Here is a 144,179-nt window from a genome sequence, read left to right as displayed (position 1 = left end):
GGGAAGAATGGAAGTCTCTGGGCCAAAGAAGCAAAACTGGTAAGTTTGGTTAAGTTCTGGCAGTGCTGGTCAACTTTTAAAAGTGGAATCATTTGCCAACATTTAATATAATTAAAATGTAAATTTTAATTAAATCATGACAGTCTCATCTATTTAAAGTTATCTACCTGGCTCCTGTAGCATTTGAGTTGGAAATCCCTGTTTTATTGAGGGAGGGGGATGGAAATCTAATAATCCCTTCCGGAAGGAAATGGTGGAATCTTGGAAGATTATACTGTTTGCCTTGATACCCTTTACATTACATCTGCATTGATACCAGTATTCTTTTTTTTTAATTTTTTAATTTTTTTATAAACATATAATGTAGATACCAGCATTCTTAAAAGATATAGAAATCATTGTTATTCAATTGTAAACTAAGGGATTTAATTTCAGGAATTAAAAAAACACATGCAAGCTCATAGGGATAAATATATTAGGACAGGTGTGACCATAACTCTGAAGGCTTATTGAATGGGATCACAGAGATAAGACTTGAATAGGGCAAGCTGTCCCACACTGATGTCAAACGTTACATTTCAAAAGCAAAATTCAGTACCATTTTAAAAAGCTGAGTTTCTAAAGCATTAGTTTGTTTTAAAATTCAGCAGGAAGCTGAATTCACTTAAGAAGAAATATATAACATTGAAGAAAAGGAACACATTTTGATTACTAACAAGATTATCCAACACAGATCAGTTGGTAGTTAAATACTGGTAAATTGTAAAGGCCCAACTGTTTTTGCAAGGCTTATTACATATGCCTCCTCTCTCCTGAAGATGTAGCAGGGAACATTTGGTGGCTCTGAGTGGGAGCAGGGAAGAATTGAGAGATCTGGTCATCTAAACCTGCAAGAAGGATTATTCATGGATGCCTTTGGAGTATATACTCATTAAGAGCCATCACTTGTCAAGAAATACCTGTACAAAACGTAACTACTAAAATTATGACTTGTACAGCCAGGCAGTCCTCTTTTCAGCTAGATTTGCTTTTCCTGCTCTCTTGAGCTGCTCTGAATCTGAACAGGCGTATATAAGTGGGTACAGAATCTGTCAACGACATGACACCTGAAAACTCTGTGCAAAAAGGGGAGGATAATAATAAAACTCTGGCTGATACCACTGCGTGGGGTCCAGATGATAAGGACACATGGACCAGGCCAAGCAGAAGCCTCATTGGAAGCATGCTTTGTAGAGCTGCCCTCTCCCCAACAAGATGTTTTGGACTCCAGACAGCAAGAGTGCCCCCAGCACTGGGAACTTAGTTCGTGAACCAGAGCCAGGTTGCATCATGTTCTGAACTCTGTGCATGCTATTCCCTTTGCCTAAGCACTTGCTCCCTCTCCCCTCCTTTCTCTATTTGACTACTACTTTTTCATCCTTGAGATCTCAGCTTGAATATTACTACCTCAGGAAGTCCACCTTGACCTTCCAGACTAAGATAGATGCCCCTTGTTATTGTGCCCACAGCCCCTCCAGGACTTGAAAAGCACTGATCACACTGAATAGTAACCTCTTATTTACTATCCCCTCATAGCTCCAGAGCTCAATGAGACCAGATGCCGGGTCACAGATGCTAACAGAGAGATCCTCACATCTCTATTCCTAATGTGGAGTAAGTTACTCAGAAGATGTTGGTTGGATGGTTGAATAAACTACAGGCTCAACTTGCCTGCTTCTTAGCTCATTCGGGTGCTCTAAGCTAGCCTCTGAGCTATGGAGTAGTTAATGTTTGTGGACAAGGCTTAGAAGAGGTCCAACAACGGCCAACAATGGCCTTGATGCCTAACAGAGCTTCCCAAAAGGCAGAAATTCTCGGGACAAGTGAACCAGAGGTTCCATAGGGAAGCTGGAACTTTTCAAAAACCTTTCTGGAAAGAATGAAGTGGGAAATGAATGTGTGAAGGGGAGGAGGAAACTTGGCACTATCTCTTCAAGGCAAAGTAGAAGTGGTAACACCTTGGCCTCAAATTGAGAATCAGAGACCAGAGGTCAGATAATCTAAAAGGATAAAGGAGGATTTCATAGAGGATTTAACTCCACAATGGACCCATGAAGCTACCAGAGCCCCTTGTAAGTGCAGACAGTAAGCATGAAGTCTGAGAAGATGTGCACAGTTAGTAGGCGTTAATAAAGGCCTGTCAGTTGGGTTCCGATCTCTCCCTGAGTGTGGGCAGCTCGTTCCACCTAACAGTGCCATGACTGATTTTGGGTAAGGCAGGGAGAGAGTCTTATCCAAGGGAGAGAGTCAGGAGACATCAGGGCTATAGGCAGATATCCTGGAATGATATAAGACCCAAGGGTGGGAAAGACACCACAGAACTGACACCAAAAGCTAGCATCACTTTTCCAGTGTGGAAACTGGCTAGAATGTAGCCAGTTGTCAAAAAGCACAGGCTTGGGACACCTGGGTGGCTCAGTTGGTTAAGCAGCTGCCTTCAGCTCAGGTCATGATCCCAGCGCCCTGGGATCGAGTCCCACATGGGGCTCCTTGCTCGTCAGGGAGCCTGCTTCTCCCTCTGCCTCTGCCTGCCATTCTGTCTGCCTGTGCTCGCTCTCTCTCCCTCTCTCTCTCTGACAAATAAATAAATAAAATCTTAAAAAAAAAAAAAAAAAAGCACAGGCTTTCTGCCCCTCCTGTTTTTAAGGAGCACTGGTTCCAGGAAACAGCACTACTAAAAAAAAAAAACAAAAAACAAAAAAAAAAACAAACAAAAAAAAACCTTCAAAGACTTGCCATGGTCCTCATTACAGAGTCAAATTCCTTCATATGACCTGCAAAGTCTGTCTTACCAGACCCATCTTTTACCAAAAGTAACCAGGCAATTGCAGTGAGGAAATGAGTGGTCCCAATCCAGAGTGGACTGGGTCCTCTCTGATCAGAAGAACATGAAAAAAAAAATTCCAGCCTGATTTTTCAAACAAATCTGGAAGTTACATCTGAAAAAACAGGAATGAAATCTCTCCAGGGCAAGGTGACAAGAGCCCCCCTTCCTTTATCTCCAGCATCTTCTCAGTCTCTTCCTGCTTCTTTGGAGTCTAGGAGCCCTGGGACCCCATCTCTCCTCAGACTGAGCTGGAAAGACTAAGCTGTTTCTGGTGCTGAGCAATTCTGAGACCCATCTTCCCTTCAACCAACCCAAGGGAGCTCTAGTAATAAACCATGGGTAGGACTGACTCGAGGAATAGGCCCACCGTCCCCTACATAGGTGATACCCTGAGGTTTGTCACGTAGAGAAGTTACCTCCTCGGCCCTCACTGGCAGCCGGCTTCACTTGGATCGGACGATTCATCTGAAAGACATTGGACCAACACACCCAGTCAGCATGACTGCCTGGTCCTGGCACCGGGCTTCTCCTCCCCTCGATGCATCAGGATCCAAGCCCTGGCCCCTTTGAACTCTGTACTCCACCACTCTCATGGTGGTCTATAGATTTTCTCCAAGATTCTTCCTTAAACTGGGAAATTCAGAAGGTAGGAAACCTGGATGGTGGGGTGATAGGAAGCTTGGTGGCAAGCCAGGATGAACCGTGGCGGCTAAAGAGATTCGGCTCTGGGCTGGGACGACTACGCGAGGCCTGTCCCTCTGGCTCCTAGACCTCCTTACAGGCTTTGGGTGAGGAGTTGGGTGGGAGGGTGGAATTGCTACTGAAGATTTGTGTTTTGTACTAAAATAGAATATAATTCTATATGTCATTTAGATTAAACAATCTGGGAATCAGACTTAGTGCTGCTTACCCCAACTCTGCCTTTTCATGGTTGTATGACTTCGAGTAAGCCACCCTCTCTCAGAGTCAGCGTGTTAAATGGGGGAAAACCTTCCCCAGCTTCTGTGTCGCCACAGTTTCTACACTCACCCCCTCAGTTCCGTCCCTGGGCCCCCCTTCCCTTGAGGATGCTGGCATTCTCCAGCGTACCATCCTTGGCCCTGTTCATCCCGTTGTTCCCATTCTTCCTGGATAGTCTCGCCCACACCCGCAGCTTCAGCTACCATCCCCGCAGGGCTGACTCAGAGCTCTGCATCCCCAGCCCACACCTCCCTCCTGAGCTTCAGACCCATGTACCCAGCTACTTGCTGGACAGTCCCGCTGGCATCTTCCACTCAACACACCCACACCAGAGCTTATCGTTTTGCCCCGACCTGATCCTTCCAGTCATCCAAGCTAGAAACCTGGGAAGCAACTTGACTCTTCCCTTTATCCCCTCCCCCACCAACCAGATTCACCTTCTAATTCAGGGGTTCCCTGATAAGGGTGGATAAGAATCACCTGGGAACCATACAAGACTCTCAAGTTGGGGGATTGTACAATTTTCAAAAGCTCCTAGGTGATTTCAACATACACTCCCACACATTCCCATCCCCCAACCACCCTGAGAGAATTCATGATTGAATCCCCATCTCACCTTCCTCTCATGGGTGTTGTGGGGATCACATGAGATAATGGGGACGCAAAAGGTCTTTGTAAACTGCCAAAAGCTGGGAGCGTAGGATGTGAGGAATTATTGTTGGGGGCAGACAGCTGAGTGCCGGGAGGAAAGAACAGCGGCCTTCCTGTTCATGGAGGAAGGGGTACTGATGCCCATCTGGCCTGAGAAGGTGATGATCTGACCCCCTCCCTTCAGGAAATGCACTGTTTCTGCACCAATCAGGGCCATTCCATCCTCTACCAATGTGCTCGTTGCCGAGACAACAGGCAGCTTCCTGTTACCATAGCCACAAGTGCTACCCAGTAACCATGGTAACGCCCTGGCAGTCACAGTTGAGCAATTTCCTTTGGATCAAATCTGGGGGTGGGGGACTGGGGAGGGCTTATTTAAAAAAAAAAAAAAAGGAAAGGAAAGGAAAACAGGCCAGGCCTGAACCAGCGCAATCCCCCTCCCACCCAGGGCTCAGGTTCTTATACGCTCTGACACACCCACCCGCTGGCAGTGGAGCCCCTGCAGTGTACCAGGTTGTGGGTGGGGGCCGAGACACCGACAGGACTCAGGCTGCAGTCTAGAGGGGATGACAGATCAATCCAAGCAGATCAGGGCGAGCTGGACAGGTCTGGATTGGCTGGGACCAGGGACCAGGAGGAACGGGAACCGTCCCTGGGCATGGCCACCTGTGATTGTGGAGGAGAGACCAAGAGACAGAGCCATGGAGAGCAGAGAAACAAGGAGAGATGAAGAGACATAAGAAGACAGAAATTATGAGAGAAAGAGACACACCCAGAAAGGGGCAAGGAAAGAGAGAAATACTGGTGGATATGGGAAGGAAACGAAGGGATAAGGGGTCAGGAAGGAACACAGGAAAGGCAGGGAGGAGTATGGCAGGGAAGAAGGAAAAAGGGCTAGAAGCCTGGGGTGGGGCGCAGTGAGGGTGAGCAAGACCATCATTATTTTATTAGTTCTTAAATAGATCCTGAGAATTTCTCTCTGGAACCTAGAGTGACAAGCACATGTGACAGCAGTGGTTTCCATGGCAGCTGCCTCCCTGGCTGGGTTTCTGGAGAGATGGATCTCATCAGTGCTCTGGGGGACACCCCGTTCCCCCTCCACCCTCCCCAACTCTTGAATGGACAGTGGGCATTAGGTGATATAATACCTGTTCATAGACCTGGCAGAGTCCAAGCCTCAGAGTCTGGCACCTAAGCTTATCACCGTTTGGGCATGCTGCCAGCATTTCCTGAACTCTGTGAAGAGCCCCACCTGGGCCCTTCATGGAAGACAACAATGACCCTTGAGACCCTGTCCTCGATGACTTATGGAGGGGAAGATAATGCCATCATTTCATAAGAGCCCACTATGTACCAGGCCCTTTCTGGGACACCATAATACATTGTCTCTAAATTCTTTCCAACTGCTCTGCAAGGTAATACCATTGTCCCCATAGAATAGATGGGAAGTCTGAGGCTGAGGGAGGATAAATCACTTGTGCAAGTCACAGGATGGGTAAGTGGTTGAGCTGGGATTTGTCTCTAAGTCTGTCTGATGCTGAAGTCCATGTTTTTGCATTGTGCTGCTCAACTCCATTCTTAAGACATGAACACAAGGAATGAGGCATAGAGTGACCAGGGCCTTAGGAGCAGTGCAAGGTAGAATGCTGTAGGAGAGGCTGACTCCAACTGGAGAGGTCGATACAGGGAAAACTTCACAGGGGAGGCAAAGTTTGACCTGGACTTTGCAAACTGGGGTCAATGAGCCATGTGGAGATAATGGGAGAGATAAAGCTGGAGGCTTAGCACTCCAGATGGCTGGGGGATAGAAAGGAAGCTGCAAGTCTGAAGGAGCAAGGATTCAGGTAGCCAGGGTAGAGCAAATTGCTTCTGAGTCATATGGATGTGGATTTAAATTGTGGCTCCATCAGTGGCAACTTCTCTAAGGTCTCTGAGCCTCAGTATGCACATTAGTAAAAGGGAGAATTATGATCCTACCATGCAGTGTTGTATTTGCTTGTTTGTTTTTAATGGAAGGGTATGAAACTAAAAGGTAGCCAGTGACCATGGTGGGAGGGATTGTGAAAACCACAATAAGGAATTTTGGCTTTGTTGTATTTCCAAGGCAGTAGGGATCCAGGGAAGGATATTAAATGGGGAAAGATCCCATCAGCTGTCACTGTGCAGAAAAAAAGATCGGAAAGGGAAAAATTAGAGGTGGGAAGATCAATGATACAGGTAAGGGGTGAGGGTGACCTGGACTGGGGCAGAAGGAAATGGACAGATTCAAGAGATGTTTAGAATGAATTAACTGGACTAAAGTTCTACTGGAACTGAGGGAGAGAAGGGAGTATTGGCTGACCTTTAGGTTTGTGGCTTAGGTGTTGAGGAATTTGGCAGTTTGGGAGTTTGGAGATGCAGGGGAAGTCCCAGAGGAGGAGCCCAAGAGGATGAGGACAGAGTTGGGGAGAGTGGTTCTTCTTTGGTCCCCACTGGGAAGTGGTTAGGGAGCACATCTGGGATTTAGGTACACTCTGTATGACTGGAGAAAAAAGAGAGCTGTCTGCATGAACTGCCTAAGCAACCCTACCCTGCCTCGTTCTTGCCACAGCCAGCAGAGGGATGTGGAAGTAGGGTGAGGCAATCCCAGTTCCCATTTGAATAAGGGGAATTGCATCCTAGGCCAAGAATTTGTCCTGGGACCTCAGGTGAGCTCCTGCCCTTGGCTGAGTACCTATTCACTTGAAAGTTTCCCAGATAGAGTCCAGGCCCACGTCTGCTTCAGGGCCCAGACCTGGTGGGGAAATCAAGGGAGAGGATGTCAGAAAGCACAGAGAAGAACCTATTCCAGGCAATGGAGTGGGAAAGTTTGGAGGCAGTGCAGTCATACATGAGACCCTGGTACTTTGGCCCCCATGAGTAGAAGGGAAGGCAAGGCCCTACCCCTTTTTCCTGCTTGATTTGCCTAAAATTCCTGCTTTGGGGTCAGACTTGAGTCCATCAAGACACTTCTGTGTCTTACACTGAGCACCTGTGCCCTCAACCACCACATGGGAAGAGTATTTATCAGAATTACTGGTATGTGCAAGAGAGGTGTCATGGATTCAGGGAAGAGAGAGGCAGAGAAAAAACAAACTTCACCATTTTCAGCTCTTTGTTCTACCTACCCCCTCTTCTAATCCAATCCACTGCCAAGTCCCACTAGTTCTAGAATCTATATGGATATCCTAAATAGCTCTCAAGGCTATCCTCTCTTCCCCATTCCTGCCCTATCCCCAGCGCTAGGCCAGCATACTCATTCAGCTGTATTCAAGCAACAGTGTCCTAATGGATCATCTGCTTCCAGTGTTCTTTCCTCTCTAACCCAACTATCATACTATAGCTGAAGTGAGCTTTTAAAACCAGTCCCTCACTCTTCCTTGATTAAAATCCACCTATGGGGGTGCCTGGGTGGTTCAGTGGGTTATAGCCTCTGCCTTCAGCTCAGGTCATGATCGGGATCAAGCCCCACATCGGGCCCTCTGCTCAGCGGGGAGCCTGCTTCCTCCTCTCTCTCTCTCTCTGCCTGCTTCTCCCTCAACTTGAGAGCTCTGTCTGTCAAATAGATAAATAAAATCTTAAAAAAAAAAATCAAATCCACCTATGGTTCCCTATTGCAAACCTCCCGATAAAGCCCAAGATCCTAAGACTGGCAGTCCAAACTTGTGAGTTTTGCCTCCCTTGCTGCCCCAGAGACACAATACTCTTCATTCACATAGAACCTTGGCTGTCTTCACTGGATATCTTCCCTGCCAGTCCTCACACTGTATCCAGAATTCCCAAAGTCGTCTTATCTTTCAGCTTTCTAGACCCTCAGATGTGATGAAATATGATCATATTTGGGATCAGGTAGCATTCCCTCTGTGAAGCATCTCCTCTCTCTCCACTCCTGATGCTTCTTTTATGTGCCCAGGTGTAAACTGCCCTGAGATGCAGTGAGTTATTTCTGGGCTGGAAAAAGCTTCTTGAGGGCAAAGTTCCGATTTGCTCACTAGGCAGCTGCTAGCACATACAGTGCCTTGTGTGAGTTACAAAAAAGGCACTCCCCCAACTCTGTGGATGAATTTGAAAAAAAATGTGCCTCTTCCTTTGGGCTGACACAGCCTTGTGATAATGTGCATGGCTTGGTCAGGAGAGCATGGGTGAATTTTAGCTCCCACTTGCCCTTTCCGCACAAGCTGTTTTGTGCAGGGCACAACCTGCAAAAGCAAATGCACTCAGTTGTCTGTCTCCTTCACAGCGTTCGAAGGGATGAATACCCAACGGAAAGGAAGTCATGAGCAGGGAGAGAGACAAGGGCGGGGGGCACCTTCTAGGCTAGGGTTGGGCCCACCTTCTTTAGGTGGATTCTGCAGCCTAAAATGAGGCTGCAAGACATAGCTTCAGCTTTACGAAGAAGAAGCTACAGAAGATGGGACAGAGCACTGAGGTTTAAAGGAAGTCCTGAGTGGGGAGTCAAGTTTTGATAGGTAACAGAAATTAGCAGGGGCATGCGAAGGGGAGCAAAAGGGAGATCCCAGTCCAGTAGATACTGTGAAAATTTCCCCAGAGGTTCAGGCTTTCTCTTTGGGGAGCCCCAACCTTTACGGCTCCCAGGGTGACAGTCCTGCCTGTCTCTAGTAGGAGCCCAGATTAAAGTCTTCCCCTGCTTCTCCAGCAGATGGCAGCTGTGCCCAGGACCCAGTGCCTACAGAGAGCTGGACACCCTCCTCCCTTCATGCTGGTGGGCCTGAGGCCAGGTGACTAAAGCTGCTGCTGCCCCTGGCAGGCCCAGAAGAAAGATTGATGGCATGGACATTGCTTGGGCTGGCCAACAGAGCCATCGATTTTCATTTAGGAGAATAATTAAATATTAATTTTCACTTTGTTAAGCTGGAGAGGATGAATAAAGCCAATCCTGGCAGTGCAAAGGCAGGCCATGTTGGAAGCCTGCGGATGAAATGGTGGGAGAGGGCAGATGAACCCAGTCATCATCCCCTTCAGAACTTTAGACCTGTCTGCCACCAGCTTGGCCCAGGTAATAGTGTAGTAGTTAAGTGAATGAGTTCTGGAGCCAGACTACCTGCATCTTCCCAGGTCTTCCTACTAGTAGCTTCATAACCTTGGGTAAGTCACTTGTTTCCTTTAACTGAGTTTCCTTGTTAGAGGATTAAATGACTTTGAACGTGCAAAATGCTAGGAACACTGTCTGGAATCAACAAATGTTAGTTATTATTTTTTCTCTTTTCTCCTTCAGAAATTATTCTGTTAGTCCAGAGCCTCACAGCTCTTATATCAGGTGCCCTCAGCCTCATTCAGTCCTCTCTTTGTGGAGCCGTGTGGCTGGTTGAAGAGGATTTTTTGCTTTTGCTTTTGTTTTTTAATTCCAAAGTTCATCTTAATTTTTTCAGTGCTCCCATTTGCTTTCAAGATAAAGTCCAAGTCCCTCTTCCTGGCATCCAAAGTTTCCTCTTCCACCACTGCCCTCTGGTGGATCTTCTCTCTGGCCTGGCCCATGCTCACACAGGCCCTCCTCCACACTCCCAACCCCATTTCACACCCATCTTGTTCCTTCTGTCTCTGCACCTTTACTATGCTGTTTCCCACATGGAATGTTACAGTTTGTCTCAGTGACTTTCAATTTTAGCAGCAGAAGTCATTTGCTCCCATGGCTGGATGAGTAATAACTTCTACTACTACCCCTACAAACACTGCTGTTACTATTACTACTACCATCAACACTACCTAACCCATATTGAGTGCTTGTTGTCTACAGAGAACTATGCTAAGTACTTTATGTGAGTTAGTTCACTTAATTATTATGACTATTCTATGAATTTGTTTTTACATATGAGGATGCTTAGGCTTCAAAGTAAAGACGTAAACGTGCCCAAGGTCATACACCGAGTTAGTGAGTGGTAGGGCCTGGATCCATACCCAGGTCTGTCTGACTCCAGAGCCTACACACAGAGACTTGGTGAGGATAATATGTTGGTGTTACTTAATGCTGAGTCTTCAAGAGTGAGGCTCGGGGTGCCTGGGTGGCTCAGTGGATTAAGCTGCTGCCTTTGGCTCAGGTCATGATCTCAGGGTCCTGGGATCGAGCTCCACATCGGGCTCTCTGCTCAGCAGGGAGACTGCTTCCTCCTCTCTCTCTCTGCCTGCCTCTCTGCCTACTTGTGATCTCTCTCTCTGTCAAATAAATAAATAAAATCTTAAAAAAAAAAGAGTGAGGCTCAAGTTGCTTCAGTTACTGGGATTAGTCTTATGAACTGACGGTCCACTAACAGCTTGATCAGCTCTAGGCAAACCTTGTACCATTGCTAGACAGCTTTGATTCAGAAAAGTGATTTCTTTATACTGAGCTGAAATTAGTGTCTGTTCTTTATACCCACTGATCCTGATCCTGCCCTTTAGAACCACCCACAGCAAACCAAATCCTCTTAATAATCTGAAGGTGGTTGCCCCAACCTCAACAGTAATATTTATTGAGATCTTACTCTGTGCCAGGTACTTGCTAAGCCTCAGTTAATCCTCATGATAGCCCAGTGAGTTAAGTGTTAGTATAACCCAGTCCTTACAGACGCAGAAATCGAAGCTCATGAGTCTAAATAATGTATCTGGAGACACAGAACTTAAATGACAAATCTGGGATTCAAATCTAGGTCTGCGAGACTCAAAAAGTAGTATTCTTAATCATTATGTTGTGATGCCTCCCTGTTAAAGCCCCCATTAAAGCCTATCTTCTCCAGCTAAATATCTCCAATTTCTTCAAATCATCATTCATGACATAGTTTATGTCCCCATCCCATCCTGGTCTCTTTCTGATAGGCTAATGGTCCTCTTAAGTCTGAAGCTTAGAACTGGAAATAGTCCCAGCCTTGGCCTGCCCAGGGCATTGGAATGGTGTTTTTGTTGTAGATCCATCACTCCTTTGACAAGAGAAAATGAGGTTCTGTTGTATGATTTGTTTTTGGTGAACCCACACTAGTTCTTAACAATCACCATTCTCTTCCTGCCACATGGTCTGTAGGTCCCACTTTGCTTTTTGTCCAGTGATTAGCCATTAGCTAATGCCATATGAGGTGCCATTGATATATAATGGCTTAACTGCGCACATATAACCGGGTCCTCTTAGCTTTAACCAAGTGTTTGGGGGAAAAGAAGGAAAGCAATCTTGGTGAGTCAAGGCACTCAAAAAAACATTACAGGAAGAGGACAAAGGGAAGTGCTATAAAGGACCCTAGAACTGGGAAAAAGTAGGATACCAGCCCAGCAGAGTCTCTACCCCATGTATCTGCATATATTCTCACACCAGGGACAAATGACACATTAAGCCATGACTTTAGCCAAGACTGGCAAATTCTAGCATAGCGCACAACACTTGTGCCACTCTGAAAAGGTAAGGTGGAATATTTGGCCCAAGTGTTAAGCTCATTTCTTTGAGCCAGAAGACTAAATATACCAAAGAACCTATAGCTGTTTGGGGCACGGGTAAGCTAACGTCTAGAAAGGTGACTCTGCTTCTAGTTCCTGGTCCCAGCCCAGCCCCTACATGCTACTTTGGCATGCACATAGGGCATGTCCCCAGCCTGAGGTGATCCCCACCCCCCAACCCTGGTGGACTTACCCCTGGCAGGGTCTTCTGCTCGTGCAGTGCACTCTGGGCCTTGAGAGCAGAGTCCCGGGCGCAGTAGGTGAGGAAGGCACAGCCTGGAGAGGAAGAGGCTGGCTCAGGGGGTTTCCTGAAACCCCCAAATACTCTTCGTGGAAAGATCCCATTAAGTGACAAACTTAAGGCCACTCTCCTTTCACAAGGCACTGCTCTGAGAAGCCTTCTCTGCCTCCCGCCTTCTCTGAATGGAGGGCCTTCATGTATCTGAGTCCCAGACTCTGGCTCCCTCTCATTTGCTCCTGGCTTCTTGCCTAGGGAACATGTGTACCCACATCCAGCCACATGCTCATACAATCCCACATCTCCCCTCCCCACTCCAGCCATAACTCCGGTTGGGGTTAAACCTCCCTAAGCGGCTTTTCCTTCAGCTTTAACCCCAGCCTCTCCCTTCCTTTTCGTATTTATACTCACAGAGTCTCCCAGAATCAGCCTCAATTCCTTCCCAACTAAGTTTCAGATGGGAGGAGGCAAAAGGTGGAGGAGGGTTGGGAGTCAAACCCAAGATATCCCAACTTCTTCTTAATGCCTCCCTCCTCCAAGTTTGAAGCTGAGGAATGGGTTAATTTGAGGCTTGCAAGATGGGGCTGATTTAAGGACTTTCTGCAGAGAGGAACTTTCAGGGACCTCCAATCCTATAGAAGAAGCTTGATCTGTCAGCTCTCCCAGTACTTCAAGATAGGGCCTGTTAAAGGGTTATTGTGCCCCAAATCTTACTTCTCTGAAAGAACCAGTAGTTATGGGACAGAGACTGGGTTGAGTCTAAGGATCAGTCCTACTCCCCTTTAGGTTCAGCCTCAGAAACTGTAGCCTGCTAGGAAGCACTGAGGCAGGGATCTTTTCCTTTCCAGTAGTCACTGAGCATTCACGCATTCAAAAAATATTTGTTGAGTACGACTTGTTATGGTGGGGCATTATAACAGGCTTGGGGATGAAGTGGTAACAAGGCAGACACATTCCCTATTCTCATGGGGATCATGTAAAGAATCATGAGAGGAATGTAATTTGAGTCCAAATGGTTGAGGAATGCTTCAAAGAACACACTGAATCCTCAATAACAAACAGGGCTTAACAAGGTGACAAGAAGGGTGGTGATTATTTCAGGCTGAGGATATAGCACGTATGAAGACTGAGGCAAGAATCTGGTGTCTTGGGGAAATGGATGGAAGACTAGTATGGTTGGAGATTGGTGAAAGGAGGCAGAGTGGATGGTGAGGTGTGTAGGGATCAGGTCATCTATAACCTTGTAGGCCTCAGTCTGGATTTTGAACTTTTCTCTAAGAGCAATGAAGAGCCACTGAAGGATTTGAAGTGGGGATCTGACATGATAAGATCTATGTTTTCAAAAAGAGCCTTCTGAGTTTAGGAAGGAGAAAGACTGAAGGAAGAGAAGGTGGATGTGAGAAGCCATTAGGAGCTTCATGAAGTTTTCCACTTAGACCTCAGCAGACTAGGAAGGCAAATGGGAACATTTTCTCTGTGTCTTCTATGTGGCTGCGCCCTTAAGGTGGGTGACTATCAGCTATTCGTTTAATTAAAGAGACCTTAGAGAACACCTGAGACAAACTCTTACTGTATCGATAGGGAAACTGAACCCAGAGAGTGTGTCAGTGGCAGAATAGGGTTTCGAATCTCCTCTTAGGCTGACGTTGTTTTCAAAGCACTGTGGCTGCCTCCCTCAGTACCCAGTCATCAGAAGGAAAATGAGTCACTCTGGCTTTTGGATGTCGCTGTTGCTGGGGAGAAAGAAGGGAAGATGTTGACTTGGAGACCCTCCCCAATCATCCTGCAAGGCAACCCTGCCTTGGAGAACTTCGGGTTGGTTTGGGGATATATACTAAACACCTGATTTTGCTTACATCTCTGCTCCATCTTCCGCCACTCAGCCATATCAGCTGACGTCAGAACTGGGCAGGGCCGGGGCCTGTCTGAAAGGCTCAGGGGCCCAACTGCTGCCCAAAGGAGCCCCATGTGGACTACCTGGGATAGGGGGTGGAAAAAAGAGGGATGAAAAGACAGAGAAGCATGACTTGAGGGAGAGACACACGAAAATAAGAAACAGGAAGAATTAGAGCTAAATGGAGAGGGAGAAAAAGGATGAGGGAACAATTCAGAGACTCTGATGGTATTTGAATGAGAAGAGTGATAATTAAAGGTATCTTATACACTTCCCTTATTGTACAGATGGCCCAGAAAGATTAGCTTGTGCTTACATACTGAAATAAATGTCTAGAAAATAAGAAGATGAATTGCTATGGATGGGTGGACAGCCAGGCAGTTGACAGCATTAGAAGGAATCTGGGTGGCATAGTCTTATTCTTTCATGCCCCTTTTAATGTAACCCCACCCCAAAGTGTCAAAGACACATTGTTACCTCGCTGGTCCCAGATCTTCTGTGGGCATTTTTGTGAAGACCCTGTGTAAGTGTGCCTAGGGACGTTCCAAAACCTCCCAGTTGAAAAGAGGTGGCAGCCTCATTCCAGCTCTCAGCCCTTAGGAAAGTATCTTTAGCTGGTATCCAGGGCCCACCACTTTTCTCCTAGGAAAATCATGGAGGATAGTTGGTGACCCTTCCCCCTCAAATCCTGAAACTGAAGTGTGGTGAACGTGGAGAGAGGTAGAAGTGTTTCTCCTCAAATAATTTCCTTCCCCTGCCCCTGTATGACATGTGACTCCAGCTCTCTTACTCCAGCCCAGCCTGGACAGACTTTTCTGCATGTAAACAAGCCTCCTCCCTCTCTCTACAGGAAGAAAGGGGTGTGGCTGGACAGGACTCTGGTGCCTGTCTCTCTAGCAAGGGCAGGGGGGGGAAAAATCCCTTCTGCCTCTTCAACCTGACCCACCCTGAAGCTCTGGTCCACAGGCTTTGCTCCAGGACCAGCCTGTGAAAGAGGGAGAGCAGGAGGCTATAAAGAGGATTGGGGAGGGGTAAAGATGAGGCACCTAGTGGGGAGATTAGAGGATAAAAGAGGGGTGGGTTCAGCTGACAGGAAACATGAGACAAGGGGGCACAAGGTGGTAGATTTTCCCAGCTGAGGTCAGGGTTCTGGAATCAAGTCGGAAGAGGCAGAGTATTGGCATTCTGGCAGGGGGGTGGAGAGATTGGGTTATTGTGCAACATAAGGGTGGAATTTGGAGCTGAGAGCCTCCTTGAGGGGAATTGGATTTTGTGAGTTAACCAGGCCTGGATTCTGAAGAAGGAAGGACCTTGGGTTTGGGGAGGGGCCGGGGAGCAATCTGCCTCAAAGGAAGGCTCTGTGGGGGTTGGCTGAGCTTAGAGGCCAGAATGAGGGGTACAAGTCCAGATATATGTGCAGGCGGTTAGGCCTGAGTGGGGTGGTACCAGATTGGGGGAGGAGGCCAGAAATGATTGGGTCCAGGGTTTGAGAGATTGAGGATATCAAAGGTCAAATAACTTTCCGAATTCCAGGATTTGGAATGTCTGATGAGAGGGGTGGAGAAAGGTCCAACTGAAAGGTCGGGACTGTTGGGATGTGAGAGGTGAAAGGTAGGGAGTTAGAGGTTAGAGTGGAGAACATGTCAGGGGATCAGAATGATGATCAGTGGGAGGATATCAGAAAGAAAATTCCAGGTTGGGGGTTCTGTGATCTGGAGAGGAGACTGGGCTGAAGTGGGACTGGTATTGGATTGGTGTTGGACTGACTCTAGGTAGATCTAAGGTTAGGGCTGCGGTTGAGGCTGGGGTTTGGGTCGGGCCCACTCTAATCGGATTGGGGCAGGGCTGGGCTGGGCTGGGCTGGGCTGGGCTGACCCCGCGCACCTTTGTGGAGGCCGGTGAGCCGGTCCTTCAGCACCGTCAGCTCGTAGATGCGGCCGAATTCCTCGAACAGCGGCTTGAGGTCCTGCTCGTCCAAGCCCCGCGGGATCTGCCCCACGAAGAGCTTGATGGCGTCGTGGTCCTTCATGGGCACGGCAGGACCGGGGTTTAGCCCGCTCATGCCGACGCCGCTGTCCGCGGTGCTGAAACCTAGGCGCGGGCCGGGGCCGGCGGGCGGCGCAGACCCTCCGGGCGCCGCGGCCATATCCCCGCCCGGTCCGCCCTCCCGCCGGTCCCACTAGTCCCGCCTGTCCCGCCGTCCCCTCCCTGGACCGGTGATGAGGGCCAGGGGGGAGGGGGCGGGGTCCGGGCGGCGGGGGCGGGGGGCTGCACAGGGGGCGGGGTCCGGGTGGAGGGGCGTAGAGGGGGTGGGGCGGGCTGGAAAGGGGCGGGGCAGGGGGCGGGGCAGGACGGGGCAGAGGCGGCGGGACGCTGGGGTCTGGGTTGAGGTCCCCGCGCGGCGCTATCCGGGCTCCCGCCCGAGCTCTCCCGGAGCCGAGCCCCGAGCCCCAGCCCCCGTGCTTAGTGACGTCAGGCAGCCTGCTGCCGAGTCTACGCAAATGATTTGCATAATGAGGAAGCAGCGACCAATCAGAGCTGGAGTTGACCAGGCTCGGCTGGGGGCGGGAGGGGCGGCTGGGCTCACGCGCTCCTGTTCGCCATGGCAACTGGACCCTTGGACGCCCTGTGTGTGTCGAGAGTGTGCGGGCGTGGCTGTGGATCGCGCGTGTGCGCCTTGGACCGCGTGAGGGGAAGTAGCTTCGTCATGCGTGGTGATGTCTGCGGGAGTTGGAGTTAGCCCCCTCCTCACACAGAGGCACACACGTAGCCACACACACTTCCAATCACTGGAGCGTTTCCTGCGGGGGTGGATGGGGATTCCTCTTTTTCATTCCCACTACCAAAGCCAGTTCCTCGGAGCCGATCCCACCCCGCCCCATCACACATCTCTCTTCGGTGCCTTCACTTCCTTAGCCACGCGCCTCAAGCACGTTCGTCTCCCCTGCATCCCCCAAAATAAAAGTTAAAACAAATTCTTAATGAGAGAAAAAAAGAATAAAACAAAACAAAACTCCAAAACATTCCTTGGACACGGATTCCTCCTCAGGAGAGTGAGGGAACTTATATTAGCCATATTTGCTCAGTTGCCTCGTTCATTCCAATTCCGTAAGCTCAGAAATGTTATCATCCTTTTCTAGAGAAGGGAGCTGTGGCTCTGAGAGTTAAGGAGGACAGGACCGCCTCTAACAACCGCTGAGCACAGGGTAAGAGAAGAAAGAAAATACACAGGGACGCCTGGGTGGCTCAGTGGGTTAAAGCCTCTGCCTTTGGCTCGGGTCATGATCCCAGGGGCCTGGGTTCGAACCCCGCGTCGGGCTCTCTGCTCAGCGGGGAGCCTGCTTCCTCCTCTCTCTCTCTCTGTCTGCCTCTCTGCCTACTTGTGATCTGTCAAATAAATAAATGAAATCTTAAGAAAAAAAGAAAGGGAAATACACATACAGTGTATTTAAATATTTAAAAGATACAAATCAAGTTACAATTTGTTGAATATGTTCGCCTCTTATTTTCACAAAAACACGTCTGTTTAAAAAAATTATGTGTAGAGCTGTTTTTTATATGGCCGAAAGTTAGCAAAATATCAAAACTGGGAATCCTATTACTCTTGTTTATGTCTGAATGTTCTGATAGGCTAATGATGTTTGAACAGAAGAATCCAATAGGGATAAATAATTTATAAATTCTATAATTATTTCATAAAACTTTTTTCTTGCTTTCTTTCAATAAAATTGCTAACCTCTGCTGATTGACCACTCCAAGAAACTGTTAAAGAGCAGCAGTAGCAATCGGAATTAACAAAATATTCTTAGAGAAACATTCAGTTTCAGAAATAAATTGTGATTTTTAATTTTTTAACTTTTAATAAAAGCTACCCTTTTAATTACCTAATTATGAAGTGTGTTGCCAAAACATTTCACTTTTATTCAGTTTGATGTATTTTTTAACTTCCTTGCAACTTGCTCTTTGACCCATGGATTATTTATAATTGTATTGTTTAGTTTCCAAGTGTTTGGAGACTTTCCCGTTATCTTTCTGTAAATGATTTCTAGTTTGAGTTCATTTTGGTCAGAAATAATCTGTATGATTTCAATTCTTTTACATTTGTTGAGGTTTTGTGACCCTCAGAACTTGATCAAACTCAGTAAATGATTTGTTGGTGCTTGAAAAGGATGTATTTCGGGCTCTCTGCTCGGCGGGGAGCCTGCTTCCCTTCCTCTCTCTCTGCCTACTTATGATCTCTCTCTGTCAAATAAATAAATAAATAATCTTAAAAAAAAAGAAAAGGATGTATATTCTGTAGGTGGGTGGAGTGTTCTATAAATGACCATTAGAACCTGTTCCTTTATGATGCTGAGTTCTTCTATATCCTTGCTCACTTTATGAGCAGTTGTTTTATCAACTATTACTTGTGAATTTAACTATTTCTCCTTTCAGTTCTATTAGTTTTTTCCTCACATATTTTGTAGTTCTGTTGATTGGTTCAAAGAAATTTCGAATTGCTATGTCTTCTTGGTGAATTGGCCCTTCGATCATTATGTAATGTCATTCTCTCTTCTAGATCTTGCTCTGAGATCTACTTTATTTCTTGCTCTGAGATCTACTTTATCTGATATTAGTATAACCACTCCTGATTTATTCTGGTTAATGTTTGCATATCTTTTCCATACTTTTATTTTCAATCTACCTATATTATTATATTTGAAGAGAATTTCCTGTAGACAGCATATAATTGGGTCATTTTAAAAATCCAAGCTGCTGATCTTCATCTTTTAATTGCTGTATTTAGACCATTTACGTTTAATGTAATTATCCATATGTTAGGGCTTAAATCTGCCACTTAGTTTTTTGTTTGTTTGTTTTCTTCTTTTTTTTTTTAAATCTTATTTGAGATAGTGAGAGGGGGAGAGAGAGAGAGAGTGCGCGAGCACAAATTGGGGCGGGGCAGGGCAGAGGAAGAGTGAAAAGCAGTATCTCCACTGAACAGAAAGCCTGACATGAGACTCAATCCCAGGACCCTGGGATCATGACCTGAGCCAAAAGCAGACACTTAAACCGACTGAGCCACCCAGGGACCCTAAGTTGTTTTTTTTCCCCCCTTTTTTGTCTTTTGCCTTCCTAAGGGTTACTTGTTCCTTATTCTAGGTATATCATACATAAATATCACAGTTTACTGGTGTTAAAATTTTATGAGTTTGAGTGAAGTACAGAAAACTTACTACTTTAACTCCTTTTATATTCCCTCATTTATAAGTGTCTTAAATATGTTCTCTCCATTTTTAAAAAGATTTCATTTATTTATTTGACAGAGAAAGACACAGCAAGAGAGGGAACACAAGCAAGGGGAGTGTGAGAAGGAGAACCAGGCTCCCCCTCCCCAGGAGGGAGCCCGATTTGGGGCTTGATCCCAGAACCCTGGGATCATGACCTGAGCCAAAGGCAGGCAGTTAATGACTGAGCCACTCAGGTGCCCCTGTTCTCTCCATATTTTGAGAACTACATAAGACAATGTTATTCAAGAACCATTTGGAAGTCCAGAAAGGAGCAGTAAAGCTTCTTGTATACACCGATACTTCTGTTCTTTCCATTGTTCTTTCCTCCTTCCAGATAAGCCAAGATTCCTTCTTCTTCTTTTTTTTTTTTAAGATTTTATTTATTTATGTGACAGAGAAAGAGAGAGACAGAGAGGGAATACAAGCAGGGGGAGTGGGAGAGGGAGAAGCAGGCTTCCCGCTGAGCAAGGAGCCCAATGAGGAGCTCAATCCCAGGACCCTGGGATCATGACCTGAGCCAAAGGCAGACGCTTAACATCTGAACCACCCAGGTGCCCCTCCAAGATTCCTTCTTTCTTCATTTCATTTACATATCAAAAATTTCTTTAGCCATTCTTTTAAGATAGTTGTACTGCTGACAAATTCTCTATGCTTTCCTATGTTTGAAAAGGTTTTGATTTCTTCTTTCCTGAAGGAAATTTTTGCAGATATAAAGTTCTAGTTTGACAGTTCTTTTCTTTCAGCACTTAAAAATGTTGTGTCACTTTTAAAAGTGACATCCATAGTTTCTGATAAGAAATCTTTTATCATTCGAATTGTTTCCCACCACCACCACCACCATTGGTAAGGTGTCATTTTTTTCTTGCTTTGACAATTGTTATCTTTGTCTTTAGTTATCAGAAGTTTGACTGATGTGTCTTTTTTTAAAAAGTATTTTACTTATTTATTTGACAGAGAGAGAGAGACAGCAAGAGAGGGAAGACAAGCAGGGGGAGTGGGAGATGGAGTAGGAGTCCTGCCAAGCAGGGAGCCCAATATGGGGCTTGATCCCGGGACTCTGGGATCATGACCTGAACCAAAGGCAGATGCTTAATGGCTGAGCCACCCAGGCACCCCTCTTTTTTTTTTTTTTTAAGAGAGAGAGAAGATAGGAGCAGAGAGAGAAAGAGAATCTCAAGCAGGCTTCATGTCAAGTGCTGAACCCAATACAGGGCTTGATCTCACAATCCTGGGATCATGACCTGAACTGAAACCAAGAGTGGGACACCTAACTGACTGAGCCAACCAGGCATCCCTATCGTAATGTGAATTTATTTGGCTTTATCCTGTTTGGGCTTTGCTCTGCTTCTTTATTTTATTTATTTATTTTTGTAAAGATTTTATTTGTCAGAGAGAGAGAGAGCACAAGCAGGCAGAGGCAGAGAGAAAAGCAGGCTCCCTGCTGAGAAAGAGCCCAATGCGAGACTCAGTCCCAGGACCCTGGGATCACAACCCCAGTAGAAGGCAGGGCTTAACCAACTGAGCCACCCAGGTGTTCCTGCTCTGCTTCTTTAGTCTATAGATTTTTTTGTCTTTTGCTAAATTTTTATCATTATTAGCCATTATTTCTTTAAGTATTTTTTAAAAGAGTTTATTTACTTATTTGACAGACAGAGATCACAAGTAGGCAGAGAGGCAGGCAGAGAGAGGGAAGCAGACTCCCCGCCGAGCAGAGAGCCCGATGTGGGCTCAATCCCAGGACCCTGGGATCATGACCTGAGCCGAAGGCAGAGGCTTAACCCACTAAGCCACCCAGGCGCCCCAAGTATTTTTCTAATAGATTTTATTTATTTGTTTGACAAAGTGAAACATAGCAAGAGAGGGAACACAAGCAGGGGGAGTGAGAGAGGGAGAAGCAGGCTTCCTGCTGAGCAGGGAGCCCAATGTGGGGCTCCATCCCAGGACCCTGAGATCATGACCTGAGCAGAAGGCAGATACTTAACTGATCCCCCCAGGTGTCCTCTTTAAGTATTTTTACAAACCTCTTCCTCTTTCCCCTTTTTCTCAAGGATTGTGATGACAGGAATGTTACATCATTTGTTATAATCCCATAAGTCCTTGAGGCTCTGTTAAATTTTTTAAGTCTGTTTTCTCTCTGTTGTTCAGATTGGGTAACTTCTATTCTGTCTTCAAGTTCACTGATTCTTTCCTCTGTTATCTGTATTCTGATGTTGAGCCCATCTGATGAGTTATTCGTTTTGGTTGTGGTATTTTTTCAGTTCTCAATTCTCCTTGTGGTTCGTATTAATATCTTCTATTTCTTTGCTGAGACTCTCTATTTTTTTTTTCTTAAATTTGTTTCAAGTGTGTTTGTAATTGCTTCTTGAAGCATTTTATGATGGTTGTTTTAAATCTCTGGCAGTTAATTCCAGTATCTATTTCATCTCAGTGTTGATTCCTATTATGAAACTCTGTGTTTTTTTTTTTTTAATGAAACTCTGAATATTTACAATTTCTTTTTTAGCAGGTTTCCTTTGACCCTACACTAATCATGAAACACAGCCTTGTTACTGACAGATGGGGGTGTAAGTTCAGGTTTCCTCCTAGGTCTCTGCTGAAACCACCCTGAATAGGAGGGAAGGTGGTCTTATTACTTCTGGTTGGAAGTAGGAACTTCCAACTAGGCCCCTTAGACACCATTCCAGCAAGGAGGGAGTTGAGTCCCACATGATCTTCATTGAACCCAGAGAAGAGGAGCTTGTTATGTTGGGTGGGGATGAAAGTCTTACTTGCTCATTTGACCTCCTCTGACACCACCTTGGTGGTGGGAGGAGAAGGGGTACATTCTTATAACCATAGGCTAGACTACATGAATCAGAATTGCTGTGGTGTTACATAGGCATAGTGTTTCACAACTTCCCTGTAGATTTCAGTGTCCTTGAAAATAAGTTTCAAAATTACTGCTTTAGAATTTCCTTTAGTGAAGAGTCTGTTGCTGATAAACTTTGCTATGCTTATCTGGAAATTTTGTATTTTGGCCCCCACTTCTTGAATGATAGTTTAGTGCATGTATGATTATTTTCTCTCAACATTTTGAAGATATGATTTCACCATCCTTTGGTTTCCATTTTTGCTCATGAGAAGTCAACTAACAATCAACTTGTCATTTCTCTGCAGGTAATTGGGTTTTCTTTATGGCTGCTCTTAAGATCTTTTCTCTTTTTTTCTATAATCTTCACTTTCAAAATGTGTTTAAGTGTATAATTCTTTTTCTTTAAATTGCTTGAGATTTCTTGTGTTTCCTAAATCAGCATATTTATATTTTTCTTCAATTTTAGAGAATCCTCAGTCATTGTTTTTTTAATTAGTGTCTTTTCCCCATGTAGTATGATGTGCTGTCCAGGCCGTCTTCCCTCCCCTTTGGTGAAGAATCTGGTGTTATAGTTGCTGAGAGTGCTGTGGGCAGGCAGCCTTCAGCTGTCAGCACCTTCAGAGATTGCCTCAAGGTCATGTTTGGTTGTGGTATTTTTTGTTGGTCCAATCACATCCAGTGATTGATCAACAGAGGATTATAAAAGCCTACATATCTCAGCCCAAATGAGAACAATTCTGAAGGCCAACAGAGCTCCTATGGGGTCATCTGTAGTTGTCATTGGCCCTGAATCACAGCTCATCTTCTCCCTCTATCTATTCCTGCTTCCTCTCACTCTCTCTTTCCAATGGCACTCCTTAATAAACACCCTGAATGCTAAACTTGGTCTAAGAGGCAGCTTCTCAGGGAAACAAACCTGCAGTATCCCATTCTTTCTAGTCACTCCCTCATACAATCTGATTAGATATGTCAGACGGTCTCACTCTCTTTCTCCCTAACTCTTTATCTTTTTAAAAATTTCCCACAACCTTGACATTCTTTGATGCATTTTGGGTAATTTCCTAAGACCTATTACTTTGGATCAGCTCACTAATTTTCTTTTCAGCTATTTTTATTATGAATTCTGATTTTAAGATATTTCTTTACAAAATTTTGTAGCACACTGACTTGGAAAAATCTAATAAAATGTGTTTTAGGGGAAAAAAAGCGTAAAACTGATTTTTAAAAGGCTTGGTGTTTTGGTTTGGTCCATCTCTTTCATTCAGAGATCTGGTACCACACAAATATGTTCATACTTCTTCATGAGTAAATTTTAGTAATTAATAATTCCTTTAAAAACTCGTGTTGCCGTGTTAATTGTATTTGCACAATATTTAACCCAATTTTTTCTCAGTTTTTCATTTCTTCTATTCCTGCAGCTATATCTTGTTCTACATTCTTAAAGTTTCTCTCTCTCGCTCTTTTTTTTTTTTTTTAAACTAGGCTCCGTACCCAGCATGGAGCCTAACATGGGGCTTGAACTCATGACCCTGAGATCAAGACCTGAACTGAGATCAGGAGTGGACTACTTAACTGACTGAACCATCCAGGTGCCTCTCTCTCTCTTTTCTCTCTCTTTTAAAAAGTATTTTATTTATTTCTTTGTCAGAGAGAGAGAGAGAGAGAGAGAGAGAGCACAAGCAAGCAGAATGGCAGGCAGAGGCAGAGAGAGAAGCAGGCTCCCTGCTGGACAAGGAGCCCGATGCAGAACTCGATCCCAGCACCCTGGGATCATGACCCAAGCCAAAGGCAGAGGCTTAACCGACTAAGCTACCCAGGTGTCCCCCTCTTTTTTCTCTTGATCGTGATTGGCTAATTCTTGCATTTTCCAAACAATAATCTTTTTGTATTATTGACCAACTCGTAATTTTTTATTTCACTAATTTCTGTGTTCATCTTTTTTGAAATTTTTACTCCTTACTGCTTGCTACAAGGTAGGGATTGATTCTCTAAAGCAACTAGTTGCAACTACCCTGATTTTACTGGTATACCCAGTATTATGCTGATTTTACCCTAAATAGGCACACTTCAGAAATATTGTAGGTTCAGTTCTAGACCGCTGCAATGAAGTGAATCTCACAATAAAGTTAGCCAAACAATTTTTTTTTGTTTCCCAGTTCATGGGAAAGTTATATTTAAGACTATACTATAATCTCTTGGGTGCCTGGGTGGCTCAGTTGGTTAAGTGGCTGCCTTCCATTCAGGTCATGATCCCACAGTCCTGCTTCTCCCTCTCCCTCTGCCTTCCACTCCTCTGCTTGTGTTCTCTCTCACATTCTCTCTCTGTCAAATAAATAAATCTCTTTTAGAAAGATTATACTGTAATCTCTTAAGTGTGCAATAGTATCATGTCTTTTTTTATTTTTTAAAAATATTTTATTTATTTATTTGATAGAGAAATCACAATCAGGCAGAGCAGTAGGCAGAGAGAGGGGGAAGCAGGCTCCCTGCTGAGCAGAGATCCCGATGAGGGGCTCGATCCCAGGACCCTGGGATCGTGACCTGAGCTGAAAGCAGAGGCTTAACGCACTGAGCCACCCAAGCACCCCAGTATTATGTCTTTAAAAATGCATAATTAAAAATACTTCACTGCTAAAGAATGCTAACCACTATCTGAGCTTTCAGCAAGTCATAATCACTGATCACAGATCACCATAACAAATAGAATAATAGGGGAAAAGTTTTAAGTATTATGAGAGTTACCAAAACGTGACACAGACGTGAAGTGAGCAAATGCTGTTGGGAAAATAGTGCCAATAGACCTCCTCAATTCAGGGTTTCCACCAACCTTCAATTTGTAAAAAATGCAGTATCTGTGAAGTGCATGAAATGAAACATGGTAAAATGAGGTATGCCTGTATATATACTCTGTAAGATACCCTGAAACCATTCCCACTTATTGCAATAATTTTTTTTCTGGATTGAGACTTCATCTTTAATCCTAACCCATTTCTTTTCTGTTTTAGAGAAATTATTCATAATTTTAATCCAATACTTTGAACTTAGTAGACATATCTTTGCCCAGCATTTTGTTTCTGTTACAGAACGAGAAAGGAGGGAAACACTAAGATTTTTTTTTTTAAGATTTTATTTATTTATCTGACACAGAGAGAGAGCACAAGCAGAGGGAGGGGTAGAGGGAGGGGGAGAAGCAGGCTCTCTGCTGAGCAGGGAGCCCAATGCAGGGCTCAATCCCAGGACCCTGGGATCATGACCTGAACTGAAGGCAGACACTTAACCTGCTGAGCCACTCAGGTGCCCCAAAACATTAAGATTGACTAGACTGTAGTAAGAGCTCACTGTTCATAAATCAATGTGACTGACCTGTGAACACTGAAAAGTAATAGTGAGAATCAGGAAACAGATATGACAAGGAGCAAGGGCCCAAGTTGAGCCAGGAGCTTTGTGCCTTGGTTCCCCATCTATTTCTGCTGTGGTAATAACCATGGGCCAAAAGTACTTACTATTATGTAGTTACAGGCAATATAACCATTGAGTAGGGTTTTATGATGAAGAGGACAGCTTGTCTCCAAGGAGGGGGCCTCAGAATCAGGTGGGAGACTCTGTAACCCAATTGGCAATGTCTCCAAACAAACCCCAGAGAATGCAGTAGGGTTTCTGTAGGACCTGGTTCGTTTAATAATCAGGGATGCTGGCCTGTATGAGTTTGAAAGATTTCAAGGTTGATCAGTGTAAAAGATGTGACCACAGGGCGGCAGTAGCACACAATGAGTTTTATGTGTGTGGTGCTTTGACAGGTCTGCAAGGGGGGTATGGAGGGTTGGTGTTTCTCAGAGCTGGAGACCTTCCAAGGATACCTGCACCAGGGGCTACCACACAGAAGGGGAGGAGAGCAAGAGAACCAATGAGGGGAGGAAGACCAAGGAGAGGGTTTACATGTCTACATGACGCTCAACAGTGGCTTAGGGTCTTTATAGCCCTGGGGTTTATCTTATTTATGGCTTTTAATGTCAGCTTCAGTTTCACTGGCATTATGAAAATTAACGAATTTAGAATGGAGTCAGGAGACCAGCAGGGGGAGCTCTCATGCTCCTAGTAGATTGCAGATCCAGCTGGAAGAAACATACCTTTCAAGTCAATACTACTTTAACTACTACTTTATTACCCAAGAAGGAGGTAAAAAGGCTTTTCTCCTCTCTGGGGAACAATCCAGCAAATAAAAGACTGTCCACAACCCAGCCAATGAAATTCCACTTTACTTCAGACTCCCACTTTACTCCACTAAGCTTTTATTTTACTCCCAGTTTTATTCTACAGCCCTCTCGGAACTGCCCCTTTCTTCTATGAAACAGCATTCCTCTCCTCTGTTTTCTGTACTTGCCTGTGGGCTTGCTGTAGCTTGCTTGTCTTGAATCACAATTCCGTCATTCCCGCATAAACTGGTAAAGTAACTGGCAATTTTGTTTTTAAGGTTAACATTATATAAAGCAGGCAGATTGTAAATAGCTAAAAATATGCTGATTTGAACGATCTTTAAAGGAATTCAATGAAGGGCGTCTGGGTGGTTCAGTTGGTTAAGCATCTGCCTTCGCTCAGGTCATGATCCCAGGTTCCTAGGATCGCATCCCACATCTGGCTCCCTGTTCAGCTGGGAGCCTGCTTCTTCCTCTATCCCTCCCCCCTGCTCATGATCTCTCTCTCTTTCTTTCTCTCTCTCTCTCAAATAAATTAAAAAAAATTTTTTTTTAAAGCTAAAAACAAATAAAATCATCCAATGTGTAAAAATGTTGCCAGTGGGCTTTGGGCTAGTAGGTCTTAGCCTGTGTGAAGGAGTGAACAACACAGGGCTGGTATACAGAGACCATCTTTGGTTAAGGGCCCAGCACTGGCACTGCAGATGTGTGTTACCATTTCTTCTGTGTTGGCCAATCTGAGTTTGTTCTTTCAGATACATGTGTGTCTCTTCAACCTATAGTTTGAAGCCTTTTTATATGAGAAAAATATTATTAAAGTATAGTTTTAGTACATATTCTGTTCCATTGCTTTGTTTTCCCTTTTTAGTAAATCCTATCATACATATGTTAGATCTTCTTTGACTATCTTCTTTTTCTATCACTTTCTCTAAAATCCATTTTTATTTCTTTCTTCTTTTAAAAAAAGTCTTTCATTTAAACTTATATGACCGAAAATTTTATGCATTGTCATTTTCTCTTGGGTTCCTTCTCATTTAGTTTTCATTTCAGAAATAACTTTTAGTTTTTTCTTTTTCTTGAATTCTATAAACTGACTTCTAAAAAATCTTATTTTTTTTCCTATTATCACATTTCTGAAATTTTCAAATTCTTATACTGACTTTTAATAGCTTTTTTCATTTTCTTAATGGTTTTCTTCTTCTTTTCTTTCTGGGTAAATCCTTCTGCCATGCTTTCATTGTCGATGGGAACATTGTTGTATTCTTTTCTTTTTATGATGACTATGTATGGATTTCAGCTGAGATCAGTTTCAGCTGCTCATGTTTGAGTGCAATGAGTTTTCCTGATTACAAGGAACAATGGGAAGAATAGGTTTTTTAGCTTCAAGGCTATAGAGTTTTCTTTATTTTTCCTTAATGAAATAATGAAAGGATGGCCTCCGACTTCTGAGATCATCAGGGCCTTCTCTGTCTTTTACCCTTATAGTTCCTGCCCAGCTCTATTTGGATTCTACTCCCATCAGTTTCTCCTCAGTTTGGCTTTGTCCTGGAAGGAAGAAGTTTTGATTTGTTAGTATCAAGACATTGTAAGCACTCAGACCACTTCAACCTCTCCAGAAATTACTGCAGATTCTTTGGATTTGGCTGCAAATTGAGTCCGCATGACATCCTCCCAGTTTTGGAGTGATTCTCAGATTGTACTTAACTAGTTACTCACTATTCTAAAGAATATTACACCCCTCATTGCCTTCCCTTGTTTTTTCCTACATAGATACTGAATACATGTTGGTTGTGATAGGCATAGATTCACCCCTAAATACTAGTATTTTGGGGGATTATTGGGTGATAGCTTGTTTTAAAATAGCTTTATTGAGGTTTGATTGAATACAATAAAATGCACATATTTAGAATATATAACTTTTAAAAGATTTTATTTAAGTAATCTCTAAATCCCATGTGGAGTTCAAATTTACAATCCCAAGATCAATGTTGGTCTACCAACTGAGTCAGCCAGGCACCCCTAGAATACACTATTTGATAAATGTTGACAGATGAACTGTGAAATCACCATGAGCAAGATAGCGAACAGATCTATCACATTCAAAGGTTTAGTTGTGCTCCTGTTTCTCCCTTCTGCTCCTTCCTGCCTATCTGATCCTCAAGCAATCACTGATACATTTTTTTTGCCAGTACATATTAGTTTGTGCTTTCTATAGTTTTATATAAATGGAATCATACAGTGTATACTCTTTTTTTCTGACTCTTTACTTAGCAAATTATTTTTAGAATCATCCATGTTGTTGTGTGCAGTGATAGTTCACTCCTTTTTATTGCTGAGTACTCTTACATACCATTATTTGTTTATCCATTCACCTTTTGATAGACATTTGAGTTATTTCCAGTTTTGGGCTATTTAAAGCTAAGCTGCTATGAACACTCATGTACAAGTCTCCTTATAGGTATATATTTATTTTTTCTCTTAGGTCAATACCAAGGAGTAGATTGGCTGGATCATATCACAGGTATATGGTTAGCTGTTGTTTTTTTTTTAAGATTTTATTTATTTATTTGACAAAGAGAGATCACAAGTAGGCAGAGAGGCAGGCAGAGAGAGAGGGGGAAGCAGGCTCCCCGCTGAGCAGAGATCCTGATGCGGGGCTCGATCCCAGGACTCTGGGATCATGACCTGAGCTGAAGGCCGAGGCTTTAACCCACTGAGCCACCCAGGCGCCCCTATGGTTAGCTTTTTAAGAAAATGCCAAACTGTTTTCTAAGGTGGTTCTTACATTTCACATTCTTAGTGTATGAGAATTCAAGTTCTTTCACATTCTTGACAACAGTTTTTATAGTCAGTCTTTTAAATGTTAGCCATTCTAATAGGCATGTAATGATATTTCATTATAGTTTTAATTTCCATTTCCCTAATGATTAATGATGTTGAGAATATTTTCATGCACTATTTATAATCTAATGTGATCCCAGTAAGAAAAATTGGATTGTTTTCTTCTTGTTATATTTTTGGAATTCTTTAGATATTCTTTAATTAGTTTCAATCCTTTGTCAAATTTATGCTTTGCCAAGATTTTTCTGCCAGGCTGTTGCTTATATTTTCACTCTCTTAACAGTAACTTTTGAAGAGCAGTTTTCAACTTTAATTTTTATGATGAACAATTTATCAATTTGTAATTTAATGGATAATGCTTTTGGTAGCATATCTAAGAAATCTTTGGCAAAGACAGCAACACAAAGATTTTTCATGTTTTCTCCTAGAAGTTTCATACCATTCAGTTTTGCATTTAGTTCTATGCATCATTTTTAGTTAATTTTTGTGTGTGGTGTGAGATATGGATTGAGCTAATTAAAAGATACACATTTTTTTTTGCATATGGACATACATTTGTTCTTGCACCATTTGTTGAGAAAGGCTATCCTTTCTCCACTGAATTCCCTTTGTCAAAAATCAGTTATATGAATATGTGTGACTATTTGGCTCCATTGATCTATTTCTCTATCTTTATGCCAATACCACACTGCCTTGACTCCTGTAGCTTTACGGTGATTTTTGAAATCAGTGTGAGACCACCAACCTTGCCCTTTTTCAGAGTTGTTTTGGTTATCCTAGGACCTTTGCATTTCCATATAAATTTTAGAATCAGCTTGCCAATTTCTGCAAACAAAAGACTGCTGAGATTTTGCCTGGAATTGCATTGAATCTACACATCAATCTGCGGAAGAATCAACATCTTAACAAAACTGAGACTTTTGCTCATTGAAGAAAGTATGTCCTTCCATTTGTTTAGGCTTTTCTCTCAAAAAAATATTTTGTAATTCTCAGTACATGAGGTCTTTTATATATTTTGTTGAATTTCAAATTTTTAATTGCAAATGGTATCTTTTTCAAAAATTTATTTTCAGGGCGCCTGGGTGGCTCAGTGGGTTAAAGCCTCTGCCTTGGGCTCAGGTCATGATCTCAGGGTCCTGGGATCGAGTCCCGCATCGGGCTCTCTGCTCAGCAGGGAGACCGCTTCCTCCTCTCTCTCTCTGCCTGCCTCTCTGCCTACTTGTGATCTCTCTTTGTCAAATAAATAAATAAAATCTTTAAAAATAAATAAATAAATAAATAAATTATTTTCTAGTAGTTTGTTGCTTGTTCATAAAAATGTAAGTGATTTCTGTATATTGATCTATATCCTGTAATGTTGCTAAACTCAGATATTAGTTCTAGTGGCTTTTTTATAGATTCAGTTGGATATTTGCCAAGAATAACCACATCATCTGCAAATAAAGACAGTTTTGCTGCTTTCCTGTTTAATCTGTATGCCTTCCTTTTTCTTGCCTGATTGCGCTAACTAGAACTTCCAATACAATCTTATTTACTTACTTAAAATGATTTTATTTATTTATTTGACAGAGAAAGAGACAGTGAGAGAGGGAGTACAGGCAGGGGGCGTTGGAAAGGGAGAAGCAGGCTCTCCTCTGAGCTGGGAGCCCGATGCAGAGCTTGATCCCAGGACACTGGGATCATGACCTGAGTTGAAGGCAGATGCTAAAGGATTAGGCCACCCAGGCAACCCTACAATCTTTTTAAAAAGGTGTTTACATTTTGGTTGTATTTCAAAATAAACCATAAGGGAATAATCACAGAAATATAGGACCCAACAAAGTTTAGCTGTATCTAATCTAATTTCCTCTTTATATCTATCTATATATATATATAGATATAGATATATAGATATATAAATATATAGATATAGATAGATAGATAGATAGATAGATAGATATAGATATAGATAAGATATTGATGGAATCCAGGTCTCTGGTAGAGGAGTTTTTTCTCCTACATAGTGGCATTACTCATAGTGATGATACTATGATATATAAACTCTACCTTAGGCACTTTTGTTTTTAGTATATGCTATATTATTATTACATAATGTCTATAGCACACATCTGCAGTAAGCATTACCAAAATTGAGTTCTTAAAATTCAGAAAACTGGAACATTTGATTCTCCTCCACTATAATCTTGAATACAAAAGCCAAGAATGGAAGTCCATGCTTTGTTCCCAATATTAGGGAAAAATAATTTACTCTTTCATCATTAAGTATGATGTCAACTGTAGATTTTTTAAAGATTTTTTTTTTTTTTATTTGACAGACAGATCACAAGTAGGCAGAGAGGCAGGCAGAGAGAGACAGGAGGAGGAGGCAGGCTCCCTGCTGAGCAGAGAGCCCGATGCAGGACTTGATCCCAGGACCCCGAGATCATGACCTGAGCCAAAGGCAGAGGCTTTAACCACTGAGCCACCCAGGCGCCCCTCAACTGTAGATTTTTTAAAAAGATTTTTTAAATGATTTGCCTTCTCATTTATTTTTTAACCTATTCAAATATGGAAAGCATCCACTTTTTAAAAAGATTTTGATTATTTATTTGACAGACAGAGATCACAAGTAGGCAGACAGGCAGGCAGAGAGAGAGGAGGAAGCAGGCTCCTGGTGGAGCAGAGAGCCCGATGTGGGGCTCGATTCCAGGACCCTGGGGTCATGAACTGAGCCAAAGGCAGAGACTTTAACCCACTGAGCCACCCAGGAGCCCCTAAAAAGATATTCTTTATCAGGTTGTGGAAATTCCTTCCTAGTAGTATATTGTTGAGGGATTTTATTATAAGTATGTATATTTTGTCCAATGCTTTTTCTGTGACTATTGAGATAAGAATATGGGTCTTTTATTCTATAAATATGCTGTATTATATTAACTAATGTTGGATGTTCCTTTTTTTTGGCGGGGGGTGTATGGGTGTCTGGTTGTTCCAGGACCATTGTTGAATAGAATATGCTTTCTCCATTAAGTTGCCTTTACTCCTTCACTAAAGATCAATTGATCATATTGTGTTAGTCTTCCTGGGTTCTTTATTTCATTCCATTGATCTATTTGTCTATTCTTTCACCAAATGCCAAACTGTCTTAGTTATGGTGACTAGAGTAAGTCTTGAAATTAAACATTGTCAGACCTCCCAACTTTGTTCTTCTCTTTCAATATTGTGTTGGCTGTTCTGGGTCTTTCCATATAAACTTTGAATCTGTTTGTAAATGTCCATCAAATAACTTGCTGGGATTTTGACTGGGATTATATTTAATCTCTAGTTCACATTGGGAAGAACCGATAACAATATTGAATTTTCCTATTCAAGAACATGGAATACCTGTTAAATCTTCTTTGATTTCTTCATCATAGTTTTGTAATTTTCCTCATATCGTTCTTGCACATATTTAATTTTTTAGTGCTAATTTAAATTGTGTCATGTTTTAATGTCAAATTCCAATTATTCATTTTCAATATATAGGATAGCCATTGACATTTGTATATTAGCCTTGCATCCTAAAACCTTACTATAATTGCTTATTAGTTCTAGGAGTTTGCTGATTGTTTCAAATTTCCTTCATAGACAATCATGTCATCTGCAGTTTTATTCCTTCCTTCGCAATCTTTGTTTCTGTTTCCTTTTTTTTTGTTGTTACTGCATTAGCAAGGACTTCTAGTACAGTGTTGAACAGGAGTGGTGAAAGGGGACATCCTTGCCTTCTTCCTCTTACGGGGAAAGCATCTAGCTTTTCATAATTAAGTATGATGGTAGCTGTAGGTTTTTTTGTAGACGTCCTTTATCAAGTTGAGGAATTTAATTTAATTGAGGAAGTTCCCCTCAATTCCTGTTTTACTGAGAGTTTTTATCATGAATGGGTTTTGAATTTTGTCAAACGCTTTTTCTGTATGTGTTGATGTGATCATGTGATTTTTCTTCTTTAGCATGTTGATACAATGGATTGCATTAATTAATTCTCAAATGTTGAAGAACTAGCTTTGCATCCTGGAGTAAATCTCATTTGGTTATGGTGTAGAATTCTTTGTGTATATTGTTGGATTTGATTTGCTAATATTTTGTTGAGTATTTTGCATCTATGTTTAGGAGAGATATTGGTTTGTAGCTTTCCTCTCTTATAATGTATTTATCTGGTTTTGGTGTTAGGATAATGCTGCCCTCTACTTTCAAAAGAGATTGTAGAGAATTGGTGTCAATTTGTTCCTCAAATATATGGTAAAATTCACTGATGAACCCATCTGGACCTGGTGCTTTCTATTTTGGAACAATATTAATTATCGATTCAATTTCTTTAGTATATATAGGCCTGTTGAGATTTTCTAGTTCTCCTCATGAGAATTCTGGTAGATTGTTTCTTTCAGGTAACCAGCTCATTTCATCTAGGTTATCAAATAGTTATCTATAATGTTCCTTTATTATCCTCTTAATGTCTATGGGGTCAGTAGTGATGGCTCCTCTTTCATTTTTGTTAAGAGTAATGTATGTCTTCCCCCACCCCTTTGGTTAGATCGGCTGGAGGTTTACTGATTTTATTGATCTTTTCAAAGAAGCAACTTTTGGTTTATTCATTTTCTCTACTTTTGTTTTTTCTATTCATTGATTTCTGTCCTAATTCTTATTTCTTTTCTTCGCTTAATTCAGATTTTTTTCTAGTTTCCTAAGGTGTAAGTTTGATCTAAGATCTTCTTTCCTTATATTCAGTGTTATAAGTTCCTAAGTACTGCTTTTCTTGCATCTCACAAATTTTGATAAGCTGTGTTCTCATATTCATTATATATATATATATAAATTATAATTTATATATAATTTTAAAAATTTTAAAACACACACATATATAAAATTAAAAAATTTTAAAACACACACACACACACACACACACACATATATATATGTATTTTTAAAATTTTTAAAGTAGGCTCCATGCCCAGTGTGGAACCCAGTGCAGGGCTTGAACTCACAACCCTGAGATCAAGAGTCAGTTGCTTAACTGACTGAGCCACCCAGGCACCCCTCATTTAGTTCAAAATATTTTTAAAATTTCTCTTGACCTGTATGTTAACTTAGAACTCTGTTGTTCAATTTTCAAATATTTTGGGATTTTGAGCTGTATTTATTATTGGGTTCTAGTTTAATTCCATTGTGGTCTGTGAGCATACATTGTATGATTTCAACTTTTAAATTTGTTAAGGCATGTTTTAAGTCCCAGAATGTGATCTATCTTGGTGATTGTTCCATGTAAATTCAAGGGGAATGTATAGATCCCGTTGAATGATGATGTTAAATTATGTTAAATGATGTTATGTCACTACTAATTTTCTATGTGCTGAATTTGTCAGTTACTGAGTCTTCAGCTGAGAAAGTTGAAGATTCCAACTGTCAGTTTCTCCTTGCAATTTCATAAATTCTTTCTTCATATACTTTTATGCTATATTGTTAGGCCACACACATTAAGGATTGTCTTCTTGGGAAATTGACTCCTTTATCATCATCTAATGCCCCCTTTCTTCCCTGATAATCTTCCTTGCTCTCAAGCTGGCTCTGTCTGAAATTAGTATCACTTTCCCAGCTTTTCTTTCAATTAATGTTAGCCTGGTATATCTTTTTCCATTCCTTTACTTGTAATCCATCTGTGTCTTTATATTTAAAGTGAGTTTTTAAATAAACAACATATAGTTCCATCTTATTTTTTTAATCATCCCTGGCAAAATTTTAAAAAAGATTTTGAGAGAGATGTGAGTGAGAGAGAGAACAAGTTGGGGGAGGGGTAGAGGGAGATGGAGCAGGGAGCCTGACGTGGGACTCCATCCCAGGATCCTGGGATCACAACCTGAGCTGAAGACAGATACTTAATTGAGCCACACAGTTGCCCTTAACTGGTGTATTTAGGCCATTCATATTTAAAGTTATTATTGATAAAGCTAGACTAACATATTTGTTACTGTTTTTCATTTGTTGCCCTTCTTCATTGTTTCTATTTTTGGTATTCCGCTATTTTCCTGCTTTTTATGGTTTTAATTGGGCATTTTATGATTCTATTTTATCTCCTTTATTAGCCCATCAGTTACACTTTCTTAACCTTTTTATCAGTTGCCCTAGATTTTGTGAAATACATTTACAACTAATCCAAATCCACTTTTAAATGACATTATACTTCTTCACAAGTAGTACAAGAGCCTTATAACAGAGTATTTCCAATTCTTCCCTCCCATTATTGATAACATTACTGTCATTTATTTCATTTATAAGATATAATAACCAAATACATTGTTATTCTTTTGAACAAACTGTTACCTGTTAGAACAATGTAGAATAAAAACTAAAATTTGGATTTTAATTTGAACCACATGGCATCTATCGATATTTAAATCCTTATAATTTGAGTCTTCTCACGCATGAACATATTACCTACCTACATCTAGGTCTTCTTGTGTCTTTCAGAAATTTAATAATTTTCTCTATAAAGTTATATTTTTTATTAGATGTACCCCTAGGATTATATAATTGTTGACTCCTGTTACATGAAGTATGCAATTACATGAGGCAATGTTTGCCTTTTTTTGCTTAAACCAGTTTCCTTGCAACTAAAGGAGTCCTAACTAACACAGATAGAATGTCAGGAAATGATGGAGAGCTCAAGAGACGCCCCATTTTGAAGGGGAAAACTAGCATACCTTAAGTGAATTGGACAATGGGGGCGATTCTGAAAAATTAAAAGCAGAAAACTAACATATTTATGCCTGTTTGTGCAGAGAAAGAAAGGAACCATTCATAAGGAAAAGGTCTGAAGAGCAAGGCGAGAGGAAATGGACTCGAGCCCGGATATTGCTGAGTACTCAGCTTTATCTGTGTGCCTGAGTGTAGTGTCCAAGAGCAGGAAGAGTGCGGCGTGGGGCAGTGGCCAATGGCCAGCTACAGTGTAAGGTAGAATTAATCAGGTGAGCTGTGATCCAGATTTGATCCATATGGCCTGGTACAAATCCTGACAGCCTAACTGTAACCATTTAATCTTTCTGTTTCCTTATCTGATGATAATAAAAAAATAAAATAAAAAGTGAGGAGAATATTGATACCTAACTCACTGGTTAGGACGAGGGTTAAATAAGTTAATGAAGTCCTTTTAACAGGGCTTGACACAGAAAGCACATAAAAATGAAGCAGCTCTGTTCGCCTAGACAGATCTTCACAAGTATCTTCATTCAGATTTCCGAATTCCGTGACTCTAAACATCCACATAGTTTTCTCAAAATTCTTTTGTTCAACATCTTCTCCTTTATCATAGATTATCCAGATACCTCCAACATGCTTTCTCTTATAATTCAGCAGCACCCCAGCACAGCAGAGATGCTTCTCTTCCCAGCCTGTGTCTGCCTCTCAGGTGGTACACATACACACACACACACACACACACACACACACACACACACACACACACCCCATCTCCTCTTTTGGGGGTACCCTTTAAAACATTATAATTTGCTATAAAGTGAGCTATAAAAAAATTATTAACAATGAAGAAAAATCACAGCTAAGTATCAGATACTCCAAAGGAAATGAGATTTAAAATAAATTCTAGAAAATGGTTATTTTGGGAAGGGACTGGGGCTGGGAAAGGGGACATATACAACATCTCCTCTCTTTTAAAAAAAAATCTGAAACAAATGTAACTACTGAGATGTGGTAAATTCGGGTGGTGGGTATACTGTGTTTATTATTTTATTCTCTACACTTTTCCATTTGTTTGAAACATTTGAAATAATGAAAAAAATATAAGTAGTTACTGTGGTAGAGAAGACATAACATGGATGTGGTTAGAGTACAGTAATTACTGTGAAAAGCTAGACTCACAGACTTTTTCACTTTAAAATTTTTTTGAAAAATGCAGGAAAACATACATACACACACAGGGACTGCTGCAAAAAGGATTTCTAAAAACAACTGTGAGGACTGTGAAGATTTATATTCAGAGTGAATAGTAATGAAAAAATTCAACAAGTAAATATTTCACTGAAGTTGGTTAATATGTATTTATGTTGTACATTTATTTATTAACACTTAGAATAAAAGGATACTAATTTTCAAATTTTCAGAGTTTATTTATTTATAAGAAAAAATACAGAATGATTTTAATAGACAAAGTACCCAATTCCTACTTATTTTCTTAGTGGGAAAAACCATATGAAACACAACTGTCATTGCCTGTATTGATTAATCTTACAAGTGATGTTGACAAAAACTATAAAAACCTAAACTTTAGAGTACAGCAATGTTGCCACTATGTGTGTATATGTACATTAGTATAAATTAAATCAGTATATGTCCACAGACCCCTTTTCCACCCTTTCCCAGGTTCGGCTTTCCCAACCCCCTTGCTATTTATTCCCCATCATTACTACTGCAGAGTGCCTCTGCTTTCCCACCCCTGTGCTAAGGCACTGATGTGCACCTAGATTCCAAGGGCAGGAGGAGGTGGTATCTGGCACTTGATCTCAATTCCTACCAAAGAGAGGGGACACTGCATGTCCTCCCAGCCTCCATTCACTCCTTTACTTTTATCCCCATTGGGCCTGCTTTGCTTCCTTACTAAGATTTACAGGAGAGCAGCATGGACACTGCACTAAGATGAAGAATCAGGAATCAGTCTGGGCACTTCCTCGCCCCCTGGTGGTGCATAGGGAACATAAGCAGGCTGGAGCCGTCTGGCCCTGCACAGGGTGGGGCAATAAATCCACAGCCCGAGGGAGAGGTGGAGATGGAGATAGAGAAGCTGTGATTCTGTGCACTAGAACAGACTGGGCAGTTGGCTGCACGCACTGCCTGTGACCTCTCAGCAATTCCAGGTCTGATGAGGATCTTTACGTCAATGTGCTCATAATCAGTGGGCCCACAGGGGCAATGGTGGAGGTTGGGGAACAGGACATCCCACAAGTGAAGTCCTGACTGGGCCACATGGATTTATTTTAATTGTAAAAATAATAACATTATAGAAAATGTTTATAATAGGAATAAGAAATCATAGAAACATACTGCTGCAACAGTGTTTTCACGGCCTCTTCCCACCTGACTGAGACAAACTAAGTGTCTGATCAGTTTATTTAAATTATCTCAAAGAGTAGCAATGTTAGTTATGATCAGGAAGGAGGCCAGGGCATTTGAAGTGAGCAGCATTTCAGGGTCCCAGGTAAGGGGGCTCCTTTGGTAGTGCAGATGGTAGAGGCTTAGCTTGCATCTCTCTAGGCCAGATCCGTAGGCTTGGCTAAGCTGGGCTCTATGGAGACCCTATCCCTAAAAGGAGTCTGCAGATAGAAGATGCTCACCCTGTCCCTGTAAAAACGGCACAAGAAGGCAAGGCCAGTGTACCTCCAACCAGGTCCCCCAGGGAGTGTGATAAAGGGACTGAAAGATGCCATTTAAGGACCAGATTCTACTCAGATGCCTTCACAGCCTCTCTTCCCCAAGTTTCTGTACCCACCAGACTGGAAACCTTCTGAAAGAAACGTCTGAGACTTCTCCACTGCCCTTTCAGCCCAGGACCAGATAAAATATAATGGTCAAAGAACTTCTAAAACAGCTGCTGTCTACTATTGTCCCAGCCTCTGGACTGCATCATTGCTGCTGAACACGAAACCACCAAGGGGCAGTCTGGCCCAACAGGGAGCCATTTCTTCCTAGGCAAAACTGGTTACATGTGTAAAGACTCTCTTCCAGAAACACATGACCACCTCCTGGCCCTCAGGGGTTTTCCTCTTATGGCTTCGGCTGTGCCATCAATTCTTTGAGAAGATGCTACTGGGCTGCAAATGGATGGGAGGAGGTGGGTGGAAGCTGCTGACATACTGGGAAGTGGACCAGGGCCTCTAGGGACCAAATCCTTCAAATGCAACACCTACCACAGGGTCAAGACCACAATATATGTTCAATATTATTAAAATGATGGTTGCACGAAACTGAACTAAGGAGAAACCCAAAGCAGAAAAGCTCTAGGGGAAGGAAGTGTTTGAGTATGCACCGGGGATGGCTGCTCTGTAACTAGGGTGAGTCTGGAGCCCTTGCCACTCCCCGGAACTTCCTGGGGCTACTACAGTGCCTTCTTCCATACACAGAAGCCTCAGAGGTCTACGTGACCTCCACACTTGGAAGGAAGTGAGCAGACTGAGCATGAGGGTATGTGTTTAGACCACATGTTGGGGGTGGGGGAGGCATCACACAGCTCAGAGGCCGTGCAGGGTTTCATTCCTAGCTGTCAACTGACAAGATTCCCCCAGGGGCAGACACTGGCTGCCCAGCCGGTGAGCAGCCTGGCTGGGCTGCTGCACCCTATCGCTCTCGGGAGCAGAAGGACAGTGCAGGCAGCTCCCTACCCCAGGGCCAGTCACATTTCTCTTACACAGGTAATCCATGTTCATTATGGAAAATGCCACATCACTCTTTATTAGATGCTAGTGCCAACACTGGCCCCCCTTCTCTCCATGCACAGGGGCACGTGGGCAAGGGGCTCCGTCCCCCGGCCGGGATGCAGTGGAAGCCTGGCCCCACTCCCACTCTCCCAGGGCCAGCACCCTCCTCAGTGCCTCGGGCTGCTTGCTCAGGTCTGTTCAAACTCCTGTTCACAGTAGCCTACATTGAGGGGCTGGGCTTGGACACCTCGCCTGCAAGAGGACATGAAGAAACACGGCGCAATGAGCCACTCAGACGGGGTCAGTCCAAGGCCCCACGACATCTCTACCACAACCAACAGTCTCCCCTTCCCCTATTTCAGTGCACCCCGAACTGCCACTGTACACCAGAATTACTCAGGGATCTCATTTCCAGAGATTCTTACTTGGCCTGGGCTCACATGTTGGCAAGAATCTGCATTCCGAACAGGTGCTCCAGGTGATTCTGACACAGGGACATCCAGGAATTTGCGGGGGGACACTTATTTCTAACTTCCCTGTCTCTGTACTTGAGTCCCAAATAATGCAGTTCCTTTAGAAAAGAGCTGATGCCTAAGGGGTGCCTAGTGCTCTTGGCCCCCTGAGCCCCACTTTAATGGTTCAAATGCTCTAAATGCAATGGTGGTGGAGGACCACTGTGCTGTCCTGTTCATGCACAGGCTGTGGACATGAAATCCTGTTTAGCCTCCCAAGTTCTGGGATGTGACCAATCTCTATAGCAGACCCCCGGGCATGGCCTATTATTCAAATGAGCAATGTACTTAGAGATGGTAAAGAACTAGCTCAAAGTTGCCCAGTGAAGCACACACAGTTGAGGCCTAGACCTTGCCACGGCTGGCTCTCAGCCCTGCACCAGGCTGAGTCCTTCAGGTCCTCAAGACTTAGTCAATGAATACATCAGGGAGATGACCATCTTAGGCAGGTCCATCCCAAACAGCAGCACAGCTGTCATCAGAGCCCATAAAGGCATGGCCATGGCTAAGACAAGAGACTCTGAAGTTGGCTTGGATCAAATTCTGGTTCTGAGTGACTTGGGGCTTTACATTAACTTCTCTGTGCCTCAGCTGCCTATCTCTAAAGGGAGGATAAAACTGCCTACCTTCCAGAGTTATGGTTAAGATTCAATAAAATAATGCCTATAAAGGGCTCATCACAGTACCTGCCACAAAGTAAACCTCTGTAAGCACTAGCTATTGTTTTTCCTGTAGGTCCCCCATCTGCCCACCCACTGTGGGAAGGCCCCAACACGGCCTGCTTGCTTACCTTAGTAGCTCACAGCGGAATCGCGTCAAACGTTTAAAGGCAAAGTCCAGGCTAGTCACCAACTCGTTGCTCCACAGCCTCTCAGCAACAGCCCCTGCTCTGGGCCTAGAGGGAAGGGTCACGCCGCAGGTTGGCTTTCTTCAAGGGAGCCGGACACTCACAGGCTGCTGCCTCTTATTCAGGCACCCTGGACTCAGGGCCAAGGTTATTCAGAGTGACAACCTGGCTGGGGGGCTCCTAGCGACTTCTAGGGCCCAGCTCCATCTTCATTAAGATGGGCCTCATGATCCCACTCTCCTCCTCTCCCAAAGATATGGAACCAGAGTAAGTTGTGAAGACATCATGAACTGTTACTGACAGCAGCAGCAGGTGTTCTCAAAATTACAGCTCCTTCTCTCTTATGCTGGGGAGGAAGGTACTTGTCTGCAGGTGACTGGACAAGAGTGAGTCTCTAAGGGAGAACCCGTGCCCACAAGCCCAACCACCCATGTCCTCAGGAAACCCTTACCAGAGTCTGGGGGCCAGATTTGTGCTGTCCACATACTCTCCCCACATACAGGCCTCTCCGCCAATCACTAGAGCCTTCTGCTGAGGGCTACCTAAGGGAAAACAAGGAATAACAGGCTGCTGGTGGGGTGGGGGGTAACCCTAGGGTTTCCCCTCAAACACCTTCCTAAAGTAGCCCTCTCTTCAGATAGGTCATAGCTCATCTAACCTGAAAGGTCTAGCCCAGACCCTCCTGTCTCCCACTCTGTGCACCGGCCCAGCCTCCTTTGCTCATCCAGGAGAGCTCTCTGCTTTCACCTTTAAATTCCAAGGGGTCCACCATGTAGATCTCACTCCAGTCCGGGCCATAAGTTATATGATTCAGGTACCAGGGGGCAGAGAGCAGGGCGCGGAAGCCAGCTCTGGTGATGAGCTCCATCTCCTTCATATAATGTACTGGTGTCTCTTCTCGCCATACCTGAATGACTGTATCTGGCCGAACCTGTCACAAAATTAATGGCACATGGCTGAGAAGATTTCTGGCCCATATGCTATGCAAACAACCCAGGCCAGGGGTTATGTGCCCATTGTGCTCTCAAGCAGCTAAGTATTTCTCTGTGACTCCTAACCCCTAGGTTTCTAACCCAGTGCAGGGGCCAAGGACTCTGTAGGCCCTAGGAGTCCTCTCTGCTGGCTCTACCCCCAGTCCTCCTGCAGCCTTCCTGTCTGGACTGAGACAGTAATACTGGCTGTGAGCTAAGGGAGACAAGCAGTAGCACAGGAGACTCAGCAAGCGGTTCCCTGTCCAAGAATCTCCAGATGTTTCTGAAGATGAGACAAAGTTCTTACAGAGCCCCTGCATTTGGCAAGAGGCTGGGACCTAACTGATCAACGATGAAGGAGAAAGTAGCCCTGCTCCCAAACCTGGAGGACCCCGAGTCTATGACTCAGAGAAGAAGACCAACCCAGCATGCCAGTCTCAGGAATCCTGAGTAGCAGGCAGCAGAAATAACTCTTGAACAGCTTGTGGTGATGGAAGAGAGATAGATGTTCTGACACTCACACCCAGGGCTTAGACCTCTGTGACCTTTCTGGAGGGGAAAGGAGAGATGGCCCCCCAGTGCTCTGAATATTAAAGCCTAATCCAAACCCAGGGAGGACCAGGCTGTGTAGAGGCAGAGAAGGGCTCAGAGATCAGAGGGAAGCACTGCAGGTGGCTCCTTCTCTCTCTGCCCCTGGCTCACCTTTACATTATTATCAAACACCTCCTGCCACACCACATAGCCCTTGCCATAGGCAGAGACGATGTTCAGCAGCCTGGAGAGTAAAGAAAGGGTCTGCTCAGCTCAAATAGGTTCTAGGCTGTTGGTGCCAATGCTCTAGGGGTGGAGGCTGCCTAGGGGCTCATTCCTGATCAAGCAGTGTCTTTCCCAGTTGGGAACTGACTACTCCAAAGCTGAAAAGATAGGACAAAGTACCCCTTCAAGGGCCCAGTAAAGCAGGGCCTGGGCCTGGTATGGAAAGGGAAGACTGCATAGGAGGTAACCCCAAGAAACCCTGCCCACCCTCTTTCCTTCCTCACGTCTGGATGTAGAAGGACTCCAGCTGCTTGAAGTCATTACCAAAGCCTTGCTTCTTCATAAAGGCCTGAATATCCGGGTTGGACTTCCTGAATCCCAAGAGAAAATGAAGATTAATTCTTTCGACATCCTCAAAGCCCAAAGCTTAGGGATTAGTTACCTGGCCTCCCATGATTTCTTTTTTCACTTGAAAAACCAATCAACTTCAGATCTCAGAGGACCCAAATATGGCAGGTGTGGCTGAACAAAGCCGTGTGAATGGGGCCACTGACACAGGCTGAGAAAGCAGGAGTCTGGACCCCAAGAGCTTTCAGTTTAAACTCTCAACAAGAACACATATGAACCTGTCTGGTCTACTGCATTTGGCTCCAAAGCTCTGGCACACTGGATTCTGGCTTCCCTGTTTAACCCCCAACTCAGGCATATTCAGCTCTTCCCCTCTCATGTATTCTTTATTTCAGCTGGATATAGGTATTGCTGTTACCTGCTGTGGCTACCTCCCCAAGAACGTTTACATTTTGCGCACATTTCTTCCTGAAATGTTTCCCCCTCTCCACTTCTCAGAAAAGCCTGTTTCCCCAGATCCAGCTCTAGTGTCCACTTCTCAGAGGAGCCCACTAACCTCTTCTGAGCAAAGCAGATATGTGGGTTTGGACCCTCATTGACTGGACACTTTCATATATTAGTCTCAAATTCATCTGTGTCTGGACTTTTCAACCAGACTCTTTCACAAAGGCAGGGATTATTTTTCTCTCTCCCGGACTTTCCCAAGACAATTTTGTTCCCAGACCTGGTTCTTCCATAAGTCTATCAAGGATATGACAGGAGAAAGAACAGTTTCACATTCGCAGCCTTGCCAAAATCCAGGAGGGCCTCTATGTAGGTGGAAAGAGGAAAGGCCTAGGACCTGGGCCATCTGGACTAAGACAGATTGTTCTCAGAGGTTAGCCCCTGAGGGGCACATAAGATAGGTAGCCTCTTGGGAGCTAACCTCTATTCTGAGTGAGCAGTTCATCAGGCAGGGATGGGAAGATCAAAGGGATCATTACCAGCAGGTGAAATCAACCTCATCTCCTCCAAGGTGAAGATAAAAATCCGGGAAGACAGAGCTGACCTCCAAGAAAAATGTGCTCATGAATTCATAGGTACTGTTGAGAATGGGATTCACTGGTCCAAAGGTGCCAGAGGGATGAGAACCAGAGTAGCAAGGAGTCAGTAATCCAGGGACACCTAAGCCGACAGAGAATCAATCCCACACAAGTGTCACAAATACAGAGACCCCCACACAGTCATATACTTAAAGACATTAAGTTGCACAAAGTAAGATAATCATGTTCATAAACATTACACGTACATAGATAGGGACCATCAGGTACTCACAAATGCTGGTGATCATGAGCTTTTAGACACAGTCAAAGAAAGAAAAATATATCCACAATCATGTACAGAGATTGGGTTACCACCAGACAGCTATCAACACACACACACCCTTGCCTTGCCACCTGCTTCCAGCAGGGGGTCATCTTTGTTCCCAAAGGCTGCTCTCCTCACACTGCCTTTAGGCAGTAGAGAGAGACTGCCTGATCCAGCCAAATGGCAAGATCTTTCTTCCACTCTAGGGCACAAGGTGCAAGAACATTACTAAGACAAGACCATCTAAGAAGAATGTGCCTGTAGTTTAATAGTAAGCAGTGGCCTCCTTTGTCCAAAGTAAGTTCTGCCTATCTAAATTCCCAGCGGAAGGAGTTGATGGAAAACATTCTTCCAGGGACCAAGGCCGGGTCATACCTCATCCACGAGTCAAAGCCCTGAAGCCCCAATAAGGGAGATCAGTAGACTCTTTCTATCTAACTTTATTCTTACCTGGTCCCCAGGACAGAGTGTGGCCAGGGGTGTCAAACTCTGCCAACACACGGATACCCCGAAGGCGTGCATATTCAATCACCTCCTTCACATCCTGTGCTGTGTAGATATGGGTGGCAGGATTGTAGGACCCCTGAAAGGCACAAGACACCCTTAACAATGTCATTTCCTGAAGACTAGCAGAGGAGAAGATACTCAGAATGCCTCCACGACTCCCTGCGTATCAGGAAATCTACCCTCAGCTCTTGGTATCAGGGACTATCTCCAAATATCTTTATCATAGCTTCCAGTAAGCCAGCACATCTATTCCTTTCATAATGCCAGTGAGACAACAAGGTAGGCAGGTAGCAGAATATAAACAAAGACAAAATGAGACCAGGAGAGATTATCTGTCAGACTAAATTAATGGCAAAGTTTGGACTCAAACTTAGGTCTCCTGTTCCAAATCCCGTGCCCTTCCCCCAAGTCAGTGTGTCCCTCCAACTGGCTGTGAGGATGAGAGCCAGTGTCCTTGCCAGCAGGGCCACAGCCAGGCTCAGACATCGACCCACAAATTTGTTCTTAGAGAAATTGAGACATACCTTTCTGGTGAGCTCTGGAAAAGTGAAGCTGTCATATGGGAAAGAAGAGTCATCGACCAGATGCCAGTGGAACACGTTCAATTTATTGTATGCCATGACGTCCTGTAGATCACAGCACACACTGTGAACCCATCACAGCTTCTCCAGTTTCAGCCTCAAACTTGGGATGGCAGGCAGACTGGCAGGCTGCTCCACATACCCCAACAGCCTCAATCTGCACCAGCTTCCTGATAAATGTTTACAGGGTCTATCAAATCTTCCCTTCAGAGAACGCCTAGCTATAGAGGGAAGACCTAGCGCATTTCTTCTTCTCCCAGAGCACATCCAAAGACATCGGAGAGAGGCATTACCTCCTCTTTTTGAGATGAGTTTTAGCCACACTGAGAGGACAGCTGCAACTATGTGGTACTGTGGTTTTCCAAAAGCACCACCATGCCCTGAAGACTAGTATGTCTTCCTGGCATTTGTTCTGGGTTGTCTAACTAACATTTATCCAAACTGTGAAGTCGATTGGTGAATTCAGTAGCCCCATAACCCAGAAATCTCAGAAGCCAAGACTGATGGATGTGTCCCCTCCTTTGGTTCCACCAGAGGAACAAAGAAAAAGGTAGATACATGAGTTGGACCAGCAACTGTAGGGTAAGACTGCCCATCAAACTTAAGATAGTTAGGAACACCCTGAGCTATGGCTTTTGAACATCTCTTTCCTATGACCTTGTCCATAACTAAACTAAAATAAGCTTGGCTTGATCAAAGAAGCCAATTCCCCAAACTAGTTTCTGCATTCCTGGAAATAACCTGGACATCGGTCCAGGGTAGCCGCTGGTAGATTTAAATCACTCCTTTTTTAACTCTTTTTTGTCTTAGAGTGGGTCTTTTCCATTTTCCCTAGGAGCTCTTAAAGTTACATACATTCCCTCTGGAACTCTTTAGGTATATGGCAACTGGTCTGCCCCTTGCCCCATCACCCCAGAACACTAAGGGCAAAGATGGCCTTAAGGCCTGGGTACCAGTGTGTCCAGGATGCTAGTCAGTGGCAGGTAATGGCGAGACGTATCCAACAACAAGCCCCGGTGAGGGAAGCGAGGAAAGTCTTCAATCTCGGTTTTGTTGATAAAGAACTGTATGGACCAAACATTGAACATATCAGGATTTGAAGGGAACTCACCATGGGGATAAAGGGGAAAAAGGAAAAGTCTCCTGATCCTTCAAAAGTCAATCTATGACTGTTCTGCATAGCAACTATCTCCCAAATGCCCCATATATCAACCTCAGCGACCACAAGCAGGCACCTATCAGAGGGTAATGGTCCCATGCTAGCCAGATATAGCCGTCCCACATACCACTCAGCCTACACATTCTGGATTTTCACTGTTAATCTGTTTATTTTCTTTAAAGCAGTGTGGTCTCAAGGTCATTACTAAATAATGACTCAGGAGAACTAAATTACAGTGATTGCAAACAGACCGAATCTACCAAACTGGTTTCCACTCATGTCTCCTTCTAATTCTTGTTTGGGCCATCTTGAGCCACCAGGACTCTAAGACAAAGTAAGTTATTTCCAGGACTCTCAACATTTGGAGCAAATCCCCAGAGATATAAAAAGGAACCCTTTCGGGGGGCTCCCACTCACCGTGCCCTCAGGAGATCGCCAAACAAGCTGGCTAAAAGTCTCCATACCTATGGGGAAGTAAAGAGGCAAAGTAAAGACTTAAGGATATGGAAAAAGGATGCACCCATCTGGAAGGTTCCCAATGTGACATAGGAGGATGCTTGGGCATATGGTAAAAGTGGATATAGTACGAGCTTGATGAGTCTCAACACAGATGCAAAGGGGATACTAGGAAACCAGTATCTGTTTTTACTCTGCATTTGATTTTGGGAGGTGGCAGTGTAAGGGGCTTTAGTGCCTCTCCTAGGAACACACTAACCCTCAAAATCCACATCCTTCTTATCTATATTTCCTAAGCCTTGAACTGACAAGAGTCTTAAGAGAGACCAAGATGTCTGCTTATGAGTACAGATGCAGGGACAAGCCAGCTTACATCGGTTCAGGTTTTCCAAATTAATACAGATCAGGAGCTAAAGGAGCTGAGAAAAAGGGGTCCTCAATCTTCTGCCCCTTCTATTATCCCAGACTGAACTGTGAAAAAGTAATCAAGCTTAAGTTTCTAAGGAGCCTGGGTCCACAACTGGACCTAGAAGACAAAGAACCATCCACCTTTCCTCTTGAGAAGGGAACTAGCTATAGGGAGCTGAGACAGGATAGGAAGCAACTGCCCCAGAAGGACTGCCCCAGTCCACTGGACACAAACTCCTAGATTCTGGCAAAGGCAGGCATGCTGAGTGCAGAGTGTTATATGTTCTCGACAGCTGGAGCCCCTCTTCTGACAACCCAGCAGAAGGATTTCCAGAGTCCCAAAATTTCAGCATGAAAGAATCTGAGGTCTTAGGGGTCACTTGGCACCTACTTCAAGGCAAACTGCTCTTATATTGTTTTGGCTTCTTTCAACTCTGATTCTGACACCCAGTATTCTGGAGTTCCGGATTTCCCCCTGCCCCAACCTGCCTAATCACAGCACCTGTACAAAAGGTATAAGACAGTAGAGAGGGGAGTCAGCTCCCAGTTTCTCCAAAACACAGGAGAGAAGAAGAGAAGGGGTAAGGGAACAAAGACGAACCAAAACAAGGTTTGAAATTCTGTGAGAATTTCCCTCCTCATTCGCCAGCAGGGGCTTTGCAAAAGCAGTAGAGGTATTTGGCTATGTCTATATCTAAGGACCAAATACCTTTTCAGTAAACCAAGAGGAAGGGCAGAGGCCCATCATGTGTTAGCTAGTAAAGTCCCAATTTTCTCCTGAAATACTATGGTTCTACATATCTTATATGATTTACTTCTTTTTTTTGACATTCATCTATTTCTTGGGATCAAGTTTTCCTTTTTGAAAACACTTTCCAATTACATGTGTTTAGTGAGAGCTGCACAGGCAGTGTTTGTGGCAGAGCCCCAAGCAGCCTGTTCCCTGCTGGCACACTGAGCATCAGCCCGCAGGGTCTCTCATGGCTTCCCCAGAGCACCTGCCCAGGACAGCTGCTGCCACTATTGCATAGCTGACACCTGTCAGCTTCTAGAGAGCTGTAAGGAGAACACTCCCTTCAGGTAGATGGCGAAACACTCCAAACGGTCTCCATAAAGAAAGCCGTATGTGCTGGGCCCTCAGTCTTGTCTTCCCAACCCACTGAGGCCAACCTTCCCACTTCAGCCCCCATGTTACCTCGGAGAGCTCCCCAGACAGTCTCAGAGAGGAGGAAACAATGATCATCATTTATGGTCAGGGTGTCTGAAATGACAGAAATGACTCCATTGGTTAAGGACTTCTACTCTCAGATTACAGATCCCATGTCCTGTGTAAATCCTTGTATTAAAAAACAAGAGTAAGGTCACATTTTTTTTTCCTTTCAAAGAGGAAATATCCCCATAGCAGAGCAGCTGCAGGCCAGCTAGGCCTTGGGCCACAGTGGGAGGGTGGTCTCCCAGAGGCTCTATAGGCCCTAGAAGATAATACACAAGGAGGGTCAGGCTAGAGAAGAAAAGTACCACCTGCCTCGTGGTTAGTCTATCCCTCCTGAAACATGAGTTCCTGCCAGCCCTTAGCTGAAAGTATGAGGCGTCAGACAGGGATGCTTGGAGGGTGTATCCAGGTTACGGTGTTCCCAAAGCCTCGTAATCACCCTCCTTTCCCTTTGTCTCCAGGCTTCATTCAGGTACCTCATTCAAGAATGTGAGGAGGAGGCCAAGACTTGAATGTTCACTTTGGAGACGGAGAAGTTCCTAGATACTGCTGGAGGACAGGAGGCATCATAGGGCTAATGACCTGACTTTATTCCAGTCATTATGTCCAAAAACATTATGACCCAAAACTCCTTCTCTCCCCAGAGTGGGGTTTCTTAAAGAAAATCACCAGAGTGTACAAACTCCTAAAATGGCAACAAAATTATATGCATTGAGGAGGCAAGTGTTCTGTGGGACTCCGTGAAAAGCCACCGTGACATTCCACACCACCTTCAGACACTGGTTAGAATGCATATGAAAAATTCATCTTCTTTGGCTCTCAGCCCTTGATGATCCGGAGTCTCCACAGTCCTGGAGGTCAGGAACTTAGGCCAGGCCAAGTAGAGTTAGAGCTCCAGACAAGTGCTTGCTCTCTACAACAGGGGACAGGGTGGTACTTACAGTTCTCCACCGACTCCAAAGAAGGAAGCTGGTTACATCCAGGAACGACCACAAGGATAACCAATGAATTCTTCTCCGGTGCATGCTGTTTTTCTGGAAGGACAGGGTAAACTCAGTGTGGCTGACCGGCCACCAGAAGCAATAGGCAAAACCAAGATCCTACAGGAAGGTCCCTAGCCCTAGTCCCTTCTGCTTGCACGAGCATGGAAAGAGGCAAGGGTGGGGGAGGGCATTTACCCTTGGCACAGGCACTGCCTCATCACCTGTTCAACTCTTTCATTTTGGTTGTGCTTCCCTCTCTCCCCAGGAACCTGCCCTGACCCGTGTATCAATGACCTGGCAACAGCTCTTTGTAACCAGGGCTCTGTATTTCTAGTGTGGTACAGTCAGCATGATTCCATTACCTCGACAACTGCTTCTAAACTAGAGGCAGCTTGACAGCATTTCTACTCAAAGCGTAGACAGCATTTCTACTACTAGCTGCTGACTTACAAGCTGCAATACCGGGTGAAAGGAAAGATACTGACAGGAAGCTTATACAACGTCAGAATGTCAATTATGTCAGAATAAACATGCTGTTTAGTCTTAAGATGTCTTCATAACTCATTTTTTGATGAAGGGAGTAGTTTTACATTCCCGTGTGTGTACCTCTCCTCTCACTGCAGACTGTCGCCTAAAGCAGCACTGTTCTTGAAGGCTCCCAGTGAAAGGTTTCCAATGTTGTCAAAGCCCAGGAGCTGATACAAGCAGATGAAGCAGATGACCAGAGGAGCTCCTATGGAGAGGAGGCCTGGGATCACCGAGCTGGTGCCCCAGCAAAGGTACATGGTCACCATCCTATCCTGCTTCCTTCCCTCTTCCCAAACAGGTTCTCTGAGGCAGACGTCTGCCCAACAGTGGAAAGCCACCCAGTATGAGCAAACATCTAGCATAGTTCTTCAGATGCACCCCACCATGCCCCCTCAAAACCCAAAGAGCCAAAACCAAAGCCAAAATACTAATGCACCATCCCTTCCCATCCTCCTAATGGTTCCTCTTTGTGTGGTTCTGATTATACCACCCCAAGCCTGACCTCAATGAACTCCTTCTTTCTATCCTTTTCTGGAACTACATGCACCCACACTGGCACCACAACCATGACTTCCTGTGGAACCACAGAGTCAGGGATAGGATGGCCTGGGGAAAGGCAGGGAGAGAAAATTCAGAATCAAACTGGATCCCCAATGTTACCCATCTCTAGGGCAGAAGTAGTGCAAAAGCCTTGAGCCTTTACCAGAAAACCTGCTTGAACTTCACAAGCACTACTGCAGGGCTGCATCTGCTCTCCGGCTCACCAAGAAGAAAGCCAATAAGGGGCCCTTTTCTATCATCAAGAACAAAACGTATTCTTTCCCCTCCCTGTAAATACTCTGCATCTCACACTAATACCTTCCTAAAGCCTGCAGGGAGAAGAGAATCTGAGTCTACTCTGGGCCAGGCCAACTCACAACTCCATCCTATACCCTGAAAACCCATCTCCAACAACAGAGAAAACCAGACTGTCAGGGCAGGGACTTCTCTCAAAGCAGAATCTGTAGGGCTCTCCCAAACTCCCCAAGCAGACAGGCCACCTCTACAAATCCCCAAGACCAAGGAAGACTTAACTGAGAGGCAGAAGCAAAGAAAACTATAAAAGAATATTCCTCCTTAAACTATGCCCTCATCTCTTGCCCCCACTCCAATCCCACATATCACAGAGCCCCAATATCAAGTGTGGAGAGCTAATCTGTGTATCTAGCCAGGCAGCTATCCAAAAGACAGCAAAGTCCTGAGCTTCAGCGTTAATTCCTTGGACCTCAGCCTGCAAAACTGAGAAGAAATCACAACTATCCCTGTGCAACAGCCACAGTCACTGTCCCAATAACATTTAGAGGCTGCTAAACGCCAGCCTGGTGACTGCCTGCAACTACTGCCTGGAACATAAAAACCTCTAACTTCTGTTGTTGCTGCTAGTGTATTTTTATTTTCCAAAACACACCTGCACTCCATCCTCTAAATCCAGAGTCTTTTCCGTGGGGAGGGCTGTAGACTCCTTACAAGATCTGATGAAAATAAAAACAGAAGGACTCTTTCCCCTAGAACGACGGCCCTAAGTGAAGGCTCATCTCTCCATCCCCCGCCTCTGATCTTATGGTGAAGAATCCCTGTTGGAAGCGTTCTCAATGACTCATTTTGGGTTGGGGCTGATAAAGGAGGTAGAGAGTCATGGCTGCTATTTAAACGAGCCATGAGGGGGCCGGTCTGGGGGAGGCGGCAATGTGGGAACTAGCAAAACAGGAGGGACACTGGGTCATTTAAAAGGATGTAAATAGTGTATCGTCATCGTGGTTTTCCACGTCCAAGTTGCTACCTGAAGCAAGCAGGAAAGAGGCTGGGGACAGGCCACCTTCCTCCACACGCAACCACATGCTCTGCACTGGGAAGGACTGATGTGTGGGAGGCCTGGGCACACTCACAAGGAGCCCGGCTGGCACAACAGGAAATTCTGAAACCTCAAGTGCTCAGAAAGAACCATGGCAAACAGAGCACTGACTTGGGCAATCAGGAAAGGGTGGTTTGGGTTCTGCTGCTGCTAAGCTGAGTGAGTCTCGGGGCCCTTATTTTCTCCCCAGCAAACAATGGCAAGCCAGGACCACATTCTGGCTACTCCTCCACAGAGTTTCTACTCCGTGACTCCACACACAGATAGTATGCTCCAAGGTCTCAGTCCATGACCATGACTTCCTGTCTCTACTGCTCCCTCATCCCGTGCTTTCATATACCCCTGCTCTTCTCCTCTGGTTCACTGAAAAGTCTGCACCTTCTAAATTTAAGAAGGGGGAAAAATTCAAACAGTACAGAAGTGTTTACAACAAAAAAATTAGTTACCTTTGGCACCCCTCTCCTTTCTGCATCATTTAGCCTCCAAGACAGTCCAGCTCTGGACATGGAACACCTGAGACCCTTTTTCTACCACAGTCCTGCTGTTGTACTTTCTCCAGATGCCAGTGCTGTGACCTTTCCATTACTCTGCTGGCCTATGTGTGCTGATCCATCCCCTCAAACACAGTCTAGCCAGTACTCCCAGCAACCTGTTCTTTTCTTCTGCTGCTGTACCCAGTGGATCAAGTAACATCTGCCTTCTGTGCACAGATTCTGGCTACTGCATCCTACTGGAGGGAAGAGAGAAAATCATGTGACAGCAGGACTGGGCTGCTGTAATATCATGGTCTCTCATCCTGGCCGGGCCCTTGGTGCTACCTGAACATCTCCATCTCCATCTCCACCACTGCTTTCTTTTCTTCTCTGCAACAGTTACTTCAAGTTTGAGCCACTTTCTTCAAGTCTGTAACCCAATCACCACCGCCCTTCCTCTCAGCAGACAATCAGAAGAGCACTCCCATCCATCTCTACCTCCCCTCTCCTCCCATACAGAAACATCTGCAACACATGTCTGGTCTTTATCTGTACCTCCTATCCTGGTGGAAAGGGTTTCCTTTCACCTGTCTTCTGGATCTCGCCTAAGGAGAGATCCAGAATTTCCCCCAAATCTTCAAATTATTTCTTTCTCCTGATTCTTTCCCACCAGCATTCAAATATTTGCAAGTCTTCCTGGTTTCAACTCCATGTCATCTCCAACAGACTTTTCCTTGCCTTCTGGTCCCAAAGAAACTCCAGAGGAAATGCAGCCTAAGCAGTTAGGTGCTGAACTTCAAAGCCAGACAAAACTGGGTTCAAATCTTAGTTCCAACACTTTCTAGTTGTGGAGCCCTGGACAAATGATTTTCCTTCTGTGCTGCAGTTTCCTTCTGAAAAATGGGGATCGTGATTAGCACCTACCTTACTGGGCTGTTGGGAAGATTGAGTCAGTGCATGTAAAGGGCTTAGTCAGTGCCTGGCACACAAGCGCTCATGGAGTTGGCCAACCTTAGTCCTCTCTTGGTAGCCACTTCTGACATCCTATCTACTCCTTAGTCCACTACAACATGGCTTCCTTTTCCTCCACTCATCTGCAGATGCCTTCACCAAGGTCCTGAGGTTCTATAATTAAATTCAAGGGACCCTTTTCAATTCATTCTTCATTCATTCATTCAACAGTTATTTACTGAGTGCTTACTATGTGCCAGGCTGATCTAAGTGCTGGGGACACAGCAGTGATCAAAACAGACAAAAATCCCTGCTGTCCCAGAGGTAATATTCTGGTGGCCACTCACTTCTTAGGGGACCTCTTGGCAGCATCAGACATCCCTGATGTTGATGAAACTAAACTCCCTTAGCTTAGGGGACATGGCTCTCCCTTGGTTTTCCTTCAAGCTCCTTGAATATGCTTCCTCATTCTCCCCTTCCTTCACCAGCCCCTACATGCTAGTGTTCTCCGAAGACTCCAGGCTTCTCTTTTTCTCTTCCTTTATACTCTCCTTGGACAGTGTCATCTACCCCACAGTTGATTGATGATTCTCAAATCTACCTTTCCATGCCACTCTTCCTCTGGGATTCTAGGCTCATAGGACAACACTCAGATAGCTTAAAAGCCCTTCAAATCTTAAATACTAAGTTCAACTAACTCTTCATTCCTCTTCCTGGCTGATCTTCTCTCTGTTTGACCTGTACCATCTATTGATTTATCCAGACCAGAAACCTCTTTCTTCTCTCATCGGAGTAGATTAAAAATTCATGTACCCATAATATTTACCAATGGTCCACTATGTGTCAAGCCCCGTGTTAAGCACTGAGATTACAACACTAAAAAAGAAAGACCCAAATAAGTCCAATTATAACAAAATCCTTGTTATCTCAAAATCTTTACCACCTTCCCACCTCCAATGAGTCAATGCCTTAAATCATCCTCTTGTAATTTCTCACCTGAATGACTAAAAAATCTCCCAGTTCTCTCTGCCTCCATATACATCCCATTTCAATCTACCATTCTCTGTGATCTTTTAATATGAGATCTTTTCTCTGCTCCTAAGCAGGAATTCTCATGGTAACACAATGAACTCTTTACAGAATCCTGAAAATGCCACATTTTCTCCATACTTTCCTTTGCACATATTGCTTCCTCCAAGGGAAACAAACTTTGCGTTGCCTCCAAATCTCACCTAATTATGAAACAGCTCTGATTCTTCCTTTTATAAGACTTTTCTATCATTCCCCCACCCTTTCCTAAGAGACCTTCCTACGAGATCATGAAACAACGTATACATACATTTTTTGTTAACACTTATCTTAATATATGCTGTTTATTTGTCTATCTCCTCACCGAGGCTGTAAGTTCCTCAACAGCAGGGGCCAATCTCAGGGCCTTTGTATTTCCAGTGCCTGACACACGGTAGTCATTCAATAAATGTTTGCTGAAAAAATGAATGATGCTAGAATTAAAAAATGCACATTTAATGCTATGTATGCATAATGATTGTGCTACATAATTAGGCATAAATGGCAAGTAGTTAATGGAGAGATAACTTTTATACGCCCAAACCTAGTATTTGTTAAGTCCTGGGACTAGGGTGGGGAATGGTAAGAAGACACCCAGGCATACAGAAAATGCCTTTTTAGACACTGCTCTGAAGAACCTTGGCTCCACTAATCCAAAGATTCGGGTGTTTCTACTCCCTGGAAGGGAGCGCTCATTCCTGCATTAGGGTACCCAGAAACTATGTCTTTACCTCAGTGCACAATAGCTTCTCCTTGCACCCAAACTGCTCCTCCCTGAACCAAAATATTTCCATCATATCAATGTCTTTAATTCACAGGATTTTAGTGGCATGGAGAAAACCCTCATTTTGGTTATAAAGTGGCATTTGGTTTGGCTTCTGGAGTAGACACAAGAAAAGTGAACCCAACCTAGGCACCTCCCTGCTCTTTCAGGTGTACTGTGCCCCTTTGTGTCCTGGTACTCTCCTAGGCCTTGTCGATTCTCCATGCTCACATTGTTCCCCTCCCCCGCCCACCTTTATCTCTGTCACATCCAGGCTCTCTCTCCCCATATTCAGTCTAATGAAAGCCCTAGACATCATTCATTTACCACTCATTCTTCATTCTAGCCAGGATATACTGAACATTTACTGTACATCTGGAACTGTGCTAGGTGCTGGCGCAGGCAGTTCAAAACAAAAATAAGCCCAGTCCCTGCCCTTGAGGAGCTCACAGTCCAGTAGGAGAGACAAATACAAACAATAATTACAAAGCAGTGTGATTAGGGCTAGGTGGATACTATAGCTACCCGGAGAAAGGAAGGGATGCTTCACCTTGGAGAGGGTCTCTGAGCAGAACCTTGCCCCCCGAGATGGGTGTTTGCCTGGCTACCAATAGGGAAAGATACTCCAAGCCTGGGAAGCAGTCAGTGCAAAAGTACACTGTTGTGGCTAGGGGAAAAAGCAAGGCCACTCCTGTCAAAATTTCTTATCCCCGTTAAGCAGGAGTCTGAGAACCCAGCTGCCCCCGAGCCCGGAGGCCCTCCACAGTGCTGCTGAATTCAGTATGGACCGTAGTGCCTCCTCCCACAAGTTCCAAGACTTTTCACCCTCTAGAAACTACTAATATCCACTCAGAAATACAATCTATCCAGCCCATGAATGAATCCTGAATGTTCTCCCTTCCATCTTCTTTGTAAATGCTAAAGTTAAAAGTTTTCTCATTTCCCCCTACTTTTGAGACTTAATCTGTTTTCTTCCTTTGTTCCCACCAAGAGAGAGCACCTCCCTGTGATTCTGGATCCCAAAAAGATAAGTTAACATTTTGCACAGTCTTTCAATTTTTTTTTCTAAATACACAGATTCATTTTTTAAAGCAAAATGAGATTTAAAGCAAAAATGAGATCCTAATATGTAATAGTTTGCAACTTTTTCCCCACTTACCAAATGATTTCTAGATCTTTTAATGTCTGTATATAGATCTACATCTTTATTTATAAATCCTAAATAGAATTCCATTTTTGAAATATACTTTAAAAAGTGGAAAGTCCTAATTTCTCTCCTCTTTGTGGACATTGTAGAAAGCTTCTAAGTTTTTGATATTATAAGCAACGCTCTAGTCAACATTTTATATATATATATGTGTGTGTGTGTGTGTGTGTGTGTGTGTGTATGCATTGGTTGAGAGATTTCTGTAGGAAAAATCCTAGAGGTAGAAATGCTAGGACAAAGATAGGAAAATTTTTGGTTTTGACACTGCTAAATTACTCTTCCACATTGTTATATTTGAACAAAAGTACAAAACTGATTTATATCTGAACCAACATACATGAGCCCATTCCTCCACATCCTTCCAAAACTAGACTGTCTCAATTCTTTTTCATCTGTGCTAGCTTGATAAAGAAATATACCATTTTTTTGATCTGTATTTTAAATGTAGTAACTGAATTTGAAAATCACTTCACATTTACTAGCCATATATGTGTGTGTATACACACACAGACACACACACACACACACATATTTTGTTTTTGAAAGATAGAGGGAGCCAGCAGGGTAAGGAGGAGCACAGAGAAAGAGAATCTTAAGCAGGCTTAACGCCCAGCATAGAGCCCAACTCAGGGCTCAATCTCATGACCATGAGATCATGATCTGAGCCAAAATCAAGAATCGGGCGCTTAACCGACTGAGCCACCCAGGCACCCCTTTACTGGCCATACTCTTTGCACCTTTTAAAAGATTTTTTACTGATTTACAGAGCTCTTTTTAGATTTTGACTGTTTTTTGTTTTTTTTCTTTAACTTGACACAGAGAGAGAGCACAAGTAGGCAGAGTGGCAGGCAGAGAGGGAGAAGCAGGCTCTCCATGGAAGCAGGGAGCCTGATGCGGGGCTCGATTCCAGGACCCTGGGATCAGGACCTGAGTCAAAGGCAGATGCTTAACCAAATGAGCCACCCAGGTGCCCCCAACCTGTCTTTTAAGACCGCAAATAATTCCCCCATTTTGTCCTTATTTTTTTAACCTTATGGTTCTCTTGCTTTGACTTTTAAGTAGTCAGATTTGTTCATCTTTTCCTTTATGGATTCTTCTATCTGCTTGCTTAGAAAGGCCTCCTCTGCCTTTGGGACCATATAAACAGTTTCTTATTTATACTTCTAATAGTTTTATTGCATGGCCTTTATCTTTAGATCTTTAACCACCTAGAATTTACTCTTGTGTTTGATATGAGACATAGATTTAATTCTATTTTCTCCCAACATATTTATTGGGAGTCATCCCTACATATTTATTGACTAAGCAACTTTGCACTTTTAATTAGAAATGTTTCCTTTACCATATATTAAATTCTCCCATGTATATGAACCTTGCTCATTTTCATGGCAATCTTACAGTCAGGAGGATCTACCATGTCACACTGCTATCATCTTTTGTCATGCTGCCCAGTATACTGACGCCTCTGCTCATTTCTGTTCTGGACCCACACTCCCATTCCTATAAATGTTGTTTCTCCTCCTCCACTAAGCCACCTGGACTACACATCACCCACCCCCACAAGCCTCTGGAATCCTGTTATTGAACTACCAACATCCTCAGTCTCTTCTACTTCCTCCTTAACTGAGAACTGGCTCTCGCCAGGAACATTATTTTCCCTATGACTTGCTCTGAGAGACAGCTCCTTTTCAGCTGCTTCCAGGACATCTAGCCTCTACCATCAAGTGAAAACAAACAAACAAACAAACAAACACCTCTTTTCTGTGGCTAATGACATTCAATTGTATAATCTCGAGCCTCTTCTTATCACCAACACTGCAATATCCTGGTCATGTCTTTATTACCCAAGACTTTGGATCCTGGTCCCCAGTCTTCCTCTCCATTCCAAGGTTGGCTTTGATCCTAGGTGATTTCAACACCCAAGAGGAAGAATGAACCCACATTCTAGCTTAGCAGTTATCCAACAACACCTTAACACCCTCCCATGGTCACCTTTTGGACCTTCTCGTCCCCTGGAGGTGTTCCAGCTCATTCTCGCAAGCTTCCGTACTATATAGCTAACCTGCTGAACCACCCTAGATCTGTGTGCTTCAACCACAGTGACACTGAGTTTCTTTAATACATGACATGAAGGCTTCTTTCCTGAAGGCTTTTCCCACATGCAGTTCTTTCCATATGGATTACTGTCTGCATCTCCACCAACTCCTATTTTCAAATATGACTGGACAGCTCTTCATGGAAGCCTTCTCAGAACGTGCCCTCTGCTCCACACCAACACTTATCAGTAACAATCACTGGACTGATACTTTACTGTATGTCTGTATTCCCACCTCCAAAGGACAAGGACAGTTCAATTAATATTCTTGGACAGGTGCTACTGATAAATTATAGTTGCCTAATAGATACTACTTGTACTAAGGATGGACGGAAAGAAGGAAATTGGCCAGAAACACTACTGGAATCTGATAATGATGGGCCAGGATCAAAACATTCTTGAGTGCTAATGATCAAGCAGTTAGATGCTACAAGTTACTATCTGTGGCAATTAACACTCAAGTGTGATCAGGGCTTACTCCTACCAAAGGCCAGGAGTTGTCCAAAACACTAATGGGTATAATGCTTGGTGAAAATATTTAAGAGTAGTAGATTGCCCTAAGGTTGCATGTTGAAAAGAGCTAAATCTTTGTAGACAAACAGATCTGACTAGAATTTCTACTCCACAACTACTAGCTGTGAAATCCTGCACATGTTATGTAGCCTTTGTGAGTCTCAGTTCTGAAGGATGGGGATAACACCAACCTCACAGAGCTATTATAAAGATTAAAGAGCACAGGGACGCCTGGGTGGCTCAGTGGGTTAAGCCTCTGCCTTCGATTCAGGTCATGATCTCAGGGTCCTGGGATGGAGCCCCACAGCTGGGCTCTCTGCTCGGCAGGGAGCCTGCTTCCCCCACCTCTGCCTGCCTCTCTTCCTGCTTGTAAGCTGTCTGTCAAATAAATGAATAAAATCTTTAAAATAAAGATTAAAGGGCATAGTATACAGCAAGTGCCAGACACTCAATAAATGCTAGTTTCCTTCCACATTCTACTTTCTTTCTCTTAAGAAGTCAGTTTTGCCACTTGGCTGGAGGAGCCCAGAGTTGGGGTACCTTGTGGGATAACCATACCATTGGAACAGCTTCTCTGAAGGCTTTTCATGAGCTTCTCATAGGAGCCTGAAGGCTCCACTACTATGTGATGATACTCTGTATGGCAAACAGGCTGAGACTCCAACATATAAAAGGGACATGAGCTTAGAACTCTAAATTTGCCTCAGACTAGGGCTGTGGACCTAGTCTAAAGACCAAAGCCACTAATGTGGGATCTTAGTACTAGTTACTACCAGGACAAGATCAAATAAGACAAAAGTTAAACTTTTACACTAAGATACAGTGTACCTGGGAAGCCATCTTCCTTGCTCCCAAAGCTTTGCAAAAAAAGGGGAGGCTACTTACTGACACCCAAGATGATAAGCAACCAAACTTACTGCATCTGAGCATACACTTCCACAGGAAAGAGCTCTACACCTTACCCAAGCCCAATCACCTTCAAGAAGCGGACATTAACAGCACACCACTACTGGCTAGAGATCAGGGCTGAGTGCAACACTAAGGAAGCTTAAGCAATAACAAAAGCTTAAAACAAGCAAAGGAAATGAAAGAGAGAAGGTGACACAGTAATGAGTCTTATTCATTATAGTCAGGAATTGAGAAGAAAAGCAAATCCATTTCTCTATTACGATGCATTATAGATCCATAAACCTTGAGGAAGATCACAGAAAACCCTTCACACTTAAAACTTTATCACCTCTACAGATCCAACCTCCTCTCTTCAACTGTCCTCCTTGTCAATGGCTCCACAAAGGTGGGCGAGAACTCCTAATCCAACTGGCCCTCTTGCTGATGCACATTGTTTCTCTCCTTATCAATTATTTCCAGGGACAGCAGAGGAAATTTAGGAAGATGCAGAAATACTAAAGTAACCTCTTTAATTTCTGAAAGTAGTATTGGCTGGGCAGTAACTGTAATCCACAGGAAAAGGATTTCGGTTTATGCCTTAAAGAGGCTAAGAAACTGACAATGTGCCCCAGCAAAAAACCGTGTAGCTGTAAGAAAAAATAGCTCACACGTGCTACTAAAAAACAAAAACAAAGTACCAACTGGCAAAAAACCTGCAATGCCTTGCTTCACTCTTCTGTTTGGAGATGAGGAAGTGAGGTAGAAGGAGACAGGAGGAAGGGCAGCTCTGGGGCTCAGACTTAATTTTTATTGCTTTAATTTAAAATCACCTACTTCTTCCTTTGACTGTACCTTCCTTCAAAGATTGTAAAGACAGTCATCCCTATCTCCCTGTTATCTTCAGAAATGCTTGAAATGGAGACAGATTAAAAAAAAAAAAAAAAGCAGCAGCTACTTGGAAATTAGCCTGAGGGCACATAGTTAAACAAGTGATTAATAAACATTCTCTGGCTGACTCCTAAATAAATCTTGTTCCAGACCCAGAGTCCTCTACTGTTTAGGTTTTCAAGCAGAATATCCAAGGCAAGGGGAGTGACAACAGCTCAAGAAAGTAAGACTGGAGTTTTTCATAAACCAGGCACAGGATACCTACATACATCCTGACCAAGCTGAGCTGCTTGGGCTCAGTACTATCCCGGGCTACTGAGAAAGTATTATGATTTAACGATAAAGAGAAAATAAGGTTGTGGGGAAAGAGGCTGGTTGAGGATTAGAGGCTAGTTCGGGCCTTGGGATTCAAAATGGAGCCCAATTATTCTGGCCCTCACTAAAAAACTATCATGCAACCCATCTCCTTCCAAATTCATATATTTCTCCTCCTTATGTATCCCTCCAGTCCTCACATACCCCTTTCACAAAAAAAGTAATTCTACTACAAAACATTCTTCCTCAGTGGTTTTCTTCCTTTTTGTTTTCAAGCAATAAATTCAGTGGCAATAAAGTCTTCACAGGAATAACTTGTCCTTCTCACGGAAAAGGTTAAAGGGACAGAGCCACTATGCAATTAGAGTGCAGCACCGATCAGGATTGCTCCGTCTCCCCTGCCAGCTGCCCAACCTTGTCTGTTTCCCTCCTACACTCCCTAGATTCACTCCCAAGGCATCTCCAATTTTGTATTGAGATAAGAGTAGTTTGAGCTGGGACCACAGCACAGAGTGATCCTCCTTTCTCTGGAATTCATATAACATTCCAAATTTGAAGCCTGAAAGGCAATCATTTTTAAATGAAACCTGCAAATCATCTTTTTGATGCTCTTAGAAATAGACAAAAATCATGAGACTTTCTACTTTTATACAAAGTAGACCTTTTAAGTTAATATATCCAACAAATAATTAAGTATCTCTTATGTTCCAGGCATTGTAATAGAAGGAATGGCCAAAGGAGGTATTTTAGGAGATTTAGATTGTAATCAACTGTGCCACTTATCAGTCATTTGCTTCATGTCTGAGAATGAGCAAATCAAATATTGATGATGGCTACAGAAGGAGCCAGATACTCATATAATAATCTTCCTTCCATTCTAAAATAAAAGGAGTTATTCTACTCAGGGACAGTGGCAACCTAAGCAACTCATAGGGACATGTGTGTGACTATCACAACTGGACGTGAACTTTAATAAAAACCATTATGGGGGCGCTTGGGTGGCGCAGTGGGCTAAAGCCTCTGCCTTCGGCTCAGGTCATGATCTCAGGGTCCGAGGATCGAGCCCCGCATCTGGCTCTCTACTCGGCGGGGAGCCTGCTTCCCCCTCTCTCTCTGCCTGCTTCTCTGCCTACTTGTGATCTCCCTCTGTCAAATAAACAAAAATAAAAATAAAAATAAAATAAAAACCATTATGGCTTTTAAAAACCACCGTGGCTTCAATCAACTAGTTTCAGAAAGGCAAAGAATTCAATCAAATGCAAAATCAGATTTAGCCATTTTACCTGAAAAACTAGGGCTTTATCAACTCCATCAGGCACCCAGAAAAGTATCTGGGGCAACATTAGAGAGGTGCTATCCCAAGTGATCAGATCTTTGATTCATAAACAAGATGTGGCTCAATAATCAAAACAGAGAATTACGTTCACTCAGGTATCCAGAGCTTAAACTAATTCCATTTAACAGGTTTAACAACATGCAACACACACCCTCGAGCTGGTAGAAACACCTCTCAATGACAAAGACAGGTAGCAAATACTAAACACCTCCATAGACCATTCAGCAATTGTGGACTACAGCTAATCCTTGAAGGTGAATTCAGAATCAAATCAAACCTCAGTAACAGGTTTGTTTTTCAGGGAATTATGGATTCCACTGAATCTCAGGTTCGGATCAAAACCAGAAGTTGTGCTATATTAAGAAGAACATTGGCCCAGAACCTACAAAGAAGTTATGTGGAAGGAGGCGATGGAAAGCTGTTTAAAGCTAAGATTTAAATTGCATATGTTGTTTTCTTTACTAAAATCAGTCCCATAGAGAAATACAGTCTGGTATGGGGTGTGCTAACATTGCTTTTCCCTCCAGGGATTCATCCTTGTTTTTGCAGGAAGAGGATTACAGTTCAAGTCATCTGGAAGCCTTCCAGGAGATGAATGTTCCAAAGGGAAGGCTACATAGGAAGAACGATAGAGAAGGAACTTACTTCTGTGTCTTTGGTAATGTTGATCCAAACCAGTTTTCATTATCTCTCTTAATGGGTTAGGAACCTTCAAATATAGGAAACTGATTCGCAGTAAGGTAACAAATTGAAATCAACAGCTTATTTAGTTTTTTATCTGTCTCTAAATCTTTCATTAGGGAATTTACTAGGACACCATTGTCATATATCATCCCCATATCTATTTTCTTCATTATACTCTAGACCTGTAGCAATGGAGGTAATGACTTAATTTAGATTTGTAGGAATTATCCTAATGTATACCATAGTAACAAACATTCTAATTATCTTTTAAGCATCTCATAACACATTGTGTCCTTTTGCTTCATACTTCTTCAACTAGACTTCAAGCTTGAGCCTACTTTTTTTTTTAAGATTTATTTATTTAAAAGATTTTATTTATTTATTTGACAGAGAGAGAGAGATCACAAGCAGGCAGAGAGGCAGGCAGAGAGAGACGAGGAAGCAGGCTCCCCATCAAGCAGAGAGCCCGATTCGGGGCTCAATCCCAGGACCTAAGATCATGACCCGAGCCAAAGGCAGAGGCCCCAACCCACTGAGCCACCTAGGCACCCCTATTTATTCATTTTAGAGAGAGAAAGAGAGATAGAGCATAAGCGGGAGGGGCACGGAGAGGGAAAGAGAATCTCACACAGATTTGCCGCTGAAGGTGGAGACCAATGTGGGGCTCAATCTTAGGATCCTGAGATCATTACCTGAGCCAAAACCAAGAGTCGGACACTTAACCGACTGCACCACCTAGGTGCCCTGTGTCTACTTTTGAGCGTGCTTTTTTTTGTAACCTCCAGAGTACCCAGCACTGGAATAGGCACATACCAATTAGATGACAGATCTTTTTTTCCTTTTTGCACAAGCCAGGACCTAACTTTTCTGTACCAAAATAAACACATTCTGAGTGCCAATGTTGTCTAAGGCATTATTTGTCATAAAGGATTCATAGAAATATGTGATCTGTGACACACAATAGCAGGCCTTTTATCCTCCCTGGCCTAATCTATCTTGCCAGTTAAGAACTACCCTGATGCTGAGACTCTGTTTCTTTCCCTAAATTATCTATCATGCTCTAAGTACCATCTGTTTAATGAAATGCCTTTTTTTCTTTTAAGATTTTATTTATTTGACAGACAGAGATCACAAGTAGGTGGGGGGGGGGGGAGCAGCAGGCTCCCCGCTGAGCGGAGAGCCCGATTCCGGGCTGAATCCCACCTGAGCCGAAGACAGAGGCTTTAACCCACTTAGCCACTCAGGTGCCCCTGAAATGCCTTTAATTCTATAAATCAAATGAGAACATTTGTGAAAGTAACTTAATCACACTTGAAACACAGTACAAGATGATATTACCATATGACTCACTCATAAATATGGCTTCCCCCCCAACAACCTATACATCATATCGAGGGAACCAGATTCCAAAATAGTGTGGGAAAAACCTCTCAGTTTTAAGCCCAGAAAGTAGAACTTTATTCCTTTGTGTTGCTCAATCTTTCCTACCAATTTGCTGTGAAATAATCCTCAAACACAATTTTCAGCAACTGCCTTAAAGAAAACTGCTCACCCCTGCTGTTTTAGATGAAACCAATATTCAAAGCACTCCTGATTTTACTTCAATCCCACACTTCTACCCAACCTCATTCCTTCCCACTCCCCAGGCCCCATCCTCATCACATACCCCCTCAAAGCACTTTGAGCTCAACCTTGGTGGCTCTGCTCAAGGCTTTCTTCCTCCCTGGAATACTCTTTCAGTCTTGGCCAGTTTTAAGTGGCTGCTCAAAATTCACTTCCCTATGGAAGTCTTCTCCGATTTCTCTCACATTTACTGGACATGCCATGTGTCAGGCACTTTCATATAATTTTGCACAGGTCAAGTCATCGCTAATGTCTTATCTTGCCAATCTCTGGCCTCATTCTAGGACCCTGAGACACTTGAACACGGTCAGAGGGATCACCTTCGATGTCTCCCGGCACAGTATTTTCAGCAATTTTTGATATCCTTATTGAACTGCCGTCCTGTAGTAGGCATTCTCGGTGAAACAGAGCCCGGGGGGGTGGGGGTGGGCAGGACTGCGGAGAAATCCTGGCTCCAGAAGTCAGCTCAGTGAAGCAAAGAATGGAGCTGGGGGCTAGACGGGGGTAATCAGAGATGGCAGCTGGAGAAAAGGCGCAGGAGGAAGTGGAGACGAGAGGGTTGAGACTAGATGACAGGGTAGGGCAGAAGCCAAAAGAAGGGCGTCTCAGGAGGTTTGGGGAGGGGCCCCCGGGCAGGCTCTCTTGGAGCCGGGAACGAGGTGGGGCAGGTCCGACTCACTTGTGGGTTCAGGAGGTTGCCAAGATTGGGAGCTGAAGAGGATGTCGCGGTAGCGTTGGAAGGCCTCGTCGAGGACCGAGCAGCCAGGTTGCGCGGCCGAGCTGACGTGGTACTGGAACTGGAAGTTGTGCGGGAAGATGGCGTAGTGGGACTCGGAGGTCTGGATGTACTGGGGCCAGGGCCACAGGGCCGTGGCCCGGCCGGCGAGCACTGCCACCAGCAGCAGCGAAAACCAGAGCCCCGAGCCCGCCATGGCCCGCCGGTCTCCCCGCTCCCGGCCGGCGGGGCCACGTGAGCCCCCAGTCAGCTGAGCGGCGCCCGCGTGACTACCGGCGTGCCACGTGACCGGCCGGCTCCTCGGCCACGACCCCGGACGACCCGCTCCGTGCTCCTCCGGCCCCCCGGGTCGAGAGGTGCACCCGGCCGTGCGAGCGCGAAGAGGCATTGTCCCAGCCTGAATGGCGAACGAGCTGGGAGGTAGAGGACGTCCCGGGCTCAGAGAACTTGAGGAGCGGGAAAATGGGAGGACGCAAACCGCTGGTGGTTTTAATGGGAAGCGCCGTGGGGCGGAGGGGGCTGGAATCGGGTAGTCTGACTGGTTCTGCTAGAGAGGGATCACAAGACCCCAAGAATCTGATGTATTTATGACTGGAAAAAATCTGTACTTTCAGAGCAAGCTGGAGGCATCCGAGGTCCAGCCTCGGGTGTGGGCTTTTTCCTCAGTAGTTGATAATCTCTTAGTAAAGGGCGCCCAAGCCACCTCCCCCAAAACAAAACTCCTCGAACTGGGGTACATACTTACTGCAAGCATGAAGACATTGCTTAGACTTTGGATGCAAGACCGGGAATACCCGGAAATAAGACAGGCCTCTTCAGCACTTCAATCCTGTGGGCTAGTGAAAATCATCCCAAAGGCTTGCATTTTACAAACCTCACGTCGAATAGTTGGTTGGATAAACCAGTTAGGAAACCCTTGTTTATTGGGGGTGGAAAGTAATGGGAGCTTGATCTACAGCAGTGGGGAAGGAAGAGGACTTGTAGAGCCAGAAAATAGTGGGTATCCAGAAGGACAGGTGTTAATACAGGAACAGTAGGTCAAAGTATGATTTCAGGACTGAGCATGTGCAGGGCACCTCTTTATGTGATTTATGTGATTTATGTGACTCCAAGGAGAGGAGTCATTTACCTAAGTTACAAAATAAAGGAGCTGGACTCCGAATAAAGGGATTGTAAAAATTAATGAAAATACAGAGATTTTTGTTGAGAGAATATTTCAAAGATATTACTCCAGTTATCCTCTCTCTGACCAGTATATCAATCAGAAAGTAATGAACAACTATTAAAAGTTAAAAAAAAAAAAAAGAAAGAAAGAAAGAAAGAAAAACAAAAACAAAAAACCCACTAGGGGCGCCTGGGTGGCTTAGTCGTTTAAGCATCTGCCTTTAGCTCAGGTCATGATCCCCGTGTCCTGGGATCCAGCCCCGCCACGGCTCCATGCTCAGCGGGGAGCCTGATTCTCCCTCTCCTCCCCACTCATTCTCTCTATTGATATCTCTATCGCTATTTCTCTCTCTCTCTCTCAAATAAAATACGATCTTAAAAAAACATAATCCATATATTTAAAAACTAGCATAGAGATGGTAGCAAAAGTCAGTTATTTAACAATATGAATTCGTCAAATTAGTGTAGATTCAATTCAACATGGCCATGAATTTTAATTCGATGAATACCAAGAATAATGACACATAATATATGATATTTGGTTGTTTTCTCAATTTTTCCTTTTATTAAAGAGCTTGATAAATGGGGGTGCCTGGGTGGCTCAGTGGGTTAAAGCCTCTGCCTTCAGCTCAGGTCATGATCCCAGGGTCCTGGGATCAAGCCCCACATCGGGCTCTCTGCTAAGCAGGGAGACTGCTTCACTTCCTCTCCCTCTGCCTGTCTCTCTGCCTACTTGTGATCTCTGTCTTTGAAATAAATAAATAAAATCTTTAAAAAAAAGAGCTTGATAAATGAATAAAACATGACTTAATTTCTTATCTGTGTCTTCTTATAAAATTGGTTTACATATCAGGAAAAGAATTCACTGTCAGACAACGAGTCCAGATTTTTGGTTCATCTAGTCATCACTGTAGAAGCAGAGAGGAGGGAATGACTGATTTTGCCTGAGGAAGTCTTTCACAAAGGAGGTGAGTTTTGAGCTGGCTCCTAAAGCATGAATGAGCCAAGCAGGGAAGGGAGCATGGGCAAAGCACAGAGGAGTGAACAAATATGGCATATAGGTTTTGAAAGTTGCCATTAAGCCACTCCCTTTTACGAAAGACCTACATCAGACCTGTTTTCACTAACCCAAAGAAATCTGCAGGATTTTTGTTTTTACCGAAAAAAAAAAAGGCAAAAAGTGAAAATAGCGTTGTTCAGTATTTGTCTTGCACCCAGTCATTATAGAGGCAGTGCATGTCCCAAGCAGCAGGAGTGCCCTCACCGCCATAGTTTTAAACTGTGTCTGGGAACATCTGTGTGTTATCTCAGTTTATTTTGGGCATCCATTAGAAAGATGTGTCCTAAGGTATCAGAAAAGCCCAAGAGATTGTTTCTTAGGTCTGGGAATGCTCAAAAATTCTCCGTATAAATGAGTGGTCATTGCTTTGCCTTTGCTTTATACTACTTTGATTTATGAAAGGTGTCCTAGGAATGCTCTACTTTTAGATAGCGAGGAATCTGTATTGAGCATAGCGTTTATGGGGATAGCCAAAGGAGATGTGCCATGATTATCTCACTTTTACCATACTCTTCTCCCTGGAATGACTTTCCTACCTCCCACTCCCACTCCACCTACTTGAAGGTCTTAACTTTTGTTTTACCACCCTATAAATTTCTGACTTCTCAGACTTGGGTAACGTCCTATAACCCTTTGATTTTTACCTCCAGGAGAGAACTTATGTCATAGTATTCTAATTGCTTGCCCACTTGTCTGTCTTCGCCAGTAGAGTAAAAGCTCCTTAAGCACAGTTTCTGTGTTCACTGTTGTATTCCTAGCCCCAGGCACAGTATCTGGCATATAGCAGTTGCTCAATTAAGACCTGTCAAATGAGTACCTGTAGGACTCTGAATATGTGTTCTGCAATTTAGCATCTACTTTTCCTTCAGGAGTTAGCCTAGACTCGACCAACAATTATGCTGTGAATGGGGTACAAGTGTGCTGAGACAGTGATCCCCTCAGTCCTTAGGTTGGCCAGGCAGAGCTTGGGACAGCTACATATCCTAGCTGGTCACCTCCAGCCAAGAGCAATCTCCTTCCTGTATGTGCTATGAGGAACTTTGAGAAGCACTTAGACATTACCTCTTTTTGGGTACTTCTTTTTTTTTTTTTTTTAAGATTTTATTTATTTATTTGACAGAGAGAGGGAGAGAGATCACAAGTAGGCAGAGAGGCAGGCAGAGAGAGAGGGGGAAGCAGGCTCCCTGCTGAGCAGAGAGCCCGATGCGAGGCTCGATCCCAGGACCCTGAGATCATGACTGGAGCCGGAGGCAGAGGCTTAACCCACTAAGCCACCCAGGCACCCCTTTTTTGGGTACTTCTTTATGGCACCCTTACTTTAGCTTCTTGTATCCACCACAGACTACATGCTGAGTGAATGGTGCCGTTTTCACAATTGTATCTTTACTGCCTGAGCCAGGACTCTGCACATAGTTAAGTGTTCAACCAGAATTTATTGAAAGAATGCATGAATGAGGGAGCATTTGTGTTTAAATTTTAAAGACAGTGAGAATTTCAGTGTGCAGACAAAAAGCGGTCTACGAGGAAGGGCTAGAAATTTGAAGGAGAACTTCATCTAATGTGTTTGGTTTAGGATCCAGCAGGTCCTAGAACAGTGTCTGGCATACAGACGTTTAATGAATGATTTTGAATGAATAGAATGACTTGGCACTGAACCTAGGCAGAGATCTCTGAGGAATCTAGAGTGATACCGGGGTGGTGAGAGTTCTGTTGGTCTAGAATCAATAGTGTATGAAGAGGAATACTGATAAAGATGTTAGTTTCCCTTTACTGTAGGTTTTCGCCTACTTTAAGCTTATATCTCTCAACCCTATCCAGGGTGAGGGCAACAGCCTCTGTTGTTGGGAGTTTTAGACCAAAAAAGTGTTAGTTTCTATAGTTAAGACCACTGTGTGATGTTTAAGGCCCTTTCAGTGAGGACTCCTTTGGCTTAAACTACATCCTGCTCCAGGCAACCTGATGGCTGCTCTGAATTAGGATTATCTTGGCTCCAGTCTCATCTCTTAAGCCTTTTGCCTAGAGCCTTAGTGGTTATAAATGCTTATGTTAGCCAAACCCACAGATGTAATCTGCAGCCCCCTTCAGGGAGGTGGGGCACTGATGCAACTTTAAACTGATTATGTAAGTCCCTTACGGAAAGTAATTTACCCCCTTTGCACGCTGGAATTCCCCAATCAGTCCTAAAAGATTTATCACTCATTTCCTTGCCTTCTTACCATCCTCCTCCTGCTTGGGTCCTCCATGTCTTATTTTCCTTCCTTGACTAATAGCTAGGCTATAGTCTCCAAGAAACCTAGAGCACAGATCCCTTCAACACTTCTGTTTTTGGCCATCTATTAACATTTGACTTCAGAAAGCATTTCTGGCATACGACACTGATTCAGGTTTCCCAAATGTCCAATTTCACTGATGTGATGGGTAGACCTCTTTGTCCTAAGAGCACAGTTAAAATGTCTTCTGTTGGGAGTGCCTTTTGGATCTTTCTCTTAGATTTCTTTTTTTCTATATCTCAGTATTGATTATCTTCTTAGAATTTTTCTGCCATGTAGGTGACACAGAAAATGCCCTGGGGCTTCCTGCCACCTGAGAAAGAACTGGGGAGATGAGTCAGGAGGTGTCCAGAAAAAAGGGAGGAGCACGATGCAGATCTAAGCTAGCAGGAGTCCCTGTGGTACCAGGGTAGTAATGCCTAGCTTGCCTGTGTAGAGTATTCATTCAAGATCTGGGTCAAGGCCCCAGCTATAGTGTTCCTGAAGTATCCTCAGCATGTCTCTTCCATAGGGACCTGGCAGGTTACTACCACAAATAGGCAGTTCGTCAAAATTCAGTGGTTTGAATATTCTGCTCTGTGCCTCATGGAATCATCAGTAAAGATCAAGCATTCATGAAATTCCATAGAGATAGGTTCAACTTCTAACAAAGATTTAGGGAGAAACACTATGCTACTGAACTCAATCAATATATGCTATTTGTTTTTTTTTTTTAAGATTTTATTTATTTATTTGACAGACAGAGATCACAAGTAGGTAGAGAGGCAGGCAGAGAGAGAGGAAGGGAAGCAGGCTCCCTGCTGAGCAGAGAGCCCGATGCGGGACTCGATCCCAGGACCCTGGGATCATGACCTGAGCTGAAGGCAGTGGCTTAACCCACTGAGCCACCCAGGCGCCCCAATATATGTTATTTGAAAGAAATATGTACGGGTGCCTGGTTGGCTCAGTCGGTTAAGCATCTGCCTTTGGCTTGGGTCATGATCTTGGGGTCCTAGAATTGAGCCCTGTTCCAGGCTCCCTGCTCAGGTGGAAGTCTGCTTCTCCATCTCCCTCTGCCTCTGCTTCCCACTGATGCTCTCTCTCTCAAATAAATAAGATCTTTTAAGAAATGAAAAATTTGTGTATATGCTGTTTGTAATGCGTATTTGAAAACTATTTTATCCTCCCTTGTAAACTTTTGCTTGAATTAAAACAACAACGAACCAATCTCTTTGCCCTACCCCCACCCAAAAGGGGTATAGAAGTCTAGGAGGAAATTCTGAGAGGCATACAAGTTTAGACCTAGATTTGACCTTGGAAATTATCTCGTTTACTTCTTATTTGAGCTAGGAGAACTGAGAACCAGAGAGGTGAAGGCTGTTCCTCAAGAGCAAGAATAGGATATTGTTCATATTGAAACTTCCAGCACCTAGTGACATGTACATGGCAGACACTCAGTAAAAGTTTGTCAAATGACTAAATCCATTCCTTGCTACACATAATACAGTGCTTTGCATGCAGTAGGCACACCAATAAATTTTTATACTGCAATTACTCAGCTAGGAGCAAATGTAGCCAGAGAGTGGTGAGACTGGAACCAGACCACAGATGTGTGGCCTTCCTGACTGGGATTCTCTCTACCCCACTGGACTGTGCCTCTGGAAATATGTGCAGTCATCTAGTCTCCTTAAGTTTGAATGCAGTTGAATCATGGAGTCCACTAACCCTACATCCTGTTCTTATCCCCCTGCCTTATTCTAGAAAGGAATGATCACTGGATTTGAATGTGCATGGCAACTGTCAATTAACTTTAGAGCTAGAAAGAAGCAACGATGCAAGTAATACAGAAGTCACTGTGTTTGGCCAGTGCTTCTCTCCCTTGACAGCAGCTGACTCCCTAAAGTTTGCTTAGGAAAATAATAAAATCCATTAATCTTCCTTGAGTCCACATTAGCCAGATTGTGGGAGGAGGCCGTGGAAGGATAAAGAATTGTTCAGAGTCAACAAGTGAGCACACAGGTAATTATGAGGTCATCAGAGCTCTATCCATGGAGATAAAGGTCAAATAAATAGTGATCCTTCTAATTACTATGAGTGATGATATGTAATATAAGAATGCCTCAGAAATCAAAATGATTCTTCACATTCTATGTGCAAAAGTTTAGACATTTGATGTTCTTGTTAGAGATCTTTTAGTTGCAAGGAAGAGAACCCAGCTAGCTCAACAGTGGGGAATTTATCATCTTCACAAGCATCTAGATGTAAGAAGTTAGTTATAGCTAAGGTCAAATGGCCTGTAATATCTATTAGGAATCAAGGTCACCCCCTTTGGTCTCTCAGGACCCATTCTGCCTGTCATCCCCACCCCTGCATCTATTTCATTCTCCTTCTCTTCCTAATTTATTCCCTTAGTATTCCGGTTTTAAGTTCTCCAGAGAGAGAATATGATTGGTCCAGCTAGGAAGAGATGTCATTCTTGACCAAAACAGCTGTGGCTATAGGTAAGACATGACAGAGTCATCTAATCTGTAGATGATCAAAGCTCTGTCTTTGAGCTGATGCTAGTGAAGGAATAGATTCACTTAGAATTGAGTATGTGGGGAAATAATGACTGTCATTTCTTTATTATAAAAGTAATGTATACTGATTTTTAAGAATACAAGAAGCACAATGTTGTGGGTAGAAAGTATGATCCTCAGTTCACAAATTCAGCTATACAGGAATTACAGTTTTGTTTTCCAGGATAATTTATTGTCTAACTTCATGACAGCTGGGTCATGAGGGTCTACAAGAAAATATCCCCATAGTTCTTCCTGCTGTTCATACCCTTCCCAGGTCTTACTTCGTACTCTTGAGCTCTTACCCATGCCAAGGGACCACATAAAAGCCAGAAAGAGAAAGACTGCTGGCACTTCAGTACATAGTTCTGTGTATGTATATATATGACATAGTATGTATGGTCATTTCTGTAGATGACCATTTTCTATATCACACATCCATAATCTTAAACAGCAGAAAATTAGAGCATGATATCACTACCATTATGCTCTAATTTTTCAGTTAACAATGTATTATGCCAGGTGGAATAAGTCAGATAGAGAAAGACAAATGCTATAGGATTTCACTCATATATGGAACTTAAGAAACAACAAATGAGCAAAAAGAAAAGAGAGAGGCAAACCAAGAAACAGACTCTTAACTATAGAGAACAAACCTATGGTTACCAGGGGAGTTATGAGGGATGGGTTAAATGGGTGAGAGAGATTAAGGAGTGCACTTGTGATGAGCACGAGGTGTTGTATGGAAGTGTTGAATCAATATATTGTACACCTGAAACTAATATTATACTGTATGCTAACTAACTGGAATTTAAAACTTTAAAGAAACATTATGTAAAAGCTAATACTCTGGAGTTTTCCCCAGTTTTATAGAGATATAATTGACATACAGCACTCTATAAATTTAGGTTGTACAGTACAATGACTTAATTTACATATATCATGTAAAGAACACCACAATTAGTTTAGTTAACATCTATCATCTCATATGTATGTAATTTTTTCCTTGTGATTAGAACTCTTAGGATCTACTTCCTTAATGACTTTCATATATATCATATGGCAGTGTTAACTATAATCATCATGTTGTACGTTGCATCCCTAGGATTTTGTGCCTTTTGACCACCTTCATCCAATTTCCCCTCACCTCACTCCCTATAATATTCTATTTTTAAAAAATAAATAATAATAGTAATGGTAGCTACCATATACTGTGTACTTATCATGTGCCAGACACCGTTTTAAGGGTTCTACATGTTTGTTGAAGCCTCACAACAACTTTATGATTGATATAGATGCTCTTATTATTCCCATTTTATAGATAAAAAAATCAGAGTTGAGGGTTTAAATAACTTTCCCAAGCGGACAGAGGGGAATAGTGTGAAAGTTCCATTATTAATGCACTCATTAGTGCACATGTAGGTTTCTTCCAAATTTTCTTACATATAAGCAATACTACGGTGACCATTATAGAGAATATTGGTTGCCATGCCAGCGTCTATTTTTATACTTTATACTATTTTATACTTTCCCACCATTAACACCTTGTTTTTCACTTCAGAGTTTCATTTTTCAGTTTCGTGCCTTGGATGAGATTGATCACAGCCCTAGGCCCTTCCTGGATTAAGCCAAATAGTCAGGGCTACTTTCCCCACCCACTCTCTATAAATACTTGGAAACATGGGATAAAAATTTACATTCTTATCAATGATGGTAATTATTGGTAAGAATCACCAATTTACATTCTTACCAATGATGTATGAAAATGCTCATTTCGTCACTCTTTCAACATTAGGATTATCCTTTCATTGCTACTGTTAATGCCTTGAAATTTATTTTAAATATATGTAATAAAATTAATAAGTAAGATCTAGGAAGACAGAAACAGCATACATGACTTCCATGTCATTATAGAAAAAGAGAAGGACCAAAGAAAATTGGATCATTCTGGCAAAATAAAAGGGAGATTGGAGGAAACAACAATATGTATTTAACAGAAAATAGAAAGAATGAGAGGATAGGACTTAGCCCAGTCTGTCTGAATTATCACACTATATTTAAATAGGTTAAATTCCACTAATCAAAGACAAAGACTCTCAGATTGAACAAAGAACAGTCTAAATGTTGTTGGTAAGAAATATTTAAAATAATAGTGGCTGACCATTTAAAATAATAGTGGCTGACCAATAGTAACTGACTGAGCCACCTGGGTGGCTCAGTCAGTTAAGCATCTGCCTTTGGCTCAGGTCATGATCCCAGGATCCTGGTATCAAGTCCCACTTTAGGCTCCCTGCTCAGCAGGGAGTCTGCTTCTCTCTCCGCCCCCCCCCCACTCATGCTTGCTCACTTTCTGTCTCTCTCTCTCACACACACACATAAAAATAAATAAAATCTTTAAAAAATATTAAAATGATACCAAATTAATCTATGACAAAGTAGGCAAAGATATATAATGGGGGAAAAGACAGTCTCTGCAATAAATGGTGCTGGGAAACCTGGACAGTCACATGCAAAAGAACGAAACTGGGCCACTCTCTAACAACCTACACAAAAAATAAGCTCAAAATGGATTAAAGACTTAAATGTGATACCTGAAACCATAAAACTCCTAGAAGAGAACATAAGCAGTAATTTCTTCGATCTTGGCCATTGCAACATTTGCCTAGATGTGTCTCCTAAGGCAAGGGGAACAAAAGCAAAAAGAAACTATTGGGACTACATCAAAATAAAAAGCTACACAGTGAAGGAAACCATCCACAAAACAAAAAAGCAACCTACTGAATGGGAGAAGATATTTGCAAATGATATATCTGATAAAGGATTAATACCAAAACACATAAAGAACTTATACAATTCAACGCCAAAAACAAACAATGCAATTTAAAAATTGGCAGAGGACTTGAATAGATGCAGATTTCCAACAAACACATGAAAAGATGTTCAGCATCACTCATCATCATGGAAATGCAAATCAAAATCACAATGAGATACCATCTTATACCTGTCAGAATGGCTAGAATAAAAAAGAAAAGAAATATCAAGTGTTGGCAAGGATGTGAAGAAAAAGGAATTTTCATGCACCATTAGTGGGAATATAAATTGGTATAGCCACTGTGGAAAACAGTATGGAGGTTCTTCAAAAATTTAAAAATAGAAATACCGTATGATCCAATAATTCCACTACTGGATATTTACCCAAAGAAAATGAGAACACTTTTTGAAAATATTTATGTACCCTTATATTTATTGCAGCATAATTTACAATAGCCAGGTCTAAGTGTATATTGATAGATAAATGATTAAAGAAGATGCACATACACACACATACATACATATATACACACACATATATGTACATGTATATCCCATATATATATATATATATCCCATATATATGTATGTATATAGAATAGGATATTATGCAGCCATAAAAAGGATGAGATATTGCCACTCAAATAACATGGGTGGACCTAGAGGGTATTATGCTAAATGAAATAATACAGGGGAAAGCAAATACTGTATGATTTCACCCACATGTGGAATCTAAAAGACAAACAAATGAATAAACAAAAAGCAGAATCAGATCTCTAAATACAGAGAACAAACTGAAGGTTGCTGGAGGGAAGGGAGTGGACAGTGGGCGAAATTGGTGAAAGGGAGTAGACGATACAGGCTTCCAGTTATGGAGTAAGTCGTGGGAATAAAAGGTACAGCATAGGGAATATAGTCAATGATATTGTAATAGTGTTATATGATGACAGATAGTAGCTACAACTGTGGTGAGCCTAACATAACATAGAGAAGTTGAATCTCTATGTTGTACACCTGAAACTAATATAACATTGTGGGTCAACCATACTCAAAAAATTAAAAAATAAAATAAAACAATATCAAAACAATGACAGTAAAAAAAAAAAAAGGTATATCACAGATAATGTAAACAAAAAGAACAAGTTAAGATCTGACAGAAGCCAAGGCAAAAAAATTAAACAGAACAAAGGTGAATATTTTTAATAATACAGGGTTCAAGTCACAAAGAAATCATGAACCATCACACACCTAACAACAAAAAACCAAATATAAATATAAAGCAAAAACTGGAAAAATTTTAAGGGAAAAAACTATAATTAAGATATATTAACATTTATCAGGGAATATTTTATCAAGTGCAGAAAAAGTAAATAATGGGAACATCTTGAACAATATTAATAATGTGACTGTAATAGATTTAGAATCATTTTCTACACAAGTAAATTCAAAGCTTTGTATCTTACATATTGTTTTTAAATGTTTATAGGACATTGAGAAAAACTGGCCAAAAAAACCCAAATATTGCTAAATTCCAAAAAATGGAATTCTTTTTTCATTTTTTGAGGTATAATTGATGTATAACATTATATTAGCTTTAGGTGTACAACTTAATGATTTGATATTTGTATGTATTGGAAAATGATCATCACAACGGTCCAGTTAACATCTATCAGCATACATAGTTACATTTTTTTTTCTTGTGATGAGAAGCAAAAAGTAGAATTCTTATAGGACATGTTCTTTGATTATAATATACTAAAACTGGAAAAAAAATCTAAACATGTGGATACGTTTTTAAAATTTTTTTTAAGATTTTATTTACTTATTTGACAGACCAAGATCACAAGTAGGCGGAGAGGCAGGCAGAGCAAGGGGGAAGCAGACTCCTTACTAAGCAGAGAGCCTGACGTGGGGCTCAATCCCAGGACCCTGAGATCATGACCTGAGATGAAGGCAGTGGCTTAACCCACTGAGCCATCCAGGTGACCCATGTGGATATATTTTTAAAATTCTAAAGAAGGGGTGCCTGGTTGACTCAGTTGGTTAGGTGTCCGACTCTTGATTTTGGCTCAGATCATGATCTCGGAGTCCTGAGATCAAACCCTGCATTAAGCCCTGTGCTCATCAGGAAGTCTGCTTGAGATTCTATTCTCTCTCTTCCTCTGCCCCACCATTGTCCCCTTCTGTGCTCTCTCTTTCTGAAATAAACCTTTTAAAAAATAGAAAAATAAAAGGACAACTGAACATACTAGAAAACTTGTGCTTTGATTATAATATTCAAGTTACTAGAATAAGTTCCCCTATGTCCCAAGTTCAGATAGGAAAAAAAAATCAATATTGTATAAAAAATGGCTAATATATTAATTCAACAATGCTATATTTTCGTTATTACTGGTGACTACTAACAGTACATGTTGATATTACTGGTGCAGCCAGTCTGAAAAACAGTACGGAGTTTCCTCAAAAAGTTGAAAATAGAGCTACCTTATGACCCACCAACTGCACTACTAGGTATTTACCCAGAAGATACAAAAATACTGATTCGAAGGGGCACCTGATATTTATAGCAGCATTATCAACAATATCCAAATTCGGAAAGAACCCAAATGTCCATCAACTGATTAATGGATAAAGAAGATATGGAGTATATATACAATGGAATATTACTCAGCCATCAAAAGAATGAAATCTTGCCATTTGCAACAATGTGATTGGAGTTAGAGAGTATTATGCTGAGCAAAATCAGTCAGAGAAAGACAAATACCATATGATTTCACTCATATGTGGAATTTTTAAAAAAGATTTATTTATTTATTTGGGAGGGTCCAATCAATTCAATAAGGTAAGTTTTGTAAAGGAAGAGACAGAATTACTACTCTTTGATGATGATGTAATGTTTACTTAGAAAACCCTAGATAATTAGCCAAAGGAGCTATTGGAATTAAAATAACTCAGTCAAGTGGCCTGATAAAAGATAAATACATAAACAAAATAGCTGATTTATATGTTAGCAATAATAATTAGAAGATGAAATGGGAAAAATGTGATTCCAAAAGCAAGCTGGTTAATGTATGTAAAGCACCTAGCACAGTTCCTAGTAGATAAGAGGTTATATTAACAAGCTATAAAAATAATATTGATCTCATAGATTCCTAAAGGTGTAATTACTGAGACAAAAGATAAATTTTTAAGATTCTTGACTTAATACATGCAAATTATTATTTTAACTTTGAAATTATTAAAATATGGTATACATATAGTCTGGTAATCAATGCCCAGATCAAGAAATAGAACATTTCCAGCACCCCCGAAATCCCCTTGTGTGTTTTTCCTAGTCCCTAGTCATCTTCCTCCCAAGGTTATTTCTGACTTCTGAAAACAAAGATTAGTTTTGCCTGTTTTGTACTTCATATAAATGGAATCATACCTATGTAGTCTTCTGTATCTGGCTTCTTTTGCTCAGCATTGTATTTATGAGATTCACCCATATTGCTCGTGTGCTTGTAGATAATTCATATTTCTATATATTTTTTCATTGTACCATGGTTTTCCATTCTTCTGAATGTACCATGGTTCATGAATGTACCATGGTTTTCCATTCTTCTGTTGATGGGCAACTGGGTAGTTAGGACAGGTGCTGCTATGGGCATGATAACACATGTCTTTTGGTGGACACGTGGATAATTTTCTGTGGCCTACCTACCTAGAATGAGAAGGGCATGTGTTTATTCAGCTCCAGCAGATACTGCCAAGCAGTTTTTCAGTGATTGTACCAATTTATATTCCCAAAAGAAGTGTATGAGGGTTCTAGTTGCTCTGCATACTTGCCAACAGTTTTTCATTTAAGCCATTTTGGTGGATGTGTAGTGATATTGCATTATGGTTTCTTTCTTTCTTTCTTTCTTTCTTTCTTTTCTTTTCTTTCTTTCTTTTTTTCTTTCTTTCTTTTTTCTTTCTTTCTTTTTTCCAAGTGGTTAACCCTTTTATTACCCAATAGAGGTAACTGACAGTGATCACATGGTACATCAGGTTTCCCCTTAGAGAGGCTCTGTGAAGTTCAGATTCTCCTGGACACACTCTTAAAAATGGACAAGACACATTAATATCTCCTGATATTAATCATGTTGAAAGAAGAGTGATGCTCTCTACATAACTTACTCCTATACAATATCTGTTTCAGTTTTATATGCAGATTCTTTTTTTTTTTTAAAGATTTTATTTATTTATTTGAGAGAGAGACAGTGAGAGAGAGCATGAGCGAGGAGAAGGTCAGAGGGAGAAGCAGACTCCCCATGGAGCTGGGAGCCCGATGCGGGACTCGATCCCGGGACTCCGGGATCATGACCTGAGCCGAAAGCAGTCGTCTAACCAACTGAGCCACCCAGGCGTCCCTATATGCAGATTCTTAATCTGGAATAGCAGTTGTCAAATTGTCAGGATCCAGCACAAAAAGTAATTGCACAGCCCCCCTACAATTTATAAATTATAGACACAGATTAGTTGTCATTTAAAGAAGCACATTTAAATACAAAATAGGAAAAAAATAAATACAAAATAGGAGTTTTGAAAGGATAAAATAAAATTTTGTATAAATTAAAGTTTATTCTTTTCTCTACATATACATGATCAGAGGCTACTTTTACTTAATTTTAGGTGTTACATGATTAAGAAACCCAAATATCATACCATGCGTTGAGCACCATTCTAATGCTTTTCAAACATTAATTCATACAATTCTCATAACTGCCCTGGGAGGAAGGTACCATCATTCCCATTTCACATATACGGAAATTGATGTATAGAAGGCTAGATAATGGGCTCAACATCAAAGAGCTAGTAAGTAGGACTGCCAAAACTTTAACTGAGGAACAATTATAACTGCTATTCTATTCCTATTAAGAATCATCTATCTCAAAAGTCATTCATTATTAAATCAATCCCAAATTCCCAGGTGCCCTGGTGCATTATGGTTTTAATTTGCATTTTCATCATGACTAATAAAGTTGAGCACCTTTTTATGTTTATTGGCTGTTGTCATGTCTGGCAAAACGTCAGTTAAGGACTCCACTCATTTCTTGATTAGGTTGTCTCTCTCTTTGATTTGCAAGAGTTCTTTATATATTCTTGCTATGAGTTTTTTGTTAGATACACATATTGAAAAGATCTTACTCCACTCTATGGATTGCATTTTTACGTTCTCAGTGGTATCTTCTTGTGAATAGAAGTCCTCATTATTTTATTTTATTTTATTAAGATTCTATTCATTTATTTGAGAGAGAGAGGAAGCACAAGCAGGGGGAACAGCAGAGGGAGAGGGAGAAGCAGGATCCCAATGTGGGGCTCAATCCCAGGACCCCAGGACCACAAATGGAGACGAAAGCAGACACCCAAACTGACTGAGTCACCCAGGCATCCCTAGAAGTCCTGTTTGTTTATTTATTTTTAAAGATTTTATTTATTTGAGAGAGAGAGAGAACACAAGCAGGGGGAACAGCAGACAGAGGGAGAGAGGAGCACACTCCCCACTGAGCAGGGAGCCTGAAGTGGGGCTTGATCCCAGGACCCTAGAATCATGACCTGAGCCAAAGTCAGCCACTTAATGACTGAACCACACAGGTGCTCCATAGAAGTCCTGTTTAAAAACAATTCTTGGCCCACTGCAAGGTCACAAACATAATACTCTGTTTTCTTCTAACCAAACTGCTTTTTTTCTCCAATGCCATGACATTATTTTAAGTTCTTTTTCTTCATGACTGAATATACAAATAATGGAAGTAATGGAAGCATTCTTTTGTAAAGATGGTTGGAATATATAAAAATTTGTTGGATTTTCTTTAAGTAGTCCTCCAGAGCAACTTGAAGAAAAGCAGGAAATGCTTTCACAAGAACACTTTGGCGGAAGGGCCTAGCATGCTTTAAGTGCCAGCATGCTGGGCTAGCAATGACACGAATATTTCATCCCTCACATTTATATCTTGGTTCTTCCATAGAAAATCCTCTTGTGAAACACCATGTATTGTATTTGTCAAACATGCAAATATCTAAGGGAAGGAACACCCCTCTCCTTCTACCACGATAGGGCGTTGCTCTCAAGCATGTGACAATGCCCTGTGCTTTTCCCATGTGACTTGTGGCATGAGCTGTATGAAGTTCCTTTTCACCCAGTAGTTCTAGTGTTAAATGAAGAGGAGAGGTCTGTGTGTTTTCAGCATAGTTTTTCAGTTCCTGGTGTTATGATAGGCTTTGTCATCCAAATTTTGTCTCCTTTACCAATGATTGTCATAAGCCATATTTTAGTCAGAGTATATCTTCTGATGGCAGCTTCCCAGCTGCTTTTTTTCCTCAGTCCCCCATGGTGGGGGCCTGACTTTTCATTCCCTCTGGGGCTCTGTGAGGTCAGTCTGGGGCCCAGGAGCGGGGCTTGCCTCCTCTGGTGCCTCCCCTAGTTCACGGGCCACCGGCTGCTGTGGTGGAATGTTACAGGATATACCATCCACATGTTTTGTTTTTTTTTTCAAAACTGCATTCACATCAGTCTAATTGTTTTCTCAGAGACTGAGTCCTTAACCAGCCTGAGCCAGTTCCACATTGAAGGGCCTCAATGCAAGAGCAGAGCTCCAGGATTCTGCAGGGAGGAGCTGGGAGCATAAAGATCCCCTATCATCTGGTTTCTGCAGCTGCACGTTGTGTCAGGTTGGCGGTAGAGGTTTCTCCTGGACCCCATAGGCTGTAGGTCAGTGGCTGCTGCACAGGCTGGGGACCCCAAATTGCTTTTTAAAGTGGGGAAATGGCAGGATACACAGCCCCCAGTTATGCATGAATGCTTGTTTTGTCATATGCATGTAGGCCCTAGTAAGTTCCCAACTGGCCAGAGTATCCCACCTTTCAGTAGGGCCTAGAGTCCAGTGGTGCCTGACCTGTTCTTTCAATAGCTGGAGAATTGCATCATATACCAATCAGACACTGGTCACAAAATGACCTGTTATCCCCCATTACATTAATATCCTCTCTTCGGTAATGTTCTGGTTTAGGGTGACATGTTTTATCCATCAACATTAGTATTTCATCTGTCTCAGGGTGGCCTGTTCCAAGGTCATGCTCCAGCAAACTTGGAAAGACAATTTAAAAAAGAATAATGAGGCTGGCTGTCAGTTGGGGCAGCATGTGACTCTTGACCGCAAGAGGTAGAGAATACTAAAAAAATTAAAAATAATAGTATTTACTGAGCACATATCAAGGCGCTGTGGTAAGAGCTTTATGCATATTATCTCATTTAATCTACACAAAATTCTATGAGGCAGGAATGATTATTAACCCGGTTTTAGAGAAGAAGAAACTGATGTTCAGTGAGCTTAAGGAAATTGCCCCAAGGGACCTAGCCAGTGAGTGTTGGAACTAAGTAAGTGCTAGAATGGGGACTGAAATGCAGGCCTGCATATTCGATGCCTATGTCTAGCTCCCTAGGCATGCGCGTGCATCTCATATTCATGCCGTGCAAGCCAGTTTGCTGCAGATGGAAAGTCTTTCCTATAATCAAGCCAGTAGTGCTAGCATATTACGTTAATTGAAACATCACAATGTAATTGGACTTTTTATGATCTAGCTCTGGCCTCTATCTGCAACCCTCAACTCTCCCCTTGGAGTTTGTACGTAGTAGAACCACTGCTTCTAGTGCCCCGAGAACCTCACGCTGTCCATGACTTCCTGCCTTGAGACATACTATTCTCCTCGCCTCAAATGTCCCGTCACCTCAATTACCTGAAAAATTCCTTTGAAATCTAGCTAATACCTCTTCCAGTAAACCCTCCCTAATTTTCCTATGACAATGTTAACCATGCTGTCCTGTGTACCAACCTCTGTCTTTTATATAAAAATATATTGTGGGGTGCTCAGTCGGTCAAGCATCTGCCTTCAGCTCAGGTCATGATCCCAGGGTCCTGGGATCGAGTCCCACATCAGGCTCTCCCTGCAGGGGGAGCCTGCTTCTCCTTCTATCCTTCTCCCCTGCTTGTGATCTCCCTCTCTCCTTCTCTCAAATAAAAAAAAAAAAAAATATATATATATATGGCTCATTCATTCCTTTAACATTAAATACTATTCTTTTCAGGCATTGGGTTAAGTACCGGGAATCAGAGAGTCAAATGACACTTTTGGAGAAAGAGGACTTCATGCTAAAGCATGGACATAAGCAAGCTAAGTGCCAGTTGTACCCCACAGCTGACATAAAGTATAGGTTTCGAGAGGTTGGGGCGGGCGAGAAGGCATGCTAGGAGAAAAGTGTGATAGGGCATTCTGATTCAGCCCAAATTTAGGACTCAGAATTTATCTGTTCATGGAAAACAAGAGCTGGCAATGCAGCTGGGCATTTATTTGAATAAATGTCCGGGATGGGGAACAGGATGGCGTCTGTTCAGCATCTTGGACTAATTTTGAGCCTTTGTGGGAGGAGGAGTTAGGACCAACGCTGAGAGAGTTGTTTGAAAAGACGACTTTGAGCTCCTCTGGAAGCAGAGAAAGGCCATTCTCCTTGCTTTCACGCAGAGCCCAACCCTGCAGCCGGATTGTGAATGGTAGCTTTCAGCACACTGGCGGGTAGCCCCCTGCGCTGGGGAGACTGGCATTTTCACAGAGGGCCCTGTCAGCACTGGCAGTGGCAGGCAGGGGTGTAACGCCCTTCAATGGCTTCATGAGTAGAGGGCGTTGAAGAACGGGAACTGGAGCAAGAAAGGAAGAAAAGGCTGGATGCTGCATGCCCAACCATGGCTGACCCACTGGCTCCTGAACCTACGGAGACACACCTGCGGCCTTCCACTTAGCAGAGGGGCAAGAGTGTGAACGCCATCGAGGCTACCGGTAATCTTGAATTCTAACCACACGCTATTGAGTCCTAAAGACATCTGAGTTAACATCTTTACTTGCTATTAGGAAGCTGTGCCTCATTCATCTTTCTGGTTCGGGTCCTAACACAAATCCTGACACACAGTAACTGCCAACAGAATATTTATGGATTTATTTAATGAAGGAGCTAAAAGGGGTCAGAAAAGGGAGGGTGGGGACTATCATATACACAGGCACCTGAATAACATAGGATGATTTGTTCCTGATCCAGTCAGACCCAGAATATGAAACAGACATGGAATCTGCCAGCATTTGTGGGAGGTGCGGAGACAAATTCCGTGGCAGTTAGAAAGCAAGCTGGCTGCCAAGATGGAGAAGAGGCAAAATTTAGTCTTGACCTTCCATAATCCTAAGGCTCCCAAAATTCAGGGGAACCGGAAATACCAAAGGGTGAGGAGGTACCTAATTGTAGGTCAGATGGGAGGAAGAGGACTTACTTAAAGGCGGGCCTAGACGGAGTGTCCTAAAGATAGAGAAAAGATCACCCTGGGTAGGGAGAGACATCCACAGATCAAACCCACATGGGGATCCTTAAGGGAGAGATGAGTTGGAGACCCTGGGGATCAAGGGTGATCTTTTTGGTAGGCAATATTTCCCTCATCTTTGTAGCCTACCCTCCCCGTCAGCAAACATCTGAATGTCACGATGCCACCCCAGAGACGGCAGCAGCATGTGGATCAGACACACATCTACATCCGAATGTTCTGTGGCAGCCTGTGTGGTTTTGGTCTCCTAATGTTGATCTGCTCAACCCCACTGAGCTGGGTGCAATTCCTGGTGATCAAGAATGGCCTTGAGCTCTACGCAGGACTCTGGATCTCATGCAGCCATGAACTGTGCTGGAGCAGCACACCCAAACCACCCTGTGAGTGCCACCGAACCAGGCCCCACAGTTCCCAGAGGTTTCAGCCACGTTGGCTCTTTGTCTCTCTTCCTTCAAGATCTCTTTACCCTCATCTCTTTGAGTCCAAGACCGGTCTCAGGCAAATTGTGAATGTAGTCATGCTTTTCCTAGGTGTTCTCAGTGTACCCTTTCTCCCTCTGACTCCTGGTTGCTTCCTCTCCCAGCTTAGTAGCTGATACTCTCTTTACTCTCTGGGAAGAACTCTCTGGGCCTTTATAAGCTGTCACTGCGAAGCAATGTGGTGAGTATTCTAATGTGGCTGTAGAAATACAAGTAGTTGATCAGAATTGGGAAACAAAGTGAAGTGTCTCAGCCTCCATCAGATTTAACTTTTTAAAATTTTTTTCTTTAAGATTTTATTTATGTATTTGAGAGAGAGAGTGTGACAGAGAGAGAGCACAAGTAGGGGGCGAAGGAGAATCAGACTCACCACTGAGCATGGAGCCCCATGCGGGGCTCGATCCTAGAACCCTGAGATCAATGACCTGAGGCAAAGGCAGATTCTTCACTGACTGAGCCACCCAGGCGCCCCAGATTTAACTTCTAAGGTCAATTTGTTCTTCTGCTAACAGTAGAAGGGAATACAAATGCATGTCAGATATGCGGTATAACAAATGCCAGCTATTTAGAATAAGTTATTAACGTCAAATTTTATGTGAATTTAGGTACATCTAAAAATGCAATACAAAACATTTAAAAGTAAGTTTATAGGGCCAGAAGATACTATATGCATGAGGTTTTTTATTTTATTTTATTTATTTATTTGACAGAGAGAGACGGAACACAGGCAGGGAGAGTGAGAGAGGGAGAAGCAGACTTCCCACTGAGCAGAGAGCCCGATGTGGGGCTCGATCCCAGGACTCTGGGATCATGACCTGAGCTGAAGGCAGATGCCTAACAACTGAGCTACCTAGGCACCCCTATAAGTTTTTTAATCAGAACCAAAACTTAGAGGAAAGACATAACTACACTAAACAGTTTCCCCATCATCCTCAAAAAATACATTTACACAGAGAAACAGGTATTGTGAAAGAAAACATGTCTCCTTGTCAGACAAGCAGGGGCCCCAGATGCTGGAGGTGGGGTTGGGGGTTGCACCTAGGCTCCACCCTGAGCTAGAGCATCTACGCTATGTGGAGCTAAGGAGCAAGATCTTGAGATGAAACTAAAATCGAAGGCAGGCATATAATTCAATTGCATTCTTCAGCTTCAAAGAAAAACTAGGGAAAATATTTGCAACAAATATGAAAGATAAAAGGATAAATGGCATTGATATTTTAAAAAACATATTATTAATAAAAAGGTGAATACCCCCAATAAATAAATTCTTAATAAACAGTTCACAGAACAGAAACTAAAAATGTCTAATAAACATAGGAAAAATCATTTAACCTTAATCGATCATTAAAGAAAGGCAAATCAAATGAACAACGAGATAGGATTTTTCAAACATGACATTAGCAGAGATTTTTAAATGATGCACAATGTTAGACACTCTCATACACTGGGGACCATAAGTGGGTATAACCAAAGCAATATGATTATGTGTATCCAGAGATTTACACTCGCGAATTCCATTTCTAGAGAAATTCTAGGAATTCATGAGTGTAAGATACAGGCATAAAAGGAGTAGAAGATATAGGCATAAAAATTGAGCTGCAATCATATGTATGTAATTGTGCCCAGGCTAAAATTCAGGACTTGAGATTATTATTTTAATGTCTAATGAGTCAGAATCTTGGAATTTGGGGGAACGTGGGTGGCTCAGCCAGTTAAGCAACTGCCCTTTGGCTCAGGTCATGATGCCAGGGTCCTGGGGTTGAGCCCCACATCAGGCTCCTTGCCCAGCAGGGATCCTGCTGCTCCCCTACCTGCCACTCCCCCTGCATGTGTTTGTTCTCTCTCTCTCTCTCTCTCCCTGTCAAATAAATAAAATCTTTTTAAAAAATCTTGGAATTTGCCACAATAGCAAATAGTTTATTTCTTGCAGCCTGGAATTCACCTGAGGCCAACTGTTAATGATTTAGAGAAGGTCAACTGAGTCCTTTAAGTACACAATTATAAGTCAAGTATCTACCCTATTTCCAATGTTCACTAGTCCCAATTCTAAGTAAGTAGTCTGCAATACAGAGCTCATAATGAATTCCCCAAATGTAATGAGTATGTCCAGGTCTCATCAACCTGTGACAATATATTATCATTGCCCCAAACATTATTATCCAAATTCGAGAACTTTGAATTTTTATCTACTGACAGCGAGAATTTAGCCCCCTTTTCTATGGTAAATCTGTCATTTCTAAGAGTTTCATGGGGACTCTCTCAGGTGTTCTCAAGAATATGTGTGCTCATGGTCTTGTGTCCTGGACTCCCATGAGGCCACTGTGGCTCTGGCTCTGACTTGACCTGGTTCTAGATGACTGATGGCTTCTCTGCTGTAGTTGTTGCTAATAGAATGAGGAAGAGGTGGGGAGTAATAGACACCATTCTTCACTTTTATTCCTAAGTCTCAAGTGTAGAACAGACCCTTCTCTTAATTCTCCTATAGCACAGGTGAGATCAGACCATAGAGTAAAGGAATGTTTTGGCGCAGAGGATAACTTGAACCATCTGGAGGACTGTAGGGAAGCAGGGTAGGTCTTTTAGTCAAAGCACTGGGGCCTCCAGAGCCAGGCCCTGGGAACCACTGCACGTGAGACACAGCCAAGCTGGGTGGGGATGCTTGATTCTGGCACTCCAGTGGGGTCACCAGGAAACCTGAATCCTCAGCCAGTTTCACAGCCTCCTCTCCAGGGTGCTGGTCCCCATCCACGAATTTTTCCATTCCCAAACCACCTTCTTTTCCTTGAGTCTGGGGAGGTTTTGTCTTGCCTTTGTGTGGTTGGAATGAAGGTGTGATGTCAACAGCGTGGAGGTTATATTTGGCTAAATAAGTCAGTCAATCCCTCAGCAGCACCTTTTTTATCCATATCCACACCCCACCTCCACTCACTCAGTCTAGCTCCTTCATGTTAAAAGGAGCCTGATCCTTTCGGAGCACTACCTCCCTAACCTGGCTTTGATTTTTGCTGAAGGACTTAGGATGCAGTGAGAGGAATCCCACCCCCAAATCTCTTTGGTACAGCGGAGTACCAGGTGCTTGGCCTTTCCTATGGCTGGCTTCTCTCCTATGCTTCTTCCTTCTCACGTCATCTTGGCTTCCTCCACTGATTCCTTCCAGAGTGTCAACACCTGTAAAGGAAAAGAGCATCTAGTGTTAACTAAGCTTATTTGTTAGAGTAAGAGCAAGGTGATGTATAGCCCTGCCCCTCTCACCTTCCAGAACCTCCAGGACAAAGTTTTACTTTCATAACAGTAGGAGATCCTGCCCACCAGTTACAAACCGCCAAATGGTGAGTGTTCTCAGTTCGCTGAGAATCGTTACTGCTTTCTGGTAGAGTCGTATTCCTTGCAGTAGCTTTTATGTCCTACCTGATGGTGCTCTGAAGTACAGAATCACTGACTGCGATGACCCTGAGGACCCTACTGAGGATCTTAGCAAGCTTTTCAAACATTCAGATCTCTCTCTTCCCCTCCAAACTGAAATTGACATCCCCTCTCTTCCCAAGGCGTTAGCTTCTTTGCCTTCAGTAAACTGGGATGTTTGCCTTGCTTTTTCCGCAACCCAAGTCCACATCCAAGAATATGACTAAGGAAATCTTCAGAAATGTTTGGATAAAGATGACGTAGGTGGGTGTTTCTTATATCTAGGACACTTCTCTTTCACTGGACCAAAGCTTCTTACCGAAAAGTAGGGCCTTTTATAACTTAGGTCCTAAGATCTTGGAAACTTTGACAAGTAAGCTGCTGGCTTTTGGTCTTAGAGGAGATGGAGGCTCAAACTCAGCTTTAGGATGTTTCTTTTATTTTGCTCAGTGAATAAGAAAAAAAAAACTATGAAGTTAAACAAATGCACCCATTTTATATAATGGAGCCAAGTGTTTAGTTTGGTCAGATAATTAGTTTTGTATGATTATAACTAGTTGACTTGCTTCCTTGGGAAGTGAGACTATTCTATGATGTAAATCTTCAGTTGTTCCTTTGGGGGTGTGAGTGATCATGTTTATGTAGTTTCAGGAGATGAGGATCTAAGAGAAGATTGTAAGAACATGAAGGCAAGTTTTCCCCTCATTGGTGGAAGAAAGACTAGACTGTAACATGTCTTAGACAGGACTTGGACTGGGTATCTTAGTACACTTTTATGTTGTATTTCACTTGAACTAGCATAAGCTAAAGAGTGAACCTATTTATGAAGATTCAGAAGAATCTCATAGATTCCTAAGGGCAGGGAGTTTGTTGTCCCTTAGGAGATTCCAGAAGAGACTGGGATCTCAGACGAAGAAAAATCAAGCCTACCACTCAGTCTCTTTAGAGATGCTTTGACGCTCATCTTTGTTTATACTTTGCTTTATCACTACAGCTCAGTTTTTCCTGTTTACTAGTATGCAAATGCCCAAAAAGTTATATCTCTGTATCATTGGCAATGTATCTATCTTCTTGGTTCAAGAAAACAAAGTACTATATATGAGGAAAGTAGCATCAATCAGTCTCAAATCCAAATTTCCAAGCATAAGAATCAAATTAGTCCAACATAGGTCAGAGTTCCTTCCTTTTTCCAATTAGCTATGGTCGGGGGACTACAGGCAAAGGGCCAGGGCTATAGGCAAGGGCTGCTAGGTCCTGTGGGGGACTGTGGGCTAAATACCAGGAATGCTGCCTATCACACTGGGCTTCATGCAGCTAAAAGCAGGCTGATGGTTCTGACTGGCTACATATCTTGCTAATTCTGTGTGACCCAGGTTTCAGGAAATGCGTTGCTCTTGGGTTATCATTTTTTTAAAGATTTTATTTATTTATCTGCCAGAGATAGAGAACACAAGTAGGCAGAGCAGCAGGCAGAAGGTGAGGGAGAAGGAGGCTCTCCGCTAAGCAGGGACCCTGATGCGGGGCTCAATGCCAGGACCCTGAGATCATGACCCGAGCTGAAGGCAGATGCTTAAACGACTGACCCACCCAGGCACCCCGAGTTATCTTGTTTTAATGTGGCTAACTTGTTTTGGCCACAGAACAACTCACCTCTGTGGGTAGGCATGTGGTTTCCCTTCATTGACTTTACTATTATCAATGATGTTAGTAAGGGGTGAGTTCTAGAGAAGAAAATGAGACTTAAGAGGCAGATCTTAATCTGGGATAAGCTTTAATATATTTTCTTCTCTCTTGGTTAGTTGGAAGCTGAACTAGGATTCTCAGGCATAGAAGTGCTTAGAGAATTTTCAGTGGTAGAGACGAGCTGGCCCCTGCTACCCTGAGACAGGAAAGAAGCTAGACAAGGAGGCACCCTCTAAAGGATACTGAAGAGATTGCAGGATCTGTAGCATCTCAGAAGAGCTTTATTTACTTGCAATTGTGTGTTATCCTTTATTTCTTTTTTAAAAGGCTTTTAATTTAAATTACAGATAGTTAACATACAGTGTTATATTAGTTTCAGGTGTCCAATATGGTGATTCAACACTTCCCTACAGCACCCAGCGCTGTCACAACACGTGTCCTCCTTAGTCCCCATCACCTATTTCACCATCCCCCACCCCCAACCACCTCCCCTCTGGTAACCTATCAGTTTGTGTTCTAGAGTTAAGAGTCTGTTTCTTGGTTTGCCCCTCTCTCTCTCTTTTTTCTCTTTACTCATTTGTTTTGTTTCTTCCATTCTATATATGAGTGAAATCTTATGGTATTTGTCTTTTCTCTGACTTATTTCACTTAGCATTATACTTTCTAGATTCATTCATGTCATTGCAGATGGCAAGATTCCATTGTTTTTTTTTATGGCTGACTGATAGTCCACAATAGATGGATGTAGAAACACAGATATAGATATGTACACACAATATAGATAGATGTGTGTATATATCTATATATCTAGATCACATCTTCTTTATCCATCAATCAATGGTCATGGGCTGTTTCCATAATTTGGCTATTGGTAGATAATGCTATAAATACTGGGGTGCATGTATCTTAAAAAATTGCTGTGGAAGTCAAGGGAAGGATCTGTTTCATATTAGGGAGGTTGTAGCAAAAAGTAATTTTTGGCATGCCCCTTCTTCTCTCTTACCAACATCCAGTCTGCAGAGAGCAGAGATCTTGAGCCAGGAGGTGAGGGAAGAAGTGTTATGGTGCTTGGGTAAGGGCTTTGGAGCTAAAGACCTTTTAAGCAGACCTCTCCCTGAGCAACCTCGAGGAAGGGTCTTGAGGAACTCTCAGGAAAAAAAAAAAAGCAAATAGAAGATATTTTTAGGATGTTAAATTCCTGCAATCCAGTAAATTCAAGCTTGAAATCATTACAGTATGGGAGTTTAAGTAAATAGGACTTCACTTTGTAGTCATAGGCTAACAAGGCACATGCAAGTCAGATATATTTAAAAGAGAAAAAACAAATAGAAACAAACTACAAGGGGCACCTGGGTGGCTCAGTGGGTTGAAGCCTCTGCCTTCGGCTCAGGTCGTGATCCCGGGGTTCTGGGATCGAGCCCCGCATCGGGCTCTCTGCTCTGCGGGGAGCCTGCTTCCTCCTCTCTCTCTGCCTGCCTCTCTGCTGTCTGTCAAATAAATAAATAAATAAAAATCTTTAAAAATAAAAAAGAAACAATCTACAAGTCCAATAATGGTTAAATCATTAAGTGAAACATGTTAATATGATAAATTAAATAAAATTAAAAATGATGTTTACAACAGGTGATTGGGGGGGGCATCTTACCATAGAATCTTAAGGAAAAAAATCACTTGATTTTTAGTATCATATCCACTATGTACAGAGGATAGAAAAATACTGGAAAGAAATAATATAAAATGCTAATAGTAGCAGCCCTTGGTAGTGGGATTGTAGCTGTTTTTCTTCCTGCTGCTTGGTACTTGTCTAGCCTTTCCAATGCCTATATTAAACATGTATTACTTTTAGAATTAAAATTAGGAATAAAATGTTTTAATCTGTGTCGTGATGTTAGAGTCACACCTTTTAGAAACTAGTTTACAGGGGCGCCTGGATGGTTTAGTGGGTTAAGCCTCCACCTTCAGCTCAGGTCATGATCTCGGGGTCCTAGGATTGAGCCCCGCATCAGGCTCTCTGCTCAGTGGGGAGCCTGCTTCCCCCTCTCTCTCTGCCTGCCTCTCTGCCTACTTGTGATTACACTCTCTGTTAAACAAGTAAATAAAATCTTTTTTTAAAAGCTAGTTTATATATAAGTAAATGGGTTAATGCAACCAGAACTATTTGTATATCATCTTCAGTTTTACAATAAAGGCTTTACCTTCACAGTAAATAATTACAATTATCAATGAAAAACTGGGAAGTAAAATCATTACTTATGCCCTGGTTGCCACATGGCGAACTCTGCTTCATCCTCCTTAGTCCTCACGCCCTTCTCTAAGCCTCTGTCTGGTTTTCTTAAGAGAGGTCCCCTGCTGGACTAACCAAGCCTTCCCTTTCTCCTCCTTCTTGGCAGATTACCTTCAAATTTCCAGGGCTTTCTTCCTCATCTCTCTCTTCTCCATAGTCGTTGCCCTTGCCTGGCTCATCAGCTCTTGCCTGCCCAGAAGAGGAGGCTTAACCACCAACTTGGATCTGAAGGTCTCCATGCTCAGCTTCATTGCAGGTACAAACCTAGATTGGCAAGGTAATACCAGAGTGAAACTGTCAAACAAACCAAGTTTCCTGGTGGGGCTTTCCCCCTCTCTTTCTTGTCCCTTTCCTCTTCTTTAGTATCACATCCAGTTGCCAGTTACCTGCCCTGTTTTACTGTATAAAACACACCTCAAGGTGACTTAGCCCAGGGGAGAGGTAGAAGCCCCTTTCTCTTTCCCATCTTGGTCAATCCCTAAATTTAAATTCTGCCATACATATGGCATCTGGAAGCAGAAGGAGAGTTGGGGGTGATGGTCAAGGCAGACTAGACACTGATGCATTGTGACATCTTTTCTTCTGGTCCTAGCCATCTCCCTGCTCCTCTGCCTCGTCCTATTTCTGGCACAGGTTCACTGGCATGCTAAGGATGCCTTGGAGCCTGATTTCCTATGGGCCTATCATATTAATTGGTGGAGTGACTTCTTATACACGTTTTCTGGTGAGTCATTCCCCTGCCTAATGCAAGAAGGATAGAAGAGGAAGTCCCTTCTTGAAAGGGAGGTAGAGTCTGGGTGAAATAGAAGCACTGACTGTTCCTATTTAGAACATTCATACATGGAGAAGCAGCATGATATGAGGAAAGCATGGATTTTGGAGTCTGGAAACCTAGATTTAGCAATCTGTTCTACCATTAACTGAGGCATGCACAGGTTGAGCAACTTGCCTGAGACTTTACAGAAAGTTGTGGAACTATCAGCTATCATTGAATCCAGGAGGTTCAAGCTTTGTCTTTACCATGTAAGAAATACTGTATTGCAATGAGAGCACAGGAGGATAAAGAAACTGCTGAGGGAGAGGAGGGTTGGTTCTTAGAACTGAGGAAAGCATGAGTAAGAATTTTAAAAGTCAATAGACTGTCTCTGTTTTGAAACTCACCTCAAATTCTTCTCCTTTAGGGATCATCTCCTTCCTCAACTACATAACTTTCAGATTTCCTTCCCTTGATCGAAATGTCAGTGCAGTTCCCAAAGAGCAGTCAAGGCTGGGGGTTGGCCCAGTGACTACAGTAGTACCTGATGAAGATGAAAGTGTAAGGTCTGATAAGGAATCTACAATTGAGGAAGAGAAAACAACCCCAGAATCAGAACTGTCATGGTGATAGCAAAACCCAACTACTACTTGCCTTAAAAACGGAGGAGAGGCTGAACTGGAAATGATGGTGCAGATTCTAGGAAACTCTCCTAATATCATGTCCATGTTACTGAAGGCGAAAGCATTAAACCTGCTGAAATGTGTTTTGTGTGCACTGGATCTAAAATATGTATTATAGTCATAAATAAAATAATAAAAGTTTACTTAAGAAAAAATTTCTAAGAGAATACATCAGTAGTTAGGGTCATGAAGGAAAGAAACTAGCAATGGATACAGTGTGTAGATCAGAGATCTCTTTGGGCATCAGGGATCTTACAGACCAGAATGATTCATGGAGAAAGATGCCACCTAATTATACTTGAAATTTTCTTTTTGTGTGTGACCTTGAGCACACTCAGGGTGCAAGACATTTAGTTAATATTGTTGAATCTGAATTGCAAACAATGGAATGAATACCAGTGGAGATAATACCTACCATCCAAAGAAGCTGAAGGGTGCTTGGGTAGGGGGTGGGTTCTGGGGAATCCGTGAGATCCATTTCCTATGAGGATTGGTAATTTGAAACCCTTACAGTCTTATTACATGAACCCACTGCTTCTCCCTAGGTGGGGAAATATCTTACCCAGGCCCCCACAAGCTCTCTGAAATTCTACACAGAATTTATGTATGCACTCTTCTGTGAAGAAAGCCACAGACTCCATTAGATTCTTCGTAGGCCTGTGACTCTTTCGATTCCTTGGGCATCAATTTTGTTTTAATGAACCAGATGATGCTGAAGGACTCTCTTCAGCCTAAGTATATATGTGAACCAAGTTGAAAGATTTTTTTCCATGTTTTATATACCCAGTAAAACTAAGTGAGGGGGGCTGCCGATGATTTCAGGCCACCGCGTAAGTCTTTGGATGGTTAAAGATCCTTTTCAACCCCAAACCAGATTCCATGCAGAAAGTCTCTGACATTCACTTTTTTAAAATTCTTTTCTTTTCAGCGTAACAGTATTCATTGTTTTTGCACCACACCCAGTGCTCCATGCAATCCGTGCCCTCTCCAATACCCACCACCTGGTTCCCCCAACTTCCCACCTCCCGCCCCTTCAAAATCCTCAGATTGTTTTTCAGAGTCCATAGTCTCTCATGGTTCACCTCCCCTTCCAATTTCCCTCAACTCCCTTCTCCTCTCCAGCTCCCCTTGTCCTCCATGCTATTTGTTATGCTCCACAAATAAGTGAAACCATATGATAATTGACTCTCTCTGCTTGACTTATTTCACTCAGCATAATCTCTTCCAGTCCCGTCCATGTTGCTACAAAAGTTGGGTATTCATCCTTTCTGATGGAGGGATAATACTCCATAGTGTATATGGACCACATCTTCCTTATCCATTCTCTGACATTCATTTTGTCCTTTATTCCTTTAGAAACTACTATTATGACTCTACTGGTTCAGGTTCCATACTTCTCCTCCCCAAATCTGGCAATGGAATGGACTAAAACGACCAGTTTCACCCCTTGCCGCTCTTAAAGATAAGCTTTTGGGTCCTTTCGGTTTAATTTAGAGATTTATTGGTAACCTTTGTAGAAAACAAACATAACAGACATGGAGCAATTATGTAGTTCCTTTTTTGTTTGTTTGTTTTTTAAAGAGAATTTTACTTGAGTGGTTCTTACAATTGATGTAGTTTTTATAATCCTGGTCCCTGATCAGGAATACACAAACATTTCCACATGGTAACTGAAAGCCCATTAAATTAAATTTTTTTTAAAGATTTTATTTAGAGGGGTGCCTGGGTGGCTCAGTGGGTTAAAGCCTCTGCCTTCGGCTCAGGTCATGATCCCAGGGTCCTGGGATCAAGCCCCACATCAGGCTCTCTGCTTGGTGGGGAGCCTGCTTCTTCCTCTCTTCTCTGCCTGCCTCTCTGCCTACTTGTGATCTCCATCTGTCAAATAAATAAATAAAATCTTTTTAAAAAATATTTTATTTAGATATTTATTTGAGAGAGAGAGAGAGAGAGAGAGAGCATGGTGGGGAGGGGCAGGCTCCCCACTGAGTGGGGAGCCCAATGCGGTACTCAATCCTAGGACCCTGGGATCATGACCTGAGCCAAAGGCAGACACTTAACCGACCGAGCCACCCAGGAACCCTAGATTAATATTTTAGCTTTTATTCCTAAGGATAAGAGTTTAGCAGCACATGCATGTGTGCACCCCCCTTAGAGACACACATGCAAACACATATATACTGGCACTGCACTTTGACCCTGTCTTAGAAAACTCTTTCTCCATGTTGGCTCCTCTTCCTAGCAGGTGACCTTAGTTATAGCAAAATGACCTGTGCCTCCTTACTTCAAGGGGCCTCATTTCAGAGGCTCCTCAGGCAATTCCAGAGCCTTTGCAAGAACATATATCTATCGAAGTCCAGCTCCCCTTCCTCCCACACCCCTCATTCACTAAGTATACCCCACACATTGACTGATGAAGAGTTTATTAAGGTCACAAGCTTTATTTATAATTCAGTTTGAATACTTTACTTGTAGGACTAAACTGACAAAAGAGCTAAGTGTTCATGACTCTTTAGGAGATGGAAGTCTTAAGTGGGATGAGAAGAAGGAAGTAGGTCTGAGATGCTAGATTATAAGAAAATAAGCATAGGGGCACCTGGGTGGCTCAGTTGGTTAAGCGACTGCTTTCAGCTCTGGTCATGATCCTGGGGTCCTGGGAGTAAGCCCTGTGTTAGTCTCCTGCTCCTCGGGGAAACTCCTTCTCTCTCTCCCTCTGCCTGCTGCTCCCCTTGCTTGTGCTCTCTCTCTCTCCCTCTTTCAAATAAATAAATAAATATTCTTTAGAAAGAAAGGAAGGAAGGAAGGAAGGAAGGAAGGAAGGAAGGAAGGAAGGAAGAAACCTCTCTTTAAAAAATAAAAAGAAGAGGAAGAAGAAGGAGGAGGAGGAGGAGGAGGAGGAGCAGGAGGAGGAGGAGAAAGTAGCCATAAAGGCTGTGACTTTTAGCAGAGAATGGGTAGTAATTATAACTAAGCTTTCTACTTTGCAAGATCATTATCTTATAAGAAAGAGACAACCTTTCATTGCTCCTTTAGAAGCTGAATGCTCTATTTTCTTCTTTCTCTCTTTGCTTGTAGAGAATTCCTTTAAAAGCTTAGGTGAGTTTCCAATAAGATAGCTCAGTAAATCACCCTTCTGATATCTTCCCTCTACTAGAAACACATTGCATGATAGATAAAGTGGAGGGGAGAGGGAGAGGGCGTGGGAGAGGGAGGCAGGAGGTGGGAGGAGAAAGGAGGGAGAGAGATACAAGATTGAGAAGTATAGCCAGGTTAAAACAAGACAAGCATTTTCACAAACCAGAAAAATAACCCAAACACAAGGCTGTGATTTGACTTAAGCCATGGATTTAATGGGCTCTAAGTCCTAAAGCTAGCAGAAGTGAAAAGGAAGATAGCTCCTGTAGAGTGAAAGGAGTTAAAGTACATCTCAAGACATGGACTAGAGGTAAGTTTACCATTCTAGCTCAAACTTGGGACTTATGGAAAGCCACCAAGCCCTGACTGGGGCTGTAGCTTACTTGGAACCACATTCTTGAAGAGGTAAAAGGACACAAATACAACCTTGCTTAACCAAGAAACCCATTGTTTCATAACCAGATGTGTGATATTCCCTGACAATATAGAAGAACAGGAAATCTGAAATACCATATTGTGAGAACTGATTCTGGACTGGGGCACTTGGCTAAAGTAAGGAAACCCCAAAACCATTAAATTGAATGAGCATAAAGGGAGAGAAAAAAAAGAAAGAAAAAAGGCAACAAAAAAATTTGTGTGCTTGCAAATAGGAATTCCAAACATGTAAAGAAATGTTAAGAAAAAAATTCAAAGTCAACAATCAAAATATTAATTCACTTCAGATTAATTTGCAGTATAGTATATGATAGAGGCTTTAAGTGTTCTTAGGATATGTAAAGAAATATATGACAGAATCATAGATTACAAAAAAACAAAGACTCCAAACTATGAAACAAAAATATATGGAAATAAAACAAGAACAGTTTCAGGGTGCCTGGGTGGCTCAGTGGGTTAAGCCTCTACCTTCAGCTCAGGTCATGATCCTGAGGTCCTGGGATTGAGCCCTGCATTGGGCTCTCTGCTCATCGAGGAGTCTGCTTCCCCCCCCACCCTTCTGCCTGCCTCTCTGCCTACTTGTGATCTCTGTGAAATAAATAAATAAAATCTTTAAAAAAAAGAACAGTTTCAAATGAGAAAGAACCCAGTAGAAATCATAGAAATGAAAAATATAGTAGTTGTTAAAATAAAAAAATCTAATAAATAAAACCCTTGACAGTACACTCAACAAAGAAACTTTTTATTTTCCGATATATCTAGAATATTTCATCAAATAATATGTCTGAAAGTTTCAACAATATTTTTAAGATAAGTTTCTTTTTCTTTTTCTTTTTTTTTAAAAAGATTTTATTTATTCGACAGAGAGAGAGCAAGTAGGCAGGGCAACAGGCGGAGGGAAAGGGAGAAACAGGGTCCCTGCTGGGAGCTCTATCCCAGGACCCTGGGATCACGACCTGAGCCTGAGCTAAAAGCAGGTCCTTACTTGACTGAGCCACTCAGGTGCCCCAAGTTTCAACAATTTTAAAAGGCTATTAATCAGTCTGTGTTACCTGACCACAATGACATTAAGTTAGAATTCAATAAAAATAATAATTTAAAAAAATATTCTCTGTGTTTTATCTAAAAATGCTCCCTAAAAAAATCTTGTGTAGGGCACCTGGATGGCTCAGTGGGTTAAAGCCTCTGCCTTCGGCTCAGGTCACGATCTCAGGGTTCTGGGATCAAGCCTCAAATCGGGCTCCCTGCTCAGCAGGGAGCCTGCTTCCCACTCTCTCTCTGCCTGCCTCTCTGCCTACTTGTGATCTCTGTCAAATAAATAAAATCTTTAAAAAAAAAAAACAAACATAAGTAAAGAGGAAATCACAATGGAAATGACAAAATATCTGGGAGAACAATAAAAGAATTGCTACCATAAAAGCCCACAGGTGCATTTATTTAAAACAAAATAAGCATTAAAAATAGTTTAAGGGGCGCCTGGGTGGCTCAGTGGGTTGAGCCTCTGCCTTCAGCTCAGGTCGTGGTCTCGGGGTCCTGGGATCGAGCCCCATGTTGGTCTCTCTGCTCGGCAGGGAGCCTGCTTTCCCCTCTTTCTTTGTCTGTCTGTCTGCCTACTTGTGATCTCTCTCTCTGTGTCAAATAAATAAATAAAATCTTTTTAAAAATCGTTTAAAATATATGATTATACAGTCAACTCATGAACTTGAATAACTAGACAAACCAAAAGGAGAAGAAAGAAAAAATTTAAAGTAAACAGTAAAATATGAAAAGGTTTTTAGGCTCTAACAACCTAATACCTAATTCTTTGGAAAACAATAAAATGAAAGAAAAACTACCAGCCAATTTAATTAAGAGAAAAAAGAAAAAGCATAAATAAATAATTTCAGGAATGGTAATATATTTTGTATATATATATATAAAACATTAAATTTTTTTTAAGATTTTATTTATTTATCTGACAGACAGAGATCACAAGTAGGCAGAGAGGCAGGCAGAGAGAGAGAGGAGGAATCAGGCTCCCCACTGAGCAGGGAGCCCGATTCAAGGCTCGATCCCAGGACCCTGGGATCATGACCCAAGTCGAAGGCAGAGGCTTTAGCCCACTTTAACCCACCCAGGCGTCCCTAACATTAAATATATATTACTCAAACATATCTTATTGTTTAAAACTTCTGTTTCTTCTGTGTTGGTTGTTATTTCTCCTTTCTCACTTCCTGATTTTATTTATTTGGGTCCCTTTTCTTTCTGATAAGTCTGACTAGAGGTTTATCAATATTACTAATTTTTTCAAAGAACTAGCTCCTGGTTTTATTGATCTGTTCTATTTTTCTTTTAGTTTCTATATAATTTATTTCTTCTCTAATCTTTATTATTATGTCCTTCCTTCTGCTGGCTTTAGTCTTCATTTGTTGTTCTTTTTCTAGCTCCTTTAGTTGTGAGGTTAGTTTGTGTATTTGAGGTTTTTTCTTGCTTCTTGAGATAGGCCAGTATTGCTACATACTTCCGTCCCAGGACTGCTTTGGCTGCATCCCAAAGGTTTTGAGCTGTTGTGATTTCATTTTCATTTGTTTCCATGTGTTTTGTTTGTCTGTTTGTTTGTTTGGTTTTTGTTTTTTACTTTCTTCTTTGATTTCCTGGTTGATCCATTCAGTTTAGTAGCATGCTGTTTAACCTCCATGTATCTGTGGTCTTTCCAGATCTTTTCTTGTGGTTGACTTCTAGTTTCACAGCGTTGTGGTCAGAAAAGGTGTATGGTATGATCTCAATCTTTCTGTATTTGTTGAGGCCTGTTTTGTGACATAATAGGTGATCTGTTCTGGAGAATATTCCATGTGCCCTTGAAAAGAATGTGTATTCTGCTGTTTTAGGATGAAATGCTCTGAATATATCTGTGAAGTCCATCTAGTCCAGTGTATCATTCAAAGCCCTTGTTTTCTTGTTGATTTTAGATGATCTGCCCATTGATCCAAGTGGGGTTTTAAGGGGATTTATTCCTGGATTGCAAGGTGGTTCAGTATTCACAAACCAATCAACAGGATACACCACATAAATAAAAGAATGGATAAGAACCTTATGATCATTTCAATAGATGCAGAAAAAGCATTCAACAAAGTACAACATCCATTCATGATGAAAAGCCCTCAACAAAGTAGATTTAGAGGAAACAAATAACATATATAACATAATATAACATAATAAAGGCCATATATGAGAAACCCACAGTTAATATCATCCTAAATAGGGAAAAACTGAGAGTTTTCCCCTAAGATCAGTAACAAAACAAGGACATCCACTTCCACCACTGTTACTTAATACAGTACTGTAAGTCCTAGCCTCAGCAGTCAGATGATGAAAAGAAATAAAATGTATCCAAATCAGCAAAGAAGTAAAACTTTCACTATTTGCAGATGATGTGATACTATATACAGAAAACCCAAAAGACGCAACCAAAAAATTGCTAGAACTGATAACACGAATTCAGTAAAGTTGCAGGATGCAAAATGAACATACGGAAATCTGTTGCATTAAAAAAAAAAGAAATCTGTTGCATTTCTATATACCAATAATGAAGCAGCAGAAGGAGAAATTAAGGAATTGATCCCACTTACAACTGCACCAAAAACAATAGATATCTAGGAATAAACATAACCAAAGAGGTAAAAGACCTGTACTATAAAACACTGATGAAAGAAATTGAAGATGACATGAAATGGAAAGATGTTCCATGCTCATGGATTAGAAGAAAAAATATTTTTAAAATGTCTGTGCTATACAAAAAATCTACATATTTAATGAAATCCTTATCAAAATACCAACAGCATTTTTCACAGAACTAGAACAATCCTAAAACTTGTGTGGAACTACCAAAGACCCCAAATAGCAAAAGCAAAAGAAAAAGCCAAAGATTTGCTTGGGACTTGGGGATGGCTCAGTTGGTTAAGTATCTTCCTTCAGCTCAGGTCACGATCCCATGGCCCTGGGATCAAGTCCCACATTGGGCTCCCTGCTCAGTGGGAAGCCTGCTCCTCCCTCTGTCTGCCTCTACCCCTGCTTGTGCTCTCTCTCTCTCTCTCTGACAAATAAATAAATAAAATCTTAAAAAAAAAAAGAAAAAAAGAAAAGCTGGAGGCATCACAATTCCAGATTTCAAGTTATATTACAAAGCTATAGTAATCAAAGCAGTACGATATTTGCACAAAAATAGACACATAGACCAATGGAACAGAATAGAAACTTGAAAATTAATCCATAACTGCATGGTCTTTGACAAAGCAGGAAGAAATAGTCAATGAGAAAAAGACAGTCTCCTCAACAAATGGTGTTGAGAAAATTGGACAGCAGCATGCAAAACAATGAAACTGGACCACTTTCTTACACCACATACAAAAATAAATTCAAAATGTATTAAAGAGGGCATGAATGGCTCATTTAGATAAGCATCTAACTCTTGATTTCGGCTCAGGTCATGACCTCAGGGTTGTGAGATCAAGCCCCATGTCAGGATCTGTGCTCAGCGGGGAGTCTGCTTGAGATTCTCTCTCTCCCTCTTCTCCTGCCCCTCTCCCACTCTCTCTAAAATAAAAGTAAATAAATCTTAAAAAAAAAACTTCAAAGTGGACTAAAGACCTAAATGTGAGACAGAAAACCATAAAAATCCTAGAAAAGGACACAGGTAGTAACTTCTTTGACAATGGCCATGGCAACGTCTTTCTAGATAAGTCTCCTAAGCAAGGGAAACAAGAGCAAAAATAAACTACTGGGACTTCATCAAGATAGAAACCTTCTGCATAGTGCAGGAGACAATCGACAATGCTAAAAGGCAACTTAGAGAGTGCAAGAAGCTATTTGCAAATGCCATATCTGATAAATGGTTAGTATCCAAAATATGCAAGAAACTTGGAAAATTCAACACCCAAAAAATGAATAATCCAATTTAGAAATGGGTCGAAGACATGAACAGACATTTTGCTGAAGAAGACGTACAGATGGCCAATAGACACATGAACATGCTCAACATCACCGATCATCAGTTAAATGCAAATCAAAACTGCAATGAGATATCACCTCACACCTATCAGAATGGCTAAAATCAACACAAGAAACCACAGGTGTTGGAGAGAATGATGTAGAGCAAGGGGAACACTCTTGCACTGTTGGTGGTAATGCAAATTGGTGTAACCACTGTGGAAAATAGTATGGAGTTTCCTCAAAAAGTTAAAAATGGAACTACCCTATGATCCAGCAATTGTACTGTAGCTATTTACCCAAAGGATACAGAAATACTAATTCAGCCCTTTGATGCGCCCCAATGTTTATAGTAGCATTATCTATAATAGCCAAATTATGAAAACAGCCCAAGTGCCCATTGACTGATGAATGGATAAAAAATATGTGGTATATACATATATACAATGGGATATTATGTGTCCATAAAAAGGAATGAAATCCTGCCATTTGCAATGACATGGATGGAGCTAGACAGTATAATGCTAAGTGAAATGAGTCAGAGAAAGACAAATACCATATGATTTCACTCATATGTGGAATTTAAGAAACAAAACAAATGAGCAAAGGGGGAAAAAGAGAGAGAGGCAAACCAAGAAATAGACCCATAACTACTACGGAGAACAAACTGATGGTTAGCAGCGGGGGGTCGGTGGGTGAGTGAAATGGGTGACGGGGATTAAGGAGTGCACTTGTGATGAGCACCAGGCAATGTGTGGAAGTGTTTAGTCATTATATTGGACACCTGAAACCAGTGTTGTACTATATGTTAATAGCTGGACTTTTAATAAAACTTTAAAAATATGTCTGTTTTGGGATGCCTGGGTGGCTCAGTTGGTTGTGTCTGCCTTCGGTTCAGGTCATAATCCCAGGGTCCTGGGATTGAGCCCCACATCACGCTCCTTGCTCAGTAGGGAGCCTGCTTCTCCTTATCCTGCCGCTCCCCCTGTGTGTGCTCTCTCTCTCTCTCTCTGACAAATCAATAAAATATTTAAAAAGATACAAAAATGATTGTTTCTTTACTACTCATTATTTGTGGGTTTCTCTATGTTCAAATCTCCCATGATGGCTTTAGACTTTTCCCATTTTTTTTCTTTGTAATCCTATCAGTGTCTACTTAACATTTTGAAATATTAAGATATCAAATCTCTAAATTAATCTGTGGATTCAATGCAAGTCCAAACAAAGATTGACAGTTTTTTTGTTTGTATTTATTTATTTATTTATTTATTTATGGAGAATGTCAAGCAAGTTCTAAAATATAGTCCCCCATCAGGCTCCCTGCTCAGCAGGGAGTCTGCTTTTCCCTCCACCCTTCCCCACACTCATATTCCTCTCTCTCTCTCTCTCTCTCATTTTCTCTCTCTCAAATAAATAAAAATTTTTTATTTAAAAATTAGAGGGGCACCTGGGTGGCTCAGTGGGTTAAAAGCTCTGCTTTCAGCTCAGGTCATGATCCCAGAGTCCTGGGATCGAGCCCCACATCAGACTCTCTGCTCAGCGGGGAGCCTGCTCCCCTCTCTCTCTCTGCCTTCCTCTCTACCTACTTGTGATCTCTCTCTGTCAAATGAATAAATAAAAAATCTTTGAAAAATTAGAAAAAATTCAGAATCAGTGAATTTCATCTGTTTTATGTCTGTTGTATGTCTGTAGTCTCCTTCAGCTAGAATAGTTATTCTATTCTACTGACCCTTGAATAGTTTGGGTCAGTTGTCTTGTAGAATGCCCCACATTCCTGTTTTGTGGGACTATCATTAAACTCAAGTCAAACATTTCTAGCAAAAACTCCTCACAGATGATGGTACACACCTCCCCCTGTTCTACATCACGAAGTATGTGATGTTAAGCTAACCTTCTACTGATGATGCCAAGCTTGACTACTTAGATTGCCAAATTGTTCTATTGTACATTTTCCCCTTTAAAATTATTAAGTACTCAGTGAAGGGATAATTTGACATCCTGTTCCCCAACAGCTTTTCTTTTTTTTTTTTTTAAGATTTTATTTATTTATTTGACAGAGAAAATCACAAGTAGGCAGAGATGCAGGCAGACGGTGGGGGTTTGGGGGAAGCAGGCTCCCTGCTGAGCAGAGAGTCCAATGCGGGGCTCTATCCCCTCAGGCATTTTTAATATAAATAAAATTTATAACCCACAATGAAAAATCTTTATAAATTTGACTAATTTAAAATTAAAACTTATGTAATACAAAATATAACAACAGTCAAAGAAATATGCTCACCCAGAGGAAGATATATATCTACATATATCTGACAAAGAGTCAGTATCCAGAATATATAGAGGAAGTCTATGTAAAGAAAAAAGTTAGAGGGGCGCCTGGGTGGCTCAGTGGTTAAAGCCTCTGCCTTTGGCTCAGGTCATGATCTCAGGGTCCTGGCTTCGAGTCCCACATCGGGCTCTCTGCTCAGCAGGGAGCCTGCCTCCTCCTCCTGTCTCTCTCTGCCTGCCTCTCTGCCTACTTGTGATCTGTCTGTCAAATAAATTAAAAAAAAATCTTAAAAAAAAAGAAAAAAAATTCTTTAAAAAAAAGTTAGAGTCAAATAACACAAAATAAAAATTGACAAAGGATCTGTTTAAGCAGTTTCCAAAAGGAAATCCAAATGGCAATAATATTTTTTTTCTTTTTTTTTTCAAATGACAATAATGTTAAAAAAAAGTTCAACTTCACCAGCAATTAGGGAAATATAAAATAAAACTGCAATGATAAAATGTTATAATAATATATTATGACAGCCCTATTAATATATTAGAGTAAAATGTGCAAATACCATAATAAGATTATTTTTATATTAAAAAGTTTGACTTTACCAACTGCGAATGGAATTTTATGCACTGCCAGTGGACGTGTACACTGGTGAAAAAATGCTTTGGAAAGCAATTTTTAATGCTTAGTAAACTCAAAGATATGTGTACGCCCTATGACTTAGTAATTGCATCTCTAGATATTAACCCTAAAGAAAGATTTTATCATATGCATAAAGAGGCATCATGTAAGGATAGTCAGTCTAGCACTTTTTGTTACAGTGAAAAATTAGAAACAGCTTAAATATCTATTGACAAAAGAATGGGTTTCATTTTATACTGCTTTCCCTCTTGCTCATTATACTCTAGTCACGCAGGATTCCTTGAAATTCCTTGATCCCTTCAGGCAAGCTCCCACCTTGGGGCCTTTTCATTTACTGTTCTCTCTTACCACAGTGTATCCCAGAAATCCAAAAATCTTGTTCCTTCACTTCTTTCAGGACTCTGCTCAAATGTCACCTTCTCAGAAAAGCTTTCCCTGACCATCCTATCCAAAAGATTACTCCTTCTCTTCATTTTCTATGTCATTAACTTGCTTTATATTTGGTATATATATTTATTTGTTTCCTTTCTCCCACCCTTCATCGTGGTAGTTTGAATCATTTTTTTCTGCCCAAACTGTTACCATGTGACTCTGCAAAGCCTCCTACCTCAGTGAAAATGTATATGTATATGTATATGTATATGTATATGTATATGTATATGTATATGTATAGCGTGTAGTGTGCTTTGGTTCATGGGGTGTAAGCAGAGGTGGCCATGACAATCCTGAGTTGAGGACCTAAAAGATTTCTACTCACATCTCTTGTATTTCTGTCATCCACCATGGGGAGAATGTGCCTCAGGTAGGCAGATTGTCCAAGAATAGTGAAGACATGTGATGGGAACCTGAACTTGCCTTGAAACCTGGTCTTCAGCTTCACCCAGCCAAATACTGGCAAACCCAGTCAAGATCAGCCAAACCTCATCTGATCTGCAGACCTGTGTGTGAGAAGAATAAGTACCTGCTATTGTAAGCTACTTAGAACACCGGGAGGGTTTATTATGCAGCACTGTTGCAATGACAGCTGACTGATATACCCCTCTAGAATGTAAACTTGAGCACAGCAGGGACTTTGTCAGATTTTTCACCACTATATATGGTCAGTGACAAGAACAGTGCCTAGAATGCATAAGATGCTTAATAAACATTTGTTGAATGGATTGATTCATGTATTTGTACTAAAGCTATAAAACTGGTGATCCCAAAGAGCAAGGCAAGAGTTCAAGTATGCAAAGAAATAACTGTAATTTGTTCTGTTATAAATGTAGTCAGTCAGAAGCTGACACCAACATATGAATACCACCTCCAAGCAAATAAACCAGGAGCATCTTAAACTGATGATAGATCCATATAAAACTGAAGGGTAATTGATGAAAGGATCAGAAGTAAAAGGTCCTGGCAAGACTTCAATAACAAATATTTTTTTAAAGATTTTATTTGACACAAAGAGAGAGACAGAGCACAGGCAGGCAGAACAGTAGGCTGAGGGAGAAGCAGGCTCCCCACTGAGCGGGGAGCATGATGTGGGGCTCCATCCCAGGACCCTGGGATCATGACCTGAGCCAAAGGTAGACGCTTAACCGACTGAACTACCCAAGTGCCCCAAATAACATAAATATTTAGTGAAATACTACCATCACCTCTGAATTGGAGACTGTTTTCAGGAACAGAAGAGCCCCATGTCCTACAGAAAAGATGAAATGAACTATTGTCATCTATGAGCTGGATGGTGGTAAAAATAGAAGTTGAATAGGCCTTAATGAAAAGGTCCTTGTGTGTTTAGATAGATAAAAGAACAAATATTAAAGTGAAAGGAGCAAAATATTAATATATGAATTTAGATAAAGAGTATGGGATATTCCTTTACTGTCCTTGCAACTTTTCTCTAAATTTACAGTTTATTTCCAAATTTTTCTAAAAAGGAAGAAAAGGTAGTTCTAGTATATCCAGTAAGAAACAGAATATGACTAATCCTGAATAGGTCAACTTTTGTAGTCTTGAGTGACTTAGATAGCAATTGTCTAGTTTTTCTGTGATTCAATGTAAGATACTTGTTAGAATGGTCAGATGCATGTTGCCTCCCATTGCAGGGACTTTCTCGTAGGTCTGCTGTTCATAGGTTCCTCATACGTTCTCTTGCCATACCTGGGATTATCTTGAGGATCCATCATACTGTTTCTCTTGGAAGTTAGTCATCTCCCTCATTTGTGTTGAGATTAAGAACCTTTATACTTGTGAACAGGCATTAGATTCTGCCTCTTTAATTGGGTCAGCCCAGTGTGTCACCTGTCTTTGAGTTCCTCCAGAAGATAATCTTAGACAGAGGTTCAAGTATAAGTAAGTTATTTGAAAGGTGAAATGGAATGTTGGGAGGAGCTGATGCTCCAACTGGCATCAATACTTTTTCCCTTTCACACTTTGTTCTCCATCTCAGGATGTTAGGCTGTATATAAAGTGGAAAAGAGGAGAAATGAAAAAAGGGAGAGAAGGCAATCAATAAAGGATGTATTTTTAAGCTACCTACCACTATGGTCAAGTGGAGTTTAATCCTGCAGAGATAATGGGAAGCATATAAAACCCAAGCTTCAGAATTACACTTCCCACACACAGGGGTAGGGGGCTAGTTGAGGGCTACTCACAACTAGGTGTTAATTCCCCAGAACATCTGGGTCAGTCAAGGAGAGAAGCTTTAGGAAAAGAGGTACAGATGTTGGCTACTGGAAGGCTTCCAGAAAACACTGGAGTGTTAAGGCCCAAGAGATATGGGAAGGGCACTAACAGCATCTGCTACTAGACCTAAAGATGTCTATAGAACACCCACTCTTGAGCCAAGAAACTGACTAGCACTAGGTCCTGGAAAGGCAATCCAAATTAAAGGTACTATATATCTCTCCTCTTGACAAGTAGGTATCAAGATGATATGTAGTTTTCCCTTTGACAAATAGATATTATGTATCTTGGTTTAAATAGAGTACCACTACTTAGGGCATTAACATTCCATCTGCAACCACTCTACACATAAAGATTCACCATATTTTCTACCATATTATACAATATCAGGTCCCAAAACTCTTCTTTCCCATCTTGTGCTCAGCCCTAAACATCCCAGGATGAAAAGATGTGAAATGAAAGTATTCCTGCCATTTGGGGCATTACATTTAGATTCCATCAATTATAATTGGAAGAGGATGAACCAGAAAAATAAGAACCTGCCTCCTACCTAAATAACCATTGAGAAAATTCTACCAGGCAAATCTAGGAAAATTTTGCTATTTCATACGAAGAGGAGGAATCCTATCTCATTCTTGGGCCACTGAGACAGATCTACCCACCTAGATACGATGTCCACATCAGATTCACCACTCAGAACTTGGTCCAGATTGTTTTAATATTATCTCATTTCTCATTCATTCATTAATTTAACAATATTTATCGAGTATCTACAATATTTATCAATGTTTATCGAGTATCTTATAATTGAGTGTATTTTTGTTTGTGTTGTAAGGAAATGGTCCAGTTTCATTTTTCTGCATGTGGCTGTTCAATTTTCCCAGCACCATTTGTTGAAGAGACTGTCTTTTTTCCATTGGACATTCTTTCCTGCTTTGTCAAAGATTAGTTGACCATAGAGTTGAGGGTCTATTTCTGGACTCTCTATTCTGTTCCATTGATAGAGATGTCTGTTTTTTGTGCTAGTACCGTACTGTCTTGATGATGACAGCTTTGTAATAGAGCTTGAAAATTGATTTCTGTGCATTGATTTTATATCCTCACACTTTACTGAATTCCTGTACAAGTTCTAGCAGATTTGGAGTGGGATCTTTTGGGTTTTCCATATAAAGTATCATATCATCTGCAAAGTGTGATAGTTTGACCTCTTCTTTGCCGATTTGGATACCTTTAATTTCTTTTTGTTGTCTGATTGCTGAGGCTAGGACTTCTAGTACTATATGGAATAGCCGTGGTGATAATGGACATCCCTGCCATGTTCCTGACCATAGTGTAAAAGCTCTCAGTTTTTCTCCATTGAGAGTGATATTCGCTGTGGGTTTTTCATAGATGGCTTTGATGATATTGAGGTATGTACCACCTATCCCTACACTTTGAAGAGTTTTGATCAAGAATGGATGCTATACTTTGTCAAATGCTTTCTTTGCATCTATTGAGAGTATCATATGGTTCTTGTTCTTTCTTTTATTAATGTGTTGTATCACATTGATTGATTTGCGGATGTTGAGCTAAACTTGCAACCCTGGAATAAATCCCACTTGGTCGTGGTGAATAATCCTTTTAATGTACTGTTGGATCCTATTGGCTAGTATTTTGGTGGGAATTTTTGCGTCTGTGTTCATCGAGGATATTGGTCTGTAATTCTCTTTTTTGATGGGGTCTTTGGTTTTGGGATCAAGGTAATAATGCTGGCCTCATAAAATGAGTTTGGAAGTTTTCCTTCCATTTCTATTTTTTGGAACAGGTTCAGGAGAATAGGTATTAATTCTTCTTTAAATGTTTGGTAGAATCCCCCTGGGAAGCTGTCTGGCCCTGGGCTCTTGTTTGTTGGGAGATTTTTGATGACTGCTTCTATCTCCTTACTGGTTATCAGTCTGTTCAGGTTTTCTATTTCTTCCTGGTTCAGTTTGGGTAGTTTACATGTCTCTAGGAATGCATCCATTTCTTCCAGGTTGTCAAATTTGCTGGCGTATAGTTGCTCATAATATGTTCTTATAATTGTTTGTATTTCTTTGGTGTTGGTTATGATCTCTCCTCTTTCAATCATGATTTTATTTATTTGGGTCCTTTCTCTTTTCTTTTTGATAAGTCTGGCCAGGGATTTATCAATCTTATTAATTCTTTCAAAGAACCAGCTCCTAGTTTTGTGGATCTGTTCTACTGTTCTTTTGGTTTCTATTTCATTGATTTCTGCTCTGATCTTTAGTTTTTCTCTTTTCCTGCTGGGCTTAGGCTTTCTTTGCTGTTCTTTCTCTAGCTCCTTTAGGTGTAGGGTTAGGTTGTGTTCTTGAGAAAGGCTTGTATCGCTATATATTTTCCTCTCAGGACTGCCTTTGCTGTGTCCCACAGATTTTGAACCATTTTGTTTTCATTATCATTTGTTTCCATGAATTTTTTCAATTCTTCTTTATGTATATGTATATGTATATGTATATGTATATGTATATGTATATGTATATGTATAGCGTGTAGTGTGCTTTGGTTCATGGGGTGTAAGCAGAGGTGGCCATGACAATCCTGAGTTGAGGACCTAAAAGATTTCTACTCACATCTCTTGTATTTCTGTCATCCAACATGGGGAGAATGTGCCTCAGGTAGGCAGATTGTCCAAGAATAGTGAAGACATGTGATGGGAACCTGAACTTGCCTTGAAACCTGGTCTTCAGCTTCACCCAGCCAAATACTGGCAAACCCAGTCAAGATCAGCCAAACCTCATCTGATCTGCAGACCTGTGTGTGAGAAGAATAAGTACCTGCTATTGTAAGCTACTTAGAACACCGGGAGGGTTTATTATGCAGCACTGTTGCAATGACAGCTGACTGATATACCCCTCTAGAATGTAAACTTGAGCACAGCAGGGACTTTGTCAGATTTTTCACCACTATATATGGTCAGTGACAAGAACAGTGCCTAGAATGCATAAGATGCTTAATAAACATTTGTTGAATGGATTGATTCATGTATTTGTACTAAAGCTATAAAACTGGTGATCCCAAAGAGCAAGGCAAGAGTTCAAGTATGCAAAGAAATAACTGTAATTTGTTCTGTTATAAATGTAGTCAGTCAGAAGCTGACACCAACATATGAATACCACCTCCAAGCAAATAAACCAGGAGCATCTTAAACTGATGATAGATCCATATAAAACTGAAGGGTAATTGATGAAAGGATCAGAAGTAAAAGGTCCTGGCAAGACTTCAATAACAAATATTTTTTTAAAGATTTTATTTGACACAAAGAGAGAGACAGAGCACAGGCAGGCAGAACAGTAGGCTGAGGGAGAAGCAGGCTCCCCACTGAGCGGGGAGCATGATGTGGGGCTCCATCCCAGGACCCTGGGATCATGACCTGAGCCAAAGGTAGACGCTTAACCGACTGAACTACCCAAGTGCCCCAAATAACATAAATATTTAGTGAAATACTACCATCACCTCTGAATTGGAGACTGTTTTCAGGAACAGAAGAGCCCCATGTCCTACAGAAAAGATGAAATGAACTATTGTCATCTATGAGCTGGATGGTGGTAAAAATAGAAGTTGAATAGGCCTTAATGAAAAGGTCCTTGTGTGTTTAGATAGATAAAAGAACAAATATTAAAGTGAAAGGAGCAAAATATTAATATATGAATTTAGATAAAGAGTATGGGATATTCCTTTACTGTCCTTGCAACTTTTCTCTAAATTTACAGTTTATTTCCAAATTTTTCTAAAAAGGAAGAAAAGGTAGTTCTAGTATATCCAGTAAGAAACAGAATATGACTAATCCTGAATAGGTCAACTTTTGTAGTCTTGAGTGACTTAGATAGCAATTGTCTAGTTTTTCTGTGATTCAATGTAAGATACTTGTTAGAATGGTCAGATGCATGTTGCCTCCCATTGCAGGGACTTTCTCGTAGGTCTGCTGTTCATAGGTTCCTCATACGTTCTCTTGCCATACCTGGGATTATCTTGAGGATCCATCATACTGTTTCTCTTGGAAGTTAGTCATCTCCCTCATTTGTGTTGAGATTAAGAACCTTTATACTTGTGAACAGGCATTAGATTCTGCCTCTTTAATTGGGTCAGCCCAGTGTGTCACCTGTCTTTGAGTTCCTCCAGAAGATAATCTTAGACAGAGGTTCAAGTATAAGTAAGTTATTTGAAAGGTGAAATGGAATGTTGGGAGGAGCTGATGCTCCAACTGGCATCAATACTTTTTCCCTTTCACACTTTGTTCTCCATCTCAGGATGTTAGGCTGTATATAAAGTGGAAAAGAGGAGAAATGAAAAAAGGGAGAGAAGGCAATCAATAAAGGATGTATTTTTAAGCTACCTACCACTATGGTCAAGTGGAGTTTAATCCTGCAGAGATAATGGGAAGCATATAAAACCCAAGCTTCAGAATTACACTTCCCACACACAGGGGTAGGGGGCTAGTTGAGGGCTACTCACAACTAGGTGTTAATTCCCCAGAACATCTGGGTCAGTCAAGGAGAGAAGCTTTAGGAAAAGAGGTACAGATGTTGGCTACTGGAAGGCTTCCAGAAAACACTGGAGTGTTAAGGCCCAAGAGATATGGGAAGGGCACTAACAGCATCTGCTACTAGACCTAAAGATGTCTATAGAACACCCACTCTTGAGCCAAGAAACTGACTAGCACTAGGTCCTGGAAAGGCAATCCAAATTAAAGGTACTATATATCTCTCCTCTTGACAAGTAGGTATCAAGATGATATGTAGTTTTCCCTTTGACAAATAGATATTATGTATCTTGGTTTAAATAGAGTACCACTACTTAGGGCATTAACATTCCATCTGCAACCACTCTACACATAAAGATTCACCATATTTTCTACCATATTATACAATATCAGGTCCCAAAACTCTTCTTTCCCATCTTGTGCTCAGCCCTAAACATCCCAGGATGAAAAGATGTGAAATGAAAGTATTCCTGCCATTTGGGGCATTACATTTAGATTCCATCAATTATAATTGGAAGAGGATGAACCAGAAAAATAAGAACCTGCCTCCTACCTAAATAACCATTGAGAAAATTCTACCAGGCAAATCTAGGAAAATTTTGCTATTTCATACGAAGAGGAGGAATCCTATCTCATTCTTGGGCCACTGAGACAGATCTACCCACCTAGATACGATGTCCACATCAGATTCACCACTCAGAACTTGGTCCAGATTGTTTTAATATTATCTCATTTCTCATTCATTCATTAATTTAACAATATTTATCGAGTATCTACAATATTTATCAATGTTTATCGAGTATCTTATAATTGAGTGTATTTTTGTTTGTGTTGTAAGGAAATGGTCCAGTTTCATTTTTCTGCATGTGGCTGTTCAATTTTCCCAGCACCATTTGTTGAAGAGACTGTCTTTTTTCCATTGGACATTCTTTCCTGCTTTGTCAAAGATTAGTTGACCATAGAGTTGAGGGTCTATTTCTGGACTCTCTATTCTGTTCCATTGATAGAGATGTCTGTTTTTTGTGCTAGTACCGTACTGTCTTGATGATGACAGCTTTGTAATAGAGCTTGAAAATTGATTTCTGTGCATTGATTTTATATCCTCACACTTTACTGAATTCCTGTACAAGTTCTAGCAGATTTGGAGTGGGATCTTTTGGGTTTTCCATATAAAGTATCATATCATCTGCAAAGTGTGATAGTTTGACCTCTTCTTTGCCGATTTGGATACCTTTAATTTCTTTTTGTTGTCTGATTGCTGAGGCTAGGACTTCTAGTACTATATGGAATAGCCGTGGTGATAATGGACATCCCTGCCATGTTCCTGACCATAGTGTAAAAGCTCTCAGTTTTTCTCCATTGAGAGTGATATTCGCTGTGGGTTTTTCATAGATGGCTTTGATGATATTGAGGTATGTACCACCTATCCCTACACTTTGAAGAGTTTTGATCAAGAATGGATGCTATACTTTGTCAAATGCTTTCTTTGCATCTATTGAGAGTATCATATGGTTCTTGTTCTTTCTTTTATTAATGTGTTGTATCACATTGATTGATTTGCGGATGTTGAGCTAAACTTGCAACCCTGGAATAAATCCCACTTGGTCGTGGTGAATAATCCTTTTAATGTACTGTTGGATCCTATTGGCTAGTATTTTGGTGGGAATTTTTGCGTCTGTGTTCATCGAGGATATTGGTCTGTAATTCTCTTTTTTGATGGGGTCTTTGGTTTTGGGATCAAGGTAATAATGCTGGCCTCATAAAATGAGTTTGGAAGTTTTCCTTCCATTTCTATTTTTTGGAACAGGTTCAGGAGAATAGGTATTAATTCTTCTTTAAATGTTTGGTAGAATCCCCCTGGGAAGCTGTCTGGCCCTGGGCTCTTGTTTGTTGGGAGATTTTTGATGACTGCTTCTATCTCCTTACTGGTTATCAGTCTGTTCAGGTTTTCTATTTCTTCCTGGTTCAGTTTGGGTAGTTTACATGTCTCTAGGAATGCATCCATTTCTTCCAGGTTGTCAAATTTGCTGGCGTATAGTTGCTCATAATATGTTCTTATAATTGTTTGTATTTCTTTGGTGTTGGTTATGATCTCTCCTCTTTCAATCATGATTTTATTTATTTGGGTCCTTTCTCTTTTCTTTTTGATAAGTCTGGCCAGGGATTTATCAATCTTATTAATTCTTTCAAAGAACCAGCTCCTAGTTTTGTGGATCTGTTCTACTGTTCTTTTGGTTTCTATTTCATTGATTTCTGCTCTGATCTTTAGTTTTTCTCTTTTCCTGCTGGGCTTAGGCTTTCTTTGCTGTTCTTTCTCTAGCTCCTTTAGGTGTAGGGTTAGGTTGTGTTCTTGAGAAAGGCTTGTATCGCTATATATTTTCCTCTCAGGACTGCCTTTGCTGTGTCCCACAGATTTTGAACCATTTTGTTTTCATTATCATTTGTTTCCATGAATTTTTTCAATTCTTCTTTATTTTCCTGTTTTACTTTTTCTTTTTTTTTTTTTTTTTTTTTTTTTTTGTCAGAGAGAGTGAGCACAGGCAGACAGAGTGGCAGGCAGAGGCAGAGGGAGAAGCAGGCTCCCTGCTGAGCAAGGAGCCTGATGTGGGATTCAATCCCAGGACTCTGGGATCATGACCTGAGCCGAAGGCAGCCGCTTAACCAACTGAGCCACCCAGGCGTCTCCCATTCATTCTTTAGTAGGATGTTCCTTAGCCTCCATGTATTTGGGTTTTTTGTAACTTTCCTCTTGTGATTGAGTTCTAGCTTCAGAGCATTATGGTCTGAAAATATGCAGGGAATGATCCCAATCTTTTGATACTGGTTGAGACCTGATTTGTGACCCAGGATGTGATCTATTCTGGAGAATGTTCCATGTGCACTAGAAAAGAATGTGTATTCTGTTGTATTGCGATGGAATGTTCTAAATATATCTGTGATGTCATCTGGTCCACTGTGTCATTTAAGGCCTTTATTTCCTTGTTTGTCTTTTGCTTGGATTATCTGTCCATTTCAGTGAGGGGAGTGTTGTCAACAATTATTGTATTGTTGTCAATGTGTTTCTTTGATTTTGTTATTAATTTGTTTATATAGTTGGCTGCTCCCATGTTGGGGCATAGATATTTAAAATTGTTAGATCTTCTTGTTGGACAGACCCTATCAGTATGATATAGTGTCCTTCCTCATCTCTTATTATAGTCTTTGGCTTAAAATCTAATTTATCTGATATAAGGATTGCCACCCCAGCTTTCGTTTCATGGTAAATTGTTTTCCACCCCCTCACTTTAAATCTGGAGGTGTTTTTGGTTCTAAAGTGAGTTTCTCGTAGGCAGCATATTGGTGGGTTTTGTTTTTTTATCCATTCTGATACCCTATGTCTTTTGATTGGGGCATTTAGCCCATTTACATTCAGGGTAACTATTGAAAGATATGAAACTTGAAAGATTTTGAAAGATACTGATTACTGTATACTGTATATTATCTCTGTTCCTTTCTGGCCTACTACTTTTAGGCTCTCTCTTTGCTTAAAGGATGCCTTTCAATATTTCCTGTAGGGCTGGTTTGGTGTTTCCAAGTTCTTTTAGTTTTTGTTTGTCCTGGAAGTTTTTTTTTTTTTTAATCTCTCCTTCTATTTTTTTTAAAGATTTTATTTATTTACTTGTCAGAGAGAGAGAGGGAGAGAGAGCAAGCACAGGCAGATAGAATGGCAGGCAGAGGCAGAGGGAGAAGCAGGCTCCCTGATGAGCAAGGAGCCCGATGTGGGACTCGATCCCAGGACGCCAGGATCATGACCTGAGCCGAAGGCAGCTGCCCAACCAACTGAGCCACCCAGGCGTCCCTCTCCTTCTATTTTCAATGATAGCCTAGCTGGATATAGTATCCTTGGCTGCATGTTTTTCTCATTTAGTGCTCTGAATATATCTTGCCAGTTCTTTCTGGCCTGCCAGGTCTCTGTGGATAAGTCTGATGCCAGTCTAATATTTTTGCCATTGTATGTTACGGAATTCTTGTCCCTGGCTGCTTTCAGGATTTTCTCTTTGTCACTAAGACTTGTAAGTTTTACTATTAGATGACGGGGTGTGGACCTATTTTTATTGATTTTGAGGGGGTTCTCTGCATCTCCTGGATTTTGATGCTTGTTCCCTTTGCCATATAAGGGAAATTCCCTACAATAATTTGCTCCAGTATACCTTCTGCCCCCTCTCTCTTTCTTCTTCTTCTGGAATCCCAATTATTCTAATATTGTTTTGTCTTATGGTATCACTTATCTCTTGAATTCTCCCCTCGTGGTCCAGTAGTCGTTTGTCTCTCTTTTGCTCAGCTTCTTTATTCTCCATCATTTGGTCTTCTATATCACTAATTCTCTCTTCTGCTTCATTTATCCTAGCAGTAAGAGCCTCCATTTTTTATTGCACCTCATTAATAGCTTTTTTGATTTCAGCTTGGTTAGATTTTAGTTCTTTTATTTCTCCAGAAAGGGCTTTTATTTCTCCAGGCAGGGTTTCTCTAATATCTCCCATGCCTTTTTCAAGCCCAGCTAGCACCTTGAGAATCATCATTCTGAACTCTGGATCTGACATATTACCAATGTCTGTATTGATTAGGTCTCTAGCCTTCAGTTCTGCCTCTTGTTTTGTGTGTGTGTGTGTGTGGTGAGTTTTTCTGCCTTGTCATTTTATCCAGATAAGAATATATGAATGAGAGAATAAAATACTAAAAGGGTGGCAAAGACCCCAGAAAAATGTACACTACCCAAATCAGAAGAGACCCCAAATCAGGGGAAGAAGAAAGGGGGTTAAAAAGAATTTTTTTAAAAATTTTTAATTAAAAAAAAAAATATATATATATATATTAGACAAGGACCCTCTTGATTTGGGGTGTATTTTGGTCTCTTAGAAGAAACTACCTCCCAAAATTTTAAAGAAAGAAAAACTTTTATATATACAAAAATAAGGGTAAATATGATGAAGGGATGGAATATGACTAAAGATGAGAATTTTTTAAAAATCCTAAAAAAGGAATTGATATGATAAGTTGGTTGGAAAAAGAAAGAAAAAGAAAGTGGAGAGATTTACTCAGGCTGGAGACTAGAACAAAGCCCTGTGCTAGATTTAGGGTATATTTTGATCTGTTAGAAGAAATTGTATCCCAGAAATTTTTTTGAAGAAAAAACCCTATATGTATATAAAAAATAAGGTTAGACACAATGAAGGATAAAATATGACTATAATAATGAAGGTTTAAAATTTTTTTATTTTTTATTTTTTAAATATTCTATTTATTCATTTGACAGAGAGAAAGAGAGATCACAAGTAGGCAGAGAAGCAGGCAGCGGGGGGGAAGCAGGCTCCCTGACTGCTGAGAAGAGAGCCCGATGCAGGGCTTGATCTCAGGACCCCAAGACCATGACCCGAGCTGAAGGCAGAGGCTCAACCCACCAAGCCACCCAGGCGCCCCAAAACGATTTTTTTAAAGAAAGATATTGTTAAGATAAACTAGTTAAAAAGCTTTAAAAAAAGGAAAGAAGAAAATTTTAAAAATTAGAATAAGAATAAAATAAAATTTAAAAAATTTCATTAACTTTGTGAGACTAAAGAATCATGGGGAGAAAGCCATGAATTCCATGCTTTGCTTTCCCCTCCTCTGGAATTCCTCTCTTCCCTTGATCAGTGAGCTTAACCTTGGCTGGATGTTCTTGCTGAACTTCTGGGGGAGGGGCCTGTTGTAGTGATTCTCAAATGTCTTTGCCCAAGGTGGAATTGTATACGGGCCTTGCCTGGGGCTGGGCTAAGTAATCTGCTTGGGTTTGCTCTCAGGAGCTTTTGTTCCCTGAATGCTTTTGGTACTGCTTTGGAGGGCGGGAATGAAAATGGTGGCCTCCCAATCTCTGGCCTGGAGGACCAAGAGCTCAGGGCCCCACTCCTCAGTCTGCCCTCAGAGAAAAGTGCTCAATTCCTCCCATCTCCTTGGTCTCCTGTTGTGCTCTGAGCTCACCTGGTCTGTGACCAAGTGTTTCTATCACTGGCACACAGCCCTGTTTGGAGTCTCCAAACCCAGCAGATTCCTGACTCCAGAGGAGGAAGGTGAGTCTCTCTGGATCTGCCACTTGTGGCGTCCCTGCTCAAAGAGCAGTGGCCTGAATGTGCCACAGATCACAGTTTAAGGTAACCCCAAGCTAAGAGCTCACTCCTCGTCTCCATTTCTGTAGCTGGGTTCCCCACTCTGATACCTGCAAGCTCTGGTACACCCAGACACCCCCGATCCTTCTGTGACCCTGCGGGACCTGATAACATTCTGTCTGCATGAGGGCACCACCCCTGTTTAGTCTCTGGAGCAATATCCCTCAGTGGAGCAGACTTTTAAAAGTTTGAATTTTGTGCTCCGCTGCTTGCCGGGAGTTGGCCCCTCCCCCCCGGTCTATCTTCCCGTCGCTTCGGATTCACTTCTCCGCATGTCCTACCTTTCAGAAAGTAGATTTTCTGTTTCTAGAATTGCTGCTCTTCTTCTCTTCGATCTCCTGTTGGGTTTGTAGGTGTTCAGAATGGTTTGATAACTACCTACATGAACTCCTGCGACCTCAAGTCATCTCAGTCTGCTATTCCTCTGCCATCTTGGCTCCTCCCCAGGCTCCCATTAGCTCATCAGTATAGTTCATAAAATTTGGTAAGTTTGCAGCCACTATTTTTCTCCCCCATTCTCACTTATTCCAGGACTCCAATTTCACCTTTTTTTTTTGAAATTTGGAATTTTTTTTTGGAAAATTGGAATTTGACACTTTATTTTTCTTCAATTTTTTTCTCTGTTCCTCAGATTGTCAATTTCTAATAACCTATATTCAAATTCACTGACTCTTTTTTCTCCACTGCTTCCAATTTGCTATTAAGTCCAAACAGTGAATTTTTTATTTTAGGTATTGTATTTTCTGTTCCAGAATTTCCATTTAGTTTTTTTTTTTTTTTTTTTAAAGATTTTATTTATTTATTTGTCAGAGAGAGAGAGAGAGGGAGAGAGAGCAAGCACAGGCAGACAGAGCAAGAATGGCAGGCAGAGGCAGAGGGAGAAGCAGGCTCCCTGCTGAGCAAGGAGCCCGATGTGGGACTCGATCCCAGGACACTGGGATCATGACCTGAGCCGAAGGCAGCTGCTTAACCAACTGAGCCACCCAGGCGTCCCTCCATTTAGTTTTTTAAAGTGTTTTCTCTATCTTTGTTGAGATCCTGTATCTGGTCATTGATTATGCATTTATCTGCTTTTCAGTCCTTATAAAAATTTATAATGGTTGTTTTAAAGTCCTTTTCTGATCATTACAACATCTGGATATTTTGATGTCAGTTTCTGTTGACTGCCTTTTTCTTGAATACAGAATATATTTTACCATTTCTTCACATGTTCAGTTTTTTTTTTTTTTTTTGGTTGACTGTTGGACATTATATTTGATACATTGTAGCAACTGTGGTCTCTGTTACATTCATCTGAAGCATGATTTTCAGGTCTGTAATCCATTTATAAATCAGGTTATTTGTTTTCTTATTTTTTTAGTTGTAAGACTTTTTTAAAAAAAAAATATGTATTTATTTTAGCGAGCAAGAGAGAGTGTGCACAGGCAGGGAGAGGGGCAAAGAGAGAGAGAGAATCCTCAAGAAGACTCCCCAGAGTGAAGTGTTCCATGCAGGGCTCAATCCCAGGGCGCTGCAATCATGACCTGAGCAGAAACCAAGAACTGGCTGCTCGACCTGAGCAGAAACCAAGAACTGGCTGCTCAACCAGCTGAGACACCACACACTCCTTGTTGTAAGACTACTTTGTAAATTTTGGATAACAGTCCTTTATCAGATGTGCCATATGCAGATATTTCCTCCCAGACTGTGGTTGTCTTCACTTTTTTTTTTTTTTTACCATGTCTTTGCAGAACAGAAGCTTTTCATTGTATTGAAGTCTAGTTTATGAATTATTTCTTTCATGGATTGTGTTTTTGGTGTTGTATTGAAAAGTCATTGTCATACTTCAGTGGCACTTATTTTCTCCTGTTTTCTTCTATGAGTTTTATAGTTTTGTGTTCTGCACTTAGGTCTATCTGACCTATTTTGAGTTAATTTTTGGGAATGGTGAAAGGTTTGTGTCTAGATTCACTTTTTTTGGGTGTGGATGTCCAGTTGTTCCAACATCATTTGTTGAAAAAACTATCTTTTTGCCATTGTATTGCCTTTATCCTATATCAAAGACCAGAAGACTCTATTTATGTGGGTCTATTTCTGGGCTCTCTGTTCTGTTCTGTTAATCTATTCCTCTCTTCTTTCACCTTTTGGGTTTTCCACAAAAAGTATCATGTCCTCTGCAAAGACTGAAAGTTTGACTTCTTTGCCAATTTGGCTGCCTTTTGTTTCTTTTTGTTGTCTGATTGCTGAGGCTAGGACTTCTAGTACTATGTTGAACAACAGTGGTAAGAATGGGCATCCCTGTCATGTTCATGACCTTAGGAGAAAAGCTCTCAGTTTCTCTGCATTGAGAATGATATTCACTGTGGGCTTTTAATAGGTGGCTTTTATGATACTGAGGTATGTTCCCTCTATCCCTACACTGTGGAGAGTTTTAATCAAGAAAGGATGATGCATTTTGTCAAATGCTTTTTCTGCATCAGTTGAGAGGATCATGTGGTTCTTGTCCTTTCTTTTATTAATGTAATGTATCAGATTGATTCATTTGCAGATGTTGAACCACCCTTGCAGCTCAGGAATAAATCCCACTTGGTCATGGTGAATAATCCTTTTAATGTGCTTTTGGATCCTATTGGCTAGTATTTTTCCATCCATGTTCATTAGAGTTATTGGTCTGTAATTCTCCTTTTTGGTGGGGTCTTTGGTTTTGGGATCAAGGTAATGCTAGCCTCATAGAATGAGTTTGGAAGACTAGGTATTAATTTTTCTTTCCATGGTAGGTAGAATTCCCCTGGGAAGCCATCTGGCCCTAGACTTTGTTGGGAGTTTTTTGATTACTGCTTTAATTTCCTCACTAGCTATGGGACTGTTCAGGTTTTTTATTCCTTCCTGTTTCAGTTTTAGTGGTTTATAAATTTCAGGAAATGCATCTATTTCTTCCAGACTGCCTAATTTGTTGGCATATAGTTGCTCATAATATGTTCTTATAGCTCATATTTCTTCCTTATTGTTTGTGATCTCTCTTCTTTCATTTGTGATTTTATGTATTTGGGTCCTTTCTCTTTTCTTTTTGATAAGTCTGGCTAGGGGTTTATCAATTATCTAAGCAGAAGATCAGTAAAGAAACAAAGACTTTGAATGACACACTAGACTAGATGGACTTCACAGATATATTCAGAGCATTCTGAATACACATTCTGTATTCTGAATACATATTCTGTGAACAGAATACACATTCTTCTCGAGGGCACATAGAACATTCTCCAGAATAGATCACATCCTGGGTCACAAATCAGGTCTCGACCAGTACAGAAGATTGGGATTATTCCCTGCATATTTCAAAACCACAATGCTTGAAACTGGGACTCAATCACAAGAGGAAATTTGGAAGGAACTCAAATACTTGGAGGTTAAAGAGCATCCTATTAAAGAATGAATGGGTCAACCAGGAAATTAAAGAAGAATTAATAAATTCATGGAAGCAAATGAAAATGAAAATACAATAGCTAAGAACCTTTGGGATACAGCAAAGGCAGTTCCTAAGAGAGAAGTATATAGGAATACAGGCCTTTCTCAAGAAACAAGAAAAGTCTCAAGTACACAAGCTAACTTTACACCTAAAGGAGCTGGAAAAAGAACAGCAAATAAAGCCTAACCCCAGCAGGAAAAGAGAAATAATAAAGATTAGAGCAGAAATCAATAAAAGAGAAACCCAAAAAACAGCAGAACAGATCAACAAAATTAGGAGCTGCTTCTTTGAAAGAATTAATAAGATTAATAAACTACTTGTCAGTCATTTAATTCTTTGTTTTCTTTCATCAGAGTTTTGTATTTTTACTTATATAGATCTTGTACATATTTTGTTAGCTTTAAACCCATGTGTTTCATTGTGGGGAAATGATATTATGTTTTTAGTTTCAAATTTTACTTGCTCATTACTAGTATATGGGAAAATGATTAACTTTTTTAAAAAGTAATCTCTACACCCAATGTGGGGCTCTAACTCACAACCCCAAGATCAAGAGTAACATGCTCTACCAACTGAACCATCCAGGCACCCCATAGAATGATTGACTTATATTAACTTTATATCCTGCAACTTTGCTATAATCACTTATTGTTTCCAGAATTTTTTTTGTTGTCAATTCACTTGGACTTTCTACACAGTCATGTCATTTGTAAACACAGTTTTATTTCCTCCTTCCCAATATTTATACATTTTCTTTTCTTGTCTTGTCTTGTTGCATTCCAGTATGATATTGAAAATGAGTGGTGAGAGGGGACACCCTTTCCCTGTTCCTGGTCTTTGTGGGAAAGCTTCTGTAAAATTCACAAGTGCTTCTCAATTCCCCCTCCTTAGGAGGGACAGGATGGCAGAGTGGGCTGGGGTTGGGTATTTCTCTTGCCCCACAAGAAAGGTTGAACAGGCTGGAATTGAGTATTTTCTTTTCCCCAGATTGGTTTAGCTCCGATAAAACTCTAATACTTTTAGGTGTTGGTAAGATAGTTTCTCTTCAGGGAAGGCCTTGTTAAGAACAGAATTCTCTGGTATGTTTCAAAATGGTTCCTTTTCTCCTCCTGCCAGAAGTGTAAGGGGATTTTTCTCTGATATTCACTGTGAAAACCTGGTCGACCTGCTGGAGGTAGAATTGACTAAAGTGTATGAACTTCCTAAGATTAGATAACCCCAGAGTTTGTAATCTCTTAGACTTGTCCACACTGAACCTGCAACAATCCATCAATTACAACTCAGATTTACCTATGCTTGTACTGGTTCCTGCAGGGATTTGTGCTCTAGTAGTTGTGATTCTTTGTATTTATCTTTCCATTTCTCCAATTTGGGGGGCCAATTTGCCTTGTGATCCCATTTCTCTGATGAACCTAAAAAGAATTGTTGATTTTTCAGTTTGTTTAGCTTTCTAGTTATTTTATAATGGAGTGACCACCTCCAAGCTCCTTGCATGCCAGATTAGAAATTAGAAGTCCACTCTTTCTTTTTTTTAAGATTTTATTTATTTATTTGACAGAGGGAGATCACAAGTAGGCAGAGAGAGAGGAGGAAGCAGGCTCCCTGCTGAGCAGAGAGCCCAACACGGGGCTCGATCCCAGGACCCTGGGATCATGACCTGAGCCGAAGGCAGAGGTTTTAACCCACTGAGCCACCAAAGTGCCCCTACTCTTTCTTTTATTACCTGTCTTTTTTTCAATCAATAAGCATTTCCTGAATCATTATTATATTCCAAGCACTGTGCTAGATATCGAGTATTACACAGCTGAATAGGATAAGTCCTCATTGCTGAAGTTCACAGGCAAGTTACAAAAGGAAATATAGACAGACAAATTACAATACTATGGATAAAGGTTATGAAAGAAGTAAGCACAAGGTGCTGCAGGAGCACAAAGTCTGGGACTGAGGGTTGAATTCAGAGAAGACTTCCCCAAAAGTGTTAAATTAAAATGAATCTTGACTAATGTTAACTCAGACAAAGATAAACTGGGAAGTGTGATAGATACCATATGCAAGGTAGATACCATTTGTACCATGTGCAAAGGAAGGACTAAGGTGGGTTTAAGCAACTGCAAGAAAAATAAAGTTGTTTGGAATACAAGAGAACATGGAGGGAGAGAATGAGCCTAAATGTCACTAGGCTTTCTACTTCTTGAAAGTAAGGACTATGTTCAGCAGGAAACAGATGGCTTGCTCAAACAAGTTAATCTGGGGGAGTTAAGGGACTATTTATAAAGCCCTCTTTGAACTGAAAAGGATTTGGGGAAACCATCAGTGAAAAGTTATTACTACTCTTAAGCCTGATCATGTAAGTGAAAGGAGCAGAATGGAAAAAGGTGGTTCTATGGAGAAGCCTGCCTGCAAGGAACTCTATTTTAGGTAAGAGAACACAGACAACCCTCAGTAATCTGGTAAGGACAGATCCAGTAAATAAACACACAGATCTCTGGACCTCTGATTTTCTGCCCATGACTGCCATTGGTGAAACCTAATCAGAGACTGGATGGCAAGGGAACCCATTGATATAGTCCATCATATCAGTCAGCCTCTGAACAAAGATGGGGAGTAGATCCAAAGGGACATATGAAAGATACCCAACACATCAATACACCCTCAGTACCTAACATCATACCTGGCACAGAGGAGGTATTGAATGATTGAATGAAGCTGGATAGCAAACAGAAACCTGACTTGCTGGGTTTAACTAATTCATCCTAACAATTTAGGACCTTACCTCATAACAGTGGGGTCCAATCAGAGCATTTTAAGCACAGGAGAGACACATCAGAGTTGCATTTTAGAGGCAACTTTGTCAAGAATAAACTGAAGACTTGTAGCAGAGGTGCCAGGTAAAAAGCTGTTATAGACAAGATGTTCTACGGAAGAGGAAACAAATAAAAGATGGGCTTTAGAACATTAAAGAGTTGAAGTTGTCAGGAGATGCAGGACATATTGTGATTGAGTGACTGGCAGGAAATAAATAAAGGGCACAAAAAGGGGGTGTAGGATGAAGAGTAAAGATGCCTGCATTTCTCAATGACCTCTTGGGTGTGTGGTGGGTCTGTGAGAAACCTGGGTTTGGCACACAGTTTGCTATAAGTGTTTGGAGCTCCAGAGACACCTGGATGGGAAAAAGGGATTGAACCAGATCTGGCAAATGAGACAAAGACACTGTACACTTCCTGTTAGTTATGTTTCCTGGGGGTGGGGGAGGGGCAGGAAAGTGTGTAAGGTCAGAGTGGGTTAGGTTCTATGGCAGTTGAGAAGAGCAATGAGCCAGAGACTAGGATGGAAAGAAGGAAAGGACATACCATGGGCTTCCACAGTATTTATAGTTCCAGCATCCTGGGTTACCCAACATACAGGGTGAGGAAGCCTTTTGTAGGCTAGGTAGTGGTGGGGTCCTTTCTCATGAAGCAGTTTGTGTCTGGCATAGGGGAAATGTCAGGGAGAAGAGGCAAAGGTCACGCCATCTTTTTTTTTTTTTTAACTGGGAACAGGTTAAAAAGGAATATATTTTAAAAGTTGTGGGAGGCTCTGGAACCAGAGGATAAAAAGACCCTGAATGGGTGGGGAGGAGTTCCTGCCCAGTAGAGGACCTATGGCTTGTCTTTTCTGTTAGTGGAGATGGAGATGCTTGAGATGACATTCCTTTCATGATGTCCTCCTCCCTTTCCCATCACAGCCAATTCTCCCCTACTGCATGCACCGCTTCTCTTCTCTGTCACCATACCAGCGACAGCTTCTGGAGAAGACCCAAAGCTACATTCGCATGTTCTGTGCTGGCCTCTTGAGCTTCATCTTTGTCCTGCTGCTGTCCTTATCCTCTTTACATTGGGTGAAGTTCATGGTATTGAAAGACAAGAAGATGCTCTTTGCAGGGCTCTGGACAGTGTGTCACCATGATCTCTGCTGGAGCCATGTGCCAAAGGCACCCTGTGAGTGCCTTCCAAATCCTAGAGCCCCCTCCTTTGGTAGATTTTCTCAGATTTTCCATAGCACCCCTCTCTCCCTTTCTCCTTCCCACAACCCAGCTCCTCCTTTTCTCCCCTCATTCACAAGCATGTAAGGATAACTCCTCCAAACAGGGCAAATTCACACAGGTTTGTTTGGACTAGACTTCCCCAATGACCTAAAAACAACTCCTTAATTATTGGAAGCTAATGCCTAGCGACCTTGTGCTTTTTATTACCTTTGCACTCACAACTTCCTAGGAAAAAGAAAATTAGTCATTTGCACCTTAATATGAAAGTTACCTCATAATGTGCCTCTCAAGGGTATAGTTATAATTTCAACTTGTCACTCATTGCGGAATACATTTCTTTCCTTGTTAAAGGAATTCCACATGTCAATGAGGAGATGGAAAGAGGGTCCTTACTGGTGCCTATGAAGCCACCCACTTGGGTGGCTCCTTATTCTGACTACATTACATGTAACACATGCCCTAATTCTGTCCTCTTCTGTCCCTCAGTCCCTTTCCTAGAACCTATCTACCCTTATTTAAGGGCAGGTCTCCTCTGCTCCAGCCAAACCTCTCCTTTTCCACTTTTTCTGGCAGACTACCTCCAATTCTCCAGGGCCTTCTTCCTCATCTCTGCCCTCCTCACCCTCACTATTATTATATGGCTCAGCATCTCTCTCATCAAAGGGCCAGGAGACAAAACCTACATAGATCTGGGCATATCCATCTTCTCTTTCATCTCAGGTACACGGTGATGTTGGAAAAGTTTGTCCCTGGAGTCCTTGTATTTCTTCCCGTTCTGTGCCATTTCCCCTTATTTTACAAAGTCATTTCCTCCCTCATATGAACACTGCTATCATAGGACAGTGTCTCTTCTCAAAGGGAAGAAAGCTTTCAATAAGCTTTTACTCCCCATGGGGCTATTACCTCTTAAGGAGGGGACCCTGAGGAGATTATGTTTAACCCAATGGAAACACCTCTAGGAGTTGTGATCTGATGGACTAGTAGAGGGGATATCATAGGTTGGAGGCCCTTCTGGTACCCAGAAAATTACTATGCAGCTAACTAGCTATCTGTTCTATTGGTCTTATCTACAGGCTCCACCTTGACAACCTTATTCTAGTCAAAGCAGAAGCCTTTGCTCTCCCATCTTGGTTAATTGCCAACTGGGTCTTCCCATGACCACTGCCATGGGTAATAGGCCTCCAACACATAACTGAGATGGTTTGGGTGACAAGGAAGTACAAAGAGAGGGAAGAGGGTGGAATGGGTGGGAGAGCAGAAGGAGAGTTATGATGGGTAGTGATAGCTTTCATTCTGATCCCAGGCACCTGCCTACTCCTCTGCCTCATCTTGTTCCTGATGCAAGTGAAATTGTACAGTAGGAACGTCTTGAAGCCCCATTTCCTATTAGTCTACCGCCTCAATTGGTGGAGCAGTATCTTCTACATGATAGCGGGTGAGTTAATGCTCCTGTAAACAGTGAAGACACCGAGAAGACATTTCTACATGGTTGGTCCCATCTCTCTCTCTCTTTTGCTTTCTTTTGGTTTGACACATTAGAATCTCATAATTTGGAAGGGCTCTAAAAGTGTTATTTCCATGTCAATGAGCAATTCTTTTTTTTTTTTTAAAGAATTTATTTATTCATTTGACAGAGAGAGATCACAAGTAGGCAGAGAGGCAGGCAGAGAGAGAGAGAGAGGAGGAAGCAGGCTCCCTGCCCAGCAGAGAGCCCGATGCGGGACTCGATCCCAGGACCCTGAGATCATGACCTGAGCCTAAGGCAGAGGCTTAACCCACTGAGCCACCCAGGCGCCCTCAATGAGCAATTCTTAAGAGCAAGTCCTTCCAATTTATCTAAAGCTTTTTTTTCTATGATGATACCTGTCCCTACACAGATAGGAGCAAGATTCAGGAAGTAGAGAAAGAAGGCATAGACATTAAACAGAGTTATTCATAGTTCTTCTGTCCTTCCAGAAGACAGTTCTAAAATCCTCCTCTCCTTTTATCATATCAAATAACCTCTCCACCTTTATGAATCTCCAAAATAAAGCCTCAACATATGACATATGTTCCTCTGTCATATTACCAATATAAAGCAGAGTGGTAACATAGGAGTTTTGCCTTTATAACACTTCTCCCTTCATCCTTCTAAGCCATATACTTGTTTTTATTCATTCATTAACAGTGGTCTCCAAAGCATTGCATCACACACCCTATTAGTAAAACACTTCTCAGCAAGCATTCCAAAAGACATATGGTTATTTATAAAATATGTACATGTATTATATCATTATTCATTACATTATAAAATACAATTTTAAATTTAAAAATAAAATTTAATTTTTTTTAATTTAAATTATGTAAAAAATAAAATTTTTACAAAAATTTTAGAACTGAAAACAAAATTTGCTAAAAATACAAAAAGACACTACTATTTTTTTCCCATGCCCTGATGAATTGGCTTGTATACCCTTGGGAAATATTGTACTACAGAAAAGCTGGGATCAATGCTTTGAATCCCAGGTCCCTAAAGATAATGAAAAGGATATTCAGAAATGTATTGTAAGTCAAATTCTATTATAATTAAGCCAGTGTTTCAGGGATGTTTCATGACTTAAGATTTTATCTATTACTAATCCACAGTGCTGACCCTGACTTTTCTTTTTCTCTAGGGTTCCTCTCTGGACTCAATTATATAAGTTCCCGAGTTACCCCTCCAGATCAAAATCTCCTTGTGATCCCTATTTCAAGAACAAGGATAGGAAGTGTAGCCACAGTACAGCTGGGGCTAACTGAAACAAATGTAGGTGCTTCTACACAGATGAGTCAGGTACTAGAAAGACAGTCTGGTTCAGCGTTAGAATCAAAGGTCCATAGAATGGGGACTCAAACAGAGGTAGGGACTCAGACAGAGCCAGTGACAGAGACAAAGACAGTAGCCCAAAAAGTGCTAGGAACTCAGACCAAATCAGAGGTTCAGGCTGAGTCAAGGACCCAGACAGAGCCAGAGATAGGAAATGAATCAGTAATAAGAGATGCGTTGACAGAGTTCATTACTGAGATAGAATCAATTGACGCAGTAGAGCCAAGACCTGAGGTGGAGATAATTGGGAGTGTGACTGGTGATATGCTAAGCAGTAGCCTTGAGGGTAACGGGAACAGAATGACCCAAGTCAAGGATTGTGAGGACAGAGAGTCAGCTGAGAAAAATGAGGATAAGACAAAAAATTAATCTTAGATATAAGGTGGTGAGAGCAGAGATATTAAAAACAAAAAGCTTTCCCTTTAGGCTTAATGATATATTTGTTGGATCTGTAAGAAGTGTGGTAGGAGTATCAGAAGTAATTCTGAGGTAACAATAGAACCCTCTGTGAAACCCCCCCTGGATTACACCTCCTTCACTGAGCAAGTTGATACTAGGGGTGAACCATACAAATCATTTGGATGATTTAGGTAAAAGCCACCAATAATTTAAGGATCAGAAGGACAGCAATGCAAAGCTTATTAAAGGAAGTTTCCATGTTAGTGTTGTGTGCTGTGACTGGGAGAGGCTGGCAAGAGATGACATGCCCAGGCCAACAAGCCTTTCCCGATTTCCATGACCCCACGATGGAACCTCTCAACATGTTTGAAAGAGCTTCCAACTTGGAAATTCAAACTCTTTTTTGGCCCTTAGTTCCCTAATTCATTAGGCTGACTTTTGGCAAACATTTAACTTTCTTGGGCCTAACATTCTTCATTAACCAGGTAGGCTCTGAGATTTCCTCTAGTGCTATCTATGGCCACGAATGATAAGCAGTGGAGAAGTTACTCCTGTTGGCTCAGACAACCCTGGATTATTTTAGCAGGTAACTCTGTTTAGTCAGAGGAACTAAATTCAGTTATCTACATCCAAGGCTACTTTTGGCAACTCACTTCTAATTTTTTTATTTAGACATCTCATTTAAAAATACAGGTGAATCTCACTGTTTTCAATTGTTTAGAAGTAGAAAGGAAGAGAAAAAATAAAGGCAAAAGAGCCCCGACTCTCTGACAAGAGTGTACCATATAGACTGAAGGAATTTCATTGAGGCCTTAAACAGTTTTGCAGAAGGGACTGTGGCCTTTGAAACCGGAAGCTAGTTTTTTGATTGGAAATATTAATAGTTCACCATGAGAACCCACTCTTAACTCCCTAAACAGTTCACTATTTTACTATTGCTGGCTGTCTGTGCCTCTAGCTTGTTAATCAAATTTTCTGACCCTTAATTTTGTCACCTTTAAAAGTGACTTCAATAAATGATATCATCTCCATTCCACATATTTGACTTTCTGGAATGTTAGATAAGGAACCGGAAGAGAGAAGATGATGGTCGGGGCAGGAAGCATTGAAAGATATTCCTCCCAGCAAATATGAATTAACAGATGTCTGCCTTAAAGTACAAATTCTCTAATGGGATAGTTAAGATTTTGGTCATACTTCAATTTGTATAACCTGCATCAGTCAGATAATTACATAACCAAATACAACTAAGCAGATGCTTTGGTAAGTGAGAGAAGAAAAAGAAGAAACTTTGCAAAGTGAGGGTCTAATGGGAGGGAGAATTTTGAGATCTTTCAGTGAGGACAAAGGGGCTGACTACCTGGGAGGGCAGGCGTACTGAAAAAGTAAGAAGAAATGTGGGAGATGGATAAAGACAAACGTCACCTCCATTACAATTTTGTCTCAAATAAAAGTATCCGAAGTTTGGCTGCTCTGGAAAACCGTATCTTCCATTTTCTTGTATGTATACTTGTCTTCCTATGCATCATCCATCCATCAAAAAATTGTGGAAGATTTATTGAACATTAACAGGGCGTTCACTGCATAGAGGGGGATAGAGATAAGAGTAAAAGGTAAAAAAGAGGTTGCAGGAATTCTAATAGTACACGAAAGAGACAGCTCAATTCAGTCTAGGGGCTTAATGGAAAGCTATTTGAATTGGTAAAACATGAATGAGCTCAGTCTTGAAAAAGAAAAATGATAATATAGGATTTCATCTGGGAAAAGAATCATTGAACCAAGGCTTTAGTATGAGGCTGACTTTCTCAAAGATTCTGGAAACAGAATAACATTACAGCAACACAACAACTTTAAGTTATATTTCAGGAAACTTGTTCTTTCAAATTTACGTAAAAAGCAAAAACAAAATTAACTCGGCCATTTTTGCTCCTTGGACTGTAGCTTTTTGTCATAAATCCTTGGCTTTCCTTCCTCTCTTTCCTTTTGTCTCCTTTCACTTTTTGCTGCCCTACTCTTTTTTGGAGCAATATCCATTTCTCCCCCCCCCCCATTTTCTTACACAGAAATTTCACCGCTCTTCAAACCTTATATCCAATATCACCTCTGGGTTTCATGATGGAGACCCAAGGGCTCAGCGAATTATTTGAAAGCACTGTGTTTAAAACTCTAGGTTTTAGAAAAGGTCTGTCCCTTGTCCCCTTGTATTAGAGGAAGCGTTTATTTCATTCCTTCAGTTACAATTGCTCTTTGCAGTGTTTTGAAAAGCTGTCCTATAAATTCCCCTTCTAAGAGTAGATGAAAAGATGCAATATATTAAATTGTGATGCTTTTCCTTCTTGTCCTTCTATGGCGGGCAATTGCTAGAACTCTTCCACTCTTAGAGGAGGTATCTGTTCCACCGCTCTTCTTGTCAAGACCCCCAGGCCTTCATGGGAGGCTAAGCTAGCTCCAAAGGCCTGCCTTTGCCGTAGGGTCTTACGTAGAGGATGTACTCAAGCGTCGTTCCAGAGTGTCAGAGGTTCCATCCCCCTCCTCTACCTCACCATGCTAACTTACTATCAGAATGAATAAGATTCTAGTTTTATGGATGAATAAAAAAGCAGTATAATCAACACTCAAAAATTAACAGCTTATTTAAAAATTATCGCTATATCCAGTAGAAAAGGTAACAAAGTTTATAACATTAGAGAAGAAGAAAAGACATAAGAATAAACGCAAACATGGAAGATCTCTGTGAAGAAATCTAGAACTTTCCTGTAAGAACAGAAAACCTATTTAAATAGTAATATACCACCTCATTGGTCACATTGCAGCCTCCTTCATAGTTAGCGATGATCATGTTACATATTAGTGGCCAACAAGACACCAGAGCAAGTATGCTGCGGAGTTACAGAGATTATGTATTACTCTACAGACACTTGGGGTGCTGCTCCCAGCTTTTTCATTTCGCCTTAAATGCTGTTGTAATGGCTAGAGCTGCAGCAGTCATCTTAGAAACACAAAGCAACAAGCATGAAGTCAAGAGCCAACTTCTGAAGATGGCATAGCAAAAATGCAGAAAAAAGCTCAAGTCCTTAATGACATTGTTGAGCAGTAAAACAATGCCGAGAATGACCTCCTTCTGGAATTCTTGTTCTGTGAGAAAAATAAAGCTTTACTTTTAAAGACAGTGTTAATTGAGTTTGCTATATCAGGCAGCTATACACTTTTCTAGCAAGTACAAAGTGTGACTACTACAAAATGTAAATATAAAATCAGATGGTGGAAGAGAAGGAAAATACTACTACTGATTCAATCGTTCTCCTAATAGATGTTTAGACCCATCTACAGGAAATGAGAATTAAAGGGTTTTTTTAAAGATTTTTTTATTTATTTGACAGAGATCACAAGCAGGCAGAGAGGCAGGCAGAGAGAGAGGAGGAAGCAGGCTCCCCACTAAGCAGAGATCCGGTTGCAGGGCTCAATCCCAGGACCCTGAGATCATGACCTGAGCCAAAGGCAGAGGCTTTAACCCACTGAGCCAACCAGGCACCCCAGAATTAAAGGTTTATGTAAAGTTATCACTATAATTGTATTCAATAGAAAAAAATGCAAACTTTCCAACTTATCAGAAGAAATATAAACACAAAGTGAAGGAAAGACAAACCACATTTTGAAGAAAATTAAAAGTCTATAGCATCTGAAAATGATATACTCAAAAACCTAATGTAACTCATTAATGAATGTGAACACTTAATATTTAACTAATAAAAGAACTATGTGTTTCAGATTGGACCACAAAACAAAATCTGACTGTTAAATACAAAATGCATCCCCCAAACAAAGGGATTCAGAGGATTTTAAAATAGGAGGATTGAACAATGAACATCCTGAAACCAAAATTCAGAAAATAATACTATTTATAGTTGCTCAAAGAAAAATGAAGTACTTAGGCATAAACCTAACAAAACAGATCTGTATGCTGAAAATTACAAGATACTGATAAAAAGAAATCAGTCAGAATCTAAATAAATGGGGAGACATACCACATTTGTAGATTAGGGGACAACATAGTAACAATGTTCATTCTCCCCAGATTATTTGTAGATTTAAGGTAATTCCTATCAGAACCCAGGAGGGATTTTTGGTAACATAGATAAGCTTATTCTAAAATTTATATGGAAAGTCACAGGGTTTAGAAAACCTAAAACCAGTAAAAAGAAAAAGTAGGAGGAATCACTGTATTAAGGCTTGTTTATAGACTGTGTAATAAAAACAATGTAGTATTGGTGGGGGAATAGATACAGAGATCAATGAAACAGAATAGAGATCATATAAATATACCCAACTAAAGCACAAAGACAATTCAGTGGACAAAAGATAGCCTTTTCAAGAAATGGTGCTGGAGTAATTAGACATCCCATAGCTAAAAATATGAATGTCAACCTAAACCACAGACGTTATCCAAAAAAGAACTCAAAATAGATCATGGACTTAAATGCAGAGTTCTTAGATATGATGTCAAAAGCATCAATAAAAGGGAAAAGTTGATAAATTGGATCCCAAGAAAATTGAAAACTTTGACTCTGTGAAAGACCCTATTAAGAAGAAAAACATGCAAGAAAAAAGAAAAACATGCTACAGAGGACTGGGAGAACATAGTTGCAAGCCACGTATCTGACAAAGGACCAGTATCTAGAATATAGAACTCTCAAAACTTGGGGTGCCTGGGTGGCTCAGTGGGTTAGGCCTCTGCCTTCGGCTCGGGTCATGATCTCAGGGTCCTGGGATAGAGCCCTGCATGGGGCTCTCTGCTCAGCGGGGAGCCTGCTTCCCCCCTTTCTGTCTCTGCCTGCCTCTTTGCCTACCTGTGATTTCTCTCTGTCAAATAAACAAATAAAATCTTAAAAAAAAAACCTTTAAAACTCAGCAACTAAAAAAGAATCCACACGAATGAAACAATGCAATTAACAAATGGATAAGATATATGAACAGGCATTTTACCATACAGGATATGCAGGCAGCAAATAAACACATGAAAAGATATTCAGCATTGGGGCACCTGGGTGGTTCAGACAGTTAAGCGTCTACCTTCAGCTCAGGTCATGATCACAGGGTCCTAGGATCCAGCCCCTCATCAGGCTCTCTGCTCAATGGGGAGCCTGCTTCTCCCTCTCCCACACCCCCTCCTTATGTTCCCTCTCTGACTGTGTCTCTCTCTCTCAAATAAATAAGATCTCTAAAGAAGAAAGATATTCAGCATCATTAGACATTAGAAAAAAGTTAAAAACCACAGTAATATATCACTGCACACATGTGTAACATGGCTAAAATAAAACATAGTAATATTCCCAAATGCTACTGAGAATGAAAGAAACCAGATCCCATATATATTGCTGGTGAATAGATAAAGTGGTACCACCATTCTGGAAAATAGTTTGGTAGTTTCTTATAAAAATAAACATACAATTACCATATGATCTAGGAATTGCGATCTAGGACTCTTATCTTAAAGAAATGAAATCTTATATTCACACAAAAAACACGCACATGAATGGTTGTAGTAGCTTTTGTTCATAATAGCCCCAAACTGGAAAAAATACAAATGTAAACAGTTAAGCTGTGGTCTATAAATACCATGGACTATTACCCAGCAGTAAAAAGGAAAAAAAAAACAAAACTATTGATTTGGATGGCTTTCAAGGGAATTATGAAAAAAAAAAAAAACAAACCCTCAGAGGTAACATACTGCATGATTCCACTTACATAAAATTCTTGCAATGACAATATTTTAGAGATGGGAAAAAAATTGGTGGTTGCCGCAGGTTAGGGATGAGTGGGGGGAGCAGGGTGAAAAGGTGTTGTGGCTGTTAAAACACACAGAGGGGATCGTTATGTTGATGGCACTGTTTTGTAAATTGACTATGGTAATGAATACATGAACCTAACCCCATGATAAAATTGAATAGAACTAAATACAATAAAGTTTCTAGAAGAAAACATCAAATGACATCAGAATAGGCAAAGATTTCTTAAACAGGAAACACACAAAAATAACACTAATCATAAAAGAAAAGTGGATACACTGGATTTCATTAAAATTAAGAACTCTGGTTCATCAAAAAATATCCCTAAGAAGGTAAAAAGCCAAGACAATTCAGGAATCATTTGGATTTCATTTTCTGTGAGCCATCTGTAATTATATAGATTGTCTTTTCACTTTCTTTTTTTTTTTTTTAAATATTTTATTTGTTTATTTGACAGACAGCTAGAAAGAGAGCACAAGTAAGCAGAGCGGAAGGCAGAGGGAGAGAGAGAAGCAGGCTCTCCGCTGAGTAGGGAGCCCGATGCGGGACTCGATCCCAGGACCCTGGAATCATGACCCGAGCCGAAGGCAGCCACTTAACCAACTGAGCCACCCAGGCGCCCCATGTCTTTTCACTTTCTTGATGGTAGTGTTTGCAGCACAAAAGTTGTTAATCTTGATTTTTCTCTTTTTAAAGATTATTTTTCTCTTTTTAAAGATTATTTCTTTGAGAGAAAGAAAGTGCACACGTGAGTGGGGGGAGGGGCAGAGGGAGAGAGAGTATCCCAAGCAGACCCCACACCGAGTGTGGAGCCCAATGGGGGGCTCAATCCCATAACTCATGAGATCATGACCTGAGCCCAAACCAAGAGTCTCATGCCCAATTGACTGAGCCACCCAGGCACCCCCCAATTTATTTTCCCTCATATCACTTGTGGCTTTGGTGTCATATTAGAGAAACCATTACCTAACTCAAGATCTCAAAGAGTTACTCCTATGTTTTCTTCTCAGCAGTTTATACGTTTACGTCTTACATTTAGGTCTATGATCCATTTCGAGTTAATTTTTTTTGTATGGTATAAAGGTACAAGTTTATTTCTGAAGAAACCCTGATAGATTTTTCTTTTAAGATTTTATTTATTTGACAGACAGAGATCACAAGTAGGCAGAGAGGCAGATGGGGCAGAGTGGGGGGAAGCAGGCTCCCCGCTGAGCAGAGAGCCCAATGCAGGGCTCAATCCCAGGACCCTGGAATCATGACCTGAGCCGAAGGCAGAGCTTTTAACCCACTGAGCCACCCAAGCACCCCGAAACCCTGATAGATTGACAGATACGTCTATCTTTCTGCCAATATCACACTGTATTGATTACTATAGCTTTGGAGTAAGATTTGAAATTAGAAACTGTGGGGCCTCCAATTTTGTTGTTTGTTTTCAAGGTGGTATTGGATGTTCTAGATACCCTATTTCTATATGAGTTTTAGAATCAATTTGTACATTTCTGCAAAAAAAGAAAACTGGTTTTTTCTCGTTGTTGTTGAAGATTGCATTGAATCTATAGATCAGTTTGGCATATTTGCCATCTAAACCCATGAGCCTGGGATGTCCTTCCATTTACTTAGATTTTCTTAATTTCTTTCTTTTTATAGTTTTCAGCTTACAAGCATTGCACTTCTTTTATTAAATTTAGACCTAAGTATTTTATTCTTTTTGATACTATTGTAAATGGAATTGTGTCCATTAATTTCATTTTAGAGCCCAAGATATATTGCTAAGAAGAACTAATAATTTGTTGCAGCCAATCTAGCACAAGTTTCTGGATGCATATTTAGTTATCTCTGGGTCAGATTTTGTTTTTATAGATCAGTTTAAAAATACAAGTTAATATTCCATTACAGTGAAAAGGGCATTGCCCTAGAAGTTAGGCAATTGCAATTCTAGTGCTAACTCCGCTGTTGGTTAGAGAACAAGCAAGTCAGTTTACTCTGTGGAGCTGTAGTTTCTCCTTTTATAAAATGAGGGACTGAGGGGCGCCTGGGTGGCTCAGTCATTAGGCCTCTGCCTTCAGCTCAGTCATGATCCTAGGATCCTAAGATCCAGCCCCGCATCAGGCTCTCTGCTCAGTGGAAAGCCTGCTTCTCCCTCTCCCACTCTCCCCCGCCTGTGTTCCCTCTCTTGCTGTGTCTCTCTCTGTCAAAGAAATAAACAAAATCTTAAAAAAAAAAAAAAAAATGAGGGACTGGGGTGCCTGGATGGCTTTGTTGGTTAAGTGTCTGCCTTCAGCTCAGGTCATGGACCCAGGCTCCCTACTCAGCAAGGAGTCTTTTTATCCCTCTCTCTCTACCCCTCCCCCATTTGTGCTCACTCTTGCTCTCTCTCTGTCGCAGATAAATAAAATCTTTCTAAAAATTGTTAAAATAACTAAAATGAGGGACTTCTTAAGTCCCTGCCAGCTCTAAACCTAGTCAGCTCTACTTGTTTGACCATTCAGGGGAGCTACACACATATTACAGAGATTCTAATTCCCAATTCTACCTGCTATTTAAGAGAGATTATGCATGTGATGCCTGTCATCTCAGAAGAAAAGTTCTAGAGAGGGTCCATAGAACTGGTGGGAGTGGTATCACTGTAATGGTAACTTTGAACAAATTTCTCTGGAAAAAGTGGTGACAAAAGCCATAAACATATGGACAAAATCCCCTTTGTTTACCAAAGGTAACCCAACAGCTACCCCCAAAACTGTCTTGGCTCTGACTCTACATTTGGTAGGATATTGCAAACCATATCACACTTGGGCCAGCTTTTTTTTTTTCTTCAAGATTTTATTTATTTATTTGACAGACAGAGATCACAAGTAGGCAGAGAGGCAGGCGGGGGCGGGGGGGAACGCAGGTCCTCTGCTGAGCAGAGAGTTAGGCCAGCTTTTTAAGAATATTAGGAATTACCTTTTTATAACTAATGGTTATGGACAATTAATCTTAGAGTGTTTCTTCGTTCTGTGGATTTACTGTCCAATATCTTGACCTCATTCCTTCCATGCAACGGTCAATCTCTCCTGTGCCTCAGTTTCCCAAAAGAAGCCTAATACATCTTCCTAAACCCTTGCTATTTCTACCGACTTCCACTCAGCTCCTTCCTTCAGTTATTCTGGGCAGACAAACATCTAACACTGGCTTTTTCTCTCACTTGGTTCGGGCAACATGTCTTGGAAGCTTACTCCTACCAACACACGAAGGCTCACAATTCCACCACAGTCCAGATTTTCACAGAGATTTTGGTTCATTATTGGTTTAAAATTCCTGTACAATCCAGTTTTCTTCCGGTTATCTTTTTCTAATTAAGTCAATCCTAGTGTATTTCCTAATCTGTAGTTTCTCTCTCCACCCCATACCTTTTTCTCTCTCCCCTGTCTCCACACATACATAACAACTTCTTCGACCTCCTGTTCTACAATGTTTTAGTCACATTTCTGCCTATCATGTTACCATTTAAAAACTTTACTTACACTGAATTATAAATAGCTACTGTTTATCAAGTGCTTACTATATGCCATTTTATAATAATAGATATTATTAAGCATCTTGCATATAATATCTCGATCTTAACATACCCTTGTGAAGTAAGTTCTATTAGTTCCTCCACTTTTCTTTTTTTATTTAGATTCAATTAGCCGACATAGTATGGCATTAGTTTTCTATGTAGTGTTCAACTATTCATCAGTTTCATGTAACAGCCAGTGCTCATTACATCACGTGCTCTCCTCAATGCCCATCAACCAGTTACCCCATCCCCCCACCCACCTCCCTTTCCACAACCCTCAGTTTGTTTCTGGAGTACAGAGTCTCTCATGGTTTGTCTCCCTCTCTGAATTCTTCTCATTCAGTTTTCCCTCCCTTCCCCTGTGATCCTCTGCTCTATTTCTTATATTGCACATATGAGTGAAAACATATGATAATTGTCTTTCTCTGCTTGGCTTATTTCACTCAGTATAATCCCTTCCAGTTCCAGCAGTGTTGATGCAAATGCTGGGTATTCATCCTTTCTGATGGCTGAGTAATACTCCATTGTATATATGAACCACATCTTCTTTATCCATTCATATGTTGAAGGGCATCTAGGCTCCTTCCACAGTTTGGCTATTGTGGACATTGCTGCCATGAGGTGAGAGTCAAAAAGATTAACTGATTTACCAAAGATTACATAGCTAGTTAGGTGGTGACCCAGGATTTGAAACCACTTTTTAAAGAAATTTTAATTCCATATAATTAACATACAGTGTCCTATTAGTTTCAGGTGTACAATATAGTGATGCAACACTCCATACAGTACCCACTGCTCATCATGACAAGTGCCCTCCTTAATCCGCATCACCTATGTCAACCATCCCTCCCCCCACCTCCCTCTGGTAACCATCAGTTTGTTCTCCAAACTGATTTTATTTGTTTTTGTTTCTTTTTTCCTTTGTGAAACCAAACAACTGATTCCAGAGCCTTTACTATATTGCTTCCCATAAAAACAAAGCTTAAAAAGAAAATAAGTAGATTAAGAAGAGAGAGATGAGAGTTTTAAGTTTTTTTGATACTAAGCTAATAGTAACACTACGGACAGATCATGATCCTTCTGATTTTCTCATTCATAAAATAAAGAGATTGGAGTAGAGATAACTAGTATCTCATTTCATAATAGTCTGTGATCCTGTTTTGTGAAAAAAGCATTTTGGGATTTTATTTTTTCCTGATGTTGCATAGAAAGGTTTTGGAATTTCACCCTGCTCTTCCATATTTTCGTATTTATTCCGGAAGTAATTTACATACTAACAGTGAAACACAGGTATGTGTTCTATTTCTGTAAAACAAAATGTCTTTGGGTAGGATAAAACTTCAGAAAATTTCAAATCTCATCCCTGTTTATTTGGCATTTTAAGATCTGATCTCTCCATGGTGGCATTAGATGTTTAAAGGTGGAAAATTATTGTGGCTTCACCATGAAATGAGTGTTTCTTTGGTATATATCATATAGTTTCCACAGCTATAAGAATTGGTTATTACATGTTGATTCTTGAAACATCAATCTATTCTGTTATCATTTTTTTCTGATTCCATATTCTTCCATGTTCCTATATATTTCTTGAATTCATTTTCCCTTATATTTATCAAGTTTAAGTCCAATTTACTTTTAAGAATTAAGATTGAACTAGGGGCTCCTGGGTGCTCAGTCAGTAAAGCATGTGACTCTTGATATCCAGGTCTTGAGTTCAAGCCCCATGTAGGGGGTGGAGCTTACTTTAAAAAAAAAAAAAGAAAAATCAGAAGAATTAAGATTGAATTAGAAATTTTAATGGCTCCAGACCAAAACTCCTTATCCCTTTAAGCTGAAATATGCTGAGAGGATCAGCAAGCTCAAGGAGAGAGGGCAGGTGGGGATAAGAGAGGAAAACCCTTTTGCAAATAGGCGCACTTACACAAACTGAAAGCAGGTCTTTCAATCTCCATGTGTCTTCAATCCCTCTATAAGAATCAAAGTGTGGGGGGGCGCCTGGGTGGCTCAGTGGGTTAAGCCGCTGCCTTCGGCTCAGGTCATGATCTCAGGGTCTTGGGATCAAGCCCCACATCGGACTGTCTGCTCAGCAGGGAGCCTGCTTCCTCCTCTCTCTCTGCCTACTTGTGATCTCTCTCTCTGTCAAATAAATAAATAAAATCTTTAAAAAAAAAGAATTAAAGTGTGTTTGCTCGCTTCCTTTTTCATTCTTTTGAAAACATTTTAACTACTATTATAATTATTTTGACATTTCGTAGTTTGCCTCCTCTTTTTCCAGAAAAGTCAGTAGTAAAGGAGGAATTTAACTTTTAAAATGACCAGCTATATACACTAATTGCAGAAGTATTTTTTAAAAAAGGTAAATAAGAAAAATTGCTTTAACTGAAATGTGAAGATTGCAAAACTCTGTAAACCTATTAAAAACAATTGAGTCAGGGCACCTGGGTGGCTCAGTGGATTAAAGCCTCTGCCTTCGGCTCAGGTCATGATCCCGGGGTCCTGGGATCCAGCCCTGCATCGGGCTCTCTGCCCAGCGGGGAGCCTGCTTCCTCCTCTCTCTCTGCCTGCTTCTCTGCCTACTTGTGATCTCTGTCTGTCAAATAAGTAAATAAAATCTTTTTTAAAAAATTGAGTCATACACTTAAAATGGGTGAATTTTACAATATGTAAATGAAATTTTACAATATGTAAATTAAAAATGCTCTTAACTTGCTTTCTTTCTGCCCATCCATGCACCATGTGACCATCCTCTAATACTGTTTTTTTTTAAGATTTTTCAATGGTTTTTATTTATTTATTTATTTATTTTTTAAAAGATTTTATTTATTTATTTGACAGAGATCACAAGTAGGCAGAAAGGCAGGCAGAGAGAGAAGGGAGGAAGAAGGCTCCCCGCTGAGCAGAGAGCCTGATGCAGGGCTGGATCCCAGGACCCTAGGATCATGACCTGAGCCGAAGGCAGAGGTTTTAACCCACTGAGCCACCCAGGTGCTCCAAATGGTTTATATTTATAATATACATATATATATTGGTTTGTATTTATAATATAAATACAATATTTGACAGAGAGACACAGCGAGAGAGAACACCAGCAAGGGGAGTGGGAGAGGGAGAAGCAGGCTTCCCGCTGAGCAGGGAGCCAGAGGCCAAAGGCAGATGCTTAACAACTGAGCCACCCAGGCAACCCCTCTAATACTGGTTTTAGCTTCCTTTTTTTCCCCCCTTCATTTATCCAGTAATCACCATCTTTACAGCTCAAATATTTTTCTACAGTATCATTTTAAATGGTAGCATGGTTTTTTTATTTTATTTTTTATTTTATTAAATATAATTTGTTTAACCAATTCATTCTCTGAACATTTTGCAGCTAGATTTTTGTACAAATTACCTTAGGTTAAGTTACCAGAAGAAAATGTTACTGGGTCAAAAGATATGATCATTTTAAGGTTTTTCTTGTTAATAAACTGCTCTTTGGAAAAACTGTACTAATTTGTATTCTTACAAGTCATCATTCTGTTCCTGTTTCTCTCCCGTCAAAGCTCAGTATTAGAATTTTATAAAACTTTTACTATTTTGACAGATGAAAATTATGTATTGTTATTTCTATTTCATTTGCTAATAAAGTTGACCTTTTTTGGTTATTTATTGGACATTTTTATTTTAGCTTATGTCTCTGTCCATCCCCCCAAATGCACTAAGTATGTATACATATATATATATATCTTATTAATTCATGAGATTTTCATACATTAAAGGTAAATAACTCTGTCATACATGTTGTGAAGATTTTCCCCATTTTGTCTGTCTTTTATTTATGATTTTGTTTTTACAGAAGCAAGCATCAAATTATGTAGTAGTATCTATTAATCTTTTGGTTTGTAGATTTGCCATTGGTACTATTGTTGATGAATGATTTTCCTACTCCCAGATGATTAAATACTCACCAATGTTTCTTGTACTGATTTTATATTTCCTTTTCTTGTACTTTCATATTTATCTGGATTTTATTTTGATACATGGCATAGGATTAGGCTCTAACTTGGTAGAAGGAACAAATGGGAAAACAAGTTAGATCGTTACCTTTTTTTTTTTAAAGATTTTGTTTTATTTATTTGACAGACAGAGATCACAAGTAGGCAGAGAGGCAGGCAGAGAGAGAGGAGGAAGCAGGATCCCCACTGAGCAGAGAGACAGATGCGGGGCTCGACCCAGGACCCTGAGATCATGACCTGAGCCGAAGGCAGATGCTTTAACCCACTGAGCCACCCAGGCGCCCCAGATAATTACCTTCTTTAGTATGTGTCTTCTAAGTACGGAAAACTGTGTTGTGTATGTAGTCTCTAGTCATCAACATGGCAGGAATAGTCTCTGCCCTTACGTAACTAACGTGGAGAAGACAGACATTATACAAGTTCAGTGAGTGCTACGAAGAAGCTAAATTCTATGGTTGTGTATAGTAGGTGGAATCTAATCAGTTATTCTCACACCTATTGAACAATTAAAAGGAGATCTTTTGGGGCTAAAGGAGAATTCAATGAAAAAACACAGTCACAACAAATTCTTATTATCTCAGAGTATCTGTAGGTCAGAATCTGGGTGTGGTTTAGCTGTCCTCTGTCTCAGGATCTCTCACGAGGATGAAATGAGGTGTTGGCTAGGCCTCCAGCTTCTCTGGAATGCTTGACTGCAGGAAGAATCACGTCCAAGCGTGCTTACGTGGTTGTTGGCAGAATTTAGCTCCTTGCGGTACTTGTGAACCAAGGCTTTCAGTTCTTTGCTGAGGATTCAGGTCCTCACAGGCTGTTGGCTGGAGACCTCCCTCAGTTCCTTGACTTTTAAGGCCAGGAGAACTCAGTTTTGTCCTGGGGTGGGCACTTGAGCTTTGATGAACTGCTTTGTAAGGAGGTATCTACGTAGGGTAAAAATTATTGGCATAGCATTTGTATTCCTAGTTCGGGACTGAGAACTGAAGTCACGGTGTGCACACTGGCATTTTCTAGTTGGTACGCATTTGTGGTCTGTATATAAATTAATACTTGAGTGAATGAAGCATTCATCAAGAATGAATTACATATTGAAGAGGACAAACACAGAATTCTGTACAGGATAGGAATGTCAGGAAAAGTTTAAGATGATTAGAGCAGGCAGAAGTTGAAAT

The 144,179-nt window shown here is 41.5% G+C and overlaps 4 protein-coding genes and 1 pseudogene across 6 annotated transcripts in view; 2 read left to right on the top strand and 3 right to left on the bottom strand.

The window, feature by feature from the left end:
* Nucleotides 1–16,189, bottom strand: part of LOC111153173 (CUGBP Elav-like family member 6) — a 30,632-nt gene extending 14,443 nt beyond the window's left edge. For 2 of the 3 annotated variants that reach the window (XM_022512001.1, XM_022512002.1), the window contains exons 1-3: nt 15,928–16,189; nt 12,105–12,187; nt 3,283–3,331 (exon numbers count right to left, since the gene is read on the bottom strand). In XM_022512001.1, coding sequence (XP_022367709.1) covers nt 3,283–3,331; nt 12,105–12,187; nt 15,928–16,189 — 394 coding nt within the window. The remainder of the gene's footprint in view (nt 1–3,282; nt 3,332–12,104; nt 12,188–15,927) is intronic. The other variant, XM_022512003.1, reaches the window with a different exon arrangement.
* A 23,452-nt stretch (nt 16,190–39,641) lies between these two features.
* On the bottom strand, nt 39,642–65,888 carry LOC111153259 (hexosaminidase subunit alpha). Its single transcript, XM_022512168.1, has 14 exons — nt 65,619–65,888; nt 49,675–49,767; nt 48,716–48,781; nt 47,074–47,120; nt 46,451–46,561; nt 45,441–45,542; nt 44,860–44,992; nt 44,046–44,226; nt 42,999–43,085; nt 42,661–42,733; nt 41,735–41,918; nt 41,439–41,529; nt 40,931–41,035; nt 39,642–39,880 (listed from the first exon to the last, which is right to left on the bottom strand). Exons 1-14 carry the CDS (start codon nt 65,869–65,871, stop codon nt 39,817–39,819), a joined length of 1,590 nt encoding a protein of 529 aa, XP_022367876.1. The 5' UTR covers nt 65,872–65,888; the 3' UTR covers nt 39,642–39,816.
* Nucleotides 65,889–65,944: 56 nt separating this feature from the next.
* On the bottom strand, nt 65,945–83,006 carry LOC111153111 (annotated as a pseudogene).
* Nucleotides 83,007–84,716: 1,710 nt separating this feature from the next.
* Nucleotides 84,717–94,261, top strand: LOC111153381 (transmembrane protein 202-like). The gene is made up of 5 exons (XM_022512376.1): nt 84,717–84,805; nt 85,025–85,280; nt 92,855–93,004; nt 93,341–93,472; nt 93,930–94,261. Exons 1-5 carry the CDS (start codon nt 84,725–84,727, stop codon nt 94,130–94,132), a joined length of 822 nt encoding a protein of 273 aa, XP_022368084.1. The 5' UTR covers nt 84,717–84,724; the 3' UTR covers nt 94,133–94,261.
* A 31,462-nt stretch (nt 94,262–125,723) lies between these two features.
* On the top strand, nt 125,724–129,676 carry LOC111153145 (transmembrane protein 202-like). Its single transcript, XM_022511942.1, has 5 exons — nt 125,724–125,837; nt 126,157–126,409; nt 127,030–127,176; nt 127,760–127,891; nt 129,111–129,676. Exons 1-5 carry the CDS (start codon nt 125,724–125,726, stop codon nt 129,668–129,670), a joined length of 1,206 nt encoding a protein of 401 aa, XP_022367650.1. The 3' UTR covers nt 129,671–129,676.
* Nucleotides 129,677–144,179: the final 14,503 nt, after the last annotated feature.

Source organism: Enhydra lutris, unplaced genomic scaffold, assembly GCF_002288905.1.
Source record: "Enhydra lutris kenyoni isolate GAN:26980312 unplaced genomic scaffold, ASM228890v2 scaffoldscaffold31, whole genome shotgun sequence".
NCBI lineage: Eukaryota > Metazoa > Chordata > Mammalia > Carnivora > Mustelidae > Enhydra > Enhydra lutris.
This window is presented reverse-complemented; position numbering and strand designations above follow the sequence as displayed.

Coding starts and splice junctions, on each gene's coding strand:
- LOC111153259 (XM_022512168.1), bottom strand. CDS start 65,871: ATGGCGGGCTCGGGGCTCTGGTTTTCGCTGCTGCTGGTGGCAGTGCTC. Junction 45,543..46,450: donor CTAGCATCCTGGACACACTG/GTACCCAGGCCT, acceptor TGTGATCTACAG/GACGTCATGGCATACAATAA. Junction 41,036..41,438: donor AATCTGGCCCCCAGACTCTG/GTAAGGGTTTCC, acceptor CCTTCCCTCTAG/GCCCAGAGCAGGGGCTGTTG.
- LOC111153145 (XM_022511942.1), top strand. CDS start 125,724: ATGGCAGTTGAGAAGAGCAATGAGCCAGAGACTAGGATGGAAAGAAGG. Junction 125,838..126,156: donor TGGGTTACCCAACATACAGG/GTGAGGAAGCCT, acceptor TTCCCATCACAG/CCAATTCTCCCCTACTGCAT. Junction 126,410..127,029: donor CCATGTGCCAAAGGCACCCT/GTGAGTGCCTTC, acceptor TTTTTCTGGCAG/ACTACCTCCAATTCTCCAGG.
- LOC111153381 (XM_022512376.1), top strand. CDS start 84,725: ATGGAGAAGAGGCAAAATTTAGTCTTGACCTTCCATAATCCTAAGGCT. Junction 85,281..92,854: donor CAGCACACCCAAACCACCCT/GTGAGTGCCACC, acceptor CCTTCTTGGCAG/ATTACCTTCAAATTTCCAGG. Junction 93,005..93,340: donor CATGCTCAGCTTCATTGCAG/GTACAAACCTAG, acceptor TTCTGGTCCTAG/CCATCTCCCTGCTCCTCTGC.